The 134,578-nt window shown below is 41.8% G+C and overlaps 1 protein-coding gene across 1 annotated transcript; it reads left to right on the forward strand.

The window, feature by feature from the left end:
* The first annotated feature begins 42,150 nt into the window (after nucleotides 1-42,150).
* Nucleotides 42,151-109,671, forward strand: LOC140740190 (uncharacterized). The gene is made up of 14 exons (XM_073069202.1): nucleotides 42,151-42,255; nucleotides 43,340-43,459; nucleotides 64,512-64,583; nucleotides 67,057-67,128; nucleotides 69,917-69,988; nucleotides 72,637-72,693; nucleotides 76,106-76,177; nucleotides 81,002-81,058; nucleotides 89,559-89,630; nucleotides 94,247-94,303; nucleotides 97,852-97,917; nucleotides 98,716-98,861; nucleotides 101,858-101,967; nucleotides 107,673-109,671. Exons 1-14 carry the CDS (start codon nucleotides 42,165-42,167, stop codon nucleotides 107,818-107,820), a joined length of 1,212 nt encoding a protein of 403 aa, XP_072925303.1. The 5' UTR covers nucleotides 42,151-42,164; the 3' UTR covers nucleotides 107,821-109,671.
* The last annotated feature ends 24,907 nt before the right edge of the window (nucleotides 109,672-134,578 follow it).

Consider the following 134,578-nt stretch of genomic DNA (forward strand, 5'->3'; position numbering starts at 1 on the left):
CTCCTCTGTACCCTTTCCAATGCTTCCACATCCTTCCTATAGTGAGGTGACCAGAACTGGACACAGTACTCCAAGTGTGGCCTAACTAGGGTTTTATAGAGCTGCATTAATACATTGCGTCTCTTAAAATCTATCCCTCGACTTATGAAAGCTAACACCCCATAAACTTTCTTAACTACCCTAGCTACCTGTGAGGCAACTTTCAGGGATTTGTGGACATGTACCCCCAGATCTCTCTGCTCCTCCACATTACCAAGTATCCTGCCATTTACTTTGTACTCTGCCTTGGAGTTTGTCCTTCCAAAGTGTATCACCTCACACTTCTCCGGGTTGAATATCTGTCAATTCTCAGCCTACTTACTTAGAAATTACCTAATGTTAACCATAGTCCTCTATTTATCTAAGCTCCGTGTACCTATCCAAATGTCTTTTAAAAGACTTTATCGTATCCGCCTCCACCACTGTCGCCGGCAGCTCACTTCACGTACTCACCACTCTCTGCGGAAAAAAACTTCCCCTGACATCTCCTGTGTACCTGCTTGCAAGCACCTTAAAACTGTGCCTCCTTGTGTTAGCAATGGTTAACAGTGGGAGTGGTAAGAATGATGGACTGAGCTGCGTGCTGCTCCTCTGAGATGGGTGTAGTCACTGTTCATTCTGGGCATAGTCATTGTTCATTGCAGATCTGGAACTCTGCAGGAACTTGGCCTCCGCCCATGTTCCTAACAAGACTCCGTCATTGAACATTTAAAATTCCAATGTTATGCTATGAAAACCATCTTTGTCATTGTTTCCCACCCACCTCAATTTTAAAATCACTGTATATATGAATGCAATTTTGATGCGCCAGTACGCCTGGAACCGAAATCCTGAAGGATCCCTACTCCTTCCTGGTCAATTGGCAGACAGCCGTGTGTAGAGCTATCATGATCACTCTGTCATGAAAGATATTCTGAGGAGCTGGAGCAAGGTTCAACAGGGCCAACTGGAGTTTAGCTGAATAAGCACATGATATATTTGGCAAAGGAGATCCTGTGAATGAGTAAAGGGAAAAGGTTGAGAACATGGTGTCTTGAAATACAGTCTTACCACAGGGTGCAATATTAACCACTAACTTCCTAGATGATGAGAAAGAATTTACGGAGTGGGATGTTAAAATATGGAGCTACATCAATTAGGATTGCTATGGGTATTTAGCTGCATAATTCCTTGAGGCTTTGTCCCCGCTGCAATAACAGCTATGCAGTCCCCGCTCCGTCTGTCACGCAGCAATCAAGGGAAATCATACATTTTCAATCACCTATAGGGTATTGTGATTGTAAGGGTGCCAAAGGAAATGTGCAAGACAATCACTCATGGTTACACTGCACGGTGCCTTTGCACGCTAATTCCAATATCTCCGATGCAGTGTAATCAAACCCAATCCGGCTCCTCCGAGACACCTGCTCCTTTAACACTCTGTCCAGCTAACCCAATCATCGAGCAGTTAACTGATGGTTGAGACCTGCAGTACCTGAATTTCATGGAGTCCAGCATTGTCTTGTGATCACAAAAAAATGTTTAACAAAGAAAACAAGACCCTTTTGGTTGGCTCCAGAAAGGCTGTTTGTCCGAATCTCAGATTCAGTATCAGAATCAGGTTTGATGTCACTGGTATAGAACCATAGAACACTACAGCACAGTACAGGCCCTTCAGCCCTCCATGTTGTGCCGACCCATATAATCCTTAAAAAAAGTACTAAACGCACACTACCCCATAACCCTCCATTTTTCTTTCATCCATGTGCCTGTCCAAGAGGCTCGTAAATACCCCTTCCCATTCATCCCATTCCCATTCTGATATGTCTATCCATGGCCTCCTCTACTGTCAAAATGAATCCAAACTCAGGTTGGAGGAACAACACCTTATATACCGGCTGCTTAGCCTCCAACCTAATGGCATGAACATTGACTTCTCTAACTTCCATTAATGCCCCTCCTCCCCTTTTTACCCCATCTCTGACATATTTAGTTGTTTGCCTGTTCTACATCTCCCTCTGGTGCTTCCCTCACTTCTTTCTCCCAAGGCCTCCCGTCCCATGATCCTTTCCCTTCTCCAGCTCTGTATCACTTTCGCCAATCACCTTTCCAGCTCTTAGCTTCATCCCACCCCCTCTGGTCTTCTCCTATCATTTTGCATTTACCCCTCCCCCCACTACTTTCAAATCTCTTACTATCTTTCCTTTCAGTTAGTCCTGACGAAGGGTCTTGGCCCAAAACATCGACAGTGCTTCTCCCTATAGATGCTGCCTGGACTTCTGTGTTCCACCAGAATTGTGTGTGTGTTGTCTTAAATACCCCTAATGTTTTAGCCTCCACCACCATCCCTGGCAAGTCATTCCAGGCACTCACAACTCTGTGTAAAAAAACTTACCCCTGATGTCTCCCCTAAACTTCCTTCCCTTAATATTGTACATATGCCCTCTGGTGTTTGCTATTGGTGCCTTGGGAAACAGGTACTGACTATCCACCCTATCTATGCCTCTCATAATCTTGTAGACCTCTATCAAGTCCCCTCTCATTCTTCTACGCTCCAAAGAGAAAAGTCCCAGTTCTGCTAATCTTGCTTCATATGACTTGTTCTCCAATCCAGGCAACATCCTGGTAAATCTCCTCTGCACCCTCTCCATAGCTTCCACATCCTTCCTATAATGAGGTTACCGGAATTGAACACAATACTCTAAGTGCGGTCTCACCAGACATTTGTAGAGTTGCAACATGACCTCTCTACTCTTGAACTCAATCCCCCTGTTAATGAAGCCTAGCATCCCATAGGCCTTCTTAACTACCCTATCAATCTGTGCAGCAACCTTGAGGGATGTATGGATTTGAACCCCAAGGTCCCTTTGTTCATCCACACTCTTAAGTAACTGACCACTAATCCTGTACTCAGTCTTCTGGTTTGTCCTTCCAAAATGCATCACCTCACACTTGTCCGGATTGAACTCCATCTGCCATTTTTCTGCCCAACTCTGCAGCCTGTCTATATCCCCTTGTAACCTTTGACCACCTATAGCTCCATCCATAACTTCTCCAATCTTCATGTCATCTGCAGATTTACTCACTCATCCTTCTGCCTATACATCCAGGTCATTTATAAAAATCACAAATAGCAGGGGTCCCAGGACAGATCCCTGTGGCACTCCACTAGTCACCGACCTCCAGGCAGAATACTTTCCTTCCACAACTACCCTCTGCTTTCTTCCTTTAAGCCAATTTTTTATCTAAATAGCGAAGGTTCCACTTATCCCATGCCTCATGACTTTCTGGATGAGTCTCTCATGAGGGACCTTGTCAAATGCTTTGCTAAAGTCCATGTAGACCACATCCACTGCCCTACCCACATCAATTTCTTTTCTTACCTCTTCAAAAAACTCAATCAGGCTCATGAGGCACAATCTTCCCTTCACAAAGCCATGTTGACTATCCATGAGTAGACTGTACTTCTCCAAATGCTCATAGATCCTATCGTTAAGAATCCTTTCCAGTAGTTTGCATACCACTGACATAAGACTCACCGGTCTATAGTTCCCAGGTTTCTCCCTATTACCTTTTTTAAACAAGGGAACTACATTTGCCATTCTTCAGTCCTCCAGCACTTCCCCTGCAGCCAAAGAGGATTCAAACATCATGGCTAATGCTCCTGCAATCTCTTCTCTCAATTCCCACAACAACCTGGAGTGTATCATATCCGGCCCTGGGGATTTATCAATCTTAATGCTTTTAAGAAGATCCAGCACTTCTTCTTCCTTAATCTCCACATTGTTCAGCACACAGGCCCGCTCTACTTCGACCTCATCCTGATCAAGATCCTTTTCACTTGTGAATACTGAAGCCAAGTATTCATTTAGGACCTCCCCAACCTCCTCTGCCTCTAGGCACATGTTGCCTTCTTTATCCTTTAGCGGTCCCACCTTTGTTCTCATCATCCTCCTATTCTTCACATACGCCTTCTCATGCCCCCTTCGAGCTCTCCTAAGTCCTTTCTTTAGCTCCTTCCTGGCTACCCTATATTTCTCATAAGCCCCTCCTACTTCCTGCTTCTTATATCTAATATATGCTTCCTTTTTCCTCTTGACGAGTTGCCTCACATGTTTCGTTAGCCACGGTTCCTTTTTCCTACCATTTTTTCCTTGCCTCAGTGGGACAAACCTATCCTGAACCCGGCACAAGTGGTCCCTAAACTTCTCCCACATTACTTCCATGCTTTCCCCTTTGAACATCTGTTTCCAATTTACTCTCGCTAGTTCCTGCCTCATCCCTTCAAAGTTATCCCTTCCCCAGTTAAGCACTTTACCATTTCGTCTGATTTTATCCCTTTCCATAGCTATGCTGAAGCTAAGGGAGTTGTGGTCACTCTCACCAAAATGCTCCCCCGCCAAGAGGTCTGTCACCTGATCAGGTTCATTACCCAGAACTAGATCCAGTATAGCCTCTCCTCTGGTCGGCCGGTCCACATACTGTGTCAGGAGTCCTTCTTGAACACACCTGACAAATTCAGCCCCATCTATCCCCCTTGCACTCAGGAGGTGCCAGTCAATATGAGGGAAGTTGAAATCACCCATGACTACTCTCCTGTATTTCCTGCTCCATTCTAAAATCTGCCTGCTTATCTGCTCCTTGGTGTCCCGAGGGCTATTTGGGGGCCTATAGACTACTCCCAGAACAGTGATTTATCCCTTCCTATTTCTGACTTCCACCTGGACTGACTCCGTGGACACTCCTTCTGCAGTGTCTTCCCTTTCTACAGCCGTGATACTATCCCTGACCAGCAATGCCACTCTCCCCCACTGCACTGTATACTGTACTGTATTTCGTGAAATTTTGTTAAATTTCTAGCAGCAGTAGACAGAAATGCGTGACTAACATAGAAAGGAACTGCTCTCCACAATATATCAGCACAGGTTTTCAATTGTTTTCGGTAACAAACTCCTGATGCATTTTTTTTTATAGCTGCATCGATATGTTGTGACCGGGTTAGATAATCAGAAGCCAACTAAATCTTTCCTTATAACTCAAGTCCTCTAGTCCTAGCAAATTCCTTGTAAGTTTTCTTTGAACTGTTTCAACATTATTTATGTAATTCCTTTTAGTAGTTGACTAAAACCGCACAGAATACTCCATTGATTTTGCATTCTTCTACCCCTCTGAGGTTGTGTCTCCATACCTCTGGTCTGTTTTATTGACCCTAGTTTAGTCCCTTCCTAACTACGTCTGTGATTCTTTACAAGCTCTTGATCTTTTCAATGACTTTGTTTCCTGACCCAGATCATTTAATTTTCACTATAGATGTCCAGTCCCTATATACCTCCATCCCCCATCAGGAGGGCCTTAAAGATCGCTTCTTCTTACTGGATAACAGACACAACCAGTTCCCTTTCAACAGCATTTTCCTATGTCCTATCACGTTGCCCTCAAATTTATTTGGTCTGCTTCCGACACCTCCTTCACTTTTCTCAATCTCACTGTCTCCATCTCTGGAGACTCTCTATTTACTGATATCGCTTATAAACCTAGTGACATTCATATCTGTCTGGAAGGTACCTCTTCCCATCCTGTCACATTTAAAAAATGCCATTCCCCTCTTGCAGTTCCTCCACTCCTGCTGCATCTGCTCTCAAGATGAGGCATCGTATTCCAGAACATCTAAGATTTCCTTCTTCAAGGAAAGGGACTTCCATTAACCCACCATCAACGTTGTTCTCACCCACATTTCTTCCATTTCACACTCTTCTGCCCTCATGCCATCCACCCGCCAACCATCCAGGGATAGGGATCCTCTTATCCTCTCCTATCACCCTACTAGCCTCTGCTTCCAGCACATAATTCTCAGCAAATTCCACCATGTCTAATGGGATCCCATCCGCAAGCACATCTTTCCATCCCAACCACTTCCCCCCACTCCCCACTTACTGCTTTTTGCAGGGATTGCTCCCTATGCAACTTACCTGACAACTCTTCCTCCTCACTGATCTCTGTCTTGGTAATTCTCCTTGCAATCAGAACAACTGTTGCACCTGTCCTATATACCTCTTCCATCACTACCATTCAAGGCCCAAAATAGATCTTCCAGATTAGGCAACACTTCACCTGTGAGTCTGTCAGGGTCATCTACTCTATTAATTTCTGACAATGTGGCCTTCCGTATATCAGGGGGACTTGACGTAGAGTGGGAGATTGTTTTGCCGAGCACCTTTCTCCATCCGCCATAAAAAAATGTGATCTCCCAGTGTTCAACCATTGCAATTCTACTTTCCATTTCCATTCCAACATGTCAGTCCATTGCCTCCTCTACTGCCATGATGAAGCCACATTCAGTTTGGAGAAGCAACACCTTATATTCCGTCTGGGTAGACTGCAACCTGATGGCATGAACATTGATTTTCAAGCTTCTGTTAATTATGCCTCTTCACTTTTACCACTCAGGGGACATTTGTATGGTGTTCCACATAGCTATGTACTATGGGTATGAGGAAGGGAAAGGATGATAGCATTAAAGAACCACTGCATACAAAGTATGTAGAAAATATAATTAAGGAGATTAAAGAAAAGCTTACGAATGTCTTACAAAACAAGGTACTGTTAGAGCTCTAGAAAATTACAAGGTTGCTAGGAATGAACTTAAGAATGGATTTAGGAGAACCAGAAGGGGCTATGAGAAGGCCTGGGTGAACAGGATTAAGGAAAACCCCAAGCATTCTACAAGCATTTAAAGAGCAAGAGGACGTCTGATGCTGGAAATGCATGCATGGAGCCAGAGGATGTAGCGGAAGTACATAATGAATATCTTTCTTCAGTATTCACCAGGGTAAAAGACGTGGTAATTGTGGGGATAACTTCCAGCACACTGAATTGCTTGAGCATATAGACATTAAGAAAGATAATGTGCTGGAGCTTTTGAAGAGCGTTAAGTTAGATAAGTCACAGGGACCGGATAAGATATACCCCAGACTACTGTGGAACGTGAGGGAGGAGATTGCTGAACCTCTTGCGATGATCTTTGAAGCAAATAAAAAGGAGGGGAAAAGTAGCGGAGGATGGGAGGGTTGCAAATGTTGTTCACTTGTTCAAGAAAGGGAGTAGAAATAACCAGGAAATTATAGACTTGTGAGTCCGACCTCAGTGGTGGACAAGATGTTGGAGAAGATCCTGCGAGGTAGAAATTATAACCATTTGGAGAGACGTAATCAGATAAGGGATAGTTAGCATGTCTTTGTCGAGGGCAGGTCATGCCTTATGACCCTGAATTCTTTGAGGAAGTAACAAAACGCATTGATGAAGGTAGGGCAGTGGATGTAGTATATATGGATTTCAGTAAGTCATTTGATAAGTTTCCGTGCAAGGATCTTTCAGCAAATAAGGAGGCATAGGATCCAAGGAGACTTGCTCTGTGAATCTAGAATTGGCTTGCCCACAGAAGGCAGAGGGTGGTTGCAGATGGTTTATATTCTGTATGGAAGTCGGTGACCAGTGGTATTCCTTAGGGATCTGACCCATCCTCTTTGTGATTTTATAGATGACCTGGATGAAGAAGAAATGTGGGTTAGTACGTTTGCTGATGACACAAATATTGGGGGTGTTGTGGATAGTCTGGAGGGTTGTCAGAGGTTACAGCGACATCGATAAGGTGCAGAACTGGGCTGAGAAATGGCACATAGACTTCAATCCGGAGAAGTGCGAAGTGGTTCATTTTGCTAGGTCAAATTTGAAGACAGAATATAATATAGATGGCAAGACTCTTGGCAGTGCAGAGGATCAGAGAGAGATCTTGGGGTCGGTTTCCATAGGACACTCAAAACTGCTGCACAGGTTGACAGTGTTGTTCAGAAGGTGTATGGTGTGTTGGCTTTCATCATCTGTGGGATTGAGTTCAAGAGCCATGAAGTAAGGTTACAGCTATATAAGGCCTTGGTCAGACCCCCTTGTAGTTCTGTGTTCAATTCTGGTCACCTCACTACAGGAAAGATGTAGATACTAGAGAGAAGGTGCAGAGGAGATTTGCAAGGATGATGCCTGGATTGGAGGGTGTATCATATGAGAATAGGTTGAGTGTACTTGGCTTTTTCTCCTTGAAGCGATGGAGGATAAGAGGTTACCTGAAAGGGGTGTTTAAGATGATGAGAGGCATTAATCGTGTGGATAGTCAGAGTCTTTTTTCGGGGCTGAAATGGCTGACACGAGAGGATATAGTTTTAAGGTGCTAGTAAAGAGGTACCGAGGGGATATCAGGGGTAGGTTCTTCATACAGAGAGTGGTGAGTGTGTGGAATGCACTTACGGTGGCGGTGGTAGAAGCAGATACAATAATGTCTTTTAAGGGCCTCTTAGATAGGCATATTGAGCTTAGAAGAACAGAGAGCTATGTGCCAGGGAAATTCTAGGCAGTCTCGAGAGCTGCTTACATGGTCGGCACAACTTTGTCTACTGATGGGCCTATAATGTGCTGTAAATTTCTATGTTCTATGTTCTTAAATCAGTCACTAGAAATTTAAGACTATCTCTTTCTCTTCAGGACTAGAAAACAACAGTTGTTTCCTTATAAGTAGACAACAAACATATCTGGTTGCAGAACAAACATTCCAACTTTAGTGTAGTTGTATATACTTACGTCGCTTTTGCATTTATTTGTACGTAATTGCTGGATTAGCTCCATCTGACAAAAGGCACTGAGACAGTTCCTGAAAGGTTAAATAAATTTCTGCTGGAGATAAAGGCCATCATTTAACATCTCACATCTGACAGAAGGAAAATAGGAATTCATACTGTCACCCTTCGTATGCTCTCCTGCTGAATCTGCCGTTTGCTGCTGTCCATGGTGAATGTTTGCTCTCACGTGGAGATCGTGGAGAAAAGAAGCCCGATAAGCATCACCCGTATCGCACACGTTAATCAATCAGTTACTGATCTGAAAACCATTAACATCTTCAGATCAGTAAACAGAGTAACCACATTTGTTTTTGTTGAGAGAATATGTTGTGGAAAATTTGTATCCTTTCAAAACTGATGATAATCAGATATACGGTGAAATAAGGCAAAATCATCCTGTCCATCCCTCTAACTACTTGTCACATTGGCGTACAATAACACAGGATCAACCTTAGTAGTCAACTAGAGGGGGAAAGTATTTCAAGGATTTTCTGAAGGCAGATGGCATTTCACCCATTTCACTGCACACTAGTTGTCTAAATTTCAGGGGCAAAGCATAACCTCTGACATTATTAAGCTAAACATTGCAGTATAGTAACCTGCAAATACGATGACGACAACACATTGTCCCTTGTAACACTTCTTTGGATAAATTATACCAGGAATAAACAAGGTAGCCAAATTGGCAGAAGCATGGCAAATCAATGTAATACAAGATACAAGTCAGTATGAGGTGATGCATGATGGGGGTATGTTTATGGCTAGGAGACTTCGAATTATAAAGTTGTCATGGAAATGGTATCATAAAACGGATCTTTGATTGTACTAATCTGAAGTGGGCAAAACAATTTGCCAAAATAAGGCAGACTCAGTTCTGGAATTTATCAATGGAGGCAATAAACATAAAAGTTTGGATATCATTCTGACACATTTACTTTGTTTCTTTCCAGACTCAAACTGGCTGGTGTGTCTACTTCCAGTCCTGATCCAAACTTCATCGTGTTTGGCTAAGAATGAAAGAAGGAGCAGAGTGGCAAAAGGCTCTAGTCATTACCCATTAAATGGAGTAACTCATTAAAGGACTCCTGTAAATGTGAAATCAACGGGCAGTAATGGAATAGATTCTTGGAGATGGACTCTTATATCACACAAATGAAGCAGTTTTTCCAGAAATGATTCATGGAAGTCAGTTATCACAGCTCCAAGTTATCATCCAGTATCAGGACAACACTGCAAGGGTTTGTGATGCCAGTGTGCTCTGCCACCAAACGTTTACAACTGCTACGTCACAACATTCATTCTCTCATCTGCTCATGTGTGGGGTTATTTGCCCATGATCAAAGTATATTCTATTCTTCTGACAAATAAAGCCATCTATTCACAAAGATAGAAAAACATTCTGGCATGCTTGTTAAAGGCAAGAAAAAACTGATTATAAAGCTGGCAGGCAAAGATATTCTCCAACAATAGATAGGATAGCCAACTCCCATGGACACTCAAATGCACGAACATCACCATGTTCTCCCCTGCCCCCTCATCCACACCTCAGGGTGGCAGAGGAGAGGGATTGGTCATCATTGTTGATCACCTCAATCAGATCAGTCACTCTGATATCAAATAACAGACCAATAACAGGTCCGAGGCTGAGTGTCATGGCATCCCCAAGGCTTGCTGCAATTTTGGATCCGAAAATCAGCAATATTTTTCTGAATGTCCATTCTCAAAAGAGTGGAGATACAGTTTCAATGAAGTATTCAGTTGACTGAACAGACTACACAAGACAGAGAATGGATTCCATAGTGATGGAATCGAGAATTTGATGAATTGATGGGATAGAAGCAGAGCGGTACGATATCGATGAAAATGATTGCTGTATGTAATGAAATAGAGCTCAAAATCATTGGTAACATTAAACATCAAATGGGTTGAACAATTGGTAGTAAGGTAGTCAAGCCACGTATGGTAGAAATGCACACAACTTGTTAAATGGTAGGAAAAGAATCCATGGAGTGGAGTTCTCATTATGAAGGAATCGTACATAATTATTAAAGGAAAGAGACATACAATGTCATAGAATAAATAAGAATGGTCTATAAACATGAGGGAATGGAAGACACACTGAATCGCAATTAACAGAACAAAGGAATTGAAAAATCAGAATATATGCTCACTAATCTGGATAAGGAGATACACCATTTAGCAAATAGAATTACGTACGCATAATTCTATCCTGTGTATAAATGAAAATGGATCTACAGCCAGTGTAACGAATGTAAACGCTCAGTAAGATGAGCTACTAAATTTGTGAAATTAGATGTACGGACGGTGGAGAAGAATCAAACAATGGATGTAACTGAGTATTCATTCAATCGCCTGTGATACTTTGGAATGCAATTACGCACGTGTGTACACCGAGGACACAATGAAAGCGATGGGTCAGTCACTCGATATCAAAGAACTACATAAAAGATTACAAGGGGTACGTATTAGATACACTAAAAAAATAAATCAATGAATGAAGTATATATTTGGAGTAAATGTATGAAACGCCGATTTAATTAACATGGGTTTGCATAATTGCAATAATAGGGTATATAATTAATAGTAAGTATGGCATCCATTAGTCTCGCGAGACCATGGAACTGCGCCTGGAAAGTCTTCTCCACGGCTCAGGCCTGGGCAAAGTTGTATGGAAGACCAGCTGTTGCCCGTGCAGTGAGTCTCCCCTCTCCACGACACCAATGTTGTCCAAGGGAAGGGCAAGGGCCGATACAGCTTGCCACCAGTGTCGTCCCAGGAATTGCCTGAATGAGGTTGAAGACAATGTTGGACTGCCTTAGGGACTCCAGCTCTGGATTTGTCCTCAGGGTTTACTCCCAAAGTCTTTCTCATGAGTGGGTATGGCGCAAAACAGCGGAGGTTTGAAATCAGAGTTTTTCCTCTCTTAGATGGACTGCCTTCCCAGGCTGATGAGCTCCATCTACCCGAAAATGGTAAGTACTTGCAGTCAAAAAGGCGTTTACACCAATTGAAGTCCAGCAGATGATACGTGATAAATACTCTTCCAATCTAACTGAGTATCTCACAAAACTAATTGTATCTGGTCTCACAAATCAGGATCTAGAGAATGTAGTCTACTTTCTCCAGTGACTCATGAATTCAGTACAGAACACACCTATTGAAATAGTATTACATTGAATGTAAGAGCACCACCTGTGGAAATCAATGCTTAGTGGCTGGAGTAAGATGATCCATTCAATAGCATGCAAAAAATCAACGGAATGGACTTACACATGAGTACAGTCAACCAAACGATTGGGAAGAAGTCGATTTGGCCAAACGCTCATTGGAATCGAGGTCCTTGTTGATAATGAAGAACACGTCCTCATGCACGGAATGATAGAAATGAAGCGGGTGATCCATGGAATAGGAAAACACAGTTGATTACATTGGTAATATATTCCATACGACAGAGTAAAACTCGAATTTGTGTAAACACTTAATGGTATCTAATTACACTCAGCAGAATGTTATTATGCACTTCATGGAACGGATCACACAATTATTAGGATGATTTAAATGATTACCAGATCAATTGAATGGAATTACATACTGAATAAAGTGTCGCGCAGGATTAATAGAATATGATGATATGTACAACGGATCAAAATTCCGCATTCAGTGCAACGTAAGGGGATTACAAATACAAAATTTTTTGAATGAACAAATTTGTAATCCGTGATCCATTGGGGTACTGTAGTATAGAATGGAATACAGTGCCTAATTAATCGATAGGACAAGTTAATATTTTCAGTGCATTGCAGTGTACATTATCTGGGCTATTCACTTGAGCAAGTTTGCATAAATAATAGAAACGGACGATACATTCAATGGAATGCAAAAGTAAATTCAGTTTGTGGTAGCGTATACAATCAATGTTTATAATTATCAACTGAATTACACCATCACAACCACGGATTCCACAGCGCAGTAGATACGGCAATTGTGCTTGCGAATTTGCATGTGTCAGCTAATTATTATTTAATCGTGATAGTACTTAACCATACTTGTCCAGACCTGGACACAATGCTTCGGTGCCTGTTTGCATTCGGTCTTCCCTGTGAAATTGGACTTCCGATTCAAACGACTCTGAAGACTAGTGCTATTAGTTTAATGTTTATAAGTTCCTTTCAGCCACAGTATAGACTTCGTTTTCCATTTGAGAGTTTTAGTTAACAGCCCTCTTTGGCCTAGCGTTTATTGTTTTATTTTCCCTTTAACACTGTTTGCATTAAAGTCTGTGAACTATCGACCAGCTTCAGTGTCTCACACTCCGCACTTGGGCCATATCCGAACCAAGTAACATATACAGCTGATGGGTAATGCAGATATTAGATGAAATCAGAATACAACACCGATAAAGCTGCACAGACGTGATGGAATGGAGTAGGTAAGTTAAGAACTGGATATGCCCAATCTAAAGCATATGGGAACCTAGGATTAGAACAGAGAGAGTAAACCTTCATGGAATGGTTGGGGACTTTAATGTCAACCAGTTGCTATCAATAGATTCACCCTCAGGAAGGCTGATCTGTTCAGCGATGATGGTGGAATTGCAGCTGTCAGGGTGTTTTGCTTTTGGCATTTCATTGACTTTCTGTTCAACCCCTATAAAGAATAGATTGAGCTAAAAGGTGAGATGCATTTTGTTCAGTATTAAAGTCTGTCTTTGTTTCATACTCCATTAAAGCATAACGCTTTGCCACAACTGACGGCTATGCCGTGTCTGAAATTTGGTCTGGTACTGCCCATTGGCATTTCTGAGAGTTTTACGAAAGTCATAAATACACTTCTGTGCAACTCTGAGTCACCTGATTTGAAAAACTCAGACTGCCATGATGCATCCAAGGTTTCCTGCCAGGGACACTCGGATGGAGTTCCTCTCAAAGGAATGCTCTTCAGTGTTGCTGATGGTAATATGATGGTATAACATGCTCACTTATATGGCTGCTGGGAATTAAATATGGACTGATCAACAAACTTGAATCAGTTATATAGAAGATCAATGTTATCAGACCACTTGTATGAATTTCTGTATCAGATCCTCGATTTTAGTTTAAACGCCAGGCGAAGCTGCACAAATGCATTGCCTAATTTTCCATAAATGCATTCTGGGATGGAGTGATCGAGTCTTTGATTGCTGTGTAGCAGAGCTCGATGGTGTTTCAGTCCCCTGTAGAACTAATAATATTTTGGCTGCTCGCTCTTGAAGGTAATCTGTTTGAAGTGAACAGTTAGGATGAACAAGGTGTCAGGGTGAAATATTTCAAGCTTATTGATCACAGCATGCATGCTTTGCATCCGCCTGACTTCTGATGGAAGACCAGAAGAGAATTCCTAAGAAAGTCAGAAAGAGCCCCGATGAAGGAAACTTCAACTATTTATCCTATTCCACAGTTAAGGTTCTATACTGGGTTCTTCCAACCTTTTGTGCGTATCGCTGGCAATTCTCGGTTAAGTATTCCAAGTATTATGTACGCGCAACCCTGTAAAAGTATCAGCAGTAACAGAACACACCCGGAGTCTGGGTTTGTTGTTAAAACTCATTATTTTATTAGTAACTACTAAATATAGTAACTTAACCAGGTGATCAAAAGTTAGCAGTGTTATGCATATATAGGTGTATAGATAAAGTTCCCAAACTCATTCAAGCTCAGATGGTAAGAGGTACAATCTTACGATGGTATTATGTAAGAAAGTTCAGTTCAGTCCAACCCACGGAATTTGAGGTGAGAGAGAGATATTTGTAATCCAAATAAATAGGTGTCGTCGATCTTCCGGTTGTGCTCCGAATCCTTCAGGTTAGTCAAATGTGACTACATTAAAGGGGTCCCATCTTGCAGTGGTTAACTACCAACCCAGGCGATGGTTAGACACACTGATAGTTCCCACAGGGTCACCCTTACACGCACTGTGCCAGCCACATCTAGTTCCATGACTTATGAAATAACTCCACCAGTGATTTGCCACAGGGGTGCCTTCTTCCCATGAAATACCACACCCTGACAAGGGTAAACACACACGTGGTATTCACAAAGCTCTCCCCTAACCAGAGAACCCACTCCTGTGGATTAACCATGTGACAATCACACTTTCGTATTTGAATTAAATCAAACTCACCCTTACGGGCTACTTGGACAGAGTCCAAACAGTGATCTCTTTGTCACGAGGTTTCTTCTGTTTCAAACCTTTCTCTCCCTTCTTCTCTGCAAACTTCTTCTAGTTGCAGCAACTTGTGAGAATCATTTATGAAGACTCTGGATCGATCTCAACTCACCCCTTTTGGGCTACTGAAAGTTTAAACCAGCGACCCCACTCACTGGTGTCTTTCATTGATCGAAACCATCTCGACTCTGAACATATGCATCTCTCTGTATGTCTGTGAGAGAGTCATCTGACCTTGCTTAATCAAAACAAGCCGTGCACTTGTATAAACAATCAATTGTCCATCAAATAACTCCAGCTCGCTTTCACCATGGCAACCCAGAAGCTGACAGTAGTTCTGTAGTGTCCTTGTATAAGCCCAGAGAAATGTAAACACGAGCTGCTCACCATAGCAACCCAGCAATTTTTGTAGTCAGCAGAAATCCAACAGAGCAAAAGTCAGTCTCAGTTATCTCGGCGTTTTAAAGTGACCGTTCACAGGAAAAACATACCCTAGGGATATATAACACAAGTGTGATTATCAAGATTTCATAAGGGCCAACAATTACCAGAACATGAAACTGATTAAAAAGCAGACAACTCTACCTTGCATTTTGTGTAGTGAATTGAGAAGCATTCAGCTTTTAGGGCGCACCTATTTTAAAAACGTTTGAGTCAAGTATCTGTAGGGCAGAACACACAGCAGCCCCTCGTTCTCCATTGATGTGTGAGTCTATCTTTAAGTTCATTCATTTGACTTCCAATAGGTGGACGTTTGACACGTGTATGCTGAGGACTGATATGAAATTGTGATTTTCTTTCTCACTGGTATCTCTTTAACCACATCTCTGAGGAAGGTGGCTGCTTGATCGGGCCTGTAAATCAGTGTGTGGAATTGTATGGTCCAGGAGGTAGATCATGGTGTCCAGTGAGGACTCAGCAGTGGGTATTGAAGATTTCTTGCAAACTGTCACCATGCACCTATTCCATCTGACATTAGAATTCTCCTGAGTCAGTTGGCATTAACACTGCAATAGTTGGTTGAGTGTCCAACAATGAGGAAAAATGGAGGAAGGAGACAGAGTATGTTTGTATGGTGTCAAGGCAAATCATTCTTCCACAATGTAAGCAAAACAAAAGACTTTGTCATGGACTCAAAAGTAGGTCAGAGTACACAACCAGTTTTTACCAATGGTGTTAGGCAGGAGACGGTTGAGAACTACCATTTCCTCAACAATTGTATCATTAACTTGCTGTATAGGTCCATCCGTAATCATCATATAGCCAAAGCAAAGCAACAATTCTATTGGTCAGAAAGAGATGACAGCATATTTACATCACTCATTTGTTTTCTCTGTCATAACCAGTACCTGGTGCATTGTCATTCTGTGGATTATCATCAGAATTCGATAAACTTTACTGTAAAAAAGATTAAATGCAGTGAATATTTCAACACCCAGCAGAAAACATACAGAAATGCAATTCATCACCATCTTCAAATTAAGGAGAGCACACAATCTCTTTCCTCTCTATAATCTAAGCAGTCGCTGAAGGTGGTTACCAGCATATTCAATGTTATCATTTTCAATAACACTCCTTATGTTAAATTTTATCAAGAGGCAGCGCAAGTAAACTGCATTCTAAGCCATCGCTCTATTGTTTCAGCTTATGAACAAATTTAACTGTCTTCATATAATATTTGACTGGCTCATAATAAATCCAGACTACCTCTATTTCTGTCCAAAGTGATAGCTGACAACAAAGGAACATGGCGACAGTTTTTGTGACATGCTACTTACATCATACTAGTCTGTCTTAAAACTCGGCTTCAACTGAGAGGTGCACAGATGCAGTAGCTTGTCATCGCGCAAGACCACTGAGAAGGTTTCGGGATAAAAGTGAGACACGGCCCAGCAGAGCCATCATTTGAGTAGTGTGAAATGGAGTATTAAGGCTTTAACCCTTGGGGCTTCGGTGAGGATGGACCTATATTTTTCAATGTGTCTACAATATCCTGAAATGGGAATGTGAGCAGCCAGAGGTCATGGTACATGTTGATACTGTTACGAACCCCGTAACTGGGTCACTTACCAGCAAAGATAGGGACGTCCGTTGAAGTCTGATGATACTATTTTTAACAGTATTTATTAGTTAAAAAGACACAAAAAATAATATCAATGCAAACATACAGATAATATACGTCGTCAATACTAAATCTAAAAGTGCGGGTATAATAATAATCAATAAGAAATAAGCTCTATCGTTGTCTGGGGATAATGAATTGTCCGATGGAAATATAAAGTTCGTTTCAGTTCACACAGGCTACAGCCTTTTGGGGACCGCTGGGTTTTGCAATTGTTGGAGAGAGAGAGAGAGAGATTTTGAGAAAAGAAACTTGCCGGCTTTCCTTTATCCGATCTTGATCCGTATTCGTCCTTCAGCGAGGCCATTCCATGGAGGACGTCATCCAGGCAAGGGTGGACACACACAAGCCCCCACCGGTTTCTCCTGGTGTGTCTCAAGGGGTTGTTCCCCAGACCCTCTTTTATCCTTACTCACGGTGTCTCAGATGTCAATCAGGTTGGGATGATGCAATCCCTCAACCAGCCCACTCTGGTCATCCCCTGAGGGCGTCAATGAATAGTACAGTACTCAATACACAATTCCGTCTCCAAGAGACAATGGCTGTTATCCGTGGCTTTGTCTCGCTGAGGCTAGGACACATTCCAAAACCTTGTGGAATCTCTCTCATTTCCTGGGTCCCAGACCCGAATTAATAGCAATCTTGCGATCCTCGGAAAGGAGGGGGCTACTTTCGTAACAATACCAAAGACAAAGGAAGGAAGAGGGAGGAGGTCCTGAAAGCAGAATACAGGGAGTGAGGAAGGATGTTGAGAAGTAGGACCTCGAGGGTAGTAATCAAAGGATTACTACCTGTGCCACGTGACTGAGTATAAGAATAGAATGAGGTAGCAGATAAATGCATGGCTGAAGGATTTGAGTGGGGGGGTGTGATCAGGGATTCCAATTTCTAGATCACTGGAACCACTTCTGGGACAGCTGTGGCCTGTACATAAAGCACGGGTTGCACCTGAATCTTAGGGGAGGGGCAATACCTTGTTGGGGATGTTTGCTAATGCTATTAGGTAGGGTTTAAACTAGATCTGCAGGGCATTGGGGAAAAGAAGTGAAGAGGTAGAGAACAAGTAGAGACAACTTGTAGGGAGCTTATGAAAAAGGATGTACAGATAATGCAGCAGAGATACACTCAGCCTGATGGCTTGAGATGTGTCTATTTTAACAAGGGAGATGAACTTAGAGCGAGGATCAATACGTGGAACAATGATGTTGTGGCCATTACAGAGCCTTAGATGTCTCAGGGGCAGGAATGGGAGCTAAGTGTGCCAGGCTTTAGATGTTTCAAAAAGGGCATGGAGTGAGGCAAAAGAGGTGGGAGTGTGGCATTGCTTATCAGGGATAGTGCCACAACTGCAGAAAACAAGGACGTCATGGAGGGATTATATACTGAGTGTGGTAGAAGTCAGAAACAGGAAGGGGCCAATAACTACTGGGTGTGTTTTATTAGAGCCCCCCCTCCCCCATAATAGTAACATGGACATCGAGGAACAGGTATGGAGGCAGATTCTGGAACGGTGCTCTAATAATAGGTTTGTTGTGATGGGAGATTTTAATTTTCCTAATATTGACTGGCATCTCCTTAGATCAAGGGGTTTAGATGGAGTGGAGTTTGTAGGCTGTGTTCAGGAAGGTTTCCTGATGCAATGTATAGGTAAGCCGACTGGAGGAGAGGCTGTACTTGACCTGGTATTAGGAATTGATCCTGGCCAGGTGTCAGATCTCTCAGTGGGAGAATATTTTGGAGGTAGTCATCACAACTCTATCTCATTTACCATAGCACAGACAAGAGAAAATCTGCAGATGCTGGAAATCCGAGTAACACACACAAAATGCTGGAGGAACTCAGCAGGCCAGGCTGCATCTATGGGAAAAAGTACAGCTGACATTCCGGCCGAACCCCTTTGGCAGGACTGGAGAATAAAACCTGAGGAGTAGATTTAAAAGGTGAGGGAATAAGAGGGAGAAACATCAGGTGATAGGTGAAAGCCAAAGGGGGTGGCATGAAGTAAAGATCTGGGAAGTTGATTAGTGAAAGTGACAGAATGCAATGGAAGAAAAAAAAAGACGGGGGCACCAGAGAGAGGCGATGGGTGGGCAAAGAGATAAGATAAGGGGGGGAACAGGGGACAGGAAATGGCAAGGGAGGAGGTGTGGATGGGGGCATTATTGGAAGTTTGAGAAATCGATGCTCATGCCATCAGTTTGGAGGCTACCCAAACAGAATATAAGGGGTTGTTCCTCCAACCTAAATGTGGCCTTATCATGATAGTGGAGAGTCCATGGATGGAAATATCAGAATGGGAATGGGACGTAGAATGAAATGGGTGGCCACTGGGAGATCCTGCTTGTTATAGCAGACGGAGCATAGATGTTTGGCAAAGATTGGGGTAGGGAGAAGTATGATACTATTAGGCAGGAGCGGGAGCATAAATTGGGAGCAGATGTTCTCTGTGAACTTCACATTGGAATCTGGCAAATGTACAGGGAATATTTGCATGCCATTCTGCATAGGCATGTTCCATTGAGGCAGGGAAAGGACAGTAGTGTAAAAGCAACATGGTGTACAAAGGATGTGGAAAATCTAGTTAAGAAGACAAGAAAAGCTCACAAAAGGTTCAAGAAAATAGGTACTTATAGAGTTCTAGAAAGTTACAAGGTTGCCAGGAAGGAGTATAAGAATGAAATTAGGAGAGCTAGAAGGGGCCATGAGAAGGCCTTGGTGAGCAGAATTAAGTAAAAGCCCAATGCATTCTACAGGTATGTGAAAACCAAGAGGATGTGAGAATAGGACCAGTCAGTTGTGATAATGGAAATGTGTGCATGGAGTCATAGGAGATACTTAATGAATATTTTGCTTCAGTATTCAGCAGGGAATGGGACATTGAAAATTGTGGGAATGACTTACAGTGGACTGAAACACTTGAGCATATAAACAATAGGACATTAAAAGCTGGAGCTTTTAAAAAGCATAAAGTAAGATGTTAATGGGACTAGATGAGATATAACCCAGGCTACTGTGCGATGTGAGGGAAGATGTTGCTGAGCCTGTGGGGATGATCTTTGGGATTATTTGAGATCATCAATTGGGACAGAAGAAATACCAGTGGATTGGGGGGTCCCCTTGTTCAAGAAAGAGAGAAGAGACAACCTATGAAATTATAGACCAGTGAGTCTTACTTCACTGGTCGCTAACTTGTTGGAGAAGATCATTAGAGGAAGGATTTCTGAGTTTGGAGAGTCATAATCTGATTAGGGATATTTCAGCCTGGCTTTTCAAGGGCAGGTCATGCCTTACAAGCTCTATTGATACTTCTAGGATGTAACAAAACACACTGATAAAGGTAGAGAAGTGGATATAGTGTATATGAATTTCAGTAAGGCATTGGATAAGTTTCCCCATGCAAAACTCATTGAGAAAGTCAGGAGGTGTGGGATCCAAGGAGACCTTGCTTTGTGAATCCAGAACTGGCTTGCCCAAGTAAGGCAAAGGGTAGATGGTTCATCCTCTGCATGGAGGTCACTGACCAGTGGTGTTCTGTAGGGATCTGCTCTGGGACCACCCCACCCACCCTACACTTTGTGAATTTTATAAGCGACCTGAGGGAAGAAGTACATGAGTGGGTTAGTAAGTTTGCTGATCACACAAGGTTAGAGGTGTTGTCAATAGTCTGGAGGCTTGTCAGAGATTACAGCATGACATCAACAGCACGCAGAACTGGCCTGAGAAGCAGCAGATGGAGTTCAAGCCAGGTAAGTGTGAAGTGGTTCATTTTGGCAGGTCAAATTTGAAGGCAGAATATAGCATTAAAGGTAAGACTCTTGGCAGAGTGGAGGATCAGAGAGATCTTGGGTCCATGTCCACAGGATAGTCAAAGCTGCTGTGCAGGTTTTCAGTGTTGTTAAGACGGCGTATGACGGGTTGGCATTCATCAGCTGTGGGATTGAGTTCAAGAACTGTGAGGTAATGTTACAGCTATATAAGACCTTGGTCAGAAACCACTTCAAGTACTGTGATCAGTTATGGTCACCCCATTACAGGAAGAAAGTGAACACTATAGAAAGAGAGCAGAGGAGATTTACGATGATGTTGCCTGGATTGGAGAGTGTGCCTTATGAGAAAATGTTAAGTGAGCTTGGCTTTTTCTCCTTGCAGTGACAGAGTATAAGAGCGATCCTAATAGAGGTATTTAATGTGATGAGAGGCATTGAGTGTGTGGATATGCATTGGCTTTTTCCTCCCCAGGTTGAAATGTCTAACAGAAGAGGGCAGAGTTTTAAGGTGCTTGGAAGAGGGGATGCCAGGGATATCACACAGAGAGTGGTGAGTGTGTGGAATGCACTGCTGGCAACAGTGGTGGAAGCAGATACAATAGGGTCTTTTACAAGACTCTTGGGTAGGCACGTGGAGGTTAGAAAAACAGAGGGCTTTGTGGTGGGGTAATTCTAGGCAGTTTCTCGAGTAGGTTACATGGTCAGCAAGCATTGTGGGCAGAAGGGCCTGTAATGTGCTGTAGATTCTATGTTCTATGTCACGCATCTCTGAATGGAAGTACATTCACCATCATACTGCCCATGTTTTCTGAATCTTATTTACAAAGGCTACACTATTTTACTACTCTAAAGCACATATGCTAATCCTTCAGTAACTGTTTAACAGTGACTCCTGCTAAAGCAAAAGTCATCCAAGTCTTGAACCATTGGACCTAAACTCATATTGTTGCAAAGTTTTCCCACCTGATTCGGGTACACCAATCAAAACTCTTTTCGAAACATGTTACTATGCTGACGAGTTGGGAACAGACAGCATGTCTATTCCTAGTAGCTGGTGATGCAGAATTCCAGCATAGTTAATGAAGGGTTAGCACAGGGAAAAGAAGTTGTATTGGTATTGCTAACATTGATGCAGTTGATCACATAAAATCACAATATAGAAGGACACTACAGAGATAAGAATAGATTGGAGAGATTGGAAACATTTTCCTTAAGTAAGACAAAGTTAGCTCTGCAAAGTTGATAGGAGACAATTTATTGTATTGTGTCATGACAGTTGAAATTGAATAACCAACGTTGCAACAGCTACTAACGCCAGGACATGACATTTAGAATTTCCTCATCTTCCATCGTCAAGGGTCTGCGTCTCCACAGTATCGTTTTAAATAGTAGATTCCAGATCCCACCATCTGCTGGGTGAGATCTTTATCGCTCCTATAATACTTCTGCCAAAGACTGTCAAGAAAGCAATGGCTTGGGAGTTGAGCAGTAAAACAAAATACAATGGATTGAAATGTTCAGGAATGTTCTTTTGCCCACTGGTAATATCAACAAACTGGAAACCAAAGCGGTAGGTCATCAATCGTGAAGAATTTGCATGCTCTTTCCTCGCAATGAAGGGTGTAGTGAAGTGTTTATTGTAAAATGTTGTGTCAGATGATGTTAAAATCTCAAGGAGGAATGCAGTTTCAGACAGGTATATATTTTTCATTCATTCTACCTTGGGATTAACAGAAGGAATGATGGGAGTGGCCATAACCCACAGCACCTCCATTAAATTAGAAAGCTAAACAAACAATCTGGTATGAATGAATGCATTGATATTCAATAAATATATGTGAGGGAGGAGCTGTGGCCAGAAATAAAAAAGCAGAGTTATATAGCAGCAAAATTTGTCATACCATGGATTGACATGTCTCACTTTCAACCCAGCTGAAGAACATTAGGTTAGTGTGGAGTATAGAGGAACATTCCATGATCTTTATCCTGTGTACTTAAAGTTAACGTGATATACCTGACAAGTTCCTCCTAATTTGCTTCATCCCATTTGCATGGAGAAGTGCTGCTCTTGGCATCTTTTGGATGTGTCGGAACCTGAACAATGCATTGCAAGCAGCTCGACCTGTGATCTATCCCAGGCCACCAGACAATGTGAAGTAACACTTTTATTTTGGACATGACAAGATGACCCTTTTTTTTTTGGAGGCGCAGCCACAGTCAAATCATCACTGAAGGCCTCAAGCATCATAGAGGGAAAATAAAATTAAGGCAGCAACAAATGGAGCGGCCAATGTCTGAGTGTACTAGTGTTAGATTTGTAATGATTTTGGTATATCAGGCTTCGCCGAGGTACTTATCTAATAACTTTTTTCTTATTTGTTCTTCATACCTTGTTTATTAGAACATAGAACAGTGAGAATGGTTCTAGGGTCTGTGTTTTGTTCTTTGTGTGATATGTGATCATTCTTGGAGACCTGCAGCCTTTTGCATAACCACATCTGCAGAACGTGTGCTGAGCTGCAGCTCCTCAGAAAACACGCTAGGGAACTGGAGCTGCAGCTCACTGAGCTTTGGCTCACACGGCAAGCTAAAGAAGCTACAGCGAGGTGGTCACCCCTAATTACAGGACATGGGAAAATGGGTGACTGTCAGAGAAGGAAAGGAAATGGCTAGCCAGTACAGATACACATGGAGCCTTTTCCATTAGTAATGTATAGAATATAGAAGTAGGAAAAATGAGGAGGTCCTGAAAATTTTATAGCACTCGGTAGTACGCTGTAACGGATGACCTCCAGCGCAATAATCTTTGGACTGCTGACTGTGCCACGCACTAGTGAGCGCAAGAAAAGGATACTTTAGCAGATGAAAGTGTGGTTGAGATAATGGTGCAGGGTTTTATTCTTTTGGATCAGTGAGATCCGGGGAATTTATGTCATAGATTAAGGAACAGGTTAAACCTGAACCTGACAGGAACCAGTATCCTTGAAATCCATTTGCTAGATCTGTTGGGGAGAGTTTAAACTAATTTGGCACGCGGGATACACTACAGTTCTATGACTGAGGATAGAGCAAATCCTTTATAAGCAGAGGCATTGTGAAGTGAGCCAGTCAGGAAGGACAGGCAGATGATAGGGCAGAACTGCAGTCAGTAGGATGAGTTGCAGTGCAAAAGGGGGACAAAATTGAAAAGTGTTGGATGCAAGACTGGATGGGTTATGTTTTGAATGTATGCAGTATCTGGAATAAAGTACAGAATCCTCTAGTGCCATTAGATATTGGGAGGTGTGGTGTTGTGGGCATCACTGAGTCCTGGCTGAAAGAAGTTTATAGTTGGGAGCTTAACATCCAAGAATACAGATTGTATTGAAAGAACTAGCATGTAGTCAGAGGTGTAGCATAGCTCTGTTGGTAAAAAAATTAAATCAAATCCTTAGAAAGAGGTGACTTTTGATCGCACTGTCTAGAATCCTTGAAGGTGGAATTATGATACTGCAAGGGTAAAAATACCCTGATGGAATTAAATACAAGGCTCCGAACAGTAGCCAGGATATGCACAACAAATTACAAAGGGAGAAAGAAAATCCATATCAAAATGGCTATATTACGATAGTCATGGGGAATTCCAATATGCAGGTAGATTGGGAAAATCAGGTTGGTGATACATTCCAAGAGAGAATTAGTAGTGGAATGCCTACAAGATGGCTTTTTGGAGTAGCTTGTATTTGTGCTCACAAAGGGATAAGTTATTCTGGTTTGGACTTAGTGTAATGAACAGGGTTTGATTAGAGACAGTAAGGTAAAGGAACAGGTAGGAGGTAGTGATCATAATATGACAGAATCCATTCTGCACTTTGACAGGGAGAATTAAAGTCAGAATTACTGTTGAGTAAAGGGAATTACAGAGGCAAGAAAGATAGACTGGCCAACTTTGATTGAAAGGGGCCACTAGCAGAGGAAAATCAGTGGATGTTGTGTACTTAGATTTTCAGAAGGCCTTTGACAAGATGTGACACAAGGGACTGCTTAAAAAGGCAAGAGCCCATGCTATGAAAGGAACTATACTAGCATGGAATAGACATTGGTGATTGCCAGGAGACAAAGTAGGAATAAATGGAGTCATTTATGATTGGCTGCTGGGAACTAATGTTATTTTGCAGCATTAATTATTGGGACTGCTTCTTTTTATGATCTCTGTCCATGATTTTGATCATGGAATTGATGGCCTTAGGCCAAGTTTGTGGACAACACGAAGGTAAGCGGAGGGCAGTAGTGTTGACAAAGCACAGCAGATGCAAGGGACTTGGACAGATTAATAGATTAGTCAAAGAAGTGGCAAATGGAACATACTGGTGTGAATCGCATGGCAATGGACTTTGGCAAAAGTGATCAAAGAATAGATTATGTTCTAAACAGGGAGAAAAGTCAACGATCAGAGGTGCAAATAACTTGCAAGTCCCTTTGAAGGATTATCTAATATTTGGAAATTGAGTCAGTTATGAGAAAGACAAAGGCGATGTTAGCATTCATTTTGAGAGAACTAGAATATAAAAGCAAGGATGTAATTATGAGTCTTCATAAAATACTGGTGACGCCTCACTGGGTGTTAAGAAAGAATGAGCTGACATTGGAGAGGTTTCGGAGGAGGTTCATGAGAATGATTCTGGGTATTAAAGGCTTGTCATTTGAGGAACAATTGGTACTTGTGGGCCTTTATTTGCTGGAATATAGAAGAATGAAGGGGATCACATCAAAACATATTGAAAGTTGAAACACATGGATAAAGTGGATCTGGAAAAGATGTTAACTATGGTGGAGCAGTCTAGGAGAAGACTGTAGAGCCTCAGAGGAAAGCAACATCCATGTGTAACGGAGAATGGGACCAATTTCTTTAGCCAGAGGGTGGTGTATGTGTGCGATTTGCCTCCACAGGCACTGTGGAGGCCAGATTATTTAAATAAGAGGTTGATAATTTCTTGAATATTCAGGATTTGAAGGGTTACAGGAAAAGGCAGGAGAATGGGGTTGAGAGGGAAATTGATCAGACTTGAAGAAATGGTGTAGTATACTCAATGGGCCAAATGGCCATACTCTGTTTCTACATCTTATGGCATGGAACTTGACCAACGCCTTAAATTGCAGAACAACTCTCAATCACTTTCACGTGTAATTGTACAACAACTTTGAATTGCCACATAAGTCAATTTTCAGCCTGGCTCTGTTAAAATGGGGGAACTGGAGTTTCTGCGCACATTCCAGCCATTTTTGGGTGGTCATGTAGACCTGAGACAATGAGGGGTCTTCACTAATTTTCATTTGGTTGATCTCTGCCATGGAGTAGAACACGCTTTTATAGATTGAAAATGGGCAGTCGTGATTGATAATCAGAAACGAAAGTAAACTCCCTCTCATAGGAATACTATTTGATATCTGTCAATCTGTGCATGACTTTTCTCTGCAGCAGCAAAGAAACGTGATACAAAGCCATTTACTTCCATCACTCTATAACGAATGGCATGACTGCACCTATACTATATGGTGAAACGTCACAGTTAAGATTCACTGCATGATGTGGATCATAATGTGCAAGTACAGTGTCTGATGACACCATTTCCATTCTCTGTTGAAAGCCATCTAACACTGCTTTGTCAGTAGTAATGAGTTCAAAGGGTGGAGCACAGTTGCCAGGTTTGGCAGAAACCTGTTAAAGTAATTGACAGATCCTTAAAGTACCACAGCTGCAACACGTGCTTTGACCTTGGGACATACAGCACTGCTTGAATTTTCTCGGTGCATTTGCGTAATCCCTGCTCATTGATGGTGTGACCATAGTAAATGATGCTTGGTACATTGTGCTCTGAGCCCATGATCTTCAAGTCTTTTTAGCACTGTCATGAGATTCTGGAGAAGCTTCTTGTCATACTTACTGGTAACAACTATATCACCCAGATAACATTGATTTCTTGGAGTCTTGGAGCACCTGGTCTTTAGTTTTATGGGACAATGCAGATGCTTCTTCAAAAAATAAGCCTATTATAGTGATCACACCCTTTGTGAGTGTTTATAGTGAGAAACACTTTAGACTCTTCTTCCATCTGCACCTTTAGGAAGGCCTCAGCTCTGTCCACTTTGCTGAAGTGTTTCAGTCTAGAAAGGTTTGCAAGGACGTACTCTATTCTGGGTAAAGTGTATTGATCTATTTTCAGTACTGAGTTGATGTGCCTTTAAAATCTTCACAGGTCCTGGCAGACCTATCCTTCTTGGCTATTGGGACAGCTGACATTGCCCATGGGCCCCAGACAACCTGGGAAAGAATTCCTTCAGCCACCATGCGACCTAGCTTGCTGACAACTTTATCACAGATGGTATAAGGAATCGGACAGGATTTACAAAACTTGTATGAGGCATTTTCATTTAACAGTACTTTGCCATTGTTATGTTTGAGTTTTCCAATGCCAACCTTGAACTCTGCTGTGGCATTATCCAGTACCTTTCTTTCTTCACGTTCAATTGACTCTTTTCCTGGGGATGTGGTGCTGAGATGGTAGAAGAATCTCCAATGACGTTGAACTTGCCTCAGCCAATCACATCCTCACAATTTTACCATAAGACCATAAGATTTAGGAGCAGCAGTAGGCCATTTGGCCCATTGAGTCTGCTCCGCCATTCATTCATGGACTGACCACTTCATCCAGTCATCCCCACTCCCCTGTCTTCATCCCATACCCTTTGATGTCCTGGCTGATTGCCATTCTCTTCTAATTGTCATTGCTGTTCTATCATTGACAGAAATTACACAAAAGAATGAAATGCAATGCAATCCACTTACTTAAATACATAAATCCAGTCTAAAATTCAAACAATAAATTTAACATTATGTTGGATAATATTGAGTCGTGATCGACATTTGCGCAGAGCAAATTTGAAATATATATATATTTTTTTGACTTCATTGGCATCGAATGAACCCTGCCAATTCTGTAAGCATAGCAATCAATAAACTCAAAGTGAACTTGTATAAGCAACATAAAGCCACTCCCTAAAGTGTTCAAAGTCTTGTGCAGTAACTTCTTCCATTTCAAGTCATAGCATCACAATCTAAAGTCTGCCCTTAAAACAGCGGCATGAATTCTGGAAGAATTCAGCCAATTCAAGCAGCATCTGTGTCAGGAAATTTTTACAACCTTGGACACTGCCGTGTATCCTGGTTGCTCTTAGTGCTTATGGTTTTTCTTTGTTCTCTAGAGTGTTTATTGAAGATCAGATAACTGTTACTTCAAATCAGAGGGCCTCCTTCTGCACTTGGGCCATCGATGAACTTCTATTAGAAAGACCTGACCTCCAAAATGAACTCAACAGAGAGAGATCTTCTGAAATTGGCCCTGAATTGAGTTCGTCAAGTGGAGGAGAAGTTGAAGCCAATGGAGCTGGGTTGGCAGACTGTCTACCTCAGTGCAGCACCACTCTAAGGGAGGCAAGCCCAGTTCAAGCTGGAAGAACAGGTGTCAGCATTTGCAACGACAGTTCAGCAACTCACAAAAGACGGCATAATCAGGTGATGGCTACTATTGATCTCACTGCCACCAGTACCGGCAGCGGCCCCATTCTCCTCAATTGCAGTCTCACCAGCCTCAGCCACTAATGCCCCAATTTCATTGGGTGCTTCTGCACTGAGCATTCTTCCACCAGGCATATACTCTACTGATCATGGTGGTTACAGGAAGACTTAGATTCCAAGCATATTAATTTGGCTCAGTGATGATGCACTTAATTGGGCTTGCATAGTGAATCTCTTGGATGGACTCACTCAGCTTGTTCAACGACCAATGAGAATAAGGTCATCCTGCAGCCCAGTCTTTGCATCAATTTGTAGTCCAATTCAATAGAGCGTTTGACCTTCCAGTACAGGGGTTAAGAGGCTGCCCAATGACTCCTGCACCTGCGCCAAAGGAGATGGTCAGTAAGAGACTAGACTAGGCAACAAAGTTTCACACCCATGAGGTTGAGACCAAGTAGAACAAGAGATCTCTCATCAGTGCTTTTGAACACAGAGGTCCAGCATGAGATCGCAGATCCTGAAGATCAGGGCAGCCTAGATGAGCTGGGTCATGTTAATGCATTTCACCTCCCGCTGAAGTCAAAAGTAAGTAGCAACTTGGTCCAGAAGAATGTGCTGACATTCCCAAGGTCTTCAGTATGAAAAAGGCCACCACCCTGCCTGCTCAGCAGCCATACAACACCATTGACCATGGTTCCAGTCCTCCAAGGGGCTGGCTTTATTTCATCTCTCCTCCTGAAATGCTGGTCACGGAAAAGTGCAACAGGGAAATAGAGGCCTTCTGATGTATCAGTCCATCTATCTCAACAATGGGGAGGGCCTCATTTTGTGAGAAACATGGATGGCAAGCTCCGTCCTTGCATTGAGTATTTGCACCTCAACAGCATCATGGTGAAGAAGCCTTACCTTCTTCCGCTGCAGGGAGCAACCATATTGTCAAAAATAAATCTACAAAATGTTTACAACTTGATTTGCATCCAAAAAGTTTACGAGTGGAAATTGCACTCAACATGCCCACTAGCTTCTCTGTGTACCTCATGATGTCTTTTGTTCTGGTTGAAGACCCTGCTGCTTTTCTGACCTTGGTCAAAGTTTATTGTGGGACAGGTTGAATCAGTTTGTTTTTCTGAATTTGGGCGATATTCTTATCTATTTCTGCTCTCGCCAGGAACGTGTCCAGTATAACCACAATGTTCTTAGACTATTCCTCGAGAAACAGCCTTTTGTCAAGCTTGAAAAATGTGAATCCCATGAAAAGCAGGCCTACATCCTTCTCCCAGAGTTCAAATGGCAACAACAGTACCAGTGCCAATTCTTCTCTCCCACCAGCGATTTCACTGAAGGCAAAGCCAGCCCAGAGCCCATCCTTTCCTGAACAGCGAGAGCTGCTCTGGTGATTTGGGTAATTGAAACAGAGGTGAAGGCTGCCCAACATTCGGATCCAGGTCCAGCTGGGTTATCTCCCAATGTGTTGTTTATTCCCTGCCACAGACTGTTGGATTGTGGCCACCCTTCCGTCTGATTGGCACCTGGCAATTCAACGGATGCTGGGATTTATAAATAGATGATTTATATGATGTCTGACTATGACCCAATCTGTTCATGACTTTGTCTTTTCCTGCTCCATTTGTGCCCAGAGTAAAGCGAGACCTCAGCAGCCTACTGGGGTGCCCAACTCATTGCCCATGCCACACCGCCTCGGTCCCATATAATGGTGGATTTCATTAGTATTCCTCCATCAGATAGGATCATGAACATTCTGATAGTTATGGACCACTTCTGTGAAGCAGTCATTTTCATTGCTTTCCCCTAGCTCTTGTCGACTTGTGAGACTGCTAGCTAGACATTTGGTTCAGCACATTTTCAGAATGCATGGCTTTCCTCAGGATACAGTGACTGCTCAAGGGCCACAGTTCATGTCACATTCTTAGAAGGCTTATTGTTGTCTTTTGGGAGCTACAGCCAGCTTGTCATCAGGATTTTTACCCCAAATTTTATTGCCAGACTGAGAAAGTGAATCGGGAGCTGGAGGTTACCATGCTTGTCCCTTCCAACCCTACAAACTGGAGCTTCAACTAGTTTGGGCAGAAATTGTCTCCAGTCTTCTTCCGCTGGCATGCTCCCCTTTAAATGCCAAAGGGGATTCCAACCATTATTCTTCACTGACCAAGAGATTGACCTGGGAGTCACTACTATTGAACTGTTGCTCCAATGATTCAAGTGCACTGAGAAATAAGTCAGGCCTATCTGGTGCGCACCCAAAAACAATATGCCCGGCGGGGTGATTGGTTCCGACGACAAGGTAAAAAGTTTGGCTAGTGTCTAGAGGTCCTCCATTAAGAGTAGAGAGCTGCACTTTAGTTCAACACTACGTTGGACCACTTGTAGTGGACAAGGCTATCAACAGAGTCATCTATAGTTGCACAAAGTATCCAAAGGTTGTTTAAAATGAGAGAAAGTCAACATAATTTGAGAGGAATATGTACATTTTAAAAACAAAAGGTAAGAACAAATGTAAAAAAATCATTGTATTTCAGTCAGAGGGGTGAATCTATGGAATAGCTGGAGTGAGAATTTAAAAACATGCAGCACACTTAACAAGTTTAAAAAATTATTTAAAAATAATTTAATGAATAAATATAAAATACATGATTTACAATGAATGGGAGTAATGTAAATAAAAGATATTTGGAATTGGATTTTTGTGTTGAAAGATTATGAATTTTTTGTTTTTTTGTGAAGATGTATAAGTAAGAGGGGTAGGGGTAAGAAGCTGTAGCTTCAGCCTACACACTTTTGGTCTGTTTTAAAGAATATCTATGATTTTGTTGTTATATGAAATCATCGTTGAGAATGATGTTTTTTGTTATGTTTGTATTGACCAAAATAAAATTTAATTCATTCATTCATTCACTACTATCATAGAACATAGAACACAGAATAGTACAGCACATTACAGGCCCTTCATCCCACAATGTTGTGCCGACCCTCAAACCATGCCTCCCATATAATCCCCCACCTTAAATTCCTCCATATACCTGTCTAGTAGTCTCTTAAACTTTACTAGTGTATCTGCCTCCACCACTGACTCAGGCAGTTCATTCCACACACCAACCACTCTCTGAGTGAAAAACCTTCCTCTAATATCACCCTTGAACTTCCCTTTCCTTACCTTAAAGCCATGTCCTCTTGTACTGAGCAGTGGTGCCCTGGGGAAGAGGTGCTGGCTGTCCACTCTTTCTATTCCTCTTAATATCTTGTACACCTCTATCATGTCTCCTCTCATCCTTCTCCTCTCCATAGAGTAAAGCCCTAGCTCCCTTAATCTCTGATCATAATCCATACTCTCTAAACCAGGCAGCATCCTGGTAAATCTCCTCTGTACCCTTTCCAATGCTTCCACATCCTTCCTATAGTGAGGCGACCAGAACTGGACACAGTACTCCAAGTGTGGCCTAACTAGAGTTTTATATAGCTGCATCATTACATCGCATCTCTTAAACTCTATCCCTCGGCTTATGAAAGCTAACACACCATAAGCTTTCTTAACTACCCTATCTACCTGTGAGGCAACTTTCAGGGATCTGTGGACATGTACCCCCAGATCCCTCTGCTCCTCCACACTACCAAGTATCCTGCCATTTATTTTGTACTCTGCCTTGGAGTTTGTCCTTCCAAAGTGTATCACCTCACACTTCTCCGGGTTGAACTCCATCTGCCACTTCTCAGCCCACTTTTGTATCCTATCAATGTCTCTCTGCAATCTTCAACAATCCTCTACACTATCTACAAGATCACCAACCTTTGTGTCGTCTTCAAACTTGCCAACCCACCCTTCTACCCCCACATTCAGGTTGTTAATAAAAATCACAAAAAGTAGAGGTCCCAGAACAGATCCTTCAGATCCTTGTGGGACACCACTAGTCACAACCCTCCAATCTGAATGTACTCCCTCCTCCACAACCCTCTGCCTTCTGCAGGCAAGCCAATTCTGAATCCACCTGGCCAAACTTCCCTGGATCCCATGCCTTCTGACTTTCTGAATAAGCCTACCATGTGGAGCCTTGTCAAATGCCTTACTAAAATCCATGTAGATCACATCCACTGCACTACCCTCATCTATATGCCTGGTCACCTCCTCAAAGAACTCTATCAGGCTTGTTAGGCACGATCTGCCCCATACAAAGCCATGCTGACTGTCCCTGATCAGACCATGATTCCTAAATGCCCATAGATCCTATCTCTAAGAATTTTTTCCAACAGCTTTCCCACCACAGACGTAAGGCTCACTGGTCTATAATTACCTGGACTATCCCTACTACCTTTTTTGAACAAGGGGACAACATTTGCCTTCCCCCAATCGTCTGGTACTATTCCCGTGGACAACGAGGACATAAAGATCCTAGCTAGAGGCTCAGCAATCTCTTCCCTCACCTCATGGAGCAGCCTGGGGAATATTCCGTCAGGCCCCAGGGACTTATCCATCCTAATGTATTTTAACAATTCCAACACCTCTTCTCCCTTAATATCAACATGCTCCAGAACATCAACCTCACTCATATTGTCCTCACCGTCATCAAGTTCCTTCTCAGTGGTGAATACCAAAGAGAAGTATTCATTGAGGACCTCGCTCACTTCCACAGCCTCCAGGCACATCTTCCCATTTTTATCTTTAATCAGTCCTACCTTCACTCCTGTCATCCTTTTGTTCTTCACATAATTGAAGAATGCCTTGGGGTTTTCCTTTACCCTACTCACCAAGGCCTTCTCATGCCCCCTTCTTGCTCTTCACAGCCCCTTCTTAAGCTCTTTTCTTGCTACCCTATATTCCTCAATAGACCCATCTGATCCTTGCTTCCTAAACCTCACGTATGCTGCCTTCTTCCACCTGACTAGATTTTCCACCTCACTTGTCACCGGTTCGTTACCTAATACTAGATCTAGTATGGCATTCCCCCTAGTCGGCCTGTCAATGTACTGTGACAGAAATCCATCCTGGACACACTTAACAAACTCACTCTACCCCATCTAAACCCTTGGAACTAATCAAGTGCCAATGAATATTAGGGAAGTTAAAGTCACCCATGACAACAACCTTGTTATTTTTGCACCTTTCCAAAATCTGCCTCCCAATTTGCTCCTCGGTATCTCTGCTGCTACCAGGGGGCCTATAGAATACCCCCAGTAGAGTAACTGCTCCCTTCCTACATGAATCATCATACATGAAGATTCCCTGGAATTCCAGGTTTCCTAGCAGAAGCTGGGGACCATCTTGCCACACCTGCAACAGAAACACCCCTCCCATCCCCTCTCTCCAAACTCCTTCCCACTTGCTGATGCATCTCTACTCTATTTTGTGCATGGCATTCTGGTACCTCTCTGGATAAGTGGCAGGGGATATGGCCCAAAGGAATATTCTGGTGTTCTGACTGGACATATCCTTGAGAAATTACTCTTCTGGCACTTCCAATAGGGAAAGGCCTTTGATGCCTCAGGGGCTGTGCCTATGAAGGCAATGAAGGTAGGTATAGAGCTGGCACCCCTGTGGACACTGCCCCGAAGTCCGGGTGACCTCGCAGGCGGGCAGCTGATAGAAGACGGCAACCGCGTACTTTGCAGCCAATTAGGGTTTCCTGCCAGATGAACTTAACTTGCTTCCATTTGTTTCAATCTTCTCCAGTCTTGATTGAAGCACACCGACGACAATGCTCACAGCAAGGAGAGGTTGATGATGGGGCAAAATTTCAGTCAATGGGATTAGTTGCAATGTAAAAGATGGATAGAATCTATTAGGCTGAAAGAGGGGACTGAAGATATTATATCTGGATGTCAGTAGTATATGGAACAAGGTTGAGGAACGTGTTGCTCAGTTACAGATAGGCAAGAATGATGTTGTAGGCATCACTGAAGCGTGGCTAAAAGAAGTTATAGCTGGGATCTTAATGTCCAAGGATATACATTGTACTGAAAGGACGGCAGAAAATCAGATGGGGTGTTGGCGTGGATCTGTTGGTAAAAAATGAAATTAAATTATTAGAAAGAGGAGACAGATGGTCAGAATATGTTTAATCTCTGTTGATAGGGCTAAAGAACTGCGGGGGTAAATAGACCCTAATGGGGGTTCTATACAGACCTCTAAACAATAGTAAGGATGTGGTCTACAAGTTACAATGGAGATAGAAAATGCATGCCAAAAGGACAATGTTACAACAGTCATGGGAGATTTCAATATGCATGTAGGTTGGTAAAATGAGGATGGTGCAAGTGGGGAAATTTCTAGAATGCTTGCAAAATGACTTTTCAGAGAAGCTCTTAGCTGAGCCCTCCAGGGGATCAGAAATTCTGGGTTAAATTTTGTGCAATGAACTGGAATTGATTAGACAGTTTAAGGCAAAAGTCCCCTTAGGGGAAAGTTTTCATAATATGATTGAATTCACTGTAAAATCTGAGTCAGATCTGACTCTAAAGTCAGAGGCATCAATATTGCAATGGAATACACAAAATTAGAGAAGTATGGGAGAGCGGTTGGCCTGAATTGTTAGAAAAGAACATGGTCAGGGATGGTGGCAGAGCAGCAATGGCTGGGATTTCTGGAAGCAATTTGAAAAGCACAGGATATATACATTCCAAAGAGGAAGAGCTATTCTAAAGGCAAGATGACACAACCGTGGTTAATGGAAGATGTCAAAGCCAAAATAAAAGCCAAAGAGTGAGCATATAAGACAGCAAAATTGAGTGGGAAGTTAGTGGATTTGGAAGCTTTTATAATCTTACAGAAGACAACCAAAAATTATTAAGAAGATAAAGGTGTAATGCCAATGTCAGCCAGTCAATGATGTTAAAGAGGATATCAAAAGTTCCTTCAGATACATAAAGTGCAAAAGAAAGGCGGAGCAGATATTGAACCTCTGGAAAACAATGCGGGAGAGGTAGTAATGGGGGACAAGGAAGTGGCAACGAACTGAATAAGTATTATCTATCAGTCGTCACTGTGGAAGACGAGCAGTATGGTGGAAGTTTGAGGAGTCAGTTGTCATGATGTGCATGAAGGTACCATTGTAGAAAGAAAATTATTGGGAAACTGAAAGGTCTGAAGGTAGATAAGCCACCTGTAAAAGATGGTCTACATCCCAGATTTCTGAAGCAGGTGGCTGAAGAGATTGCAGAGGCATTATTAATGATCTTTCAAGAATCAATAAATTCTGGAATGGTTCTGGAAGACTGGAAATTTGCAAAAGTCACTCTACTCTTCAAGGAGGGAGAGAGACAGAAAAAAGGATATTATAGGCCAGTTAGTCTGACTCAGTGGTTGGAAAGATGTTAGAGTTGAATGTTAAGCTTGTGTTTTTGGGGTGCTTGGAGGCACATGATAAAATAGATCACAGATAACATGGTTTCTTCAAGGGAAAATCTTCCCTGTAAAATCTTTTTTTAATTCATTGAAGAAATAACAAGTATGATAGACAAAAGAGAATTGGTTGATATTGTGTACTTGGATTTTCGGAAGGCCTTTGACAAGGTGAAACACATGAAGCTGCTTAACAAGTTACAAGGCATTGTAGGAAAGATTCTAGCACGGATTAAGCAGTGGCTGAATGGTAGGGGACAAAGAGTGGGATTAAAGGTAACATTTTACTGGTGAGCTTTCGGTGTCCAGTGGTGTTCCACAAGGTTCAATGTTGGGGCCAATTCTTTTTATATAATATGTGAATGATTTGGATGTTAAAATTGATAGTTTTATTGCAAAGATTACAGATGAGATGAAGATAGGTGCAGAGGCAGGTAGTCTTGAGGAAATATGGAGGCTACAGAAGGACATATAGATCAGGAGAATGGGCAAAGAAGTGACAAATGAAATGCAGTGTTGAGAAGTGTATTGTCATGCACTTTGGTAGAAGAAATAAAATGGTTGATAATTCTCTAAATGATGAGAAAATACAAAACCCTGAGGCACAATGGGATTTGGGAGTCCTTGTTCAGAATTACATAAAGTTAATTTGCTGGTTGCGTCTGTGGTGAGGAAGGCCAATGCGATGCTTGCACTTATTTCAAGAGGACTAGAATTTCAAAGCAAGCATGCAATGTTGAGACATTATAAAGCACTGGTGAGGCCTCACTTGGAGTATTGTATGCAGTTTTGGTCCCCTTCTCTTACAAAGGATATGTTGAAATTGGAGAGTGTTCAAAGGAGTTTCAGGAAAAACTATTCCAGGGTTAAACAGCATGTCATATGACGAGTGTCTGATGGCTCTGGACCTGTATTCACTGGAAGTTAGAAGAATGAGTGGTGACTTCATTGTAACATATCGAATAGTGAAAGGCCTTGATAAAGAGGATGTGGAGAAGATGTTTCCTATGGTGGGAGTGTCTAAGACCAGAGGACACAGTCTCAATTTAGAGGGGCATCCTTTAGAATGGATATGATGAATTTCTTTAGTGAGAGAGTGGCAAAACTGTGGAGGCCAAGTCTTTATATATATTTAATTCAGAGGGTGATCGATTCTTCATTGGTCAAGGCATGAAGGGACATGTAGGGGGAGGGGATTGGCTGGAGCCAGGAGACTGGGGCTGAGAGGAAAAACGGATCAGCCATGATGAAATGGCGGAGCAGACTCGATGGGCCGAATGGCCTAATTCTGCTCCTGCTTTATGTTACTATGGCCTATCATCTATTAAACAACTAGCAATACAAACAACCCTGAAGTGATAAAACTAATGAAACTCATAAAATTTGTGAAACTAAAACATATTCTTAATTAAGCAAAATTAACCAGTGGGGAAAAAAATTGCACCCAGCTGTCTCTAACTCTAACTGGCTGCACCCAAAAACTACAAAAGAAAAGGCATGAATACCTAACCAAATCTTAGCTATTACCATGCCCCCACCCATGTGACTTAGCTACCACTATAAATATAATAAATGGGCAACACAAAATCCAAAGCAGATACAGTGTGTACCACAATGGCAATTAAAAAAAAAACAGATTTAAAATACAAATAAGAAGACAAGAGGAGTGTTGTATCTTGCAGTTTAGGCTAATGAAAATTCAAGACAGTTACATATATAGATTAAGAGTACAAGGCTGTCTAGGGAGAGAGTTGATACCATTAGAGATGGGCAGGGCCACCAATGTTTCGATCCGCTAGAGATGAGCACAATTTTAATGTATTTTTCACCTCGATGCTTACTGAAAGGAAATTATGGCTGTTCAGAAAGTATCAGGGAACAAGTGTTACAGGATTATACCTCACTGATGTTGTAAATCTACCTTAGAGCTTCAGTTTGTTGGAAGTTAGAAATGAATCTACAGAAGCCCATAAAAATACATATATTTATTACACTATTGGCCACTGGCCAAGATCTAAAACCTGGAAGATTACTGATGTTATTATCTTATTCAAGAAGTGGTGGAAAGACAAGCTATAGAAATACAAAATAGCCACCAAAACTCACTGCTGGGAAAGTTATTGGGGGGAGGAGAATTCTGAGTGACAAAATTTATCAATATTTGCAGAGCTGCAGTCTGATAAGGAAGATTCAATGTTGCTCTGTGAGAGATAAGTTGTGTTTGATGTGTTTTTTGACCAGTAGTCAACAGGATTAATGAAGGTATGGCAGTGGAGGTTGCCTCTTGGAACATTTTAAAGGTCTTCATCAAGATCCCACATGACAGGAGCTTTATGCCTCATGGAATCCATGAAGGTCCAATTAGATAGAGTCAAAATTACTTCGGCTGTAGAAAGGAAAGAGTGGTGGTTTAAAGTTGTTTTCTGGCATGGTGAGAAGTTACTCAAGGCCTGCCACAAAACTTTGTGTTTAAGCCCTTGTTAGTCGTCAATTGTATGAGCTATTTGGATGTGAATTAATCACACTTCGGTAGCAAGCATAAAAAGACACTGACATTGGGGGTGTTCTTGATAGTGAAGAAGATTAACACTGAGTTAACACAGAGATTTTTGATCAGTTAAGGAAGTGGGATGAAATGGGCAAATTGATTTTGATTGCAGAAAGTGTGTGGTGATGTACTTAGGATCATCAATCCAGTATGGCTATGAATGGCTGGACACTAGGGTGTAATGGGATGGGGGAACCTAGGAAGACAGTGTTGAAAGTGCCATCACTGAAAGACAAGGTTTCAAAAGGTTGACCTTCATCAATCAGGCATTGAGTATAGAGTTAGGACATTATTTGCTGCTGCATGAGTCGTTGTTGAGACTACAAGTGGAGTATTATGCACAGGAAAGATGTGGTTAAACAGGAAGGAGTGTAGAGGAGTTACAAAGATGCTGTCAGTACTGTACTAGAAAACCTGAGGTTTCGGGAGAGGTTGGCCAGGATATGGCTTCATACCATAAAACGTATGAGAATGAGAATGTAATTATGAAAGGCACAGAGAAAGTGAATGTTAATATTCTTTTTTCTCTAAGATACGGGGACCAAATCTAAATGGCATAGAATTAGGTTCATAAGAGAAAGATTTAATGCAGACTTAAGAAGTGATTTCAGGAAGAATGCAATTAGTACATGGAACGAGCTGCCAGACGAAGTGGTAAATACAGGTACAAGTATCATTTAAGAAGCATTTAGATAGGTACATGGATGAGTGTGGCTGGTAGCAATGTGGGACGAATGCTGGAAATCAGAACAAGCTAAATGGACAGCTTTGTAGGTTCTGTTCCTGCTGCATTTCACCATCACTTTAATTGTTAGAGATGTTACTCACTAGCTTGCAACTTCTCATAACTACTTGCAGTTTTCAGCAACTTTGTAACCCCCTCCCCAACACTGCAAGTTTAGTGAATCATCAGCAACTTGCAACTCAGCTTCCAGAATATCTGTGCAGTATACAGTATTTCAGTATATTTTTGCAGGTCTCATGTTTCAGGTCAATATTCAATCAATCATGTTAGAACTATAATGTCCTGAATGTGCGTGAACCTTCAGAAATGGAATGAAAATCAGCACCAATTTAGTTATCATTGTTTCTAAAAAATGAAAATTATTGATCTGAGGAAGCAATATATGTAATGCAAAAACATAAAATCACAATAAATTGTAAAAAGGATAATGCAAATAAAACTAATAAGGAGATAGTACTCGTGGACATGGACTGGTCAGAAGTCTGATGGTGGAATGGGAGAAACTATTTATAAATTGTTGAGTCACAAACGAGAAAATCTACAGATGCTGGAAATCCAAGCAACACACAAAATGTTGGAGGATATCAGCAGGCAGTATCTATTGAAAAGAGTGCAGTCGACATTTCGGGTTGAGACCCTTCATCAGGACTGGAAAAAAGGATGAAGAGTCAGAGTAAGAATGTGGGGGGAGGGCAGGAAGAACCACAAGGATGTAAGTGAAACTGGGAGTGAGAGGAGAGGTGACAAAGAGCAGGGAGGTTGTTTGGTTAGAGACTTAGGGTTGGAGAAGGGGAAATATGAGAGGAGAGGACAGAAGGACATGGAAGAAAGAAAGGGGAAGGAGCACCAGAGGGAGGTGATAGGCAGTTCAGGAGATAATGTGAGAGAGGAATATGGGAATAGGGAATGGGGAAAGGTGGGGGTCACTATGAGAAATCAATGTTCTTTCCATCAGGTTGGTGGCTATCAAGACAGAATAGAAGATGTTGTTCCTTCAACATGAGTGTGGCCTCATCACCACAGTAGAGGAAATTATGGACTGACATGTTGTAATGGGAAAGAGAAGTGGAATTAAAATGGTTGGCCACTGGGTGATCCCATTTTTTTCTCTGGCAGATGGAGCCAAGTCGCTTGGTGAAGCATTCTCCAAATCTGCGTCGGATCTCACCGATATACATCAGACCACATCTTCCCAGACACCTCCTCTTTTACTACCATTCCAAACCCCAAACAGTCCTTTCAGGTGAGGTGACATTTCACCTGTTAGTCTGTTAAAGTTATCAACTGTATCCGGTGCTCCCTAAATGGTCTCCTGTATATCTGTGAGACCCGACGCACATACGCTCCATCCACCAGATTAAAACGGGATTTCCCAGTGGCTACTCATTTTATTTCCACTTCCCATCACCATTGTGGCATGTCCGTCCATGACTTCCTCTACTACCGTGATGAGGCCACACTCAGGTTGGAGGAGCAACGCCTGATAATCTGTGTGGGTAGCCTCCACCTGCTGGCATGAACATCGATTTCTCGAACTTCCGATAATGCCCCCACCCCCACCAATCCCCATTCCTATTTCTGTCTCCCACCTATCACATTGCCTCCTTATTACCTCCCTTTGGTGCTTCTCTCCCTTTTCTTTCCTCCACGGCCTTGTGTCCTCTCCAATCAGATTCCCCCTTCTCCAACACTGTATCTCTTTCACCAATCAGCATTCCTTCTCTTTACTTTACTCCTCCCCCACCCCCGGTTTCACATATCACTTTGTGGTTCTTCACCAACATCCTACCCCTTTACTCTGACTCCTCATCTTTTTTTCTGGTCCAGATGAAGGGTTTTGGCCCAATACATCGACTGTTCCTCCAGCATTTTGTGACTGTTGCATGAATCGTTGAGTGTCATCTTTCGGTTCCGGTATTTCCTCTTTGCTGGTAGTAAAGAGAAGAGCACCTGTTCTAGACAGTGAGGGAGATGCCACCAGCTTCTGTCAGCATCTCATGAAAATGTGTTTGATGGTAGAGATGGTTGTGCCTGTTATAGAGTTCGCTGACTCTATAATGCTCTGCTGTCTCTTCCGATCTTGTGCATGGGGCCACAATACCTTGCTTCTCATTTTTTGTCACATCACTACATCAGCAGTTGCTTTCAGTGCAGTGTCCTTTATTAGCATTAGAAATAGAATGAACAATAAAATTAAGAACAGTGCAATTTGGAAGGACAGGTATAATGTCATGAGCTGGGTTAGAAATTTAATTTGGTGGAATTCCTGGGTAGATCAATCAGCATCTGTGGAGAGAGAAACTTCAGATCTATGACCTTTCCTCACTAATGTAGCTGATGCATTTGCAGCAGTTTTCATGGCCTGGTTAAAAGCTGTAATATGTCGGCAGTAGGGAGAAGGGAGGACTGGAAATTTGAATCTCTGTGAAACAGTGAGGCGATGGTTGCTATGCCGATTAGTCCTGGTGGTCATTGGGAGAATGATAATACCAATAAAAGAGCTGTCATTATCGTGAAATTCACGGCTATAATCGGGTGAAGCTGTCCAATATATGTTGATGGAGAAGGAAAATCATTGAGACAAATTCGCGCATTTGTGAGAGATGGTAGGAATTGCCCCTTTTATGGAAATAGAAATGAATTACAGTAATTTGTGCAATTTTAATTAAGCCAAATTGACATTCTGGTCAGAAGGTGGGAATTGTTTCTCAACCTTGCATTGCAAATCAATGCAACATGACAAATCAGTTTCGGGATTCACTCTGCAGAACACAGCGTTTAATGCCCTTCCAAAACAAGTCGCATGGGTTTCAGGTGCAGCTACTGAGGTGTAGCTAACAATTGCCACGATGCTGGGAAGCAGATAGTGATGGCTGAAGGTCAATTCTCCAACTGGAAACTTATTGTCCCTAATAGTCAGTCCGTGTTAGGACATCTGTTCATTAGTTACGTAAACAGTTAATTTTATACAGAAGGCAAAGGTTGTGGTACAAACGCCTTGAATATGAATGCTTCAAGTACAGTTATCTCCATTTGCATTACATACTCTCAACATCTGTCTTCAGAATGTATTGTTGACAATTCAGTAAGAGGAAGTGTAGTAAAGAATTTCACTTCCCGTTTGTGTCTCACATGTTGTTCAAAGACAAGAAACAGTTACAGCTGAAAACATGGAATCTGAAAATATTTATCAAAATGTCAAAGAACTCATTGAATGCCAAAAGATAAGAGCGGGTGGCAAAGGAGAATCTTTGAAGCCAGGTAAATACTATTGTCGCTATTTCACGTGCTACTTCTAAATTACTGAGCAGGAAATCAGTAACTATTTCAGATATAATAAAGGGCGAGAGTATATATTGTCAGGAGAACCTCTGAAATAGCTGAGCTGATTTTAGTGGTAATAGAGAAATGAATCTTGATTGTGTTACAAAGGCAGTTGATACTAACATAACCTGAAATGGGATGGATATCCCAGAGAAGACTAGCATTCTTCCCTTACTACCAGAGATATGTGGAGAAATTGAAGTAAAAATGTTGAATGCAAAATTGAGAGAAGTGAGAAAATTGAAGGGCCAATGATATGAGACGATAGAATGTCAACTATTTTTGTATCAGCCTTGTCTGAGAGAATTTGGGTAGGACCCATAGCTTACAATATCTGCATTCCCTGCCTGGGATAGCTTTTGTCACCTTCTACAACATTCTGAATCAGAAGATGAATTGGAGAGTAGCCAATCAAACACTTTGAACAAAATGTAGTGAAGGTGAAGTAATGAATCCACTGATTACTGGGCTGAAAGCTTAACTTGTAGAAAGGTTACAGGAAAGTTGAGATGTTTCAGGAACAGAACTTAATGAGAATTAAACCGATCGGTCCATTGAATGTGCTTCGCCATTCGATCATGGTTGAATTATTTTTGTCTAAATGTTCCATTCACCTTCTATCTCCTATAACCTAAGACAACCTTACTTTCAAGAACTTGTCAATCTCTTTTTTAAATATTCCCAAGGATTGGTGTCCCCAGCTGTCTATAGTAATTGGACCATCTCTGGTTAAAGAAAATTTTCCACCTCTCTGTTCTAAAGGGATCCTTAGATTTTAAGATTCTATCCTCTGGACCTAGACTCTCCCACTATCGAAAACATGCTCTTCTGTAAATATGAATGTCATGCACCCATTCTGATGCCTGTAGAATTTTATGTCTAACATATAAAAAGGAACAAGTTGTACACTGTGGAGTTAGTTGTTGAACAGTCAACATTTCGGCTCTTCCGACATCTGCATCAGGAAAGATTTGGATTCCCCATCCTGCTCTCAATGATGATTTTCACTTCGATTTTGCAGAGTGTCGAGCCCGGCCAGTGAAGCCTGCCCGAAGAAATCTCTCCCTCAGGGTTATCTGTACGCTCCTGGGTGTCTGCATCTTGCTGTCCGTTGTGGTTGTCGTCATTACAGTTATGCTGAGTAAGTTGCGCTGCGATGCAGTAAAATTTGTCATTAGCTTCTCAATGCAAATTATTAAAACTATGTAATGGTAGGCAATATCCAGAGGATATTTACAAAGTGGTTTGTATTACTTCAGTAGTTAGTAAAATGCAGCGCCGTTGTTATAAATCAAATTTGCTTAGTAAAGGGATACCTCGAATTAAGTTCCATGCATCAATCAGATACTTCTTTTCAATATTTGCATATCTTTTTATACTTCCATCTGTGGGATTTTCAGCAGATTAGTGGGAGAGGACTGATGTAATTTCATTGCAGTTCCAGTAGTTAAAGGCTCAGTGCATCAAAATAATTTGGAAGAACTGGGTTTGTTGAAGCAGAAGTTCGTGAGCATTCATAAATTGCACAATCACCCCTCCTCCCCACCCATGCTACTTTCTGTGGTGTGCAGTTACAGTCTGTTGAAAACCTAATGTGCTTAAAAATTCCCCATAACTGGGAGAAGAAATATTGCCTCTAAACAAGGAAGTGGTCTGGCAGGATCCCAGAAGCTGCAGAGCTGGATGCCTCACACAGGAAATGTAGAAAAAGTTCAAAAGCATCGTGAACTCAGGATAGGTTAGTAGTGATACACAGCCTCCACATCCTACATCTCTCCTTCTCTCTATATGTATGTCTGTCTGTCTATCTATCTACAGTACTGTGCAGAAGCCCCAGGTACTCTAGAGTTTTTTATACATTTTATTAGAGATTTTTTTTCTCTTCCGCATTGTTGTGTCAGTAGAACAGGGCAAATATTTTATTTCCAAGCATCCTTTTTTCAAAAAAATTAAATGCTGTAGAGAAGTTTTAATATATTTTATTAAAGTAAGTAACATAATGCTTAAGGCTTCAGTTTTCAAATGAAGACTTGATTACTTTGTTGTTCTCGATATCTTGTACAGTGCATGATTGAACAGAGATAATAAACATGTGCTAATGATCAATGACATGATGTGTTGCATGAGGTAAACTGAATAACCAAAACAGAAACCAGTGTAGAAGGAATCAAACTGGGAGAAGGACAAAGGGTACGGCAGATGTGAAAGTTTAACCTTCAAATAATCAATTGTTACACCACGGCAAGAGTAGCATAGCAACAAGACAAAAGGTGGTCATCCTGCATCAGCAAGTTTTCTCCCAAGTGTAAATTTCACAGCAGAGAAAATTTCAAGATGTGCTATCCAATTCTCTATTGAAGAATCTGACATTGAATCGGAAAGGCTACAGTGACTGGTACACAAGGAAGAAGGTATTCTGATCCTCATATTTGCTTGAGATCTTGTTAGGACAGTGAAGTAGGCCAGTGACAGATAAGTGAGAATGGAAATGATAGGAGTGCACATAGTAATAAACCTGGGTTGCTTCTGCTCAAGGAATGTCTTCTGCTCTTTAACATAGACATTTAACAAATAGATTTCCTGAAGAAGGGAGACTACTGTGTGAACGCAACATGCTGTAAGCTACATTGGAAGATGACCGATTGAATCGGTGGTCATCCTGGTAGAGCTGTGTGGATTGCTGAATGGTGAGAAGGGAATAGGTGAAGGCACATTCATTGCATCTTCTGTGGTTACATTTTTAAAATGGTGCTGGGAAAGGAGGAGTGACTTACTGAGCAATAAGAGTGTCTAGGCAGCCACAAGGCCTACTTCTGCTCCTACATCTTATGGTCTTATACATTTTTGAAAGCACAAAGTTAGTATGTGCCTGTCAGAATAATGAAAGAGGTAACATATAAAGGGAAATGTAGTTTTCAAAAGATATTGAGACTCTGGTTAAAAAAAAGAGATGCATAGTGGGTATAGGCAAGTAGGAACAAATCAGATGCTTATGGATCATAAGAAATGCATGAGAACATTTAAGAACTAAATCATGAAAGTGGCATGAAGTTGCATTAATGGACAGGATGACACAGAATCTGAAGGGATTCCACAGATATGATAAGTGCAATAGTATTCCAAGTGACAAAATTGCTCCTCTAGAAGATCAGAATGTACTCTATGTGTGCACCCAGAAGAGATGGGGGCAGGGGGTGGGGTCTTAAATCCTTTTTTACATCTGTATTTAGTCACGAGATTGGCAGTCTATAGAAGTAAAGTAAACTGGTATAAACTTCATGAATATTATGTAGATTAGAGGAAGTGGAGGTGTTGTCTGTCTTGGAGGTGTTGCTTGATCTTGCAAATCAGAATGGATAAATTCCCAGTACCTTAAAAAATGTTGTGACGGACCCTGGGGGAGGCAAATACAGAGATTGTTTGGTCCCTAACAGAGATAGTAAATCATCCTTAGAGCAGGCGGGTGAATGGACCACCAATGTTGTTCAGCTGTTTAGGAAAAGTTCTAAAAATAAACCAGGAGGTTTTAGGACAGTGAGCCTGATATCAATAATGGGAAAGTTATGGAAAGGTATTTTGAGGGATTGGATATAAGGATGTTTGGCTAGAGATAGACTGACTAAGAATAGTCAGAATAGCTTTGTGCATGGTAGGTCATGTCCAAGCTATTTTATAGAGCTTTTCAGGGAGTTTACCAGGAATTTGCTAAATTGAATGTATCTACATGGACTTTAGCAAGGGGTTCAACAAGGTCCAGCTTGGGAGCTTTCAAGAAGGTTCAAGTGCTTGGCATTCTAGATGAGTTAGTAAATTGGTTTAGACATTAACTTTGTGGAAGACACCAGGGACAGGAACTGGTCGTAGATGGTTACCTATCTGAATGGTAACATCAGACTAATGGAGTGCTGCAGGGATCATTGCTGGGTCCATTGTTGGTTGTCATCTATGTCAACGATATGGATAATAAAGTAATTAACTGGATCAGCAAATTTGCCGATGACACCAGGATTGGGGGTGCAGTGAATAGCGAGGAAATGATTGTTGCTTGCAGCACGATCTGTACCAGTGGAAAATTGAATGAAAAATGACAGATGGGATTTAATACAGAGAAGTTTGAGGTGTTGCACTTCTGTTGGTCCAACCAGGGTAAGTCTTACACAGTGAATGGCAGGGCATTGAGGACTGTGATAAAACCATGGAATCTGAGAACATAGGGCCATAATTCATTGGATGCAGTGTTGCAGGTGGATGGGGTCATAAAGAAAGCTTTTGTCACACTAGTGTGGCTTCCACCAGTCATGGTCGATCATGGGTACTGCGCCTCTGGTAGTCACTGAAGTGAAGCTAAGGTGGCCTCTCCAGGGCAGAGTTGATATGGAGATCTGTCTGTTGCCCATGTAGTGAGATGCCCCTCTCCATGCTGATGACACGTCCAAAGAAACAATGAAAGTTGATACAGTTTGGTGCCAGCAGCATCGTAGTAGTTGCCGTGCCGGTGCTGGGTACAGCAGTCAGCCGCCGTTGAGACTCCAACTCCAGATTTTCCCTCGGGGTTTACTCCCAAACTCTTTCCCATGAGCGGGTATAACCGCAAGGCAGCAGAGGTTTGAAATCGGAGTTTTCCCTCTCCTAGATGAGCTTCCATCCATGGGTAATCAGCCCCATCTGCCCAGTGCAACTGGTTTTAAAGCGCCAGTGGTCTGCCTTTGTCCCTTCTCCTGTCAGTGAGAACAGCTCTGCCAAGCATAAGAACTATGCCACACGTGAAGGCCGGGAGTTGGACTTGGTTGTCAGAGGCTGTTTGAGACGCACGCCATGAAGAGCATTTGCTTAGCAGTGGGAGCTCGTCCCCACCACCACCCTTCGGCTATGACTACCTTTGGAGCCAGTCACACTATTTCTTCAAAAATAAAAGTATCAAGTACACAAGATAAGATGTTATATTGAAGTTGCATAAAACATGGTTGAGGCCTAAATTGGAAAATTGTGTGCAGTTTTAGACACTTACCTACAGGAGAGATGAAAATAAATTTGAAAGAATACAGGTATAATTTAAAAGTATGTTGCCGGGTCTGGAGGACCTGAATTATATGGTCAGATTGACTGCACTGGGAACCATAATTCATTGGAATCTAGAAGACTGAGTGGATATTTGATGGATGTATACATAATTATGAGGGCTATAAATAGGATAAATGCTAGCAGGATTTTTTCCACTGAGGTCGGGTCGGGCTGCAACCGGATGTCATGGGTTAAGGGTGGAAGATGAACAGCTTACAGGGAGCATGAGGGGAAACCTCTTCACTCAGAGTGTTGTGAGAGGGTAAACGGAGCAACCAGTGCAAGTAGTGCACATGAGCTCGATTTCAATGTTTAAGAGAAGTTTGGATCGGTACCTGGATGGTTGCAGAATGGGAGGTGTGGTCTTCATGCAAGTTGATGGGAATAGGCAATTTACATGGCTCGGCAGGACTAGAGGAGCTGTTTCTATGACTCTAGGACATAATGCTCTCATTATACAACAAACTTCATACTCTTTCTATAGTTTACCCAGCTAATAAGGCCATGAGGTTTGGGCATGATCAAGACAAATGACATTTACATGTTGGAACATCACTGAATTGTGGCTGAAAGGTGGCTGTAGTTGGGAGCTGAATGCGCAAGATTAAACTTTGTATTGGAGGGATAGGAAGCTAGGCAGAGGGGGACGTGTGGGTCTACTGATAAAGAATGGCGTCAAATCAGTAGAAAGATGTGATACAGGATCAGAAGATATTGAATCCTTGTGGGTTGATTTAAGAAACTTCCTCCCATCAGTGGCTGGGAGATGGACAACAGGAAATCAAAATGGCATGTCAAAAGGGTAAAGTTATGATAGTCATGGGAAATGTTAACATCAGAATCAGAATCAGGTTTATCATCACCGGCATGTGACGTGGAGTTTGTTAACTTAACAGCAGCAGTTCAATGCAATTCATAATTTAACAGAGAATAATAATAATAATAATCATAAATAAACAAGTACATCAATTACGTATATTGAATCTATTAAAAAACGTGCAAAAACAGAAATACTGTACATTGAAAAAAACTGAGGTAGTGTCTAAAGATTCAAAGTCCATTTAGGAATCAGACGGCAGAGGGGATGAAGCTGTTCCTGAATTGCTTAGTGCCTTCAGGCTTCTGTACTTCCTACCTGATTTTAACAGTGAGGAAACAACATGCCCTGGGTGCTGCAGGTCCTTAATAATGAATGCTGCCTTTCTGAGACACTGCTTGCTAAAGATATCCTGGGTACTTTGTAAGCTAGTACCCAAGATGGAGCTGACTATATTTACAACCTTCTGCAGCTTCTTTCGGTCCTGTGCAGTAGCCCCTCCATACCAGACAGTGATGCAGCCTTGTTAGAATGCTCTCCGCAGTGTTTCTTGACATGCGGTATCTCTTCAAACTCCTAATAAGGTATAGCCACTGTCTTGCCTTCTTTATAGCTACGTCAATATGTTGGGATGGGTTAGATCCTCCGAGATCTTGACACCCAGGAACCTGAAGATGCTCACTCTCTTGATTTCTGATCCCTCTATGAGGATTGGTATGTGCTCCTTTGTCTTAACCTTCCTGAAGTCCACAATCAGCTCTTTCGTCTTACTGACATTGAGTGCCAGGTTGTTGCTGCAGCACCACTCCACTAGTTGGCATATCTGACTACCATACTCTCTCCCGTCACCACCTGAGATTCTACCAGCAATGGTTGTATCATCAGCAAATTTATAGATGGTACTTGAGCTATGCCTAGCCACATAGTCATGGGTATATAGAGAGTAGATCAGTGGGCTAAGCACACACCCCTGAGGTGTTGATTATCAGTGAGGAGGATTTGTTATCACAAATCTGCATAGATTGTGGTCTTCCAGTTAGGAAGTTGAGGATCCAATTGCAGAAGGAGGTACAGAGGCCCAGCTCCTGAAACTTCTCTATCAAGATTGTAGGAATGATGGTATTAAATGCTGAGCTATAGTCGATGACAGCATCCCGACATAGGTTCCATGTACCTATTGACATAGGTCAATTGGGAAAATCAAGTTGATAATGGATTTCAAGAGAGTGAGTTTGTTGAATGTCTAAGGGAATGTTTTTTAGAGCAGTTTGTTATTGAGCCAACCAGGGGATCAGCTATATTGGATTGGGTGTTAGGTAATGAACTGGAGGCAATTAGGGAACCTACAGTAAAAGAACCCTTAGGAACCAATAATCACAATGTGATTGTGTTCAACTTGAAATTTGATAGGCAGAAAGTAAAGTCTGATGTAGTAGTACTTTAGTTGAGTAAGGGAAAATACATTGGTACGATAGAAAAGTTGGCCAAAGTAAATTGGAAGTACTGTAGCTGCTAGCAGGGATGTCTGCAGAGCAGCAAAGGTGTGCTTTTCTGGGAAAAATGAGGAAGGTGTGGGACATGTGTATTCCAAAAATGAAGAAATACTCAGATGGTAAAATAGTACTACCATGGCTGACAGTGGAAGTTAAAACTAACATAAGAACAAGATGCATTGGCCTTCATTAATTGTGGGATTGAGTTTGAGAGCTGAGAGGTATTGCTACAGCTATATAGGATTCTGGTCAGACCCCACTTGGAGTACTGTGCTCAGTTCTGGTCAGCTGTCTACAAGAAGGATGTGGAAACTATAGAAAGGGTGCAGAGGAGATTTACAAGGATTTTACCTGGATAGGGGAACATGCCTTATGAGAATAGTTTGAATGTATTTGGCCTTTTCTCCTTGGAGCAGCGAAGGATGAGAGGTGACCTGATAGAGGTGTATAAGATGATGAGAGGCATTGATCATGTGGATAGTCAGAGACTTTTTCCCAAGGCTGAAATGGCTAACACAAGAGGGCACAGTATTAAAGCGCTTGGAAGAGAGATGCCAGGGGTAAGTTTTTTATGCAGAGAGTGGTGATTGCATGGGCTGCCAGCACCGGTGGTGGAGATGGATACAATAAGGTCTTTTAAGAGACTCCTGGACAGGTACATGGAGCTTAGGTAAATAGAGGGTGATGGGTAACCCTAGGTAATTTCTAAATTATGTACATGTTTGGCAGAGCATTGTGGGCCAAAGGGCCTGTATTGTGCTGTAGGTTTTCTATGTTTCTATGGTTCTAACAAAAGAGAGGGCATACAACAAATCACAAATTAGTAGGAAGATAAAGGATTGGAAAATTTTAAAAACCTACAGAGAGCAACTAAGAGAATCATCAGAAGGGAAAAGATGATCTTTGAAAACAAGCTAGGAAATAAATTTAAAGTGGATAGTAAAAGCTTTCTCAAGTGTGTAAAAATAAAAGAGTGATGAAAGTGGATATAGGTCCACTGGAAAATGAGGCAGGAGAAATAATAACTGGGGACAAGGAGATGGCTGCTAAACTAAATGAGTATTTGCATCAGTCTTCACTTTGAAAGACACTGGGATTGTGCAAGATGTTGTACTGTGTGAAGGAAGAGAAGTGAGTGCAGTTATTTTAACAAGGGAGGAGGTGCTCAGAAAGCTAAGAGACTGAAAAGTACATAAGTCAACCAGACTAAATGAACTGCAACCAATGGTTCTGAAAGAGGTAGCTTAAGAGATTGTGTCGGCATTACAAATGCTTCTTTGAAAAATCGTTGGACTCTGGCATGGTGTCAGAGGACTGGAAAATTGCAAATGTCACTCCACTCTTTAAGAATGGAGGAAGGCAGGAGAAGGGAAATTATAGACCAGGTAGCCTGACCTCAGTGGTTGGCAAAATGTTAGAATCAATGTTTAAGGATGAGATGATTGAGTACTTGGTGACATGGGACTAGATATGACAAAGTCAGCATGGTTTCCTTCAGGGAAATTCCTGCCTGATGAACTTGTTGGAATTCTTTGGGGAGGTTACAAGTAGGATTGATAAAGGGGATGCAGTGGATGTTGAATATTTGGACTTTCAGAAGGCCTTTGACAAGATGCCACACTTGAGGCTGCTTACCCATTTAAGAGCCCATGGTGTTACAGGGAAGTTGCTAACATGGTTAGAGCTTTGGCTGACTAAAAGAAGGCAGCTATTGGGAATAAAAGGATCCTTGTCTGATTGACTGCCAGTGACTAGTGGTGTTCTGCAGGGATCGGTGTTGGGACAACTTTTTTATGCTCCATATGGATGATGGGATAGATGGCTTTGTTGCTAAGTTTGCAGATGGTACAGAGATTGGTGGAGGGACAGGCAGTGTTGAGGAAACAGGTAGAATGCAGAAGGACTTAGATGGATTAGGAGAATGGGCAAGAGAATGGCAAATTAAATATGATGTTGGAAAATTCATGGTCATGCACTTTGGTAGTAGAAATAAATTTGCAGACTGTTTTCTAAACAGGGAGACAATCGAAAAATCTGAGGTGCAAAGGGACTTGGGGCTCCTTGTGCAGAACACCCTCAAAGTTAACTTGCATGTTGAATCAGTGATGAGGAAGGCAAATGCCATGTTAGCATTCATTTCAACAGGTCTAGAGTACAAGTTCAGGGATGTGATACTGAGGCTTTACAAGGCTCTGGTGAAGCCTCAACTTGAATATTGTGTACAGTTTTGGGCTCCTCATCTTAGAAGAGATGTGCTGGTATTGCAAAGGGTCCAGAGGAGGATCACAAGGATGATTCCAGGATTGAAATGTTTATCATAGGAGGAACGTTTGATTGCTCTGGGTCTGTACTCGCTGGAATTTAGAAGGATAAGGGGGATTCATTGAAACCTTTCGAATGTTGAGAGGTCTAGACAGAGTATATGTGTAATGGATGTTTCCCAACATGGTAGAGTCCAGGATAAGAGGGCACAGCCTCAGGATAGAGGGGCATCCATTCAAAATGGAGATGCAGAGAAATTTCTTTTGCTAGAGGGTGTTTAATTTGTGGTATTTGTTGCCAAGTGCAGGTGTGGAGTCTAGGCCGTTGGGCTTATTTAAGGCAGAGATTAATTGGTCCTTAATTAGACATGATGTCAAAGGTTATGTGGGAAGGCTGGGAAATGGGGTTCAGGAGGAGAAAGATAAGGATCGGCCATGATTCAATGGCAGAGCAGACTTGATGGGCCAAATGGCTTAATTTGGCTCCTATGTCTTATGGTCTTACATTAGTATATATTGCGGGTGTCTTCAGGATGAGCTTATGGTATCATCTGGGAGAAAAAGAACTTATTGTCTTTGAATAACATTTGCTACACAACAAAGAAATCAGTTCCTAGATTGGATCCAGCATTCACCACTACTTATGAAAATTCTGCCTTGTCACAATGTGAAATATTCCTTCAGCAACTGTGCTCACATTCTATTCAATGTTGTGTACTGTTAGTGCATTGTGTGTGCCATCATGATGTATGGAATGCAGTAACAGTCATTTAATTTGCTTAGACATGCAGGAGATTGTTTTTTATTATTTTGTGTACTGCAGCTTTTAAGTTTTAACAGACTTCAAATATGAAAGTGAATCAGTTTGAATGTGTTGATTTATTGTATGTCTGATAAAGAAGAATAATACAGGAGGAAGGTCAGCTGGCGAATCCAAGCTGCTTCTATCAGAAAAGCACCAACCAGCCGAATCCAATTACACGATACCCGCCGTACCACTTGTAAAAACAAATTAGTGTAATGGTTAAGAGGTTTCAAGTCCCCTGCCACTCTAAAAGTTTCAGATGCTGAGTTCCAGACCAAACCTCGGAAATACAATGTTTACCTAAACCCCCAGTTTTTCATGCTAATACATTAAGCTCACCCATTCGGCTTGTGAAAATTGGTCTGATTTGCACTTCTGATGTTCCTGGTGAATTTATACACTCGGGCAATTCTGCACTCCGTTTTCTCTGCTCCAAACAGCAGATTACATACTTTCAGAGAAATAGTTTTGCAGGACTTGCAATAGTTCTGTGAATCTACTCTTAAATATTTTCATTTCTATTTATCTTGTATGTAATACCAGTGAACTGAGATATATGCAAAGCCATAGCAATGACAGTCTAATGCTCTCACTCCACGACAACCCTCATACTCTTGTATACTTTAGCTGGCTAATAAGACCATAAGGATTGGGCGCGATCAAGACCAATGATATTTATATTAGTTTATCCTGCGAGTTTCTTCAGGATGTGCTTATGGATTCATCGGGGTAGGAAAAAAAAACTTATTGTCCATGAATAACCTGTGATACACAATTTTAAAAAAAACTGGTTGACCATTGAGTTCTTCTATAAGATATTTTATTATGCAAACTTTCATGCACTGGATGTGGAGCCTCAACAACCCCAACAAGCTATGTAAGAGTATATGTATAAAATTGTGATTTTTTTTTTCCACAAACATAATTCTCAATCATCAGAGTGTCTCTGCCATGTAGAAGCAGGCTTTTCAATGCATCATGCCTGCACTTTGGCACAATAGCCTTTATAAACAAAAGCATTGAGAATAGAAAATTGGCTGTTAAGTTGAAGTTGTATAAGGTTGAGTCCCAAGTTGGCGCATAGTGTGAAGTTTACATACGAGAAGTAAATAAATTTCAAAGAGAAATGGAGAAAATTAAAAATGTTGCTGTGTCTGGAGGACCTGAGTTGAATGTAAAGGTTGAATAGGTTGGGAACTTTTGTGATTGTGGAGAGATTTGCTAGAGGTACACAAGATCATGGGATGTACATTATAGATATGGTAAATGTAAGCAGGTTTTTTCCACTGAGGCTGGGTGGGGTTACAACTAGATGTCATGTGTTAAAGGCGAAAGGTGAAAAGCTTAAATGAAGAATGAAAGGGGGTAACTTCTTCACTCAGAGGGTAGTGAGAGTGTAGAATGATCTGCCAGCACAAGTGGTGCATGCGAGCTAGATTTCAACACTTAAGAGAAGTTTGGATAGGTAGATGGATGGTAGGTGTAGAAAGGGGTATGGTCTCAATGCAATTTGATAGATCTAGGCAGATTACATATTCCATATGCCCTGGATGGGCTGAAGACTCTTTTTCAGCACTGTCCTTTTCTAAAACTCTATGGGATTTATTCTACTTTCTTTACTCCACAGCCTGTGATCTCCTTGTTACTATGTATGACATCATCCATCACACGCACTGGAAAAAGCACACCGAGCCAATGCTGCGCAGTCAACATTATTTCTCTCTATTGCTGTACATCACAACCTCCACACTTTACCACTTGCTGCCACTTGCACTCGGCACAACATTCCCACTTCCCTGCTTTGTGAAAATATTTCCCATCGTTTGATGAAACCCTGCTGGTGTGTTATTTAACCCCTATATCAGAAATCTAACATTAGGCAGCAATCAGCATCATGACGTCACCTTCATTTCGCTTAAGAATATTGTCACCAACTTGTTGCCATTCCTTCCTACCGTGTGACCTTGCTATCACAAATCAACCTTGTGAAGGGTCTGTCTCCTGATATTACTCTTAATCCATTCTCATCTTGCACTCTGTGTGCTCTTATTCTTTTGAGATACAAATCCTTTAGGAGTATGCTTCCGATCGACACATGTTGCAAACTGCAGGGTAGAGAAAATTGTGTATGCTGTTTAGAGTCTAGTGAACTGAATTTTATTTCCTGCAGTCAACAATTTTCATAAATTAACTCATGTGATTGGGTGGTCGGAGCTATGATAATTCATGGTATAACATAATTCGGTGCGATTAATGTGGGTGATTCATGTAATTTCTAGAATGGATGCTGAAGTCATCTCCCTCCATTGAATAGGACTTCTTGTTCAAAATGCAGAAAGCGTCCATATGGACTTGTACATTTGGTGGGCACCGCTATTGCATTCAGTGTTGTCAAATGGAAATAATTTTTGTCTTTAAACTGGGCAAAAGAAAATGAGAGAAGTAAAATCTACTTCCTCTTACCCACATTCTCCTGGGAAAGAAACGGATTTCTAGAAAACAGCATAGTCCTGTTTTGTTATTTTAAGTCTTGTTTTCACAGTATAATGTCAGAAGCGTCCAAGAGCTGAGCAATGTTAATTTGCTTTGCGCTCTGCATGACATAAATTCCATTTCTAGAATGGATCCAACTTCCACCATTCTTTATGAAAATCCTGCCCCTGCACAATATGAAATATTCCTACAGCAGCTGTGCTCTCATTCTGTCCAGTGTTGTGTACTGTGAGTGCATTGTGTATGCCCTCATGATGTATGGAGTGCAGTAACAGTCAGTTTAATTTGCTTAGAAATGAAGAAAATTGATTATATTATTTTGTGTACTGCAGCTTCGAAGCCTTACCAGTGACTCAGCACGTTCATGTTGATTTATTGTACGTCTGAGAAAAAAAAATAATGCAGGAGAAGGTCAGCCGGTCGATCCAATCTGATCCCATCAGAGAATCACCAACCAATTGAATCCTAATTACTAGATGAACACTGTACCTCTTGCAAAAATAATCAGAATATTTGTTAAGTGGGTTCAATTCCCCTGCCACTCTGAAAGTTTCAGATGGTGAGTACTAGGCCGAACCTCAGCATCACAATATTTCCCTAATTTCCCACTATATCCCACAAATTATATTAATCTCACCCACTTGGCATGTGAAAATAGGACCAATTATCTCTTCTGATACTCCTCATGATTTCTCAGTCAGGCAACTATCCACTCGGTTTTCCCTGCTCCATACAGCAGCTTATATAACCTTCAGAGAGATCATTTTACAGGAATCCATTTTCAATTGAACTATTTTCAATTTTAATTACACTGCACAGAAAATTAGTGAACTGCAACTTAAGCAAACCCAAAGTAATGGACAGCTTAATTATCTCATTCTAGGACAACCTTCATAATCTTGTATACTTTACCCGGTTAATAATGTCATGAGGATTGGGCGTGATTAAGACAAATGATTTTTATATGAGTATATCATGCATGTGCCTTCAGGATGTGCTTATGGATTCATCAGGGGAAAAAAAATACTTATTTCCCTTGAATAGCCATGATACACAATTAAACAATGCTCAACCATTGAGTTCTTCCGGAAGATATTTTATTATGCAAATGTTCATACACTTGATTTATATGTGAAGCCACAGCAACCCCAACAAGCTATGTGAGAGTATGGATATCAATATGTGAATTTTCTTCTAAAAACACAATTCTAAGTCATCAAAGATTCTTTGCCATACAGAAGCAGGCCTTTCAATGCATCATGCCTATACTTTGGCACAATAGCCTTCATAAATAAAAATATTGAGAACAGAAAATTGGCTGCTAAATTGAAGTTGTATAAGACAAGGTTGACACCTAATTTGGAGCATTGTGTGCAGTTTTAATCACATACCTACAGAAGAGACGTAAATAAATTTCAATGAGAACAGAGAAAATTGACAAAAATGTTGCCGTGTCTGGAGGAACTGAGCTGTATGGAAAGATTGAATAGTTAGGAATGTCATTTCTTGGAACGTTTATGAGTGAGGAGAGATTTGCTAGAGGTACTCAAAATCATGAGATGTATAGATATGATAAATGTAAGCATGCTTTTCCACTGAGGTTGGGTGGGGCTACAAGCAGATGTCATACGTTAAGAGTGAAAGGTGAAAAGCTGAAATTAAGAATGGAAGGGGAAACTTCTTCACTCAGAGGGTCGTGAGAGTGTAGAACGACCTGGTAAGGGAAGTGATGCATGCAAGCTGGACCTGAACGTTTAAGAGAAGTTTGGATTGGTACATGGCTGGTTGGGGCAGGTAGGCTCTGGTCCCAGAGTAGGTCAATTAAGCAGATTTTTTTTCTTTGTAATATATTTATTTTTTTATTGAAGTTCATCATCAAACAAACATTTCCATAAGATGTATTTCAGACATTGTACATATATATCATATAATTATATATATCACAAATCTCCACAAAGTATTTATCTGAGGTATACACTTGTAGAAAAGAGTGGAAATAAAAAACAAGCAAAAGGAAAGAACTATGTACAAGTAGGGAGTGATCTTTTTTTTTTAAACAACATATTCGTTGATTTGTGAGAATAAAATCAGGCCTTTGAGGTATTATGTAGTTAAACCATTTTTCCCAGTATGAATCAAATTGTTCCAGCTTATGGTTAACAGATGCTGTATCTTCTCCATTTTGTAAATGTCCATTGTAATTTCCATCCATGCATTTAAAGTTGGACTCTCCTGTGATAAGCATTTCCTAGTAAGAGTCTTTTTACCAACCACCAACAGTATATTCATTAAATATTTATCTCCTTTCAACCATTCTTGAGGTATATATCCAAAATATATGGTCTTACTCTCTAAGGGTATTTCACATTTAAAGATGTCTTGTAGGGCATTGTGTATCCCCCTCCAATAGTTTTTGATAACAGTGCAGTCCCAGAAAATATGTTAATGATTTGCATTTTGATTTCCACAATTTCTCCAGCAAACAGGGAGGTCACTATCATAATGGGATTTCTAAGAGGGTGTAATAAATTATCTTATCAAGTTTTTCCATCCAAACTCCCTCCATTTCTGTGAACTGGTACACTTGGCACTCCCTAGATGGGCTGAAGAGTCTTTTTCAGTGTTGTACTTTTCTATGACTCTGTGGCATAATTCTGCAGTCAAGAATTTTGCAAATTAAGTTCTCTCATGTGACTAAGCTGTTCTGAGCTATGATCATTCATGGTATAACAGAATTTGGTGCAATTAATCTCGTTTCTAAAATGGACACAGAAGGCATCGCCCTATATTGGGCAGAACTTCTCGTACATAATGCAGCACACATCTACATGGACTGTGTGCCCACAATTCATTTGGTGGACACTGCAATTGCATTCAGTGTTATAAACCAGAAATAAGTCTTGTTTTTAAACTGGGTGAAACAGAATCAGAGAAGTAAAATCTACTACCTCTTACTCACATTCTCCAGGGAAAGAACAGATTTCTATAAAAGAGCACAGAGATATTTTAAGTTTTATGTTAGAAGTGTGTGCAAGCTGACCAAAGTTAATTTCCGTTGTGCTCTGCATGACATAAATACCCTTTCTAGAATGGACCCAACATCCACCATTCTTTACGAAAATACTTCCTTCTCACAGTCTGGATTATTCCTGCAGCAACTGTGCTCTCATTCTGTTCAATGTTGTATACAGTGAGTGCAAACTGGAAAGAGAACAGGGAAAATTAACAAAGATGTTACTGCGTCTGAAGGACTTGAGTCTTATGGAAAGATTGAATCAGTTAGGAAACATCTTTCTTGGAAAATAGAAAATTGAAGAGAGATTTGCCAGAGGTACACAAAATCATAAGAGGTATAGATATGGTTAATATAAGTAAATGCCCTGGTTCACATTTTTACTGTTATGTAGGTATTTCATTTAGCGGTTCTGAAAGAGAACTTCGTTCAGCTTCCAGCCTGTTTGGCTTGTTGCTGAAGATAAGGGATCATGAAGAATGTGTGCCATCCAATCAGGTTAGTCTTGGGGTTTTTGTTCAGCGTGGGATAAAGAGAGAAGATGCTGGGGAGAACCGGTCATAGGGTACGACCCGGTGGGAGACCCATTTGTTCGAGATGGATTGCAGGTGACGTTCGGAAGGTGGTTTGTGCTTTCACATAGAATGAGGGCCCAGCGCGTGAGTGACAGAGAACTTCAAGATGAGCTCCAGCTTGTGGGCATTTGTCTGTTTAATTAAACTGGACCATTTTCTTTTTACTATTCTTTACTTTGCTTGGCTGACATTCATTTTCCGATCCTAATCTCTGCTGTTCAGCCTTAACATTTTGTCCTAATTCTATCAAATCCTTCATTAAACAACCAACTGCTACTGTTTTTTTGTAATTGTTTAAACTTTCTGCCTGACAGTTTCCCTTGGTTTGATTTTCTGTAGGGCATCACCAGCAGTTTTCCCATCGTGATCAGGTTGACTAACAAACTCTCATATTGTGGCCACTTCCCCAACGTGTATTTCAAAACAATCCAAGTCCTGTAGACTTCCAGAATTTCCTGAATTCTTCATCCTGAGTTATTAACCACTAGCTACCCAGCCCCAGATTTCTGTGTACCTCACCCACATGGTCTGACTCGAGTACCTTGCTGAACAAAGAGATTTACTCTTGAGCCCAGCCAGGGGTGCCAATTCTGTTACAAGAATCACCCCTTGTAATAATGATCAATGAGGCACAGATGATCTCTGTTTACCAACAGGTGACTTTTATTGTTTCAACTAAGATGCACGTGGGTTCACAAACTATCTACATCTGTGCACCCTACTAGAATTCCTGACATTCCATGAACAGTCAATGAAGAAAAAACATATAGACTCTGGGAAAGGAGTATATGCTGGCCAAGTGTTCCTTGTAGACCCAATCACCATGTGTTCGTGGGGACCTCCTTGTCTGTGATGGTTGGTCTCTGGTTGCTGGAGAGTTATCATCCCTAAATTGCCTGCTTCAGCTTTCAAAGTGATTAGTACATCATTTGCATATGGTAAGCATGTCAACTGAGCTTTTCCAAAGTCTGCACCAGGACTTCATAAAAATAGCTGGACCATTGTAGAATCTCCAGTGGAATCTGGCCCATGTATATTGCTGCCTACACAAGGTAAAGGCAAATCTGTCATGGGACTCAAGTGCTAAGGGGGGCCTCCAAATTCAATTAGCAATATCCAGGACTGGAAAAACTTTGTGTTTTGAAGACAGGCCATTCAGGATTGTTGCAGAGCTCGCTAATATGGAAGCATGAAGGGAAACTTCTTCACTCAGATGCTCATAAGACATGGAAGGAGAATTAGGCCATTCAGCCAATTCAGTTTTCTCTGTCATTCCATCATTGCTGACACCGGATTCCACACAGCCTCATACACCAGGCTTCTTGCCATTTCCTTTGTTGCCCTGACCGATCAGGAAATGACCAACTTCCACCTTAAATATAGGCACAGACTAGGCCTCCACTGTAGTCTGTGGCAGAGCATTCTACAGATCTACTACTCTCGAGATAAAAAAATTCTCTGTACCTCTACTCTAAAGGATCACCCCTCAATTTTGAGGCTGTGCCCTCTAGTTCTGAATACCCCTACGAAAGGAAACATCCTCTCAATATCTACCTTGTCTAGTCCTTTCAACATTCGGTAGGTTTTAATGAGATCCCCACGCATTATTTTAAATTCCAGTGAGTACAGGCCCAAACGATCCTCATATGTTAATCGTTTAATTCCTGAAATCATCCTCGTGAACCTCCTCTGGACTCTCTCCAATGACAGCGTATCCTTTCTGAGATATGGGGCCCAAAACTGTTGAAAATACACCAAATGCGGCCTGTCATGTCTTATAAGGGTTCCGTGTTATATCCTTGCTTTTATATTCTATTTTCCTTGAAATAAATACCAGCATTGTATCTGCTGCCTTTACCACAGACATACCCTGTAAATTAACCTTCTGGGAGTCTTGCACAAGGACTCCTATGTCTGCCTGCACCTCTGATTTTTGAACCTTCTTCCCATTTAGATAGTAGTCCACACTATTCTTCCTTTTACCAAATGCATTATCATATATTTCCCAACAATGTATTCCATCTGCCAGTTTTTGCCCATTCTTCCAATAGAAGAATTGGTTGCCAGTGACCAGTGGTGCTCTGCAGGGGTCAGAGTTGGGACCACTTCTTTATATGCTGTATGTAAATGATTTAGATAATGAATCAGATGGCATTGTTGACGAGTTTGCAGATGATACAAAGATTGGTGGAGGGGGAGGTAGTGTTGAGGAAAGAGGTAGGATGCAGAAGGAATTGGGTAGATTAGGAGAATGGGCAAGTAAGTGGCTAATGAAATATAAAGTTGAAAAGTGCATGGTCATGCACTTTGGTAGTAGAAATGAATGTGCGCACTATTTTCTAAATGGGAAAAAAATCTAAAAATCTGAGATGCAAAGGGGGGTGGAGTCCATGTGTAGAGCACCCTAAAGGTTAACTTGCAAGTTGAGTTGATGTTGAGGAAGGCAAATACAATGTTAGCATTCATTTCAAGGGGTCTATAATACAAGAGCAGGGATGTGATGCTGAAGCTTTATAAGGCACTGGTGAGGTCTCACCTTGAGTATTGTGAGAAGTTTGGGACTTCTCATCCTAGAAGAGATGTGCTGATATTGGAGCGGGTCCACAGGCGGTTCACAAGGATAATTCCAAGAATGAAAGGGTTATCATACAAGGAATGTTTGATGGCTCTGGGCCTGTACTCGCTGGAATTTAGAAGGATGAAGGGGGATCTCATTGAAACCTTTCAAATGTTGAAAGATCTAGACAGTAGATGTTCAAAGGATGCTTCTCATGTTGGGAGAGTTGAGGACACGAAGACACAGCCTTGTGATAGAGGGGTGTCCTATCAAAATGGAGATGCGGACAAATTTCTTTAGCCAGAGGGTGGTGAATTTGTGGAATTTGTTGCCATCTGTAGCCGTTGAGGCCAAGTCGTTGGATGTATTTAAGTCAAATATTGGTAGGTTCTTGATTGGTCATGGTATCCGAGGCTACGGGGAGAAAGCCAGGAAATAGGGTTGAGGAGAAGAGAAAAAAATGTTCAGCCATGATTGAGTGGTGGAGTAGACTCAATGAGCCAAATAGCCGAATTCTGTTACTATGTCTGGCCTCTTATAGTCTTATGGTCTTGTATATAATCTTCAGGGAGATCATTTTGCAGGACTTGCAATAGTCATGTGGATTCACTCTGAACCACGAGAATAGATGGATAATCGACTGCTGTGTTCGCAGTCTGAGTGAACATGTGAATTTCTGGCATTTAATGCTGCTTGTCTTTTCAGTAAGTCAGAAGATGACTGTAATGGCGTTGTCAGCTTTGAGTCTCCGGTCTGAATTCTCTCATTGGAAGTGTAATGGTTGGTGTAAAATTCAGGCTCTATATATCAAGCTCACTCACTGCTCGGTTTTTCTGGTGGTTATCGAGATGTTCACCGTGAATCAATCAAGATATATTTCACAGTATACATCACTACCATCCTGTGTGATATCAGTCAACAAATATTGAATACTACTCTTTGGTTTTGTGGTATCAAATATCAAATGGTGCAGCTGGAAAATTTAGACCATGTTCTACACACTCCCTCAGTTACTAGCACATTACCAAACCAGCCAACATTGTGACATCACTTCCATGTTCCGTGAGAATATTGTCACCAATTTCAAGTTACTCCCATTACCATGGGTCTTGACTATCCTACACCAGTCTTCTGAAGTATCTGAACCCTAATATTAGTCTGAATACTCTCATACTTTCCGCAGTATAGGTGTTCTTATTTTTTTGTGACATGAAGCACACAGGAATAAGTCCCTTAAGTGTCATCAAATGTTGTAAATTCCAAGGATCAAATATGTTGATGCAGTGTTTAGGGGTGAGCGATTTTGTTTTTTTTTTGCAGGTTACATTTTCGTGAGGTCAGGTGACTCATTCAATTGGAATAATAGAAGTTATGGCAGCTCTTTGGATCATATGGAGGCAATTAATTTGAGGTCATTAACTATGTTCCTAAAATGGGTCCAAGAGTTTCTAGGCAGAGAAAACTGTTCATAATGTAGAAAACTGCTAGAGGGACTGTGTGCCACGTTTCATTTGATAGGTACAACAATTGCATTCACTGTGTAGTTATTGAATGGTATAAGCAAGAAATGATTCTTGTCTTTCTTGTGGGACATAGTTAGACAAGTATAATCTACTTCATCTTATTGACTTACTACTGAAACAAAGCAGAACTAAATACTGTTAGCAAAGGGTAATGAAATATTTGAGGTATTGACTTCCCATTGTGGATATACTCAGATATTTTGTCTATAGCTTTCTCAGATGGAAGCGTTTGCCCTACGAGATGGCCAAAGTTAATTTGCATTTTGTATCAATTACCTTTCTAGAGTGGTCCCAGAATACAACAGCCTTAACAGATAAGACAGTGTTTTCACTTTGCAATACATTTGTACAGAGAGGGTGCTCTGATATTGCATTCAGTCAATGCTGTGAGTGCATTGAGTCACTAAGGTCTTATGATACATGGAGTGTACACCAGTGAAAACCGACTTAAGTTGTTTCAGCATGAATTTTTTATAGGTTCAGTGCACTCCAGCTTTGAGACAACATTTGACTATGAATATAAAATTAATTAACATAAGGATTGTGATTTATTGCACATCTGAAAAAGAGGACAAAGGCAGGTGTAGGTCAGTGGTCAATTTAATCTGTGCTCATTGGAGAAGTGCCAACCAATCAAATCCCAATTTACAGATGCACACCATCGTTCCTGATACAAATATCAGGCCATTGGTTAAGTGTTTGCAATATTCCTGCCACTGCAAACATTTCAAGTAGTGTGCTGCAGACTGGACCTGTGAATCTCATGTTTTCCAAACCCTCTACCTTCTCCAAGGATTAACATGCACCACTGCATTGACTTCCTGGAAGTTCAGTATGGCCCCTATACCGTTACCACTGTGTCTGACACTTCACTCTGGCCACCTATCTTGCTTTTCAAATCAGTGCAATATCTAGAACCTACATGAGACCCAAAGTCAGCTAATCGAACTAAAGTTAAATCATAACGAGCCTGGAGTTTACCCTCACCACCATTCTTAAATTGAGAGAATTTCCCCAGGAAACTGGTGACTGCTGACTTCATTTCACTTGTGGTCTGGGTCACTGAAATGGAAAGAAGCTTTAAATGTGACATGTTTTTAGAATTTGGGTACAAAAAAAATGTTCTGGTAGAACTGTATGCTAAATTCAGAGATTGCTCCTTCTTATGTCCTCCAGTGATTCTCGAGATTCTTGCCCTGAATCCATCCAGAATTAATTGCTCAGCATGTATTACTCAGCTGTGTATAAGACAACTTCCCAGCTATGTGGCTTCACTCCCCAGTTATATATCACTCTGAAATATCAAATATTAAATGATGCACCCTTAGTGGTAGAAAAACAATTGTAGCTTGATTAGTGGACATTGGGTTTAACTTAGTTTCTAGATTTTGCACTGATTTGCAAAGGGGATAGGCGACAATTTGTGTTAGAGAGATGGACAGAGTGACAAGTGGGAGACAGAGGTAGTGGTACAGGAGCCTTACTGAAATGTCAGGTCATTATGCAGTGATAGAAAGAAGATGAATGATAAAATAAATTGAATGAGATAACTGTAAATTGGAGCTCCACAATCTAAACTGTTTCCCTTCTTTCAGCTACACGAGATTCAGAAAGGATCCAAATCTCAATCACCACACTCCAGGCTGAGATCTCAAGGCTGACAGGGAGTAAGTACATTTTTATCAGATACTTCCAGTTTCAATTATTAATTTGGGAGATGCACTGAATGATGAATTTGTGCCAACCTGTGCCAACCAAGTGGGAGGAGCATTCAAGGACCTTTTCAACCTCTCACTGCTATGGGCAGAAGTTCCCACTTGCTTTAAAAAAGGCAACAACTATACCAGTGCCAAAGAAGAATAACGTGAGCTGCGATAATGACTATCGCCAGTAACACTCACATCTACAGTGATGAAATGCTTTGAGAGGTTGGTCAAGACTAGACTGAACGCCTGCCTTAGCAAGGTCCTGGACCCATTGCAGTTTGCCTATAGCCACAATAGGTCAATGGCAGATGTAATTTCAATGGCTGTTTAGACGGCCTTAGATCACCTGGACAACACAAATACCTATGTCACAATGTTGTTCATCAACTACAGCACAGCATTTAATACCATCGTTCCCACAACCCTGCTTGAGAAGTTACAGAACCTGGCCCTTGATACCTCCCTCTGCAATTAGACCCTCGACTTCCTAACTGGAGGAGCACAACCTGTGCGGATTGGTAATAATATCTCCACCTAGCTGACGATGAACACTAGCGCACCTCAGGGGTGTGTGCTTAGTTCACTGCTCAACTCTCTCTATACCCATGACTGTGTGGCTAGGCATAGCTGAAATACCATATATAAATTTGCTGACGATACCACCATTGTTGGCAGAATCTCAGGTGGTGACGAGAGGGTGTACGGGAGTGAGATATGACAACTAGTGGAGTGGAGCAGCAGCAACAACCTGGCACTCAACGTCAGTAAGACGAATGAGCTGATTGTGGACTTCAGGGAGGGTAAGACAAAGGAACACACACCAATCCTCATCGAGGGCTCGGAAGTGCAGGGAGTGAGCAGCTTCAACTTCCTGGGTGTCAAGATCTCTGAGGACCTAACCTGGTCCCAACATATCGATGCAATGATAAAGAAGGCAAGACAGTGACTATACTTCATTAGGAGTTTGAAGAGATTTGGTATGTCAATAAATAAACTCAAAAACTTCAATAAATGTACCATGGAAAGCATTCTGACAGGCTGCAACACTGGTATGGGGGAGTCACTGTGCATGATGGAAAGAAGCCTCAGAGGGTTATGAATTTAGTCAGCTCCATCTTGGGTACTAGCCTACAATTTATCCAGGATATCTTCAAGGAGCAGTATCTCATAAAGGCAGCGTCCATTATTAAGGACCTACAGCACCCCAGGGCATGCCCTATTCTCACTGTTACCATCAGGTAGGAGGTACAGTAGCCTGAAGGCACACACTCAGCGATTCAGGAACAGCTTCTTCCCCTCTGTCATCCGATCCCTAAATGGGCATTGAACCCATGAACACTACCTCACTTTTTTAATATAGTTACTGTTTCTGCATGATTTTTAATCTATTCAGTATATACATACTGTAATTGATTTACTTATCTAGAATTATTATTTTATTTTTTATTCTATATTATGTATTTCATTGAACTGCTGCTGCTAAGTTAACAAATTTCATGACACATTCGGCTGATAATAAACCTGATTCTGTTTCTGAATTTTTTGTATCTCTGTGTCTTTCTGTATTGTCTTCATATTATTAATTATACTTATCGTATCTGATTGTGCTTTGGGCTTTTTTGATATGCTATTGTCAGATCGTTTAAGTTTACATTTAAGTTGAAATTGTCCTTTGATACTTCCAACTAATTCTCTTGAAGGACTTCTGGTGTGTAATTAAGTATCCGTGGACCTTTATCTCTTTTTGGAATGGTTACTTGTGAACTTGTAGGAGACCGGGGTTTAATTAGGTGGACGCGCATTTGTTCATGCCCTGGAATGTATTTAAAAGAGCAGTGCTAAACCCTTGGCTTTCTTTCTCGTTGGTCCTGATCCTGGTCTAGAAAAGTTCTAGATGAGTTGTTGCGAGTTATCCAAGAGTTTGTAAGTCCTACTGTTTTGTTTGTCTCTTTAGTTCATTAAATACCTAGTTTTTCTTAACTCTTCAGAGTCACTCTGTGATCCTTTGTTTTGGGGTTGGAGCTGTAGCTTGACACTTCCTGTCCTTTTTCATTGTAGGACAGCTGAATATGACTGTGCTATGAATATTCATATATTGACTCTGTCATATCAATCCTAGTTTCATTGTTGTGCAAGGAAATCTCATGAGATTCTTTCAAACTTTTTTATGTGCAGTAAGGAAAATGCATATTTCACCAAATATTTATTTTTGTTTTACTTTAATTCTGAATTGAACAGTTTAATGGGTTGACTGTCTATCCTCTGACCGCATATCTGAAGTACATAGATGTGCTTTACACATGTTTCAGCTTTACCATTATTTTCAATCACATTGATGAAGATTATCTTCATTCTTCAAGTCATTCTAGACTGAAAACATGATGAACCCGTTGGGAAATAAAACCACACGATCTAATGCGATACTCTTATTTAGTTGCAGACAACTATGAGACGGCCCTTGGCTCCATCTTTGAACTTCGTGATAAGATTTTGCAGCTGAATATGAGTAAGTTTAATAATTATCAGACAAGATATCATGTGCTATTTGTAAATAGGAAACTACTTGAATGTTGATACAGTGCAGAGTGGTGTAGATTGCTAAAGCTGCTACAGCTAATCCAACTTATGCCCCATAGACCAAAATCCAGCCCAACAGGATGAATTGCAATGTGAAAGGCGGACAGGATTGAAAAGGGTCAATAGAGAACTGAAGGTGCTATATTTGCATGAGTGTAGTATACAGACTGAGGTTGTTGAACTTACAGCACAGTCACAGTTTGGCAGGTATGATATTGTAGGCATCACTGAATCATGGCTGAAAGGACATTATAACTGGGAGCTTAATATCCAAGGACATATTGTGTCTGAAGGACAGGCAGGAAGGCATTGTTCTGTTGGTAAAAAAATGAAATCAAATCATTAGAAAGAGGTGACATATGGCTGGAAGGTGTTGAATCATTGTGTATAGATCTAAGGAACTGCAAGGGTAAAAAAGACTCTGATGGGAATTGTATACAGACTCCGAAGCAGTTGTAGAGTTGTTGTCTACAAATTACTCCGTGAGTTAAACAGCGCGTGCCAAAAGAGCAATGTATTAAAGGAAGTTTTTAAAATGCAGGTAGGCTGGGAAAATCAGGTTGGTGCTTGATTCCAGGAGGGGGCATTTCTTGTGCCTACGAGATGGCTTTTTATAGCAGCTCGTGGTTGAGGCCACAAGGGAATCAATTATTCTTGATTGGGTGTTATGCAAAAACATGAATTGATTAAAGAGCTTAAGGCCAAAGAACCCTTAGGGGAAAGTGATCATTTATGATCAAATTCACTCAGGAATTTGAGAAGGAGAAGCTAAAGTCAGTTATATCAGTATTGCGGTGGAGTAAAGGGAATTACAGAGACATGGTAGGGGAGTTGGGCAGAACTGGTAAGGAACACTGGTAATAATGATGGCAGAGCAGCAATGGTTGGAATTACAAGAAGCAAGTCAGAAAGGACAGGATATATACATTGCAAAGCGGAAGAAGTCATCTAAAGGCAAAATGACACAACCGAGGCTAAAACAGAAGTCAAAACCAATATAAAAGCCAATGAATGGGCACAAAATAGTACAAAAATCAGTGGGAAGTTAGGATTCGGAAGCTTTTAAAAACCAACAGAAAGCAACTAAAATAATTAAGAAGCACGGTAAAGATGGAACATGAAAATAAGCTAGCCAGTAATATTAAAGAGGATACCAAATGTTTCTTCAGATACATAAAGTGTAAAAGGGAGGAGAGCGTGGATATTGGACCACTGGAAAATGATGCTGGAGAGTTAGTACTGGGGCAAAAGGAAATGACGGGAGAACTGAAAGCACTTTGCATCTATTTTGACTGTGGAAGACACTAGCAGTAAGATAGAAGTTCCAGGTGTTAGGAGTCATGAAGTGTGTAAATTATCATTACTAGAGAGAAGCTTCTCAGGAAATTGAAAGGTGTGAAGGTATATGAGATACCTGGACCAGCTGCTGTACACTCCAGGGATCTGAACAAGATGGCTAACAAAATTGTGGAGGCATTAGTAATGATCATTCAAGAATCAATAGATTCTGGAATTCTTCCAAAAGACTGGAAAATTGCAAATGTCACTCCACTCTTTACGAAGGCAGAGAAGCAGAAGAAAGGAAACTGTAGGCCAGTTAGACTGATCTCGGTGTTTGGAAAGATAGTGGAGTTAATTATTAAGGATGAAGTCTCAGGGTACTTGGATGCACATGATGATGGTTTCCTCAAAGGAATATTTTTCCTGAACAATCTGTTGGAATTCTTTGAAGAAATAAAAGCAAGATAGTCAAAAGGAGAATCGGTTCATGTTGTGTACTGTGTTTTCAGAAGGCCTTCGACAAGGTTCCACCTGTGAGGCTCTTTAACAGCTAGAACCCATGGTATTACAGGAAAGATTCTACCATGGTTAAAGCAGTGGATGATTTTTAGGAAGCAAGGAGTGGGAATGATGTGAACCTTTTCTGGTCAGCTGCCGATGACTAGTGGTATTCCACAGGGTTGGAACCTATTCTTTTTATGTTATCTGTCAATGATTTTGCATGATGGAATTGATGGCTTTGTTGCAAAATTTGCAGATGAAATGAAGATAAGTGGAGAGGCAGTTAGTTTGGAGAAAGTAGAGAGGCTACAGAAGGACACAGATCAGGAGAATGGGTAAAGAAATGGCAGATGGAATATAGTGCTCGGAAGTGTAGGTCATGGTAGAAGAAATAAAAGGGTTGACTATTTTCTAAATGATGAGAAAATGCAAAAAAATTGAGGTACAAAGGGACCTGGGTGTCTTTCTGTGTGACTGTTCAGTACAGACTATCTTTTGCACCTTGGCGCTTGGGGATTGATGTTTTGTTTAGCTGTACAAATCCATTTGGCTGAAGGGCAACACATTTGAACTTGAACTTTTTCAATGCAGGGTAGCTGAACAACACTCTGATGTGAATGCATTTTACATTGGCTGTCTCCGTTTAATCACAGTTTCATTGTTGTGAATGGAAAATTCCTGAGGTTTTTAAAGCTTACAATAAAGGAAATCGGTAACTGGCCAAGTATTTTGTTTATGACTCACTTTAATTCAGAATGAAACAATGTAATGGGCCTAACTGACTGATTCAATATCTGACTGAGATGTGATCAATGCCCGTTTCAACCTTTAGATTGTTTTCAATTATCATCGTCCTTTAAGCCATTGCAGACTGAAGGCAGGATGATCTAGGTGTGAAATAAAACCCCATGATCTGATGTGCTGCCCTCTTTCAGCTGCTAAAAACTCTGAGAAGACCCTCCACTCCATTGCCAAAATTCAGGATGAGAGTTCACAGCTGAGAAACAGTAAGTATAATAATTATCAGAATTATTAAGTCATATTTTATACATGAAATTGTAGATTGTGAAAGCTGTTTCGCCTATTCCTATGCATGTTCCAAATTCCAATGTCCAGCTGAATCCTGCTCATTTGCTTATTTTCCAGCTACTTATCTCACCCTATGCCCCCAACAGTAGGTACATCACATCACTCCATAAATACACTGGGTTGAACTTGAAGCAAGAGAGAGCCAAAAATCTTAAATGAAAGAAGAAATTGTTAAAAATAGAGACATGTCAACCATTTTTGGTGGAAATAGAAGGAAATGTTGTTGAAGACCATTCATTAGCATTGCAAAAGAGAAAGGGCACACACATTTCATTCCAAGTTGTAGGGAAACAGGAGGAGTGATCTTCAGGTTCAAGGGTCTGTCTGCAATAGAGTGAATTCTACCATAGCTAGGGATTTATGTCATTAATATGTTTGCACGTATGTTAACCTACCTGTTAATGACAGAAAGCGGGTAGTCATAATGGAAACATAGAAACATAGAAAACCTACAGAACAATCAGGCCTTTTGGACCACAATGCTGTACTGAACATATACGTACTTTAAAAATTACCTAGGTTACCCATAGCCCTCTATTTTTCTAAGCTCCACGTACCTATCCAGGAGTGTCTTAAAATACCCTGTCGTATCCGCCTCCATCACCATCACCGGTATCACATTCCACGCACTAACCACTATCTGCGTAAAAAACAATGATCCCTGACATCTCCTCTGTACCTTCTTTCAAGCACCTTACAACTGTGCCCTCTCATGCTAGCCATTTCAGCCCTGGGGAAAAAAGCCTCTGACTATTCACATGGTCAATGCCTCTCATCATCTTATAATGTAGGCATATAATTTAAAATGCTGTGAAATGTAGAGCTAGTGGATATTTTCAAAGATTAAAAAGTCCTAAATAAATTTATTATCAAAGTATGTATAGCGTAGACAATCTTGAAATTCATCTCCGTACAGTCAGCCAGCAAACGAAGAAACCCAGTAGAACCCATTGAAAAGGACCATACAGAAAATAATTGTGTAAACAATAAAAGAAAGCCAATATCATTCATAATTGAAATGCACGAAAGTGAGCTCCCAGCCTGAAGTCTGCCAGCACTGCAACCAATCCAAGAGCACGTTACTTACCGGCCACAGCCTCAGTACAGAACAGATTAATAACTATTGCGAGCAGAAAGCTGCAGCCACCATTCCCTCTCCTCCTGCCCCAAAACCGACCGACACCCCGAACTTTTCAATCTTTCTAGGTACTTAAATCAACAAACCTGCGGACCTTGCTGCCAGATCCGGTCTTTGCCTCCGTGCCTGACCTTTCTGACTAGCCTGACGCTTGAATTATTTAAATGAGGATTGTTCCTCGCTCTCGAGCCAAGATCCTTCCACGTTGTATTGCCTCCAAGTCCGCGCGAACAATGGTAATACATTCGTTCGTTGCCTGATTACGGGTCTGTGCCCCGCCACTTCGATTCGGCCGGTGGATGCCACGTTCTTCAATTCACACCACAAAAATACCAAGTACAGGCTGTTCAAAAGCTCAACTCAAAACGGAAAGTTACTGGCTATTGATTACAGTGATTATTTTGGAGAAAACTGTGATTAATAACGTATTTAGTAGTTTTGGTTGCTGTCAGCATGTTACCTCTGTACTGAACCACTGCCATCTTAACCCGGAAGACAAGTTACTAAGCCTGTAAAATGGAGACAGAAAGATTGAGTTAATTTCACAGAGGGATGATATGCCGATATGCCGATAATTAACAGAAAGCACGTTTGCTGCAAGCCTTTGTAAAATATGCAATTGAATCTGAAAGGTTACATTTTCCGATACAAGGTACGGTCCTGTTACCTTGTTAACATTTCTATGTTTCTGATCCTTCCGGAGGTGCGAAACAGGTGAGTCAGAATGGGTGGAATATCAGGAATCTCGCTAGCCATAAGACATAAGAGCAGAATTAGGTCATCTGGCCCATCGAGTCTCCTCCACCATAAAAGCATAGCTGAACCATTTTATCTCCTCCTCAACCCCAGTTCCCAGCCTTCTCCCTGTAACCTTTGATGCCATGTCCAATCAAGAACCTTGATTCACGTTAGTCCTGACAAAGGGTCTCGCCGGAAATGTCGACTGCTCCTTTCAATGGATGCTGCCGGACCTGCTGAGTTCATCCAACTTGTTTGTAAGGGTTTCATCATGCTGCCTGAAAGCCCCTCAAATTACTTATTTCTCTTAACCTTTATTTGTCCCACTCCACTCCCCCTGGTGTGGCAACCCTCAATATTTCTTTGTGAAAATATCTATTTAATATTCCATTCATTGCATAAAGCAGCCTTTCCAACCTTCAAAGATGGTATTTGTAAATCCAAGCAATAGCGTCTGAATTGTCTGCCATCCCTTTCAATTATTAGTATTGTGCATATGATGCAGTGAACAAAGTTTTCTGGGCAAACACTAATTTTCTCACTCGGGGAATATGTCTCACTAGCAATATGCCTGTTATTACAAACGTCATCTCACCTAATAAAGACTGAAGAAATGCTTTGGGATAGCAGACCAATTTCCCTCTATGACTATGTTATTAAGTGCGGGTGAACATTTATTTTCCATTTCAGACACAGAGATGTCACTCGCTGGTCTCAAGAATGAGCTTTCTCAGTGGAAGGGTAATGGTAAGTGTAAAATACAATATGTTTAATTGCTGTACATACAGAGGATTCATATTCTGTCTTTGTCCTCCAGAGTCTCACCTTCAGTTCCGGCTCAAACTGATTTCTAGGCTGAAGGACACTGACTCCTTCTGTGGATAATGGACTAAAAGAGAGATAATTCAAAAGTGTCAGTGTCATGACAATATTTCACCTCACTGAAATCCATTCATTCATCCTATCAACATAGCTGCTGTCCTGCCCCAGTCTTATTCCAGATGTTACTCGATCTCTTTGTGTGACAATGTTACCCCTAATTCAGTGCCACTCCTATCACACGTGTGAACCTGCTGCTACTCACCAGCGTTGTGAAGTTGTGCCATCCATTATCAGACCCAGTATCTAAACACACACACACACACACACACACACACACACACACACACACACACACACACACACACACACACACACACACACACACACACACACACACACATCCATTGCTTTTGTGGGACATGGTCATCATCTGGTGAAGGAAACGTGAGTGGGATCATCTAGTTTTAGAACTGGCAGTTGGTTTAGTAGCTGATTGAGATAAAGACTGCATTAAACACAGTAGACCGGTGGTTTGTGAGATTTGAAAGTTTAACGCTTTTGGCGGCGAGCGACTCGGGGTTTACTGGTACACATGGAGTTAGTGTGCATTTCTGTTGCAGTGGGGAGTGTAAGAACTAGTCAGGATCTTTGCCGGGAGATGCCACTTTGCTGATGGACAAAATCCAAAATTTGCATAATGTGGATGTGGGAGTGGAGATTCACATTTCTCTGTGGGGCACACTTGAGAGAGGGGCATGGGGAAAGTGAATGCTTGTTGTCACACAGACATAGTTTACTCCGGATAATTCAGGATAATTCAGGATAATCGGGCACTGGACTCATCATGTCCATGCCTGTCGCAAAACTCTTCCAATCTTTATCCCAGTTTATTTCATACTTAACTGGTCGATGAAATTCTCACACATGCACATTGTCTTTTCCATTCCTTCAAGCAGCGATGTTCATGTTTCAAACACCCATCTTTATTTCATTTCTCTTCACTCCCATTTAGCAATTATTTCAAAGCCACAGATTTTTGTTTCAATTACTCTATTGATGACTATATTATCTATATCTTGACACTATCTATACTGTTACAACTTGATATGGCTCACATTAGTCAACCCTGAATCTCTCCTCCTCTACAGTTGAATAATCTGATCTATTCAATCATGACAGATACATTAATTTGTCCTCCCAATGTTAGCACCCCACAACTGTGTCCATTAAGGTTTATTTTCCCAGCTACTTATGAGCCTAAAAACACTGACAGACTCTCCTAGCATCCTCATTCCTCATGTCGTCTGATGATTTACTGATTAGCTTTTATTACATTATCATCGAAATCAATTACATAAATGGTAAAGCACAACAGACCCAACTCCATCCCCCCTTCACCGTTCTCCATTCTTCTTTCCCTCTCTCATCTTTTCCTTTACCTGCCCATCACCTGCTCTGGTGCACCTCCTCCTTCCGGATTCCCATGGTCATCTATCCTCTCCTATCAGCTTCCCCATCTTCCTGCCCTTTATCTCTTTCACCAATCGACTTGCCAGTGTTTTACTTCACTCTTTTCCCTCTCCTAGTTTTGCCTATCACCTGCCACCTTGTACACATTTCTCCCTTCCCCCTACTTTTTGATGTGACTTCACGTCTGTTTTTTTCCAGTGTTGATGAAGGGTCTGAGCTTCAAACATTGACTGTTTACTGCTTTCCAGAGATGCGGCCTGACCTGCCGAGTTCCTCCAGCATTTTGTGTGTGTTGCCAGGGAAACTGGTATCTGGCCAAATATTGGTTATGCCTCACTTTCATTGAGAACGAAACAGTGTAATGTGCCTGACTGTCTTTCTCGCTGAATAGATAACAAGGTAGTCAAAGAGAATCGGTTGATGTTTAGCACTGGATTTTCAGAAGGCCTTCGACAAGGTTCCACCTATGAGGCTCTTTAACAAGCTAGAGTCCATGGTATTACAGGAAAGTTTCTACCATGGTTCAAGCAGTAGATGATTGTCAGGATGCAATGAGTGGGAATGAAGTGAACCTTTTGTGGTCAGCTGCTGATGACTAGTGGTATTCCACAGGGTTAGAACCTATTCTTTTTACATTATATGTCAATGATTTTGCATGATGGAATTGATGGCTTTGTTGCAAAGTTTGCCAATGAAATGAAGATAAGTGGAGGGGCAGTTAGTTTGGAGGAAGTGGAGAGGCTACAGAAGGACACAGATTAGGAGGATGGGTAAAATGGCAGATGGAAAATAGTGTTTAGAAGAGTATGGTTATGAACTTCGGTTAAGGAAATAAAAGGGTTGACTATTTTCTAAATGACGAGAAAATGCAAAAAATTTGATGTGAAAAGGGACTTAGGAGCCTTTCTGCAGGATTCCCTAAAGGTTAATTTGTACTTTGAGTCTGTGGTTGGGAAGGCAAATAAGATGTTAACATTCATTTCGAGAGGACTAGAATATAAAAGACAATCTTGAAATTTATCTCCATACAGACAGTCACTAAACAAAGAAACTCAGTAGAACCCATTGAAAAAGACTGTACAGGAAATAATTGTGCAAACAATAAAAGATGTCACGTTGAAACTTTCTGAAACACTGCTGAGGCCAGAATTGGAGTATTGTGAGCAGCTTTGAACCCCTTATCATAAAGGATGTGCTGAAAGTGGAGAAGGTTGAAAGGAGGTTTATGAAAATGAATTAGAACTCAATGACTTGTCATATGTAGAACACACAATGTGCAGAGAGAGAAAATACAAATCATGTAAATATTCTGTGAATATTATTTTGTGAGTATGTGCTGGATGGTAACTAGTCGTGCTCTATGTTAATGTTCAGTATAGACTATCTTTTGTACCTTGGCGCTCGGGGATTGAAGTTTTGTTTAGCTGTACAAATCTATTTGGCTGAAGGGCAACAAATTTGAACTTGAACTTAATGAATGACTCTTCTTGTGCTTTTTCAATGCAGTGTAGCTGAACAACCCTCTGATGTGAATGCATTTTACATTGGCTGTCTCTGTTTAATCACAGTTTCATTGTTGTGAAAGGAAAATTCCTGACGTTTTTAAAACTTTTATGTACAATAAAGGAAATTGGTATCTGGCCAAGTATTTTGTTTACGGCTCACTTTAATTCAGAATGAATTAATGTAATGGGTCTGACTGTCTCACTCGCTGATTGCTTCAATATCTGACTGAGATGTGCTCAACGCACGTTTCAAATTTAGATTCTTTTCAATTATCATCGTTCTTTAAGCTGTTGTAGACTGAAGACACGATGATCTAGGTGTGAAATTAAAGCTCACGATCTGATCTGCTGCCCTCTTTCAGCTACTATAAACTCTGAGAAGACTCTCCACTCCATTGGCAAAATTCATGATAAGATTTCACAGCTGAGAAACAGTAAGTTCAATAATCAACAGAATTATTATGTTGTATTTTATACATGAAATTGTAGATTGTGAAAGCTGCTTCACCTATTCCTATGCATGTCCCAAATTCCAATGTCCAGCTGAATCCGGCTTATTTGCTTATTTTCCAGCCACTTATCTCACCCTATGCCCCCAACAGTAGGTACATCACATCACTCCAGAAATACACTGGGTTGATCCGAAAGAAAGATAGAGCTGAAAATCATAAACAAAAGCAAAAATTGTTAAAAATAGAGACATGTCAAACATTTTTGTGGAAGTAGAAGGAAATGTTGTTGAAGACCATTCATTAGTATTGCAAAAGAGAAAGGGCACACACATTTCATTCTAAGTTGCAGGGAAACAGGAGGAGTGATCTTCAGGTTCAAGGATCTGTCTGCAATAGAGTGAATTCTACCACAGCTAGGGTTATGTGTCATTTTAAATACGTTTGCACATATGTTAACCTATCTGTTAATGTCAGAAAGTGGGTAGTCATAATGGAAACATAGAAACATAGAAAACCTACAGAACAATACAGGCCCTTCGGCTCATAATGCTGTGCTGAACATGTACGTACTTTAAAAATTGTCTAGGGCTATCCATAGCCCTCTATTTTTCTAACCTCCATGTACCTCTCAAGGAGTCTCTTAAAATACGCTGTTGTATCCGCCCCCATCACCATCGCCGGTAGCCCATTCCATGCACTCACCACTATGCGTATAAATAAATAAATAAATAAATAGATAGATAAATAGATAGATAAAAAAAAATTCCTGACATCTCCTCTGTACCTAATTCCAAGCAGCTTAAAACTGTGCCTTCTTGTGCTAGCCATTTCAGCCCTGGGAAAAATAGCCTCTGACTATCCACACGGTCAATGCCTCTCATCTTCTTATAATGTAGGCATAGAATTTAAAATGTTGTGAAATGTAGAGCTAGTGGATACTTTCAAAGATTAAAAAGTCCTAAATACATTTATTATCAAAGTATGTAGAGCGTAGACAATCTTGAAATTCATCTCCATACAGACAGTCACTAAACTAAGAAACCCAGTAGAACCCATTGAAAAAGACCATACAGGAAATAATTGTGCAAACAATAAAAGAAAGCCAATGTCATTCATAATTTCAATGCATGAAAGTGAGCACACAGCCTGAAGTCTGCCAGCTCTGCAACCGATGCAAGAGCATGTTACTTACCGGCCACAGCCTCAGTTCAGCACAGATTAATAACTCTTTCAAGCAGAGAGCTGCACCCACAGTTCCCTCTCCTCCTGCCCCAAAACCGAACAATGATCCGAACTTTTCAATCTGTCTAGGTACTTAAATCAGCAAAACTGTGGAATGTTCCTTGCTGCCTGATTCCTTTACCTCTGTGCCTGACCTTTCAAACTAGCATGACGCTTAAATCGTTCAAACATAGGATTGTTCCTCACACTCCGGCCTTGATCCTGCCACGTCGTATCACCTCCAAGTCCGCTCGAGCAAAGGTAATACATTGGTCCGTTGTCTGATTATGGGTCTGAGCCCCACTGCCTTGATTCGACTGGCAGACGCTATGTTCTCCAATTCACACCACAAAAATACCAAGTCGTACAGGCTGTTCAAAAACTCAGCTCAAAACGGGATGTTACTGGCTATTGATTGCAGTGATTGCTTTGGAGATAGGTGTGACTAATAACATATTTAGTAGTTTTGTTTACTGTCAGCATGTTATCACTTTACTGCATCACCGCAATCTTAGCCTGGAAGACAAGTTACTAAGCCTGTAAATTGGAGACGGAATGAGTGAGTTAATTTCACCGAGGGATGATGTACTGATAATTAAGATAAACAGAAAGCACGTTAGCTGCAAGCCTTTGTAAAACATGCAATTGAATCTGAAAGGTTCCATTTTCCCATACAAGGTACGGTCCTGTTACCTTGTTAACATTTCTATGTTTCTGGTCTTTCCGGAGGTGCGAAACAGGTGAGTCAGAATGTGTGGAATACGACAAATCACGCTAGCCATAAGACATAAGAGCGGAATTAGGCCATCTGGCCCATCGAGTGTGCTCCGCAATTCCAGCATGTCTGATCCATTTTATCTCTTCCTCAAACCCAGTTCCCGGCCTTATCCCTATAACCTTTGGTGCCATGTCCAATCAAGAACCTATCAATCAGTGCCTTAAACACACCCAAAGACCTGGCCTGCACAGCTGCATGTGGCAATAAACTCCACAAATTCACCACCCTTTGGCTAAAGAAAATGCCCTCCACCTCTGTTTTGAAAGGGCACTCCTCTATCCTGAGGCTGTGCCCTCTTGTCCTAGACCCTCCCATCTTCAGAAACATCCTTTCCACATCAACCCTGTCCAGGCTTTTCAACATTTAGAAGGTTTCAATGAGATTCCCTCAAATCCTTCTGAATTCCAGCGACTACAGACACAGAGCCATCAAACATTTCTCATGTGATAACCCTTTCATTCCTGGAATCATACTTATGAACCTCCTCTGGACTCTCTCCAATGCCAGCACATCGATTCTAAGATGAGGGGCCCAAAACTGTTCACAATACTCAAGGTGAGGCCTCACCAGTGCCTTATAAAGCCTCAGCAGCACCTCCTTGCTCTTGTATTCCAGAACTCTTGAACTGAATGCTAACATGGTATTTGCCTTCCTCACCACCTGCTCAACCTGCAAGTAAACTTCAGGCTGTTCTGCACAAGGCCTCCCAAGTCCCTTTGCATCTCAGATTCCTGGGTATTTTCCCCATTTAGAAAATAGTCTTCACATTTATTTCTACCACCAAGGTGGCTGACCGTGCATTTTCCAACATTGTATTTCATTTGCCACTTTCTTGCCCATTCTCTGAATCTAAGTCCTTCTAATTCCTACCTGTTTCCTCAATACTACCTGCCACTCCACCAATCTTCATATCATCTGCAAACTCTGCAACAAAGCTACCTATTCCATCATCGGAATAATTTATATACAGCATAAAAAGAGGAGGTCCCCATACCGAAACTGTGAAACACCACTAGTCACTGACAGCCTAACTGAAAAGGATCATTTCAGTCCTACTCACTACTTCCTACCAATCAGGCAATGCTTTAACCATGGTAATCATGTTAGTAACTGTTCTATAATACCATGGGCTCCTACCTTGGTAAGCAGCCTCATGTGTGGCACCATGTCAAAGGCCTTTGGAAAGTCTAATTACACAACATCCACTGCATCCTGTTTATCTATCCTACTTGTAATCTCTTCAATGTATTCCAACAGGTTCATCAGGTAGGATTTTTCCTGATGGAAACCATGCTAACTTTGTACTGTCTTGCACCATGTCACCAAGAACTCCATCACCTTATCATTAACAATTGACTCTAACATCTTCCCAACTACTGAGGTCAGACTAACAGGTCTATAATTTCCTCTTTTGCTGCCTTCGTCCTTTGGTAAAGAGTGGAGTGACATTTGCAACTTTCCAATCCTCCTGAATTTCCCTTGCTCTTTTTGAACACTAGGGTGCAGTTCAACTGGTCCAGGTGATTTACGTACCTTTGGGTCTTTCAACATTTTGAGCACTTTCTCTCTTGTAACAGTAATGACACCCACTTCTTTTCCTTCCCACACTACAACATTAGGCATAATGATAGTGTCTTCCACACTGAAGAATGACACAAGTACTCATTTAATTTAGCAGTTCCATGTTATTATTTCTCCTGCCTCATTTTCTAGTGGTCCTATATCCACTCTCATTTCTCTTGTATTGTTCTGTAGGTTTTCTATGTTAAATTGTTTCTATTTCTCTGGAATGATAAATCCTCATAATCAAAGCCTGAAGTTGTTAGAAAAGCGCTTTTAATGACTGCATCTGAGTTTCAATTTCTGCTTTAAATCGCCTACATTGGGTCAGCATTTTCTTTGCATCGGTAGAGATTCTACATCTTTATTCTGAAACAGCTGAAATGATCACTCACTGTTTCTGTATAACTAGATACCGCATGCTGAGCTATAGCGTTAGAGTGAAAGATGTTTTCTAACTGTTGAAGAACCAGACAAAACGTATGAAATGAGCGTTCCTCAAATCATCCTTGAAGTACAGCAGTGCCTTAAGGAAGAGCCACAGCAATCTTATTAGCAGGATGGAGAAGGATATTTTAACTTATCCCAGTGATACTAAGTTGCACTACTGTTGAATAATGCAATACAAAAAGAGGCACAGGCCCATTCTATCAATGACGATTGAAACATTTCCAACATTCCAAAACTAAATCAGCAATATCACGCCATGTCTCTTGAAACATGTGCCAGAGGGGTGTTAAAATAAGTTGAGCGTTTATGGCTTTTTTTTTATCAGTTTAGGATGTAGTTTCAGCACCACACTGCACCATGGACAACCAGGGTTTCATCATGCTGCCTGAAAGCCCCTCAAATTACTTATTTCTCTTAATCTTTGTTTGTCCTACTCCACTCCTCCTGGTGTGGTAACCCTCAATATTTCCTCATGAAAATATCTATTTAATCTTCCTTTCATTGCATAAAGCAGCCTTTCCAACCTTCAAAGATGATATTTGTAAATCCAAGCAATAGCCTTTAAATTATCTGCCATCCCTTTCAATTATTAGTATTGTGCATATGATGCAGTGAACAAAGTTTTCTAGGCAAACACTAATTTTCTCACTTGTGGAATATGTCTCACTAGCAATATGCCTGTTATTACAAATGTCATCCCACCTAATAAGGACTGAAGAAATATTTTGGGATAGCAGACCAATTTCCCTCTATGACTATGTTACTAAGTGCGTGTGAACATTTATTTTCCATTTCAGACACAGAGATGTCACTTGCTGGTCTCAAGAATGAGCTTTCTCAGTGGAAGGGTAATGGTAAGTGTAAAATACAATATGTTTAATTGCTGTACATACAGAGGATTCATATTCTGTCTTTGTCCTACAGAGTCTCACCTTCAGTTCGGGCTCAAACTGATTTCTAGGCTGAAGGACACTGACTCCTTCTGTGGATAATGGAATAAAAGAGAGATAATTCAAAAGTGTCAGTGTCATGACAATATTTCACCTCACTGAAATCCATTCATTCATCCTATCAACATAGCTGCTGTCCTGCCCCAGCCTTATTCCAGATGTTACTTGATCTCTTTGTGTGACAATGTTACCACTAATTCAGTGCCGCTCCTATCTCACGTGTGAACCTGCTGCTACTCACCAGCATTGTGAAGTTGTGCCATCCATTATCTCACACACACACACACGCACGCACGCACGCACGCACGCACGCACACACACACACACACACACACACACATCCATTGCTTTTGTGGGACATGGTCATCATCTGGTGAAGGAAACGTGAGTGGGATCATCTAGTTTTAGAACTGGCAGTTGGTTTAGTAGCTGATTGAGATACAGACTGCATTAAACACAGTAGACCGGTGGTTTGTGAGATTTGAAAGTTTAACACTTTTGGTGGAGAGCGACTCGGGGTTACTGGTACACATGAAGCTAGTGTGCATTTCTGTTGCAGTGGGGAGTGTAAGAACTAGTCAGGATCTTGGCTGGGAGATGCCACTTTGCTGATGGACCAAATCCAAAATTTGCATGATGTGGGAGTGGAGATTCACATTTCTCTGTAGTGCACGCTTGAGAGGGGCATGGAGAAAGTGATTGTTGCCCACACTGACATAGCTTACTCAGGATAATTGGGCACTGGACTCATCATGTCTATGCTTGTCACAAAATTCTTCTAATCTTTATCCCAGTTTATCTCATACTTACCTGATTGATGAAATGCTCACACATGCACATTGTCTTTTCCATTCCTTCGAGCAGCGATGTCCATGTTTCAAACACCCATCTTTATTTCATTTCTCTTCACTCCCATTTAGCAATTATTTTAAAGCAACTGATTTTGGTTTCAATTATTCTATTCATGACTATTTTATCTATATCTTGACTATATCTATACCGTTACAACTTGATATGTCCCACATTAGTCATCCCTAAATCTCTCCTCCTCTACATTTGAATAATCTGATCTATTCAATCATGCCAGATACATTAATTTGTCCTCCCAAAGTTAACATCCCACACCTGTGTTCATTAAGGTATATTTTCCCAGCTACTTATGAACCTAAAAACATTGACAGACTCTCCTAGCATCCTCATTCCTCATGTCGTCTGATGATTTACTGATTAATTTTTATTACATTATTATCCTAATCAATTAGATAAATGGTAAAGTAAGGTAAAGGAATGTAAGGTAAGGGAAACAAGTAGGGTAGTTATGGAAACTTTGATGATTAAAGAAGAGGATGTACTGGCACTTTTAAAGAATATAAAAGTGGATAAACATCTGGGTCCTGTCCAGATATTCCCTAGGACCTAGAGGGAAGTTTGTGTAGAAATAGCAGGGGCTCACACAGAAATATTTCAAATGTCATTAGAGACGGGGATGGTGCCAGAGGATTGGTGTATTGCTGATGTGGTTCCATTGTTTAAAAAGTTTTCTGAGAATGAACCTAGCAATTATCGGCCTGTAGGTTGGATGTCGGTGGTGTGTAAATTAATGAAAAGTATTCTTAGAGATGCTATATATAATTATCTGGATAGCCAGGGTCTAAATAGGAACAGTCAACATGGATTTGTGCGTGAAGGTTATGTTTGACAAATCTTATTGAATTTTTTGAAGAGGTTACTAGGAAGGTTGATGAGGGTAAAGCAGTGGATGTTGTCTGTATGGACTTCAGTAAGGCCTTTGACAAGGTTCCACTCGGAAGGTTAGTTAGGAAGGTTCAATCATTAGGTATTAATATTGAAGTAGTAAAATGGATTCAACAGTGGCTGGATGGGAGATGCCAGAGTGTAGTGGTGGATAACTGTTGTCAGGTTGGAGGCTGTTGGCTAGTGGTGTACCTCAGGGATCTGCACTGGGTCCAATGTTGTTTGTCATATACATTAATGATCTGGATGATGGGGTGGTAAATTGGATTAGTAAGTATGCAGATGATACTAAGATAGGTGGCGTTGTGGAGAATGAAGTAGGTTTTCAAAGCTTGCAGAGAGATTTAGGCCAGTTAGAAGAGTGGGCTGAACGATGGCTGATGGAGTTTAATGCTGATAAGTGTGAGGTGCTACATCTTGGTAGGACTAATCAAAATAGGACATACATGGTAAATGGTAGGGCATTGAAGAATGCAGTAGAGCAGAGTGATCTAGGAATAATAGTGCATAGTTCCCTGAAGGTGGCATCTCATGTGGATAGGGTGGTGAAGAAAGCTTTTGGTATGCTGGCTTTTATAAATTAGAACATTGAGTAGAGGAGTTGGGATGTAATGTTAAAATTGTACAAGGCATTTGTGAGGCCATATTTGGAGTATTGTATACAGTTCAGGCCACCGCATTATAGGAAAGATGTTAACAAAATAGAGAGAGTACAGAGGAGATTTACTAGAATGTTACCTGGGTTTCAGCACCTAAGTTACAGAGAAAGGTTGAAAAAGTTAGGTTTTTATTCTATGGAGCGTAGAAGGTTGAGGGGGAACTTGATAAAGGTATTTAAAATTATGAGGGGGATAGATAGAGTTGACGTGGATAGGCTTTTTTCATTGAGAGTAGGGGAGATTCAAACAAGAGGACATGAGTTGAGAGTTAAGGGGCAAAAGTTTGGGGGTAACACGAGGGGGAATTTCTTTACTCAGAGAGTGGTAGCTGTGTGGAACGAGCTTCCAGTAGAAGTGTTAGAGGCAGGTTCAATTTTGTCATTTAAAAAAAAATTGGATGTGTATATGGACAAGAAAGGAATGGAGGGTTATGGGCTGAGTGCAGGTAGGTGGGACGGTGAGAATAAGCGTTTGGCATGGACTAGAGGGGCTAAGATGGCCTGTTTCTGTGCAGTAATTGATATATGGTTATATGGTTATAAAGCACAACTGACCCAGCTCATCCCTTCTGCACATAACTAATCACAGGCCTATAGGAAGAACACTGGCTTCTAATTTTAAGCCAATGTTGTATCCAAATGTCAGTTTCAGCCTTTATGCCAATGAATTCCCAAACTTTCAAAAATCTATCTAGAATTAGCCACTGCCATGTTTCATCAATGATCCTGGTAAGTACTTCAAAATGCTCTATAGTATTGGCTATTCATGGCACACCATGCAAGATATCACATTGACACACTTTAGCCAGGCTCTTTTTATGCATCCTTATATATCTTTCCCCATTGAATAGCTTCCAGTAATTTGCCCACTATTGCTGTGAGAATCACTGGCAAATAATTTCCTATGTATACTTGTTTTTGAACAATGGTACAGCATTAGCGGTACTGCTGCTCTCTGACAAAAGACCATAAGACTTTGGAGCAGAATTAGGCCTTTTAGTCCATACAGTGTGCTCTGCCATTCTCTTTTCAAACCCGTTCTTCTGCCTTGTTGCGATAACTTCTGATGGTGCCGATTAATCAAAAATCTATCAATGGCTTTAAAATACTCAGTGGCTTGACTTCCATAGCTAGCCTTGGTAACATCTTGCACAGATTTACCACCCACTGGGTAAAGTAATTCCTTTTCATCACTGCTCTAAATCTACCTCCCTCTACTCTGAGGTTGTGTCCTCTGGTTCTAGATTCACCCACTACAGGAAACACCCTTTCCACATTAAAGTAGAAGTTGATATATTCTGGTCCTTCAATACTCGACAGGTTTCATTGAGATCTAAATTCCAACAAGTACTGGCCCTGAACCATCATGTGCTTCTTTTATGTTAACCCTTTTATTTCTACAATCATTTTGTGAATCATCTCTGGGCCCTCTCCAATGTCAGCACCTCTTTTCTTGGATAAAGCGCCCAAAACAGCTCCCATTACTCTAAACCAGGTATTATCAATGCCTTTTTCATCTGTTCACCTCTATTCCACTATTCTCAATATAAAAATATTAACATTGCATTTGCCATCTTTACAACCGACTCAGACAGCAAATCATCCTTTAGGAAATCCTGCACAAGGACTCCCGAGACTTTTGCTCATTTGATTTTTTTCAGTTTTCTTCCTGTTTCTAAAATAGTCTACACCTATATTCCTTCTACCAAAGTGCATTATTACATATATTTCCTACAATATATTGCATATACACTTTCCAAATCTCCCAATCTGTCTAAGTCTTAGGCACTACCTGCACCTCCACCTATCATTGCATTGCCTGAAAATTAGCCACAAAGCCACCAACTCTATTATGCAAATAATTGACATATAACATAAAAAGAAGCGGTCCCAACACAGAACCATGGAGAACAGCAGAAAGGTGCTGGTTAAAGCTGGGTTTAAATCAATCATCTGGAATTTTTTTTTTGTTGCAGCTGTGCAAATTATTGGAAATACCTGGGAATATGTGTATACTATGTGTAGATCCATGACCCAAGATCAAGAACCACATTTTTCTCTTTAGCTCTCTTAAGAGAAATAGCTCCTGATGCTAGGGTCATATTGCACATGAAAGGCTTCGATGTTGAGAGGGTCAGGATCACTTCTGCATGCACATTACCGACAACCTGTCCTGTTCCATCAACATCCCTTCTTCAGCTAGGTGTGCACACTAGTGGCTTCACCCCTTGAAGAGTCAGAGACAAACGAGGCTCACCTCGCCCCATTCTCACCACATTCTGCAAGATCACAATTCGAGAAAGTCCTGCCCAACTTCACCACCACATGGTATATGAATTGCAATGCATCAGACAGCAATACCTTGCGTTGTATAGTGAGAGCTGCTGAAAACATCATCGGGACCTCTTGCCTCACGTTCAAGACATGTATGAGATGCACTTCATACTCCGTGTCTCTAGCATTATCAAAATACACATTCCATCCATTCCACAATTGTTTTGACCTGCTTTCAGTACCACAGCACAAGGTACAGAATTGTCAGATAGGGTAACAGCTTGTTTCTTCAGTCTGTGTCTGCCAAACAACACATATGTTTATCCCATCTGAATGCTGAGCCACCTCCCCCAGCCCCCATGCACTCCCATTCACATACACAATTTTTTACCTTTTATCGCTCTTATTACCTATATTTATACTACAGCTTGTTATATAATATTGCCAGTACTATGTTACATAACTATGCACCTCACACTTTATATTAACCTGTTAATCTTCAGCTGATATTCCTCAGGGACTTCTGCTTATGCTATTTTGTTACTATGAGTAACTGGACAGTATGTCGTATATTTTGCACCTTGGCCCAAGAAGAATGATGATTCCTTCAGCTGTATACATGAGTGTGGTGAATGACAATGAATTTCAATTTCAACTTGAACAACATCTCCGCCTGTCATTGTTCATGACCGGCCAGCTGAATAGCAGTGTGTATGAATGTATTTTACACTGTTTCTGTTAGTTTATTCCGAGTTTCATTGTCATGAAAGGAAATCTCCTGAGGCTCTTTCAAGCTCAGATGTGCATGTTGGGAACGTGTCCCTACATTACATTGATGATTGCATTAGTCCTGCATCCTGCAGACATGATAAGTTTGTTGAATTCATCAACTCTCCTTCCAACTTCCACTCTGCCCTGAAATTTATTTGGTACATTTACGATTCCTCCTTCCCCTTTCTCAAACTCTCTGTCTCTATCCCTGGAGAAAGTTTATCCACTGATATCTTCTATAAAGCCACTGATTCTTACAATTACCTGAACTATACCTCTTCTTACACTGTCACTTGTAAGTTCTCCTTTCTCTGCCGAATCTGCTCTTAGGATGGGGTATTTCATCAATGAACTAATGAGATGACATCCTTCTTCAAAGAGTGGGGTTTTCCTTCATCCATCATATTTGCTGACCTCACCCTTATCTCTTCCATTTCACGCACATTCGTCTCACCCCATCCTCCCACCACCAAACCAGGGAGAGAGGTTTCCCCATGTCCTCACCTAACACCATATTAGCTTCTGCATTCAGCACATAATTCTCTGTAACTTCCGAAATCTCCTACGGTACCCCACCACCACGGACAGCCTCCACCCACCCCCCACTTTCCACTCTCCACCGTGATCGCTCCCTACGTGGTTCCATTGTCCACTCGTCCCTCCCCACATATCTCACTCCTGGTATTTACTCTCACAAGCAGATCAAGTGCCACTCCTGCCTCTGCCCCTCCTCCCCCACTACCATTCAAGACAACAAATAGTACTCCCAGGTGAGGTTACACTTCAGATGTGAATCTGTTAAGTCATCTATTCTATCCAATGCTCCCGCTGTGGTCTCCAATACTTTGGTACGGCACGACGTCGATTGGGAGACCGCTTTGCCAAGCACCTATGTTCCACCCAGCAGAAAAAGTGAGATCTCCCTATGGCCACCCATTTTAATTCTACTTCCAGTCTCCACTGTGACATGCCAATCCATAGCCTCCTCTAATGCTGCGATGCGGCCACACTCAGGTTGGAGGAGCAACACCTTATATTCCTTTTGTGATATAACTGATGGCATGAAACTTTGATTTCTCAAGCTTCAGGTAATTGCATCCCCCATTCACCATTCCCCATTCTTCTTTCCCTCTCTCATTTTTTCCCTTACCTGCCCATCACGTGCTGTGGCGCCCCTCCTCCTTCCCGTTTCCCATGGTCATCTATTCTCTCTTATCAGCTTCCCCTCCTCCTGCCCTTTATGTCTTTCACCAAACAACTTGCCAGTGTTTTACTTCACCCTTTTCCCTCTCCTAGTTTCGCCTATCACCAGTCACCTTGTACACATTTCTCCCTTCACCCTACTTCTTGATGTGACCTCATGTCTTTTTTTCAGTGTTGATGAAAGGTCTGAGCTCCGAATATCCACTGTTTACTCCTTGGCAGAGATGTTGTCTGACCTGCCGAGTTTCTCCACTACTTTGTGTGTGTTGCCAGGGAAAACGGTATCTGGCCGAATATTGGTTATGCCTCACTTTCACTGAGAACAAAACAGTGTAATGTGCCTGACTGTCTTTCTCGCTGAATAGATAACAAGGTAGTCAAAGAGAATCGGTTGATGTTTAGCACTGGATTTTCAGAAGGCCTTCGACAAGGTTCCACCTATGAGGCTCTTTAACAGGCTAGAGTCCATGGTATTACAGGAAAGTTTCTACCATGGTTACAGCAGTGGATGATTGTCAGGATGCAATGAGTGGGAATGAAGTGAACCTTTTCCGGTCAGCTGCCAATGACTAGTGGTATTCCACAGGGTTGGAACCTATTATTTTTATGTTATACATCAATGATTTTGCATGATGGAATTGATGGCTTTGTTGCAAAGTTTGCAGATGAAATGAAGATAAGTGGAGGGGCAGTTAGTTTGGAGGAAATAGAGAGGCTACAGAAGGACACAGATAGGAGAATGGGTAAAGAAATGGCATATGGAATATAGTGTTTGGAAGTGTAGGTCATGAACTTCGGTTGAAGAAATAAAAGGGTTGACTATTTTCTAAATCACGAGAAAATGCAAAAAATTCGAGCTGCAAAGGGACTTAGGAGTCTTTCTGGAGGATCCCCTAAAGGTTAATTTGTACTTTGAGTCTATGGTTGGGAAGGCAAATAAAATGTTAACATTCATTTCAAGAGGACTATAATATAAAAAGAAAGGATGTCATGTTGAAACTTTCTGAAACACTGCTGAGGCCAGAATTGGAGTATTGTGAGCAGTTTTGAACCTCATATCAGCAAGGATGTGCTTAAAGTGGAGAAGGTTGAAAGGAGGTTTACGAAAATGAATCAGAACTCAATGACTTGTCATATGTAGAACACAATGTGCAGAGAGAGAAAATACAGATCATGTAAATATTCTGTGAATATTATTTCGTGAGTATGTGCTGGATTGTAAAGAGTTGTGCTTTGTGTGACTGTTCAGTATAGACAATCTTTTGTACCTTGGTGCTTGGGGAATGAAGTTTTGTTTAGCTGTACAAATCTATTTGGCTGAAGGGCAACAAATTTGAACTTGAACTTAATGAATGACTCTTCTTGTGCTTTTTCAATGCAGGGTAGCTGAACAACCCTCTGATGTGATTGCATTTTATATTGGCTGTCTCTGTTTAATCACAGTTTCATTGTTGTGAAAGGAAAATTTCTGAGGTTTTTAGAACTTCTATGTACAATAAAGGAAATCGGTATCTGGCCAAGTATTTTGTTTATTGCTCACTTTAATTCTGAATGAAGCAATGTAATGGGTCTGACTGTCTCACTCGCTGACTGATTCAATATCTGACTGAGATCTGATCAACGCACATTTCAACTTTTAGATTGTTTTCAATGATCACTGTTCTTTAAGCCATTGTAGACTGAAGACAGGATGATCTAGGTGTGAAATAAAGCCCCATGATCTGATGTGCTGCTCTCTTTCAGCTACTATAAACTCTGAGAAGACCCTGCACTCCATTGCCAAAATTCTGGATGAGATTTTGCAGCTGAGAATCAGTAAGTTCAATAATCATCAGAAATAATATGTCGTATTTTATACATGAAATTGTAGATTGTGAAAGCTGCTTCGCCTATTCCTATGCATGTCCCAGATTCCAATGGCCAGCTGAATCCTGCTCATTTGCTTATATTCCAGCCACTTATTTCACCCTATGCCCCCAACAGTAGGTACATCACATCACTCCAGAAATACACTGGGTTGAAACTGAAGAACGATAGAGCTGAAAATCATAAATGAAAGCAGAAATTGTTAAAAATAGAGACATGACGACCGTTTTTGTTGGAAACAGAAAGAAATGTTGTTGAAAACCATTCACTAGTATTGCAGAAGAGAAAGGGGCACACACAGATTCATTCCAAGTTGCGGAGAAAAAGGAGCGATCTTCAGGTTCAAGGATCAGCAGCACAATACAGGCCCTTCGGCCCACAATGCTGTGCTGAACATGTATGCACTTTAGAAATTACCTGGGGTTACCCATAGCACTCTATTTTTCTAAGCTCCATGTACCTATCCAGGAGACTTTTAAAATACCCTGTCGTATCCACCTCCATCACCATCGCCAGTAGCTCATTCCACACACTCACCACTCTCTGCATAAAAAAACATCCCTGACATCTCGGTACCAACTTCCAAGCAGCTTAAAACTGTGCCCTCTCGTGCTAGCCATTTCAGCCCTGGGGAGAAAAGCCTCTGACTTTTATCATCTTATAATGTAGGCATAGAATATAAAACACTGTGAAATGTAGAGCTAGTGGATACCTTCAAAGATTAAAAAGTCCTAAATACATTAATTATCAATGTATGTATAGCGTAGAGAATCTTGAAATTCATCTCCATACAGACAGCCACCAAACAAAGAAACCCAGTAGAACCCATTGAAAAAGGCTGTACAGAATATAATTGTGCAAACAATAAAAGAAAGTTAATGTCTGTCATAATTTAAATGCACGAAAGTGAGCGCACAGCCTGAAGTCTGCCATCACTGCAACAGATCCAAGAGCACGTTACATACTGGCCACAGTCTCGGTTCAGCACAGATTAATAACTATTGCGAGCAGAAAGCTGCACTCCACCATTCCCTCTTCTCTCACCCCAAAACCGACCGACAACCCGAACTTTTCAATTTGTCTAGGTACTTAAATCAGCAAAACTGTGGACGTTCCTTGCTACCAGATCTGGTCTTTGCCTCCGCGCATGACCTTTCTAACTAGCCGGATGCTTAAATAATTCAAACATAGGATTGCTCCTCGCTCTTGGGTCATGATCCTGCCACATCGTATCACCTCCAAGTCCGCTCGAGTAAAGGCAATACATTGGTCCATTGCCTGATTATGGATCTGTGCCCCGCCACCTCGATATGGCCGGTGGATGCTATGTTCTTCAATTCACACCACAAAAATACCAAGTCGTACAGGCTGTTCAAAAGCTCCACTCAAAACGAGAAGTTACTGGCTATTGATTGCAGTGATTGTTTTGGAGAAAACTGTGACTAATAACATATTTAGTAGTTTTGTTTGCTGTCAGCATGTTATCTCTGTACTGCACCACTGCCATCTTAGCCTGGAAGACAAGTTACTAAGCCTGTAAATTGGAGACAGGAAGATTGAGTTAATTTCACCGAGGGATGATGTGCCGATAATTAAGATAAATAGAAAGCATGTTTGCTGCAAGCCTTTGTAAAATATGCAATTGAATCTGAAAGGTTACATTTTCACATTCAGAGTACAGTCCTGGTACCTTGTTAACATTTTTATGTTTCTGATCTCTCCGGAGGTGCGAAACAGGTGAGTCAGAATGTGTGGAATAAGACGAAACTCGCTAGCCATAAGACATAAGAGTGCAATTAGGCCATCTCGCCCATCGAGTCTCCTCTGCCATTCAATCATGTCTGATTCATTTTTTTATCTCCTCCTCAACCCGAGTTCCTGGCCTTCTCCCTGTAACCTTAGATGCCATGTCCAATCAAGAACGTATCACTCTCTGCCTTTAATACACCCAAAGACCTGGCCTGCACAGCTGCATGTGGTAACAAATTCCACAGATTCACTACCTCTGGCTAAAGAAAATGCCCTCCATCTCTGTTTTGAAAGGGCGCTCCTCTATCCTGAGGCTGTGCCCTCTTGTCCTAGACCCTCCCATCATGGGAAACATCCTTTCCACATCAACCCTGTCCAGGCCTTTCAACATTTAGAAGGTTTCAATGAGATTCCCTCAAATCCTTCTGAATTCCAGCAACTACAGACGCAGAGCCATTAAACATTCCTCGTGTGATAACCCTTTTATTCCTGGATTCATACTTGTGAACCTCCTCTGGACTCTCTCCAATGCCCGTTCATCGAATCTAAGATGAGGGGCCCAAAACTGTTCACAATACTCAAGGTGAGGCCTCACCAGTGCCTTATTAAGCCTCAGCAGCACCTCCTTGCTCTTGTAATCCAGAACTCTTGAACTGAATGCTAACATGGTATTTGCCTTCCTCACCACCTGCTCAACCTGCAAGTAAACTTCAGGCTGTTCTGCACAAGGCCTCCCAAGTCCCTTTGCATCTCAGATTCCTGGATATTTTACCCATTTAGAAAATAGTCTTCACATTTATTTCTACCACCAAGGTGGCTGACTGTGCATTTTCCGACATTATATTTCATTTGGTACTTTCTTGCCCATTCTCTGAATCTAAGTCCTCCTAATTCCTACCTGTTTCCTCAATACCAATCTTTGTATCATCTGCAAACTTTGCAAGAAAGCTAACTATTCCATCATCAGAATAATTTATATACAACATAAAAAGACAAGGTCCCAACACCGAACCCTGCGAAACACCACTAGTCACTGCCAGCCAACCAGAAAAGGATCATTTTATTCCTACTTGCTGCCTCCTACCGATCAGGCAATGCTTTAACTATGGTAACCATGTTAGTAACTTTCCTGTAATACCATGGGCTCCTAACTTGGTAAGCAGCCTCATGTGTGGCACCTTGTCAAAGGCCTTTGGAAAGTCTAATTACACAACATCCACTGCATCCCGTTTATCTATCCTACTTGTAATCTCTTCAATGTATTCCAACAGGTTCATCAGGTAGGATTCTTCCTGATGGAAAACATGCTGACTTTGTACTATCTTGCACCATATCACCAAGAACTCCATCACCTTATCGCTAACAATTGACTCTAACATCTTCCCAACTACTGAGGTCAGAATAACTTGTCTATAATTTCCTCTTTTGCTGCCTTTGTCCTTTGGTAAAGAGTGGAGAGACATTTGCAACTTTCCAGTCCTCTGGAATTTCCCTAGCTCCTCTTGAACACTAGGGTGCAGTTCAACTAGTCCAGGTGATTTATGTACCTTTAGGTCTTTCAACTTTCTGAGCACCTTCTCTCTGGTAACAGTAACAACACCCACTTCTTTTCCTTCACACACTACAACATCAGGCATACTGATAGTGTCTTCCACAGTGAAGAATGACACAACGTACTCATTTAATTTAGCAGCTATCTCCTTGTTCCACATTATTATTTCTCCTGTCTCATTTTCTAGTGGTCCTATATCCACTCTCATTTCTCTTGTATTGTTCTGTAGGTTTTCTATGTTACAATGTTTCTATTTCTCTGGCATGATAAATCCTCATAATCAAAGCCTGAAGTTGTTAGAAAGCTGCATCTGAGTTTCAATTTCTGCTTTAAGTCGTCTACATTGGATCAGCATTTTCTTTGCATTGGTAGAGATTCTACATCTTTATTCTGAAACAGCTGAAATGATCACTCACTGTTTCTGTATAAATGGATACCGCATGCTGAGCTAAAGTGTTAGAGTGAAGGATGTTTACTAACTGCTGAAGTACCAGACAAAACGTATGAAATGAGCGTTCCTCAAATCACCCTTGAAGTATAACAGTGCCTTAAGAAAGAGCCACAGCAGTCCTATTAGCGGGATGGAGAAGGATATTTTAACTTGTCCCAGTGATATTACGTCGTACTACTGTCAAATATTGCAATACAAAAAGAGGCACAGGCCCATTCTATCACGACGATCGAAAAATTTCCAACATGCCAAACCTAAATCACCAATATCATGCCATGTCTCTTGAAACACGTGTCAGAGGGCTGTTAAAATAAGTTGAGCGTTTATGGCTTTTTCATCAGTTTAGGATGTAGATTCAGCACTGCACTGTACCATTGACAAGAAGGGTTTCATCATGCTGCCTGAAAGCCCCTCAAATTACTTATTTCTCTTAACCTTTGTTTGTCCTACTCCACTTCTCCTGGTGTGGTAACCCTCAATATTTCCTTGTGAAAATATCTATTTAATCTTCCTCACATTGCATAAAGTAGAGTTTCCAAACTTCAAAGATGCTATTTGTAAATCCAAGCAACAACCTCTGAATTGTCTGCCATCCCTTTCAATTATTAATATTTTGCATATGATGCAGTGAACAAAGTTTTCTAAGCAAACACTAATTTTTTAACTCGTGGAATATGTCACACTAGCAATATGCCTGTTATTACAAATGTCATCCCACCTAATAAGGACTGAAGAAAAGTTTTGGGATAGCAGACCATTTTCCCTCTATGACTATGTTACTAAGTGTGGGTGAACATTTATTTTCCATTTCAGACACATTGATATCATTCGCTGGTGTCATGAGTGAGCTTTCTCAACGGAAGAGTAACGGTGAGTGTAAAATACAATATGTTGAATTGCTGAACATACAGATGATTCATATTATGTCTTTGTCCTCTAGAGTCTCACCTTCAGTTCCGGCTCAAACTGATTTCTAGGCTGAAGGACACTGACTCCTTCTGTGGATAATAGAATAAAAGAGAGATAATTCGGAAGTGTCAGTGTCACGACAATATTTCACCTCACTGAAATCCATTCACCCATCCTATCAACATAGCAACTGTCCTGCCTCAGCCTTATTCCAGATGTTACTTGATCTCTTTGTGTGACAATGTTGCCCCAAATTCACTGTCACTCCTATCCCACGTGTGAACCTGTGGCTACTCACCAGCGTTGTGAAGTTGTGCCGTCCATTATCAGACCCAGTATCTAAACACACACACACACACACACACACACGCACACGCACACGCACACGCACACGCACACGCACACACACACACACATCCATTGCTATTGTGGGACATGGTCATCATCTGGTGAAGGAAACATGAGTGGGATCATCTAGTTTTAGAGCTGGCAATTGGTTTAGTAGCTGATTGAGATACAGACTGCACTAAACTCAGTAGACCGGTGTTTTGTGAGATTTGAAAGTTTAACGCTTTTGGTGGAGAGTGACTTGGGGTTACTGGTACACATGGAGTTAGTGTGCAGTTCTGTTGCGGTGGGGAGGGTAAGAACTAGTCGAGATCTTGGCCGGGAGATGCCACTTTGCTGATGGACCAAATCCAAAATTTGCATAATGTGGATGTGTGAGTGGAGATTCACATTTTTCTGTAGTGCACACTTGAGAGAGGGGCATGGAGAAAGTGATTGTTGCCCACATTGACATAGTTTACTCAGGATAATTCAGTATAATTCAAGATAATCATGCACTGGACTGATGTCCACGCCTGTTGCAAAACTCTTCCAATCTTTATCGCATTTTATCTCATACTTATCTGGTCGATGAAATTCTCACACATGCACATTGTCTTTTCCATTCCTTCAAGCAGCGATTAATTAATGCTTCTTTTAGCTGTATACATGAGTGTGGTGAATGACAATGAACTTCAATTTAACTTGGGCAATATCTTCGCCTGTCATTGTTCATGACTGGCCAGCTGAATAGCAGTGTGTATGAATGTATTTTACACTGTTTCTGTTAGTTTATTCCGAGTTTCATTGTCATGAAAGGAAATTTCCTGAGGCTCTTTCAAGCTCTGATGTGCATATTGGGAACGTGTCCCTACATTACATTGACTACTGCATTAGTCCTGCATCCTGAAGCCACGATAAGCTCGTCAAATTCATCAACTCTGCCTCCAACTTCCACTCTGCCCTGAAATTCATTTGGGACATTTATGTTATCTCCTTCCCCTTTCTCAATCTCTCTGTCTCTATCCCTGGAGAAAGTCTATCCACTGATATCTTTTATAAACCCACTGATTCTCACAATTACCTGAACTATACCTCTTCTTACACTGTCACTTGTACTACAACTTTTCCTGTCTCTGCCGAATCTTCTCTTGGGATGGGGCATTTCATCAATGAACTAATGAGATGACATCCTTCTTCAAAGAAGGGGGCTTTCTTTCATCCGTCATATTTGTCGTATCTCTTCCATTTCACCAACATTCGTCTCACCCCATCCTCCCACCTTCAACCAGGGAGAGGTTTTCCTGTGTCCTCACCTAACACCACATTAACCTCTGCATCTAGCACATAATTCTCCATATCTTCCGAAATGTTCTACGGTTCCCCACCACCAAGGACAGCCTCCACTCACCCCCCACTTTCCACTCTCTGCTAGGATTGCTCCCTACATGGCAACATTGTCCACTCGTCCCTCCCCACATATCTCCCTCCTGGTATTTACTCTTACAAGCAGATCAAGTGCCACTCCTGCCTCTACCCCTTCTACCCCACTACCATTCAGGGCACCAAATAGATAGATAGATAGATAGATAGATACTTTATTCATCCCCATGGGGAAATTCAACTTTTTTTTTCCAATGTCCCATACACTTGTTGTAGCAAAACTAATTACATACAATACTTAACTCAGTAAAAAAATATGATATGCATCTAAATCACTATCTCAAAAAGCATTAATAATAGCTTTTAAAAGGTTCTTAAGTCCTGGCGGTTGAATTGTAAAGCCTAATGGCATTGGGGAGTATTGACCTCTTCATCCTGTCTGAGGAGCATTGCATCGATAGTAACCTGTCGCTGAAACTGCTTCTCTGTCTCTGGATGGTGCTATGTAGAGGATGTTCAGAGTTTTCCATAATTGACCGTAGCCTACTCAGCGCCCTTCGCTCAGCTACCGATGTTAAACTCTCCAGTACTTTGCCCACGACAGAGCCCGCCTTCCTTACCAGCTTATTAAGACGTGAGGCGTCCCTCTTCTTAATGCTTCCTCCCCAACACGCCACCACAAAGAAGAGGGCACTCTCCACAACTGACCTATAGAACATCTTCAGCATCTCACTACAGACATTGAATGAAGCCAACCTTCTAAGGAAGTACAGTCGACTCTGTGCCTTCCTGCACAAGGCATCTGTGTTGGCAGTCCAGTCTAGCTTCTCAGTACTCTCAGGTGCGACAACTCTTCAGTTGTGAATCTGTTGAAGTCATCTACTCTATCCGATGCTCCCGTGGTGATCTCCTGTACTTCAGTAGGGCTCGATGTAGATTGAGAGACCATTTTCCCAAGAACCAATGCTCTGTCTAGCAGAAAAAGTGGGATTTCCCTATGGCCACCCATTTTAAATCTACTTCCAGTTTCCACTGTGACATGTCACTCCATAGCATCCTCTACTGCCGTGATGAAGCCATACTCGGGTTGGAGGAACAACACCTTATATTCCTTCTGGAATATAACGGATGGCATGAACATTGATTTCTCAAACTTCAGGTAATTGCATCTCCCTTCACCATTCCCCATTCTTTTTTCCCTCTCTCATCCTTTCCCTTACCTGCCCATCACCCGCTCTGGTGCCCCTTCTCCTTTCGTTTTCCCATGGTCATCTACACTCTCCTATCAGCTTGCCCCTCCTGCTGCCCTTTATCTCTTTCACCAATCAACTTCCCAATGTTTTACCTCACCCTTTTCCCTCTCCTAGTTTCACCTATCACCTGCTACCTTGTATACATTTCTCCCTTCCCCCTACTTTTTTATGTGACTTCACATCTTTGTTTTCCAGTGTTGATGAAGGGTCTGAGCCCCAAACATTGACTGTTTACTGTTTTCCAGAGATGCTGCCTGACCTGCCGAGTTCCCTCATCATTTTGTGTGTGTTGCCAGGGAAACCGGTAACTGGCCAAATATTGGTTATGCCTCGCTTTCATTGAGAACAAAACTGTGTAATGAGCCTGACTGTCTTTCTCGCTGACTGATTCAACACCAGACGTAGCTGTGCGCAATGCACGTTTTCACCTTTTACTTTATTTTCAATGATATTGATGACGATTGTCATCATTTTTTAAGACATAGACTGGAGCTAGATAGGACCAAAAACACTAGGATCTGATGTGTTGTCTCCATTCAATTGCAGTAAACTTCAGGAAAACCAACAGCTCCATTTTTGAACTTCGGGATGATATTTTCCAACTGAATAGCGGTAAGTTAATAATTATCAGCTAGAGATATATGTCCAGTTTTAAAGCTTGAAACTACATCAATTTTGTTCCAGTGCAGAGCGGCGTTGTTTGAGAAAATTGCTTTAACTACCCCTAAGTACACCGCAAAGACCATACTCTAACCTTCGTTTGCTCCAAAGTCTCCTGTTCGACTGTATTCGCCTTTCTTAACGACGCTCATTCTTCATCCATCCTGTTTCGACACTTTCCTACAACCAGCACCCCCAATGCCCATTTAAAAAAAAACACTTGGGTTTCAAACTCCTTTGCCCAAGCAACTCCGCTGGAGCAGCCCCCAAAGCAACACTACCCAGACACTGATACGACAGCATCCGAATCCAATGACACCCGTTATTCAAGACTGGCACATGTCATGAAATTTATTTTTTCTACGGCAGAACTATACTGCAATACATGGTAATAAAAATGATTAATTACAGCAAAAATCATATATATATAAATATATTAAATGAGTGAGTATTGCTGTTGAAGTGTTCGTGCATTCATGTCTGTTCAGAAGTATAATGGCCGAGGGCACAGGACTATTCCTGAAACACTGAGGGTGTGTCGTCATGCTCTTCTTCCTCCTCCTTGATGGTAACAAGGAGTAGAGGACATGTCCTGGGTGATGGGGGTCCTTAATGATGGATGCCTCCTTTTTGAGGCGTCATACATTCAGGGATTTACCCTTTACACTCTGCATCCAAGTATCCCTGAAATATGTCCATTCAAAACAGGACATTGCCTCTCACATTTACAGCACTTCAATTTCTTCACAGATCTTTGGCGATGTCCCACAGAATGGATTTGGTTCAGGGAAAGCTGTTATCAATTTTCCTCAAGTGCACAAAGCTGGACAGAGGCCCAGAGACACTGTGCATCGGTAGATGCCCATCTTGTTGTCATTAACAATGCAGAAGAGCAGGTAGGAGATCTTTTTGAACGGCCAAGCTGACTAGCAGATTCGGATTGCTCCTGCCTAGTGATGGCGCTGCGACACAGAAGCAGAGAGAAGCCATTCATAACTCAGTGCTGGGCTGCTGTTAGCCACGTTTTGGATAAATCTTTGTTTAAGACCAATGACAGCTCTATTTCAATTTATTTCTACATTTTTATTTGAACGTGTTACTATTCATTTCATGTTATAACCTCTGAAAAATCCAGTTCATTGGTATTCCAAGCCAGGTTCTTCCCTCAGTTTCCCTTGACATTAAACGGTGTGGTAAGTCAGCATGCACAGTCAGAAATGTGGCTGGGAGCAGACACACACTATTTTAACCTCGATGGGATTATAATCTTTCACTAGGTATACCAAAAAAGGGGAACACCGCAGCCAATGTGCTTTCTGAAAACCCGACTCACCTTCAATATCCACTTCAAGAATAAGGGGCATGTTTTTATATGTTCTTCATGTGACCATGGATTTTTTTCTGGGTAAGATTCCTGATCTATCCTTACCATTCATGGTGAGATCTTCCAAGAGAAGAATTGCTTAACTCCCACAACTGATGGATTTTCTTTTTATCGACAATGTGTTGCACCAATTCATTGCCCCCGGCTATTCAGTCTTTATGTTTTGGACCTATGTAGATTTCAGTGCCTGCTTCTGACTAGCCATTGAGAAATTTACCCTTCCAGTCTCAAACGATTGCCCATTAACTAAACAAACCCCTTAGTTAATCCAACATTAACATCAATTTGCTGAGATGTTCCTACAGACCAAAGGACAATTTAAATTGAACTAAACTACCAATTTGCATATCTTTGTCAAATATAGAAATTGTAGTACTTAAGGAACATCTGATGTAACAAGGTAAATTGACAAATTCTACACAGTTGGAAGTTCAGGATCATACCCGAACCCGTGTCTCTGGCTCTGTGAGGGAATGGCTCCACCTCGCTCTCTCCAGCCTAAGGATGTTCAAAGTGTTTTCTGGTCATTGTGAACTTCAGAGGCACAGGTGCAGAAGTAGCATGGCTAAATAATGAGATTTATTTGTAAGGAGAGCAGACCAATAAACAGCAACCAGGCAGCAGAGCTATAATTTGGTCCCAGTGTTGGAATCATTGAATTATTCTGGAACTGAAGTCCATGGAGCCCATGGTGTTACTGCCCTCTTCCAGTGCCGTCTTCTCAAAACTTTCTCCCCCGAAGCACTGGAAATGATCAGCGCTCCAACCTGTATCAATTTTACCTACTTTCCTCAAGCTCCTTTCCCACGCGGAGTTACATCTGTGATTAGTTTCGCAGAAGCACTCTTTCAATTCTGACAATTACTAGTCCTTGCATTGCGCGAAGTGATGGAAGATGTTGGACATTTCTAGCATGTCACGACTGTGCCAAGCATTTGAGCTCGTGACCTGGTTGTGCCCGAGTCAAAGTTGTTCCAAGAAATGTGCTGCAATGCCACCTACTGTACAAACTTGGAAATTGCTCGATGTAAACCACGCACAATAATATAGAAAATACTGTCATCAACTCCCAGCTAACTGATTTATTTGTAGTCATCAAGTACGCGAAAAGTCCAAAGCAATGTTCTTAAGCAACACTTACTGATCAATAATAAGATCGCTATTAGTTATTTTGGGTTTCATCAGGAGCACACTGCTCCACAGTGTGTTGCAACCATCACTAATCAAACCCTAAAATTTCGTAATTTGATGTGAAAGAGGCTTTCGTAATTTCAAGGCAATATTTGGTGGATTTGCCGCCATCCCGTGTGCTGGACAAAGTCCCTATGTGTACGGAGCAATATGACAAAGTTTGATTTTGCGGGAAATTAGTCATCTCAGCATCAGGTCATTGTGGCAGAATTCCAAAAGGCAGAGACTAGCACTGTATCACCTTCAGGTATTTCCTCATTAACCTTCTTCCAAGCTGAGATCAGGAGTGGTGATGTTTACCATCGATTTTGAAAAGATCAAAAGCTTTTTTAAGCCCTTGGCAAATAATTCAGTTCGGATCTGCATGCAGCAATCATCCGGCATGTGTGATAAGTGGCCAACTTTTGAAAACAAATGGCTTTACCATCAATGAATATCCCTTCAACAATCAACATCCTGGGAGTCATCTCCGACTAGAAAATCGTGCACAAGCCATAATTGTATCATGGATGTAAGATGTCTGTCTGAATGCCTCGACGACTTGTTCTTCTAAGCCATCATACAAAAACACAAAGCAGGTTTGTGATAGAATAGTCTTTATTACATAGCAGCTCTAAGACACATAATACATTCGACACCAATGCATAAAGCAGATCTCTTAATCAACTGCTTACCAGTTACACTGAAACATTCATTCATTGAAACGGCTTCAAAAAAACATCTCTAATTTCTATATTCCTGGTAAAACTGTAGGGAGAAAACCAGCAGATGTAGCCAACACAAAAGCCTTCAAAATGCCCCGTAATTGCTCCAAGCAATGACTTCGAATACAAGTTCCTAGAACTTCCTGAATTTACAATAGAGGAACTCAAAGGACAGCCAGCCAAACAGCATGTGTGAAAAAGAAAATTCAGTTAAAGTTTCAGAACAAACTCTTCCACAGTGCTGAGAAAAAGTAGAGGTTATCAGATGCCAAAGCAAACTGGTGGAAGGGTTGGAGATGTAAGACAAGTGACCAGATGAAGTCCGTTTAAGTCAAATGTGGTGTCTCAGCACTGCTACGAAAGGCTAGGTAAATGATGCCTTCTGTTCATGTCATTGCCGCTGAAATTTTGAGCTGTTGAAGCTGCCAGCTACGCACCCACGGAGAATATATATATATATATATATATATATATATATAAAAGACGATCCAGTGTCATTCTCACGCACTTTCATTGGGCCATGTTTATTAGTATATCAACTACGGAGTTGGTCAATACTATTAAGTTAATTATTGGTACTACATACAATGAGGTATTTCCGTTTCCATGGCAGGACTTTTTGAGAAGGACCCTTCAAAATCGTTGCTGGATTGGCCTCAGTGATGCTGAGTCCGAAGGTGATTGGATGTGGGTGGACGGAACGGATTATTCTTCCTCTTTAACGTGAGTTTCTTTCCAGTTTGTCCCACCCGTCTCTGGCGTTGAATGATAAACGGAAAACAAAATAGCTCAGTTCCTCATGTTCCGGGAGTTGTTTACAACATAATGATATGATAGCTAGATTTTCTAATTTCAGTTAGTCGTTGCCTACTGTACTAACCTTTTATGCTGCTGGCGATTCACCAGGTGTTCTCCCATATTTGGTCTCTTTTCCATATCTTCTCTAGCCCGTCTTCCCTCCTTTACATCACCCGCCTTCTTATTCCACCCACCTACAAACCACACAGTTCCCCCTTTGGATTCCTTTCCCAAGATGTCTTCCACTTGACTCTCTTAATGGGACTTTTTTTTACGTCATTCTTACTTATCACATTTGAGCACTTTTAGTCCATATACTTTTAGTCTTATATACTATACAACCTCTGCGCTTATGTTCAGCAGTTCATTCTCCTCCCTTGCAGCTTGATCCATTATTTGTTTGAGATCAACCCAAGTTTCAATCACTCCAATGTTCACAACTCTCCCTCATCCACCTGGTTCTTTCTGCCCATTATCCCATGAGGTCTACTTGTCGTTTACAGGTCCATGTCTCACCTCACAACCCCTACTCTTTAAACGTCTCGCTCCTCCCTCCACTATCATTCCAGATACAGGGTCTGCACCCTGATTGTCGACAATTCTTTTTGCTTCATAGATGCATCCTGAAATCCTGAGTTTTGCAGCAGTTTGATTTTCCATCAGATTGCAGCATCTGTAATTCATTTTTTCCTCCAGAGTTTAGCAACACCTGGATGGATTTTGAGCTTAAACTTCAGAAGTAGCTCAGTGAATAGCATTGGAGTTTTAATTTGAAGTTTTTGGCCTCGTGAAGCTCATACCTATGAATAAGCGTTTGATGGCATTGTCCTCACCGTTGAAATTTAAAGCAATAATCTCAGTTGACTGCCATTCCGTTTCTGTATTTTATATGCTTTTAGATTATGTCTCCCTTCTTCCAGACGTGGATATGCAGAAAACTTATCCATTTGGTAGTTAAAGAAAGATTGAAGGCTAGAACAAAGATTTGGAGCTACCCAGAGGGAAGCGTGGATGTGTGGTCCCTGAGAATATTGTAAAGATTGCATTGCTGGTGTAATCCAGAGAGTGTTGACTTGTATTGGACATCGACTGTACGCAGGGTCCCAAAGAATCAATGGTGGCTATATAGTATGAACACGGCTTTAATGCTTGGACAGAAAATTGAAATTTGCAGAAAGTTGTGTACCTAGTATCACAGAATCAGTTGTAGAAAGGCAACAAGACTATTGACCTACTGACATTGGAGGCATAAGGCAAAAAAAAAAACAGCAGTTGGAAACAGCATTGTCGAATATGAAACAGTTTCACACAGAAAAAGAGCCTCAGTAGCAGGCAGTGAGCGTTGCCGTAGTTGGAATAATCTGCACCATCGACCTACGCTGTTGTTGTGAGCCGCTTTAGCATGAAAACTTTGAAATGTAAGAGGTAGGAAAGATAGGGAGGGTCATGTGGGTAGAACAAGATTAAGTCCTGACATGAGAATCATAGAAGCTAATTCGCCTCATAAAAAGCTTTGAATATAACTGAGGATTCTATTACCCGAGGTTGAGGCTCCTTTTTTCAGCAGTGGTGATTTGGAGATTCGAACCGTGAGAACTTAGCTCACTCAGGTTCGCCGGTTGAGTACATAATGTATCGATTAGCGACAGTTTGCTGTTTTTGAGCAGCGGCCATTCAGGATCAGGTTTGATCGGCAAGAACAAAATAAAATAAGGCTGGGAAAGCAGACCAGCGATTGTTACGGTGGCCAGTGTTAGAGTGGGGATTTCAAGACTTTAGTTCTTTGAGACTTCAACGAGTTGAGGCTTTAGTGAGAAAAAGTGAAAATATGTTTGTAGAATTTTCCTCATGTTTGTTTATTGTTTTTCTTTCTTTATATTTGCTCAGTTAGAACAATGTGGATACCAGGAAAGGTGGTTGAATGCTCCCGTGCAGGATGCGGGAAAGGCTCCCTGATGATTACAGCAGCGTGAAATGCATCCGGCTTCAGCTTCTAGCACTCCATATTAAGGAGATGGTGCTGTTTCTGGATGAACTCTGGATCATTTGGGAGGCTGTGGGGATGATGGACAGGACAGATAGAGAGATAGTTTCCATCAAGCTGAATGACACAGGCAACTAGGCAACGGGCTGGAAGGAGAAAGGGTCGAAATAGCCAGTGCAGAGTACCGCTGGGGTCATCCCCCTCAATAACTCTTTGGAGACTGATGAGGGGGATGGCCGAGTAGAGGAAAGTCACAGTGGTCAGGTGTCTGGAACTGAAGGGACGGGGAACTGTGGTGGTGAGGGATTCGTTAGGTGAACAGAAAAGAGGTAGTGTGGACAAGAACGAGATTTCCTGATGGTATGTTACCTCCCCAGTGAAAGTGTCCGGGGTATCATGGATGCAGTCCTCAGCACCTCGGGAGGTAATACAGTGCAGTGTATTAGATTCTAAATTACAGTGCAGTGTTTCCAGACAGTGCTTTATGATGCCATAGATCCGATCAGGGACATCACTGAGTTGAGCACCTGTGAGGCAATCTACTATCCGGGTGTCTCTATCACATCCACAGAATCTTGTCTCTATTCCTCTAATAATGGAATCTCCCATTACTACTGCAGTCTTTTTCATGTCCCTTCTCTTGCGAGCCACAGCACCAGATTTAGCGCCACAGAATCTGGTAGCCATGGCTCCCCTGATAGGTCGTCGCCCTCAAGAATATACAAAATGGTACACTAAATATTGAGAGGAATGGCCACAAGGGTACTATACAGTTGCTGCTCAATTCCTTTCCTTCGTCTGACGTTCAACCGGTTACCTGCCTCCTGCAGCCTAGGGGTGACTACATCCTTATAGATCACATCTATAACTTATTCATTCTCCAGTATGAGCAGAAGATTATCGAGCTGTAGCTCCAGTACCTTAAGGTTCTGTGAGGAGCTGTAGCTCGAGGAGCCTGGTGCAGAAGTGGTTATCTGGGAGTATGGACATCTCCAAAAATTCCTACATCTCACACACAGGAGCAAACATTGCCTTGCACTGACTGTGACATAACCGACGATGAATCAAAAATAAAGAGGAAGCTTGGCACTAACTTACTTCACTGAAACCTGATAAGCCAAAGCCACTCTAACGCTGGCCCACTTTCTGTCTTTCTAATGAAGCCCGTTCACTGATTGGATGTAGTTTTGTCAGAAAACTGCCGTGAAGGGCTGCTATTTTTAAACTTTCGCCTTGGATTAGACATTGGCTTTGTGGGAGAATAGTAGGAGCCGATTGCATCTTTGACTGAAGGTCTGTGACTCATAGAATGCCGCAGGTACCAGTGCTGGGTCCATTGTTGATTGTTTTTTACATTAACGATCTGGATGATAATGTGGTTAAATGTGTCAGCACGTTTGCGGATGACAGCAAGATTGGGGGTGTAGTGGACATCAAGGAAGACTATCAGAGCTTGCAGCAGAATCTGAATCTGCTGAAAAATGGGCTGAAAAATGCCATATTGAGTTAATGCAGCTGAGAGGAAGTATTGTGCTTCAGTAGGACCAAACAGGGTAGGCCCTGCACAGTGAACGTTCGGGCACTGAGGAGGGTTGTAGAACAAAGAGATCTGTAAATACAGGTCCGTAATTTATTGAAACTGGTGTTACAGGTAGATAGGGTCGGAACGAAAGCTTTTGTCACATTGGTCTTCATAAATCAATGCATTGAATGCAGCAGTTGGAATGTTGAAGTTGTATAAGACATTGGTGAGGTCTGATTTGGAGTATTGAGTGCAATCTTGGTTACCTACCTGTAGGAAAGATGTAAGTAAGTTTGAAAAAGTACAGAGAAAGTTTACAAGGATGTTTCCAGGACAGGGGGACCTGAGTTATGAGGAAAGCTAAATAGGTTAGGACTTTATTCCATGGAACGTAAAAGACTGAGGGGAGATTTTATAGAGGTATATAAAACTATGAGGCATATAGATAGGTAAATACAAGCAGGGTTTTTCTACTGATGTTCAGTGGGACAACAACTAGTGGTTATTTTCAACTAGTGGTCATAGACAACAACTAGTGGTCATTTCAGGTGAAGGTTGATATACTTAAGTGGAAAATGAGGCAACTTATTCAATCAGAGCATCATGAGAGTGTGGAAAGAACTGCTAGAGCAGGTGGTGCATGCGAGCAAAGTTTAAACCTTTAAGGGAAGTTTGAATAGGTATCTGGATGTGATGGGTATATAGGTCTATTTTACCGGTACAGGTAGATGGATCTGCATGGGCTAGATACGTGAAGGGCCTCTTTCTGTATGTACTCTATGACTCTATTACAGGTGTGCTGGTTTCGCAGCAAGATAACAGTTGTTGAGGTCAGTTGCCCGACCCACTCTTCAGCTCAAAAAATGAAGATTGCTGGTGGAGTAGCAGCCAGTGGTAATGTGCAGTCAGGAGTCGAAGTTGATAAGTCAATTATCAAGTCACTTAGTCAAGGCATATGCTGCTTTGATGCAGGAGGGATGGTCAGTCCTGAAGATGGATGCAGTGGTTTGGAGGGGTTTGATGTTCAAATATTTACTGAAATATAAACTGGGAAATGATAGTGTTATAAGTGACTGATGTGAATATATGCACAGGTCACTGAAAGCCAAATGCATGTGTATTATTAAGAAAGGAAAGGGTACGCTTGTTTTTATTCTGAGGGTGTTTGAATACAGCAGACAGTATTTTATGTTACATTAGCTGGAGTATTGTGAACAGTTTTGTCCTATTAAACACAATATGAATATATTTACCACAGAATCAGACAATGAGGGCTCAGAAGACCTGATCCGGAGTAGCGCGTTTGCTGAATGAGGCGAGAGTGAATATTGTTCTCAGAATTTAGAAGAATGAAAGATGGACAGAAAGAAATAGCTCCAAAACCAATGTATTAGCTTCTGCAGTGCCCAACACATCCATTTGTAACTAATGATTAATAATATGTTTGCTAAACAGATGACAACATTTTGATCCTGTGCAATTTGTAACAAGGATGTCTGTGCTAAAGTTATGATTACAGCAGTCATTGCCATCTCCAACCGGAAGGGGCAAATGTCAGATGCTGGGTCAATCCTTTGTATGTGAAATTAACAAATACATCAGAGCAATGGGGGGAGGAGAAAAGGAAAGTCTAAGAGACTGAGTCTATATTCCTGATGTAGTGATGAAAATAAGTGCTTCAGATCTGTCATTGCATGGGCAAAAATTCGGTGGCCTCTGCTGACGAGATGATCAGTACCAGTCACAGCTTCTGTGAAAACGAAGCAGACTCTGCCTGCATGGAGCAAGATCTGCATTACACTTAGGTATGAACTAATGATCCAAGTAGCAATTGTATCATGTTACTACTACAATAACCATCTGTACTGGAATATCAATATGGCTAATTTCCTTTCACTGAAATAAAGTCCAAAACTCCAACCAAACAATTTTATGGGAACACTTCAGCATAAAATTGTCATATTTAGAGTATTTTCGCCTCCAAATTCAGAAGCTGGGTGAAAGGTAGGCAGCATATGCTGGTCTTCTCGCTGCACTATAGCCTGGAGCATGAATATGGAACTAAATACGAGATGGAATTAGGTGTCCCATTAATAATACTACTTTCCTTGCTCTTTTATTTAGAAACTGGGACGAAGGGGAACCAAATAATGAAGGTGACACCGAGGACTGTGTGGAGATATTTGTGAATGGAGAATGGAATGATTTGCCATGTTATATCTTTCGGTATTGGATCTGTGAGAAATCTGCATTGAATCTGCCTTCAATATAACAGTTGGTACCAAGAGAGCAATGACCAAGTTTGTCGATATTGAATATGATATACAGATGTTATGTTGTATAAGGACACATTTTAGTCTGTCCGAAGAGCGGTGATATTTCAAAAAAAAGTATTTCAGTCACTCATTCGTGTCCTTTACTGATGAGACTTCTTTTCGAAATTCCACATTTGTTGCTTTTTCCACTCCAGCTATAATGAATTTAGATCATTACTACAATTATAAATGTATTTTTCACTTTTTGCTTACCACTTGGAAACTGTCTCCAGGCTTTAAACTATCCAGTAATTGGAGCTAATTCAGCTTCCTCATTGAACCCTTTCGGCTTGAAGTTGAGCTTTACAGGAAAGTGGCTACGTTTCGACTGGAGGGAGAATGCATCCCTGACCAATTGAGCAGGAAACTGGCAAATATGCTTAAAGAAAAGAAAACTGACATAATGCATTTTGGGACAAGCGACAATGCAAAAAAAAAAAAATTGCAATTAACTAGAAACATTGTTTTCTTTTATTATCAGTGACATATGATGCGATTCTTATTTCTGTTTTCAGCCAGAATTCAGTACGACACATAGAAGTCTATAAGTTACAAAATTAATTTCTTCAGTAATATAATAATGAGGTAAAATTCAAAGTTTCAAATGTTCAAAGGTCCATTTATTATCCAAGCATGCCAGTACTGTATATACAACTCTGAAATTTGTCGTGTTTTCATAACCGTTCAGACATCTGATGGTAGAGGGCAAGAACCTGTTACTGAATCGTTAGGTATAGTTCTTCAGTTTCCTGTAACTCCTGCTAGATTATAATAACGACAAGAGGACATGTCCTGATTGTGAAGGCCATTAATAATGAATGTGACCATCTTGAGGCACCGCCTTTTGAAGATGTCCTCAACTGTGGATATGATTGTACTGTGATACAACTGGCTAAATTTGTATTCCTCGACGTCTTCTGGCGGTCCTGTTTATTGTAGGCTCCATACGAGTCAGAATGCTCTCTCTCTTACATCTGCAGGAGTTTGTAAATCTTTGGTCATATAACAGATTTCCTCAAACTTTGCGACTTTTGAAGGAAGAATATGTTCATGGATCCCCAATCACAGCAAGTGCAGTTAAAACGTGGTTAAAATAATCAGACTGGTTGTGTCTATCTATTAGCCAAGAATAACATTCAATGCAAGGAGTACTGGAAGTAACAATAACTAGCTGCTTCTCCGTTTGAACATTGTTTGCAAATCTAATCCGGGGCATAAAATGTGTGATTGGATTGGATAGATTTAGGGGAAGTGAACAACGATCTAGTCAGGACTGGAACTGTAGTTACTTGGATCATTTTTTAATGTCTGGGATAGTTTTTAAACAGTTTTTAATCCTGTACACCATATGTGAAAAGTAGACTGAACTTGGAGTGTGCGAGTCCGAGTGCCGGACAGTCCATCTTCCTTTTGCGCTCCTGTCTCATCCCCGTTGTGCCTCCGCTATTCGCTGATTTTTTTGTCAGCAAATAATGACAAAATTCTGTCGATGTGAAATTTAAATGGAACGTATCCTACAGATCAGTAGCTTTAATGAATTGATATGTATATGCTGTTATACAATATTGTTGCCCAACACTGGAAGACTTTGATAATTAGGCACATTTAAAATCTCTGAAACAGAACAGCTTCTACTGAAGGATAATAACATCCCCAATGTCTTCTCCACCCCACTCATAGCCCACTTCCTCACTTCCACGTTCTCCCGCTTTTGTTCGACAATTTGGAATATGGGCAGTTTAGTGATTTAACTGCAGTGTTTTTCTCTCCCTGTGGACTTGAAGTTCGTAATCTACTGAAACTTTGTTTTTTTTTTCCTGCTGACAAGATTTTTAATGAAGGATAAATGATAATTCCACTGTCTGAATCTCGGGTCTCAGTGTGTTCCTTTAGATTTGTCATTGATGTCAGGAAAATACAGTAAAACGTTTGCGGTATCTATTGTCTGTTTGTAGCGTACTTCTAATAACTGTTTGTGCTGAATCCAGCCACCCTGCATTGAATCGTGCCGCAGCCAGCAGCTCATTTCTATAGCCAGTATTCAGTTTGAAACACAAAACTATGTTTAACAAGTAGCTTCATGCACCTGTAGAATAACGTTGCTCCATTGTTTCACACAATTTGACAGAGCAGTTATTCAAGTGAATGTAAAGACTCATTTCTTTATTGAAATGACAATTTAATGACACAAAAGTCCAAGGGTATCCCCAAATCTTCTCCCTTTGTTACAAGCACAATATGTTCTACAGATACTGCAAATTCAGAGTGATGCACACAAAATGCAATAGAAACTCAGCAGTCAGGCAGCGTCTATAGAAAGGAATAATTGTCCGATGTTTTACCCCGAGATCTTACAGCAGGACTAGAAATAAAGGGGGAAGAAGCCAGAATAATATGGTGGGGGAGGGGAAGGCGTACAAACTAGACAGATAATAGGTGAAACCAGTTGGGGGGGGGGGTTGGGAGAATAGGTGGTTAGGGAAGAGTAGTGATGAGAAGCCTGGACGAGATAGATGGGAAATTCAAAAGGGCTTAAGAAGGAACCCGATAGGAGAGTTGTACATAGAGGGAAAAAAAGGGAAAGAAGAGGGGCACTAGAGTCAGGTTGGAAGCTGCTAAGATGTAATATAAGGTGTTGCTCCTCCAACCTGAGTGTGAGTTCATCCTTTCTCTAGAAGAGGCCATAGACCGATGTGCAACAATGGGAATGGGCAGTGGTATAAAATGGTTGAACACAGGGAAAATCTGCTTCTTGCGAATGAAGCAAAGCTGCCTTCCTTTTCATTTCGGATGAAGGATCTCAGCCCGAATTATCTTCTCCATAAATGCTGCCTGCCCTGCTGATTTCTTCCAGCATTTTGTGTGTGTGTCGTTCCCCTTCTTTAGATATCTATTGCAATTTGTGCCTTAAATCCGTCAGCTCAGTTAATTTTCAATCTCTCCCCACAGGGTGTATGTCTCTGCTTGCCGTCCATGGGGTTGGTTGGGGAGGGGGTGGTATTCTCCTCTTTCTGATCATTCTCTTCTACTTTATTTGAGAAGATTCAATTTAGGTCCTCAGTTGGACCATGCATGGAGACCCATGTGTATAGTTTGAACTCCAACCCTTATGATATATGAACTGACTTGGGAGTAGTCAAGATTAGACTCATAATATCAATTTCTACTCTGAAAGGGTCATGTGTGGAGCTGAAGAAAGACTGAAACATCATGACTAAGGTTTGGAAGAACAAGATGTGAATTCACTGCGACAAACGAGATGTTGTTGGGATTCCAATGGAAGTTGCTGTGAGGCTTTCTCCATCGGAGAAAATCACCCTACCTGAGACCTCTCTGGGTGATATGATGCCCTCGCCAGTTCGGTCTGAATCTTTCGATTGCCAGATGTGCATTCAGCTACAGTGACTGATTCTGGATTCCCCTTCAATTTAGCACAAACCTCTATCCCTTATCTATTTAAGGTTGGCATGCACCTACAAATTCTTCAGTGGATGAAAATAAAATTTCGTCTGATAACGCCGAATGCGTTACCAAGAAATCCTGTTCTACCGATAGGTATCAGATCTGACCGTAAAAGTTACCACGTGACCACTACTTTAATTGTTGATACTAAGCCACTGTGGAACAAAGTAATGGGGCCAGAAGTGCTCTTGTCTGATTGTGAACACTATGGATGTGAGAGGAGGGTGAAATTTATATTTCTAGTTGTAACTTGATAATAAGCAACAAACACCCGGCATTTCCAGACTTACTGCAGACTTACTCTTGTTTATGCACATTGATTTTGCCTGGGGAAATTATTAGAAAATCTTATAATGTAAATTGCCTCTAAATTGCTGTGTGGGAATATTTTTAGATTAAATGTCAAGACTTTGACGGGCACAGTTGATGACCAGTAGCAACAGAAATATGAAAAATCACAATATTTCATTCGCCGACATACTGTATCCATCACTCTACTGGCACAATCAACCCAAATGAATACAGGTCAGTCAACATAGGCATTGAAAGGTATAGTGCATGCGCTGGACATTCAGCCAACTATATATGTGCCGACCATCATACTAATTCAAATTGCACATCGCCCTGCACGGAGTATTTTTACTGAATGGTGCTCCCTTTTCCATGTGTTTCTGTAAATGCCTGTTACACTTCACTATCATGTTAGTTTTCACCAGCTTCCTGTGCATAACTTTCCCGATAACTACCACTCTGTGTTGTAAAAGTGCCTCCTAAACATACTATGGTTTTAACGGGTCTCCTCTTTTACTGGGCGCTTGGGTCACGATGCATAGAAATATTTTGGAGGGCGACAGCAGAGGCAGCAACTTGTACTGCTCCAATCTTCTTCCTACTGGGGTAGGTGCAGGCCCTGCATGGGTGTGGACAGTGTACTGTTTAATAAGAGAGGAGTGAAGATAGTAGATGGCCTGATGAGTAGAAGGCTAAAGGCATTTCTCCCTGCGTCATTCAGTTACCCAGTTGTATATTCAAATAGACAGATTTATCAGGTCATCCAAGCTGTCCTGTTCGACATGCTCTGCGATTTTGCGTCGAACCCCTGTGCTTAACATACGCTTGAAAGCGGTGGTGAGACAGCTGTCGTTCCAGCAGTCTCAACGGCAAGTGTGCAAAACTTTACTACATGGTCTCTTGGTGACCATCTCCCTCGGCTGAGGTGCAGAAGTCCTTGAACAGCTATTTGATCCCGTACTGGGAGATCAAACACTTTTTAAAGTCGACTACAAATTGCCAGAATCAGTGGGCTGCAGAGGAACCTTGTTCCTGTAGGTCTTTGAACAGGATGAGAAGGGGTGGGGGCGGGGGGGGGGTTCGACTGAAAGATTCACCATTTAAGCCAGTTTATGTGCATCATTACTGAACCGACTTGATTGAGCTTGGAAAGTCATCTCACAAGGCAATAAAGTTTCTGCAGCCGCCAGGGTCACCGGACTTGCTAAACATCAGAGGAACGCTCGGTTCAGGTCCAGAAGCAACCAAAGGAACCGGGAATTAGAGATTGAGGCTGATGATACAGCAATAGCTGACGATGTAGGAGGTTCTGGTGCTTGGAACTGGGACTGCTGTGGTGGAGAGCTATAGAATAGTGTCTGTGAGACTGATATTGATTCTGATATTTGCTGTGCGTTGCTGAAACATCGTTTCAATTGCTGACTGTGGTGCTTTTGAGTTTGGACTATGCTTGCTACTCTGTGAGTAGTCCTTGCTCTGTGAGAGATATTTTTGCCAATCCCTTCTCACTGGTTTTAATTTCTTCACCTCCTGACCAACGAAATTCAAGGCTAATTACACCTGTCTCTTTCCTCTGGATCTATTTAGATGGTAACGTTTTAGTGACATACTTTCAGATGGAAAAACACAGATAAGAATGAACAGGTCTCTGAATTTGAACAAACACTCTATAGATCAAAAGAAAATAACAAATGTCGGGCCAACAAGCCGCTAACTAAAACCTCTGAAACTAACTCGAAAATTAATGCCATCACTGATTTAAAGCAGAAACTTAGAACTAAATTAATACAACACGAGTGAATCTGCAGATGCTGGAAATAAATAAAAATACAAAATGCTGGCAGAACTCAGCAGGCTAGACAGCATCTATGGGAGTGACGACGTTTCGGGCCGAAACCCTTCATCAGGAGACCAGCGAGGCCTTCACTCCTGATGAAGGGTTTCGGCCCGAAACGTCGTCACTACCTCCTTCCATAGATGCTGTCTGGCCTGCTGAGTTCTGCCAGCATTTTGTGTTTTTAACTAAATTAATAACGTTATTTTAACAGCGCCTGTCTAAAACCCTAAGCTTTCTTTTCCCTCAATGAGAACTAAGTTAAACAGGGAGTGTTGACGTCGCTGTACGGCCGTTAAGATTTAATAAGTCTGAAACAAAATGAAGAGAGTTACCGCAAATACAATGCCAAAGAAACCCTATTTGGTTAGAATGAGAACATTCTTACTGCGATTTTGTCGTCCTCTTTCAGCAGACTGTCTGCGAGAGCTCCCATGCTCCGCGGCAGTGTGCGTGGTTGTGGCATAGAATGCATAAATAGTAAGTTTGTGCATGAAACCTAAAAAGGTGGCATCGAAGACAGAGAGAAGAATGTTATTTAAGCATCCGATCATAATTGACCCAAAGGTTGGTAAATGGCTTTCAATTTGGATAAAGGCGAGGTGTTGCAGTTTGGGAAGTCAAACCACGATAGGATTAATCCAGTGAATGGTTGGGACCCATGGTGTATTTTGCAGAAGTGCAGGCGCATGACTCCCTATGGGACTGTGAATGGTAGACAATGGAGATAAGGCAATGCTTGGCGTACTGACTTTCATCAATCCTGGCACGGAGGATAGGAGCTGGGACTTTAAATGTCATTCGTATAAGACTTTGGTGAGAAGGCATTTTGAATATTCTGCAGACTTTCAGCTGCCCTGTTAAAGTGAAGATGACACTAAGCTGGAAAGGATGTAAAATAAAATCGAGAGCATGTAATGACCAGCCAAAGGACATAGTTGGGCCAGGAACACTAACGATACTTAAAAGATACTTGGACAGTTATGTGGATAGGAAAGGGTCTGCGAGAAAAGCTGGAAAATACGAAAAGCTTGAATCGACATTTGATTATCTATATGAACTCATAAGACCATTAAGTCGAAGGAGCAGAATTTGGCGCATCGAGTCTGCACCGCCATACAATCATGGCTGATCCTTATTCTCTCCTCCTCAACCCCACTTCCCAGCCTTCTTCCCAGTAATCTTTGATGCCATGCCAATCAAGAGCCGATCTATCTCTGCATTAGATATACCCAACGGCCTGGCTTCCACAGCTGCCTGTGACAGTCAATTCAACAAATTCACCATCCTCTGGCAAAAGAAATTTCTCTGCATCTCTGTTTGAAATGGACGCCCCTTTAACCTAAGGATTTGCCCTCCTGTTCCAGACTCCATGGGAAACATCCTTTCCACGTCTACTCTATCTAGGCCTTTCAAGATTCGAAAGGTTTCAAAGAGACCCCCTTCATCTTTCCAAATTTCAGCGAGTACAGACCAGAGCTATCAAACGTTCCTTGTATGATAACCATTTCATTCCTGGAAACGTTCTGCCTAACTTGCTCTGAACCCTCTCCAACGTCAGTACATCTTTTCTTAGATGAGAAATCCCAAATGGTTCACAATACTCCAGCTGAAGCCTCATCAGTGCCTCATAAAGCCTCAGCATGATATCCCTGTTCCTGCATTCTAGATCTCTTGAAACGAATGCGAACATTGCATTTGCCTTCCTCTTCATCAGTTCTACCTGCAAGTTAACCTTAAGGATGTTCTATTCATGGACTCCAAAGTCCCTTTGTATCTCAGATTTTTGGATTTTCTCTGCTTTCCGAAAATATTCTGTACATTTATTTCTACTACCAAAGTGAATGATCATTCATTTCCCAGCATTATTTCCTTTGACACTCTCTTGCCCATTCTTCTAATCTGTTTAAGTCCTCCTGCTGCCTACCTGTTTCCACAACACTACCTGCCCCTCCGGCAGTCTTAGAATCATCTGCAAATTTGGCAACAGAGCCATCCATTCCATTATTTAAATGATTGATATACAGCATAAAAAGAAGCCGTCCCAACACCAACCCTTGTGGGGCACCACTACTCATTGTCACCAACCAGAATCCTTTTATTCCCACTCGTTGCCGCCTACCAATCAGTCAATGCTCTAACCATGGCAGTAACTTCCTTGTAATGCCACGTGCTCTTCACTTGGTAAGCAGCCTCATGTGTGACATCTTGTCAAAGGCCTTCTGAAAGTCCAAATATACAACATGTACTGTATCCCCTTTATATATCCTACGTGTAATTTCCTTAAATAACTACATCAGGTTTGTTAGGCAAGATTTTCCCTCATTGAAAGCATGCCAACTTTATCTATCTTGTCCTGTATCACCAAGTATTCTATAAGCCCGTCCTTAACAATTGACTGCAACATCTTCCCAAACACCGAAGCCAGGCTAACTGGTTCATAATTTCCTTTTTGCTGCCTTCCTCCTTTCTTAATGAGTGGAGTGATACCTGCAATTTTCAGTCCTCTTGCGCCATGTCAGATCCAAAGACTTTTGAAAGATCATTACTAATGTCTTCATATACCCTATCACCACCTCTTTCATCTGGCCCGTGTGACTTATGTACCCCTAGGTCTTTGAACTTTTTGAGATTTTTATTCCTTATATCTTTCACACCATTTATTTTAAACGCTTTTCATTGAATAGAGAAACCCATCTCACTGGGTGGGTATTCTTTCCATTGTTATGTCAACTCATATGTATTCCTTATTATCGGAAGTATAAATGTCATCTAATTATTTGTGTAAATTGCTACATACCCTGTGGGTATCTTGTGACTATCTCATGACCATGATGTAATTGAGTATCTGGTGAGCATGATGTAATGGTCTTGTGATGGTGGGGTGATGTAATTTCCCACCAGTGTGAGATCAGATGATGTAATTTTCCCGCCAGTGAGAGTTCATGTGATGGCCTGTTTCAACAGGTATAAAATAGGAAAGCCTTGCTGTGACGCAGGTCAGTTCGTCGTTTAATTCGGCAGTTACTCCGTTATGCTGCGTATTTGTCTCATGACGCAGTTTTAGTTTTAAAGTGGAGTTTTACTTTCTATCTTAAGTTTCAAAGGTTATTGCCGCCAGTCTCACACAACGCTGCCAGTTTAGTCCAGTCGGAGAGTGAAGAATTTATTGAAGTATGGCAAACCCAAAGGATCGAGTAAAGTTGGTGTCATCAGCGGTAATACAGGATTAACCTTATTGTAACCTCGTTCAAGGAAGTAGTAACCAGCATCCGGGATAGCCCCTGTCTTGTGAAAGCAGAAAGGGTTGGATGCAGTGTTACTTGCCAAGGAGAAGGTCAGTGCCTTTAAGCCATTTTTATTTTCATCGTCGTAAATACTTTGGGCAAGGGATATTTCGGCTGGAATCAACAGTAACGTCACGTCGTCGAGGAATTCGTTACTTCCGGAAAGTCTCTCCTAATTGACTGTATAAATCATTTTGGACTTTCGTATTTACCACTTTTAAGAACTGGGTTCGCATTTATTGCTTTAAGACTTGTTCGAGTTGTTGTATAGCAGTTAACTTCCGGTTAAGTTAGTCGTTTGTTTACTTTTCATTTTTATTGAGCAGTGTTTAATAAATGTTTTATTTGTTTATAAAAACCCGTCTCAATTCTATATTCATTGTTGCCGGATCGTAACAAAATCATGTTACATTTATTTACTACATTGAAATTCGTCCGATTCCGTGGATTACATAATAGTATTCCATTGATTACACACTTTAAACAAGTATGTAATCACATTCCATTAATTGTGTAATTGCACACCACAGATTGTGGACTTAATTGAATTGTGTAATCCCATTATATCAACTGTGTATTTCTTTCAATCAAGTGAGAAATTGGATTCAAGTCCTTCGCTACCTGTGTATGTTTTCACTAAACGTGAAATCGCATTCCAGCTATTGTGTTCTCTACCGTACCAAACGTGAAGTACCATTCAAATAATGAACGTGTACACTCAGCTCTCAACTCTATACCCGGAATACTGTCGATTGGGCACTATTTTCCACTGACTGCCTATTCCAATTCAATTGAAATTGGAATTGCTTTCCATTATCCTTTCCATATATTATGAAAATCATTCATTTAATTATGTGCTCGATACTATTAAGTCAGTAATTCTAATCTGTCAGGAGTGTACTCCATTCGGCTTGCACAGCCGTAAGGAGATATTTCATACCAATGAGTGCGAATTGCATCTGCTATGAACCCCAGTTTCAACAGTAGGTGATATACTGGAAATCTGTGTCTTTGTTTCTTGTAGTGTCACGCGATCATCTATCCCAACAGTATAAAAACAGCCGCGCAGATTGCTCCAGACACACACTTTGAGAGAGAGACTCTTTGGGAGAGACCCACTTTGGTGGAGAGTCAACACGAGGAAATCTGCAGATGCTGGAAATTCAAACAACAACAACAACACACACAAAATGCTGATGGAACACAGCAGGCCAGGTAGCATCTATAGGGAGAAGCTCTGTCGACGTTTCGGGCCGACGAAGGGTCTCGGCTCGAAACGTCGACAGCGCTTCTCCCTATAGATGCTGCCTGGCCTGCTATGTTCATCCAGCATTTTGTGTGTGTTGTTGGTGGAGAGTCGTTGAGTTTGGACAGCAGAGTCGTTAGTGAGAGTGAAGAGTGCAAGCTTCGATCGAATCCAAAAGGGAGTGGGTAGTCGATAACGTTGTGCATTTCGGAGGTGACAGACATTTCGTAATCCAAACGTGGATTTTTGGCACCCACTTTGGTGACACCTGCAAAGTCTCGGGCATGTGGTGCCCAGTCCTAGAAAAGGGACTTCTTGTGTCAGTTACGTGGCGAAATTCTCACTTTTTGAGGACTCTTCGAAACAGACCGTATCGTGAACTCGCTTCCTCCGTAAAAGTACGGTGGCCGCTTTGTGAGATCAGTGCTCGAGTAGTAAAGTGTTTCTGCCGAATAGTCTTCAGAAAGGTACGGTGGCCGGTTCGGCGTATCTCTGCGAGACTCGCTTCTTCTCTGTATTTTGAATCTCCGTCTTTAAGATCGTCACTTCGCTACACTTCGAAACTATAAGTCTTTCCTATCAATTCCCCTGTGAATCCCTTGAAACTTTCTGAACTGGCATTCCGAGACTCTGCTCCAGTAAGACTCTGTTAAGAATTGTTCCTAAGTTTAACCGTTTGGGAGCTATAGACGCATAGCGCTGTTAACATCGTTTTAAGTTTGTCGTTTGTTTAATTTTCAATGTTTCTGCTTAAGTGTTAATGAACTTAGTTGTTTTGTAATAATTTCCTGACTCCGTTCCATATCCATTATTGGTTGCTCCACGTAACACATCTTATCCAGCATTCTGTTAAAAGTTTGATATTATTTCAGAAATTGCGCAAACATTTTCTATTTAGTTTCTCCTCCGGACCATTAATTTAGTATCCTTCCCACTTTAGTATGTGGATCCATTCCATGGAATGAATGACCAACGCAGCTAAACGTGATATACAAATCATAATTTGTGAGATTATTCTTTAGGCATTACCTGTTTAACCATTGAGCATCGATTTTCTTTCACGCAGGGTGAACCCCATTGCTCTGGATGTGTATGATGGAGTTATGTGATGCCTAGCATACAAATGTTCCATCAAGCTTACAAACCGATTTCGATGGTGATGCAATCCAGTCTACGAAGTGGGTGGTTCACTTTAATGACAACTTATATTCGACCCTTTGAGTGTGCATTTCCATTCAAACAAATATGTACAGTATGTCATGAAATCTGGCCAGCCCAGTCCCTCCTGTGACGAAAAGCCGAGACAAGGATGTTAAGGACCAAAAGCTGAAGTATCCGAGACGACACTCGAGACACAAAGTTGTGATTGTGACGGGAACAGGGTTCTCGTCCAGCATCTGGACAAGAAATCCAAAACACAACCACAGAGTGAACTAAATATGAGATGACGATTGTGCATCGAGCATTCCTCTTCTTTTGGGCTAATCACGTCCCGCACCTATCACGCAGCTGCCAAACTGCCACTTGCTGTAATGGAGTATGACAGAAGCCATGGAAGGGATCAGATCCTGCCTCCCCAAACTGTTTTAATTAAAACTTTCACTAGGGCCCGAAACGACCTTACAGTCCCTTTCTCCGGTGATACAATATTCTGCAAACTAACCGCCAGTTCTACCCAATAGTTGTCTAAACAGCTCCGTATGTCCCATCTAATATCCGTTGCACATCTTAATTACTTGTTCTACTATCTCGGGACCAGAGAAAAATCACGCCACCCATTCCCGTGCTTACCACCAAGTGCCAAAGTGGAGTGTAAACCTATATGTCCTATCCTTAACCACATATCTCCCCTCCTCTCCCTTCCCAAAAGGCGCCTTCCTTGAACATATGCAAACAAACTGTTATACGACATCCCTGTCCCACCCCTATGGCGCAGTTACTGTCATTTTCCTATCCCAGCTAACGTGCTACAACATTTGGCTTCATAATTTCCTATATTGATTATAATATTTACCTCTGACTTAGTGAGTCTTTGCTTTACGATACCATCTGGGCTTTCATGACCCCAAACACCTACATGTGCAGGTACCCAACAGAACTGTACTACTATTCCCACACTCTCCTGAACAGATAAATTCTAATACACTTCCATCAACATATCAGGTCTCCTTGAAAGCGTTGATTTCGAACTGTGCAGTACCTAGGCAGAATAGAAACATAGAAAGCCTACAGCACAATACAGGTCCTTCGGCCCAGAAAGCTCTGCCAAACATGTCCTTACCTTAGAATTTACCGAGGGTTACCCGTAGCCCTCTATTCTTCTAAGTTCAATGTACTTATCCAGGAGTGTCTTAAACGACCCTATCGTATCGGCCTCCACCACTGACACCGACAGCCCATTCCACGCACTCGCCACTCTCTGCGTAAAAAAAAACTTACCCCTGACCTCTCCTCTGTACCTACTTCCAAGCACCTTAAAACTGTGCCCTCTCGTGTTTGCCAAAAGTTCAGAGCACAGCAGATCATGACTCTATTTGACTGCGTTTGCTCGACCCATTGCAGACTAATGACTTCTGCTGTATAGATTAAATTCTCATCTGTCTGTGTTTTCATCACATCAATATTAAACCAGCCCATACGTATCCTAGAGCCCATACAGCTAGGACACTGTATCAGAGTTCAGGTGTTCTTTAAATATCCAAATTCTTGTGTCAATGTGTGGCTGCCAATTAGCGGAACGACATTGAACTGTCCAGACCCCAACGAATCGGTGTGTCTAAACCACGGAAGCTGGCCGGGTCGCGTGAATACCGCTCCAGGATAGCCTCCCCGACAGCCAAATTCCGACAAAGCTGGATGCTTGGGTGACATTGACGGTAATCATGGATGAAAGCTGGCTCCAGGATATGCCTTTCTGGAGCCCAGAACAGTTCCTCGGTCGAACGCCGTTCCAGTCAACGATGAAATGCCGAACACCCCGTTGGAGTATCAGAAGTTTACTTACAGTGACAAGTAGTTCCCCATCAACAACTCTGGGTGGTGGCACGGCTGGTGGTGATGGGGCTAAAGAACTGGTACTCACAGGTTTCAACATGGAGAAATGGAAGTGGGACTAATCATAAGGATCTTGGGAGGTGTAATCTCTAGGGTTCAGTTTCTTAAGAACCTTGAAGGATGCAATCGAATTGGGCGCCAGTTTTCTTGACTCCGCCCAGTGAGGCGAATCTTGAATTGACAACAAGAATTCTTGCCAAGATGGAAAGCCTTCTCTTATCCAAGAGCCTAATCCCAGCTGTACAACGAATATTGGTAGCGCCTCGTTGCCATCGAACGATGAAACGATGAATGTCTGGTGTTACCAAGTCTCTGGAATCACATAAGGACTCCGATTTGGATTCTGTTTCGACAAAGGTCTCTAGTGAACGTATAAATGAGACTCGGAGGCCAGGTGAATTACCGCCGAAAGCTGACGAGCATCAGGAGTCGTCCTAGGAGGGATGTTCGAAGCACCCAGCTTCGTCGGGATTTGGCTGCCGGGGAGGCTATCCTGGTGTGGTATTCACGCGACCCGGCCAGCTTCCGTGGTTTAGACACACCGATTCGTTGGGGTCTGGACAGTTCAATGTCGTTCCGCTAATTGGTGGCCACACTTTGACACAAGGATTTGGATATTTAAAGAACACCTGAACTCTGATAGAGTGCACTAGGCTTTAGGATAAAGCTTGTGTCTTCTCTTATCGTTGGACATCAGTTCGGCTTTACGTGTAGAGGGCAACAAAATCTCCTTCGCCCAAGTCGATGTCTTCTTCATGGTTCACCCGGTCGTTCTGATCATTGGATTGCGGGCGAAACCCAGAGGAATGGTTCGCGGTTTCCCTGGTCAGAGTAAAGAACGCTTTCCAAAAACTCGAAGGGAATTGTGAACCACAATGTGACTCAATGTCCACCGGTAATCCATGGATCCTGAAGACCCGATGAAGGAGAATCTCAACCAGCTCAGTAGCTGATGGTAGTTTGTCCAACGCTATTAATTTACTGGCTTTCGTGAAGCGATCCATAATTACCATGATGACGGTGATTTCCTTGGGAGGCGGGGGACCTTTGAATGAAGGCATTAAAAAGTCCATGGACGCTTGGGTCTTCACCTTGCTGAAGATCTTTCACAAATCCATATAGACCAAAGGAATTCAGAACGGCCCATGTGTTACAACTATCCACGAACATCCCTCCTTGATAACACCAGACATTCATCGTTTCATCGTTCGATGGCAACGAGGCGCTACCAATATTCGTTGTACAGCTGGGATTAGGCTCCGAGTTTTGGAGCCTTACTCAGACGATAGCCTGCAACTGTTTCCATTAGACTTGACTGCCAGGGCTCCAGAAACGTCAGACAACTCCTTGGCGGGATTCTTAGCTGTTCCTGAACTAGAGAACGTTTCTTTCTCGTTCCAGCACACTGCCGATTGGAAAGAGTCGACATTCGTACGGTCTTGTTGACTGCGGCCAGCCCGTCCGCTTTTGAAGTCAGTACTGGGTTTCCCAAAGGCATTGGGCAACACCGAACAAAAAGTTACCTTCTCGTTGGATGTTGGTTAGGGTGCACGGGGATAAGTGTAAGTGAGCAGAATCTATGATATTGAAGCAAATGTCCTCCGCATGTTCCCCATGTTCCCAGCAGACATCGATATTTGCAATGCTGATGTCTGCTGTAGGACCGGCCCGGACTCAAGACGTCGTCTTTCCTGACCGGGCGCTGTTAAGTTTTCGCTCAATTCCTGCAGGGATATGTTGAGCCGACGAGATGTACCCAAGTCCAGGAAATCAACAGCTGCCCCAGAATCCGCAAAGGTTTTCACCTTTCGCCGGTTGTTTACCCTGGAGGTCTCCGTCTTCAGGTTGACAGTGGGATCATAGAACATAGAAAATCTACAGCACAATACAGGCCCTTCGGCCCACAAAGCTGCACCGAACATGTCCTTACCTGAGAAATTACCCATAGCCCTCTATTTTATTGAATTCCATATATCTGTCCAGGAGTCTCTTAAAAGACCATATCATATCTGCCACCACCACCGTCAGCGGCAGCCCATTCCACCCACTCATCGCTCTCTGCGTAAAAAAAACTTAACCCTGATATCTCCTCTGTACCTACATCCAAGCACCGCAAAACTGCGCCCTCTCGTGCCAACCCTGGGAAAATCTTCAGACTATCCGCACGATTGATGCCCCTCATCATTTCATACGCCTATATCAGGACACCTCTCATCCTCCGTCTCTCCAAGGTAAAAAAAGGCCGAGTTCACTGAACCTATTCTCATAAGGCATGCTCCCCAATCCAGGCAATATCCTTGCAAATTTCCTCTGCACCTTTACCATGGTTTCCACATGCTTCCTATAGTGCTCCGATCAGGACTGATCACAGTACTCCAAGTGGGGTCTATATAGCTGCAACATTACCTCTCGGCTCTTAAATTCAATCCCACGATTCATGAAGGCCAATGCGCCGCATGCTTTCTTAACCGCAGAGTTAAACTGCGCAGCAGCGTTGAGTGTCCTATGGACACGGGCCCAAAGGTCCCTCTGATCCTCCACACTGCCACGCATCTTACCATCAATATTATATTCTTCCATCATATTTGACCTATCAAAATGAACCACCTGATACCTATCTGGGTTGAACTCCATCTTCCACTTCTCAGCCCATTTTTGCATCCTATCAATGTCCTGATGTAACCTTTGACAGCCCTCCACATTATCCATAACACTTCCAACCTTTGTGTCATCAGAAAATATACTAATCCATCCCTTCACTTTTTTATCAAGGTCATTTATAAAAATCACGAAGAGTAGGAGTCCCAGAACAGATCCCTGAGGCACACCACTGGTGACCAAACTCCATGCGGAATATGACCCATCTACAAACATTCTTTGTCTTCTGTGGGCAAGCCAGTTCTGCATCCACAAAGCAATGTCCCCTTGGATCCCATGCCTCCTTACTTTCTCAATAAGCCTTGCATGTGGTACCTTGTCAAATGCCTTGTTGAAACCCACATACACTACATCTGCTGCTTTTCCTTCATCAATGTGCTCAGGCACATCCTCAAAAAATCCCATCAGGTTCGTAAGGCACGACCTGCCTTTCACAAAGCCATGTTGACTATTCCTAATCATATTATGACCCTCCAAATGTTCAGAAATCCTGCCTCTCATGATCTTCTCCATCAGCTTACTGAAGTAAGCTGAAGTAAGACTCGTTTGTTTATAATTTTCTGGGCTATCTCTTTCCCTTTCTTGAATAATGGAACAACATCTGTAACTCTCCAATCCTTGGGAACCTCTCCCGTCCCCACTGATGATGCAAATATCATCGCCAGAGGCGCAGCTGCCTCTTCCCTTGCCTCCCACCGCAGCCTGAGACACTTCTCGTCCGGTCCCGGTGACTTATCCAACTTGATGCTTTCCAAAAGCTCCTGCACATCATCTTTCTTAATATCTACATGCTCAGGCTTTCCAGTCCGCTGTAAGTCGTCCCTACAATCGCCAAGATCCTTTTCGGTAGTGAATACTGAAGCAAAGTATGCATTAAGAACCTCTGCTTTCTCCTCTGGTTCCATACACACTTTTCCACTGTCACAATTGATTGGTTCTATTCTCTCGTATTTTATCCTCTTGCTGGGACAATCTGGCAACAAACAGGTGAAAACACAGGGCTGAAATACACTGAGAAATAAACAGAGAGGCAGATGATAGGTAGAGCACAATGAGACACAGGTGGCTGCAATACATGTAATAATAAGAAGCAGATGAGAGATGGAGTACTCAGTAATACAGGGGCCAGAGTAGAGCAGGAGCAGGGAGAGGAGCACAGGTCAATAGAAAACCACTGACTGAGAAATGGAGGAAAACACACAAAAGACAAAGTTCAGCTGGACATACTGATATCATCAGAGACCCCGCCACCAAGGTCATGCTGCTGCCAAGAGGTAGGAGTTCCTGGAATGTCAGGACCCGCACCATTAGCTTTAAGAACAGTTACTACCCCCTCAGCCATCAGGTTCTTGATAAAAAGTAAATAACTACATTTTACTTGCTCCATCTTTGAAATGATCAATCATCTCACTTTTATCTCAATATCGCAGGTTTTCATTATTCATTGCCATTTATTTATATTTGCATTTGCGCATTGTGTTTTCTTCCGCACTCTGACTGACCTTTAATTGATCCTGTTATAGCAACTGTTTAATAGATTTGCTGATTATACCCACAAGACAACGAATCTCAGTGCTAATGTCATTCTCAAGGGCGAGCTTAAGCTGCGAGAAGTTTTGGTACAAATTGGCAACAATGACATAGGTACATAAGGTGAGGAGGTCTTGAAGGGAGATTTTAATGAGCTAGGTAGAAAGGTGAGTCCAAGGACCACTATAGTAGTAATATCTGGATTGCTGCCTCTGCGACGTGCTAGAGAGGGTAGGAATAGGATGAATGCGTGCTGAGGAACTTGTCCAGTAGGCATGTGTTCAGAATTATGGATCATTTGGGATCTCTTCAGGGGAAGGTTTGACCTTACTAAAGGAGTGGGTTACATCTGATCCCGAGGGGTTCATTATCCTTGTAGAAATGTTGGCTAAATTTGTTTGTGCAGGTTCAGAGTAATTTGGCAGGGAAATAGGACCAGATTTATAGTGCTGCAGATGTGACAATTGGTTTACAAACAGAGGGAATGCGTAGTGAGACTCTTAGGAAGCAGAGGTTGATGATAGTGCAAAATTGCAGTCAGGATGAGTTGCAAGGTAGAAGGCGGACAGAATCTAAAAGAGGGAAAACAAGGACTGAAGGTGTTTCATTTGCAAGTCCTTTTTAATGAGTTTTTTTATTTTACCGTAATCAGCGGGGTAGGTGAGTGTAGGGCAGTGGATGTTGCCTATTGGAACGTTTGCAAGTCCCCGGATGACAGACTGGCCTAAAAGTTTAGGTCTCATGAAAACCACGAAGATCTATTTAGATGGAGTCAACATCACTCCGGCTGCAGGAAGGGAAGAGTAATGGTTTAAGGTTGCTTTTCGGCATAGAGAGAAGTTACTAATGGTCTGCCGCAGAGTTTAGTGTTTGAAACCTTGTTATTCGTTATTTGTATAGGTTACGTGGATCTGAATTCATCGTTAGCAAGCTGAAAACGGATACAGCCAATGGAGGTGCTCTTGATAGCGAAGAAGTTTAACGCCGATTGCAGAGATTGTTCATCGATTAAGGAAATGGAATGAAATGGGTAAATGAATTTCAATGGCGATAAGTGTGTGGTGATATACTTCGGATCGTTATCCCAGTGTGGCTCTGAACGGCTGGACAATCAAGGATGCAATGGGACGGAGAACTTGGGAAGTTGGCGTTAAAAACGTCATCACCGAGAGACAATGTAACGGTAAGGCTGCTTTATACGCTGGCCTTCGTCAGTCAGAGCATTAAATATAGGAGATAGGACATTCTGTTACAGCTGCATAAGTCGTTGCAGAGGCCGAACGTGCATTATTATGCACAGGAAAGGTGCTGTTAAACAGGAAAGAGTGTAGAAGATTTACAGAGATTCTGTCAGTACTAGCAAACCTAAGGCTTAGGGAGAGGTTGGTCAGGATATGGCTTGATACCATACAATGCATGAAAATGAAGGGCGATCATAGAGACGCGTAGAAAATTATAAAAGGCATAGAAAGGATGGAAACGTTCTTTTCCCCCAAGATGTTGGAGATCAAAACTAAATGGCATAGATTTAGGTTTATAGGAGAAAGATTTAAAGCAGACTTGAGAAGCAATTCCATGAAGCATGTAATAAGTATATGGAAGGAGCTGCCAGGCGAAGTGGTAAACGCAGTATTATTTCAGAAGCAGCTACGTAGGTCGAGGGGTGTGGCTGATAGGGATGTGGGCTGAACGGTGGAAATTAGATGGAGTTTTTTGGACAACTTTGTCGGCTTTCATCCTGATGTACTTCACTATCAGTCTAACCGTGACGGATTTTACTCAGGGGCTTGCACTTTCTTATCACTACTCAGTTTTCAGCGACATCCCCCCTCCACCACTGAGTTTAATTGAAGCACCAGCAACCCGCAACTCAGCTGCCAGAATATCTGTACAGTATATTTCAGTATATTTTTGCATTTCTCATGTAACAGTTCAATATTCAACTGAATATTGACACGATAGAACTGTAAAGTCCTGAATGTGCGTGGAACTTCAGCAACGGATTCAAAATCAGCACCAGGTTTGTTATTACTGTTTCAAGTGAGGTGAAAATTATTGTTCTGAGGAAACAATATCGCGCAAGGGAATAAAATTTCTATAAATTGTAAAACGGATAATGCACATAAAGCTAACAAAGAGATAGTTCTCATGTCGTCACGGACTGGTCACAAGTCTGACAACAAAGTCTGAGAATCATCAGCAATTCACAACTCAGCTGCCGGAATGTCTGAATGTCCCGAATGCACGTGAACCTTCAGCAAAACAATCAAAGCCAGCACCAAGTTTGTTATGACTGCTTCAAGTGAAGTGAAAATTATTGTTCCGAGGAAGCATGATTGTGCAAAGACATAAAATCTCCATAAATTGTAAAACGGATAATGGATAATAGTATTCACGTAGTCATGGATCAGACAGAATTCTGCTGGCGGAGTGGGAGAAGTTATTTATAAATAGATGAGTCAGAAATAAGAGAAAATCTGCAGATACTAGAAACTCGAGCAACACATACAAAAATGCTGATGGAATTAACTCAGCAGGCAAGGTAGCACTTATGGAAAGGAGTATCTTTGACGTTTCGGACCGACACCCTTCATCAGGACTAACAAAAAAAGATAAGGTGTCAGAGTAAGAAAGTGTATGGGGGGAGGGGGGGAGGAAATACCACAAAGTGATAGATGAAACCTGCAGGAGGAGAAAGGGTGACAAAGGCGAGGAAAGTTGATTGATTAAAGGGATACAGGGCAGGAGAAGGGAGCATTTGATAGGAGAAGAAAGCAACGGGGAGCAGCATCAGAGGAAGCTGATAGGCAGGTAAGAGAGGGAAATAGAAATAGTGATGTGTGGGAATTAGTATGTGAAGACTGACAAATCGATGTTCATGCAATCAGTTCGGAGGATCCCCAGACGGAAGTTAAGTTATTACTCCGCCAATCGGAGTGTGGCCTCATCACTACAGTGGTGGAGGTTATGGACTGACGTCGTAATGGGTATAGGAAATGGAATTAAAATGGGTGGGCACTGGAAGATCCCATTTATTTTTCAGCAACGAAGCGTAGGCACTCGGCAAAGCGAAACAAGTGCTACACCTTGCCCGAGACCACCTCCCTTACTACTATCTGGACTTCAAACAGTCCTTCCAGATTAGGCGAAGTTTCACCTTAGAATCCGCTGGGGTCATATACTGTGTTTGCTGCTCCTCGCGTTTCCTCCTGTGTATTGGTGAGACCCGACGTAGAGTAGGAGACGGCTTCACTGAGCACCGACGCTATGCACGTCAGGAAAAAAAAGGATCTCACAGTGGCCGCCCATTTTAATTCCATTTCCCAGTACCATTACGACTTGTCAGTCCATGGTCGCCTCTGCAGTCGCGATGCGTCCACACTCAGGTTGGAGTGCCAACAACGTATCTTCCATCTGAGTAGCCTCCACCTGATGGCACGTCCATTTCTCGAACTTCCGGTAATGCTACCCCGCCGGCACCATTCCCTATTCCTATTTGCAAATATCACCATATCTCCTTACCTGCCTATCACCTCCTTTTCTTCCACCTTTCTTTCTTCCATGGCATTCTGTCCATTCCCATCAGTTTCCCCTTCACCAGTCCACTTCCCCCACCCTCGGTCTCACATATTGCTTTGTGGTTCTTACCTCCGTCACCCACTTACTCTGACTCCTCATCCTTTTTTTTTCTCTAGTCCAGATGAACGGTCTCGTCCCGAAATGCCAACTATACTCTTTTCCATAGACGTTGCCTGGCCTACTAAGCTCCACCAGCATTTTGAGTGTGTTGTGTAAATCATTGTGTGTGGTGCTTCGGCTTGTGCATTTCCTCATTGCTGGTAGTGAGGTGAAGAGGACCTGTCCTGGCCCGAGACAGAGATTCCTCCAACTTTTGTCAGCATCTCGTGAAGATCTTTTTTATGGCGGGCGGGTTGTGCCCATAATTTTTTTCGGCAGTTTGAACGGAGCACGACTACGCAAGCGCGTGAAAGTCGGCCCATGAGGCAGCGGGAGAACTTAAAAAGCGAGCAGATTAACGGAGCGGGCGAGGTAGTAGTAGTGGAAGACAGAGTATGAAGGCTTTGGCTCGAGAGGCTTCGGAGGCTAAGGACGAGCATGCTCCCAGTGAGATAAGGCTGGGTAAGCTCATTTAATAACTCTAATTAACTTAGGAGTAGGTAATGGAGGCAGCAGTTAGGGTAGTCAAGTGCTCTGTTTGCAGTATTTGGGAAGTCAGGGCGAACACAATTGTCCCTGATGAGTACACCTGTAAAAGGTGCATCCAGCTGCAGCTCCTGACAAACAGAGTTAGGGAACTGGAGCTGGAGCTGGACGAGCTTCGGATCATTCGTGAGGCAGAGGCAGAAGTAAAAAGGAGGTACAGTCACACCTAAAAGTACGGAGGCAGGTAGCTGGGTGACTGTCAGGAGGGGGAAGGGGAATAGGCAGAATCAGCAGAGCACCCCTGCGCCCGTTCCCATCAATAATGAGTATACCGTTTTGGATACTGTTGGTGGGGCCGACCTACCAGGGACAAGTTGCAGTGGTTGCGTCTCTGGCACCGAGACTGGACCCTCAGCTCAGAAGGGAAGGAGGGAAAAGAGGAGAGCAGTAGTGATAGGGGACTCGATAGTTAGGGGCACAGATAAGAGGTCCTGTGGAAGAGATTGAGAATCCTGAATGGTCTGTTGCCTCCCTGGTGCCAGGGGCTGCGATATCTTGGATCGAGTTTTCAGTATTCTCAAGAGGGAGGGTGAGCAGGCAGATGTCGTGGTCCATGTAGGGACCAATAACGTGGATAGGATGAAGGTGGAGGTCCTGCAAAGAGAATTTAGGGAGTTATGTACAAAGTTGAACGACAGGTCCTCAAGGGTTGCAATCTCAGGATTGCTACACGTGCCGCGTGCTAGTGAGGCTGGAAATAGGAAGATAATGCAGCTAATTGCGTGGCTAAGGAGTAGGTGCAGTGGGGAGGGCTTCATGTGTCTAGACAATTGGGCCTTGTTCCAGGGAAGGTGGGACCTGTTCCGACGGGACGGGTTGCACCTGAACTGGAGGGGGACTAACATCCTTGCGGGAAGGTTTACTAGTGCTGCTCCGGGGGTTTTAAACTAGATCTGCACAGGGAGGGAACCAGAGTGTTAGAGCAGATAGTGAGGTGGAGGAGGATATAGGTCATGCGAGAGCTGCATGGAGCAAAGCTAGATCTAGCATATAAAGAGGCTTTGAGGAAAGAGAAACAGAATAAAGGGTGTAAAGGTAGTAAGGTAGAAGGGCTAAAGTGCGTGTACTTAAATGCAAGAAGCATCAGGAACAAAGGTGATGAACTGAGAGCTTGGATACAGACTTGAAATTATGATGTAGTGGCAATTACAGAAACTTGGCTGGCATCAGGGCAGGAATGGATTCTCAATATTCCTGGACTTTAGTGGTTTAAAAGGGATAGATGGGGGGGGGGGGGAGAAGGGGAGGAGGGGTGGCATTACTGGTCAGGGATACTATTACAGCTACAGAAAGGGTGGGTAATGTAGTAGGATCCCCTTTTGAGTCAGTACGGTTAGAAGTCAGGAACAGTAAAGGAGCAGTTACTCTATTGGGAGTATTCTATAGGCCCCCTGGTAGCAGCAGAGATACCGAGGAGCAGATTGGGAGGCAGATTTTGGAAAGGTGCAAAAAATAACAGGGTTGTTATCATGAGTGACTTTAACTTCTCTAATATTGATTGGCACTTGATTAGTTCCAAGGGTTTAGATGGGGCAGAGTTTGTTAAGTGTGTTCAGGATGGATTCCTGTCACAGTATGTTGACAGGCCGACTAGGGGGAATACCATACTAGATCTAGTATTAGGTAACGAACCGGGTCAGGTCACAGATATCTCAGTGGGTGAGCATTTAGGGGACAATGATCACCACTCTCTGGCCTTTAACATTATCATGGAAAAGGATAGAATCAGAGAGGACAGGAACATTTTTAATTGGGGAAGGGCAGATTATGAGACTATAAGGCTAGAACTTGCGGGTGTCAATTGGGATGATGTTTTGCAGGGAAATGTACTATGGACATGTGGTCGATGTTTAGGGATCTCTTGCAGGATGTTAGGGATGAATTTGTCCCGGTGAGGAAGATAAAGAATGGTAAGGTGAAGGAACCTTGGGTGACATGTGAAGTGGAAAATCTAGTCAGGTGAAAGAAGGCAGCATACGTGAGGTTTAGGATCAGATGAGTCTATTAAGGAATATAGGGTAGCAAGAAAGAAGCTTATGAAGGGTCTAAGGAGAGCAAGAAGGAGGCATGAGAAGGCCTTGGCAAGTAGGGTAAAGGAATACCCTAAGGCATTCTTCAATTATGTGAAGAGCAAAAGGTTGACAGGAGTGAAGATAGAACCGATTAGAGATAAAGGTGGGAAGATGTGCCTGGAGGCTGTGGAATTGAGCGAGGTTCTCAATAAATACTTCTCTTCGGTATTCACCAGTGAAAGGGAACTTGATGACGGTGAGGACAACATCAGTGAGGTTGATGTTTTGGAGCATGTTGATATTAAGGGAGAAGAGGTATTGGAGTTGTTAAAATACATTAGGATCGATAAGTCCCCGGGGCCTGATGGAATATTCCCCAGGCTGCTCCATGAGGCGAGAGAAGAGATTGCTGAGCCGCTGGCTAGGATCTCTATGTCCTCGTTGTCCATGGGAATGGTGCCGGAGGATTGGAAGGAGGTGAATGTTGTCCCTTTGTTCAAAAAAGCTAGTAGGGATAGTCCAGGTAATTATAGACTAGTGAGCCTTACGTCTGTGATGGGAAAGTTGTTGGAAAAGATTCTTAGCGATAGAATCTGTGGGCATTTAGAGAATCATGATCTGATCAGGGACAGTCAGCAGGTGAAGGGCAGATTATGTCTAATAAGCCTGATAGAGTTTTTTTGAGGAGGTGACCAGGCATATAGATAAGTATAGTGCAGTGGATGTGCTCTACACGGATCTTAGTAAGGTGTTTGCAGATGACACAAATATTGGTGGTGTGGACAATGTTGAGGATTGTCGAAGATTGCAGAGAGACATTGACAGGATACAGAAGTGGGCTGAGAAGTGGCAGATGGAGTTCAACCTGGAGAAGTGTGAGGTGGTACTCTTTGGAAGGACAAACTCCAAGGCAGAGTACAAATTAAATAGCAGGATACTTGGGAGTGTGGAGGAGCAGAGGGATCTGGGGGTACATGTTCACAGATGCTTGAAAGTTGCCTCACAGGTAGATGAGGTAGTTAAGGAAGCTTATGGAGTTTTTGCTTTCATAAGTCGAGGGATAGAGATTCAGAGTCACGGGGTAATGATGCAGCATTTTAAAACTCTAGTTAGTCCACACTTGGAGTACTGTGTCCATTTCTGGTCGTCTCACTATAGAAAGGATGTGGAAACATTGGAAATGGTACAGAGGAGATGTACCAGGATGCTGCTTGGTTTAGAGGGTATGCATTATCATCAGAGATTAAGGGAGCTAGGGCTTTACTCTCCAGAGAGAAGGAGGACGGGAGGAGATATGATAGAGGTATACAAGATGTTAAGGGGAATAGATAGAGTGGACAGCCAGTGCCTCTTCTCCAGGGCACTACTGCTCAATACAAGAGGACATGGCTTTAAGGTAAGGGGAGGAAAGTTCAAGGGGGATATTAGAGGAAGATTTTTTACTCAGGGAGTGGTTGTGCGTGGAATGCACTGCCTGAGTCAGTGGTGGAGGCTGATATACTAGTAAAATTTAAGAGACTACGAGACAGGTATATGGAGGAATTTAAGGTGGAGGGTTATATGGGAGGCAGGGTTTGAGGGTCGGCACAAGATTGTGGGCCGAAGGGCCTGTACTGTGCTGTATTGTTCTATGTTCTATGTAATAGAGTTCACCGACTCTACAATGCTCTCAGCCTCTTCCGATCTTGTGCATGGGGCCACAATACATTGCTTCTTGTTCTGTGATGCATCACTATATCAGCAGTTGTTTTCAGTACAGTGTCTTCCTTACCATTAGAAATAGAACGAACAATAAAATCGAGAATGGTGGCAAATAGGAAGGAAAAGTATAATATCATGAGCTGAGTTAGATAATTAATTTGCTGAAATTCCTGGACAGATCAATTAGCAACTGCGGAGAGAGGAGCAAAATTAACTTTTCAGATATATGACCTTTGCTCAATAAATGAATTTCAGTGGGCCCACTTTCTTTGTCAGGGGATTGCCAGGCGGAGAGCAACATATTATTACTGAAAAACATATTATGGCTGCTGAAAAAGAAACGATACTTCAGCTATTCAGGGCCGAGCTGAATAGCCTTTAGAAGGCTCCGGTGTAGCTCAAGTTTTTGCGGGAGTGTTGTGTAGATGTGAGGATCTGAACGGAAAGAGTTGAGAGATGCATGACGTCATGATGGCCTGTTTAAAAGCTACAAATTGTAGGCGGTAGAGAGATGGGAGTAGTGTACTGTGAATTTAAATGTCTGTGAAAGAGTGAGGCCACGTTTGTTATGTCGATCAGTGCTAATGGGCATTTGGAGTATGATAATACAGTTGTTACGTATTCGGGCAACAATAATATAGATGAGTTAGGCAAGGGGTTTTATAACGAATAACACGTTTATTAAACACTGATAACAAACCCCCTTCAAATGTAAACAAACCCAAACAATGGTCCGAGCTCAGCTGCTGGCAGCTGGTCAGACAGTTCTTAATAGCTTTGCAGTCTCAAACAGTCTTTAAAGTAGTATTGAAAAAAACAGTTCTCCAAAGCGAATTGCCGAATGAAAACAGTTCAAAGAACGATATGCCGACAGTTCAAAAGCTCACGGTACTTTTAAAAGGAGAGACTTTTTAAAGCGATGTAAATTCTCTTCCACATCGATGTCCTTCGATTCCCAGCGTCGAACTCCCACGTCGAATTTTATTAAATATAACAACTTAAAGTGACTGACCTCTCTTCCACACTATTCTCAAACCCTTTCTGGTCATCCCAGGGGTCAACAGCGAGAATAGTCAACGAAATCCTTCCGAATGAGGATCACCCAAGGTCGAAGTCAATCCATCGAAAATCGATTTTTCTTGATCTCCAAACTTCACTCTCCATTAGCAAAGAAACCGTTGGCTCTGACCTTTTAAACTTTTGGCATTAACAAAACTTCATTTTTAACTAAACTGCGTCATCACATTAAATCACACAGTGATATGAAGTCATCTTGGCAAATCCAGACACGAACTGCCCCACCTGACAGGGTGGGTCTCCCTTTTATACCCTGTAGAAAAAAACCTGTCACATGACCTCTACTGGCGGGAAAATGACATCACTCCACCATTACCTCATGCCCAGTATAACTTCAAC

This window comes from Hemitrygon akajei, chromosome 16 (assembly GCF_048418815.1).
Source record: "Hemitrygon akajei chromosome 16, sHemAka1.3, whole genome shotgun sequence".
NCBI classification, from domain to species: domain Eukaryota; kingdom Metazoa; phylum Chordata; class Chondrichthyes; order Myliobatiformes; family Dasyatidae; genus Hemitrygon; species Hemitrygon akajei.

Bases quoted from the DNA above. Each gene is read 5' to 3' on its own strand.
- LOC140740190 (XM_073069202.1), top strand. From the start codon at position 42,165: ATGGAATCTGAAAATATTTATCAAAATGTCAAAGAACTCATTGAATGC. The intron at 81,059-89,558 runs GTAAGTGTAAAA...GCTCTCTTTCAG, and splicing joins TTCTCAGTGGAAGGGTAATG to CTACTATAAACTCTGAGAAG. The intron at 98,862-101,857 runs GTAGGAGATCTT...TTTCCATGGCAG, and splicing joins TTAACAATGCAGAAGAGCAG to GACTTTTTGAGAAGGACCCT.